The 144,179-nt window shown below is 39.7% G+C and overlaps 2 protein-coding genes across 2 annotated transcripts; both read right to left on the bottom strand.

The window, feature by feature from the left end:
- Window positions 1-11,825: 11,825 nt before the first annotated feature.
- Window positions 11,826-20,487, bottom strand: NXNL2 (nucleoredoxin like 2). Its single transcript, XM_050913185.1, has 2 exons — window positions 20,156-20,487; window positions 11,826-12,424 (listed from the first exon to the last, which is right to left on the bottom strand). Exons 1-2 carry the CDS (start codon window positions 20,455-20,457, stop codon window positions 12,256-12,258), a joined length of 471 nt encoding a protein of 156 aa, XP_050769142.1. The 5' UTR covers window positions 20,458-20,487; the 3' UTR covers window positions 11,826-12,255.
- Window positions 20,488-37,822: 17,335 nt separating this feature from the next.
- SPIN1 (spindlin 1) lies at window positions 37,823-92,191 on the bottom strand. The gene is made up of 6 exons (XM_050912821.1): window positions 92,098-92,191; window positions 62,098-62,323; window positions 48,616-48,664; window positions 43,028-43,281; window positions 41,798-42,031; window positions 37,823-39,021 (listed from the first exon to the last, which is right to left on the bottom strand). The coding sequence occupies exons 2-6, from the start codon at window positions 62,147-62,149 to the stop codon at window positions 38,822-38,824; spliced, it is 789 nt and encodes a 262-aa protein (XP_050768778.1). The 5' UTR covers window positions 62,150-62,323; window positions 92,098-92,191; the 3' UTR covers window positions 37,823-38,821.
- Between the last annotated feature and the right edge of the window lie 51,988 nt (window positions 92,192-144,179).

Raw genomic sequence — 144,179 nt, forward strand, 5'->3', positions numbered from 1 at the left:
CATGCAGAAGAAAATAGTTCTGCCTTTAGCTACTGCCTTGCCTTCCCTGGAGCTGGGTAATGGCATAATTTGTCACAATGTTTTAAAAACCAGAATGCTTTAGCCACTAAATAATGTTCATTTTTCTTTTGTTTGGGAGAACTTTTAAGCCATCATTTCCCTGGCTAGTTTACAGCTTTGCAGCTTCTAGTATTTGGACGGAAAGGCTTTTCTACAAGACTAAATTAAAAAAAGGATTGCTGCATTGTTTCTCCTAACAGATCTTTTTCCTAGTGGACGAATCATATTGTTCAACTGAAGGATAGGAAATGAACCTTAAAAATCTGCACTGGAATCTGCTATTTTTCTTGTGCTTACTAGTTTCCATTTGTGAATCTATTTGCTTGTTTCATAGTGAAAACAATGCTTTTCTATTCATTTTTGCAGTTATGAGTCCTAAGAGAAAAAAAAAAAAATCTGCTTTTCATCATTGCTACTTCCATCAATTTGCTTTTGCTGTTATCATAGTCTATAGCAGCCCAGCTCAAGATTTCCACCTAGTGCAAAATAATGCAAGAGTACCACTGGTCCACATTTGCAATATTCAATGACAAGAATCATTATTTCTGAGCATGCTGATAAAAATGCTTAGACTTGTACAATTTACATGGAGAATAATAGTTACTTTGGTACATAATGGGAGCTACTTTACATTCTATTTTCCTCTAAAATTATGGTTAATGTTTATGTAAATTCTGGAGATGTTCGCAACCAGTAGTGGGGGTAAACCAAGAAAAAGGTGTCCCTAGAGATCAGTGTCACGGCTGTGGTGAGATCGGTGCCTGGAGAGAAAGACAAATTTCATTGCTGTGCTGAAAATCATCCTTGAATTATTTAAATGCCACTTAAATCCTCTTTTCAGAATTAAATTTAATTTAAATGGGCAATGGACCCTGTTCTAGCATAGGCGAGAATTTCTCTTCAAGAATCTGTCTTATCTCATATGGACATTTGTGCATTCTAGGGATGGTTTATGAACGTGGTTTAGTTTTTCTCTGGAGACTTTCACCTGCCTGAGACAGAGTGGTGATGAGCTAACTTGCTAGGCACTGTCAGCAGTTCCAGACATGCCTGTAACTAATAATGTGCTATTTCACCCTCTGAACTAGAAAGAAAAGAGGGGAAGGAATAAAAAAGTTTAAGTGTTAAATTCATTTTAAATAGAAGCATTGTTTTATGGTTGCTTTTGTTTTACACACAGCAATAGATTTCCTGCTATGATAAACTAGAAGGCTGAGAAACCACTTGAAGTATTCACACTGGGATCAGACAGGTACCTTGCCGGGCATCAGGTCAGTGAAATTCCTTAAGTATTTATCATCCAGATACAGAAATGAAAGACTGACGAGCAATTTTCTTGCAGCAATTTGGCATCAGATTTAGAAGAATCAAAGAAATTTGGACCTTCATGCAACCTTTAATGGAATAAAGGAAAATATTTCTTTGAAGAAGTGGTATTTCACCCTAGGCAATCACTCGTGGGAGAAAAAGATTTTGTGTTTCAAGGCTGTTAAAAATGTAGTGGCATAGTTTTTGTGCCTTTTTAAAATCTCAGAAGGCCATAGTAAAGTGCAAGCTTTGTGAGTCCATATCCTCTTTTCAATAAAATAGATTCTTAAATAACCGTTTAATTTTTCAAGATAAGCTAGAAGATAGAGGGATTCTTAGTGTGGTGTGTATCAGGAATAAAACCAGTTAGAGTGGTGCTTTGCTGATAAAACCTAATAAACATAGAGTCATGAATGCACCACTAAATCACCATGAGAGAGATGATCAATTTTTTAAATTTTTTTTTTGTTAAATTGTATATTTCTTACCTACTGTCCCATCCTGGGTAACTGATATGAACTAGAAATGCTTTCCTGTCTGATCGAAAGGCCTCTTCACTTTCTTAGAGTTCTTAGTTATCTGTGGTCAATCATCAGTTATTTCATGTTTATTTTCAAGTTCCTATAATGGCAATTTGAGTCTTAAAGAAATTCTCTGAAGTATTATAAAAGTAAAATGAGGAATTATCTTCATGCAGTAATATACTGTTGGATAGCTTAGGTTTTGTGTGCTTTAAGATGAGCTACTTCTGGGAAGATCACTTGATATTGAGTGGTATAAATCACAGTTCTGCATATTTAAATGAGACATACATACACAGACCTTAAATTTTAAACTTCATTTTCCTTCTTAACTTCCAGACTGTAACTCACTGGTATAACTTTATACATTCATTTTTAAAAAAGAATCCATTTTGCTTATTACATGCATTGCAAATTACACCTAATACAAACAAAATAATCTACTAGAAGATTTTCTCTTACTAATGCATGAAAATTTAGGAGCTAGTGTACTTCAGTACAAATGGTAAACAGAAGGGTGATAAATATGGATGACAAAAACTGGAGAAACACATGGAAAAGTAAAGGTTACATGCTGAAAACCAGCGGGTGACTACTGCTCCAGGGCTAACCCCCGCATTAACTAACCCTGTGTTTAGTGAAGTGTGACACCTGCCAAGATTAAAATAGCCTTTCTTCTCATGAGTCCTCAGGAACTGTGAATCTCTTCCTTAGATAAAACATTTAAGGATTTGGAGAGGAATCTGAACATCTTAAGGCAGCTGAACAGATAGGATTTCCCAACGCGGGCGTAGCACAGGGCACGGAGAGGGGGATGTAACAAATACAGTTTGCAGTCTTTTTCCCCCTTTGCCTTGCCTAGCAAAGGAGCAAGCCTGTCTCTCTGTTACCCTCGGATGGGGATTCAGGTTTGGCTTCTGCTGCTGGATCTTGGCTTTGCTGTTCCATACAGAAAGCACAGGCAATACAGAGGGGTAGCACTGGTCCCTCCTCTCTTCTCCCCTGCCCCCCACCCCACCCTTAATTTGAGCTACCCTTGGCCTTGGGTCTACTGCAACAGATACCAGCCTGAAGGCAACTGACTAAGGCTAATACACGTTCTCCCTTTCCCCTCTCCCTCCTAGCCAGGAGCAGCTGCAGCTGGCTGTGTCTTTTGCTAGCTTGCATAACTCTAAAACACCCACTCCCTTACTATTTTAAGTAGAAAAGACCCTCTCACATCCCACTTCAATAATCACCCTGGCTCTATCCGGCATGATAATTACACCACCCTTCTGAAAGCCACAGGAATGCTTCTGGAAGCCCTGCACTAATGGATTATCTACATGCTAAGTGCAGTTGGGGTGTAGCAACAAATTATTTGTCAACAAGTACAGTTTGTCAACAAATACGGTTTGTCAACAAATACAGCTGGGAATATACTGTGGCATATCCAGACTGCACTTGATGGTCCCATCAAGTTCTCTCCCTTAAGCTCTAACAGATCAAATACTTCTAACATAGCTTCTAGTGCCCTCAGATTTTATATTGGATATTGCATTTTGGCATCTGACCATTAGATAAGAATGTTCTAGGATGAGATTGAAAATAAATACCTCAAACTAATAGTCTTCCTTCAAAGGACAAATGCATCAACTCTTTTTAAAACAAATCCGGTAAGCAGATTACAAACCATAGCTTGATTTGTGAGCAAGGAGCATTCTGCCTGGATTCACAAAGTCGAGTTCAGCCGGTCAGAAATTCCCAGTCTTGAAGTACAACAGAACATAAATTGCTAAGAAGTGGTCTCAGCTATTACACTTTTCTGCATTGCTACACAAAATACCTGTCACGGTGTAAACGTGCAGTCTGCTTTGCAGATTCAGGTCAGGCAGAAGAAGGTTATTTCTACAGCTATAGAAGAGAAGGCAGAGAGACAGAGGTTCAGCTCTCTATCAATACCCTGACTTAACAGTACTAGGGTTTATATACATTTACAGCAGATATAAACTGCTCTGCAAAGGGGCTTGATATGGCAGGGCAGCATCTGTACAGAAGGGAACTGTGTGCCAGCAGATGTACCCATTTCTTCCTGATAACTCAGAAACTGCAGCCATGCGACTTCCACTTGCCTTTGTCCAGCTCCTCCATCTCTCACTCATGATGCTGCTGTGTCCTTGACCCAATTTTAAGCATGGCAAGACCTGCTTCCACATACCTGCCAGAAAGCTGCTTGGTTTTGGACATTTGCTAGAAGATTCAGACAAAGCTGGTGCTTACTCTCTCGACTTGAGCAGAAAGCCAAAGATTTGAAGTTTTGTAATTTACCACCATCTAACTGAAAGGTTTGGGGGTTTTTTGGCCAATCTTGTTCATTTTCAAAGAAAGTCCCACTATCTTGAATGTAGGATGACCAAACAAATGCAGTACAATTTTACTGTCACAGCCTACACCTGTTTCAGCCCAGAGTCCCAACAACTTTCTTTGTGAGCTTCTTTCACAGCAGTTACAGCTACTTCTACGCCAAGCAGTTCAGTTCTGTCTTTCTTCTTTCCACATGTGGGATACTTCTGCCTTGGCCTCTGCACGTGATCTCTCCTTCTGCATCACGCACAGTAAAATCCTCCATATACTCAAATTCTTGTGTGACCTTAAATGTGCAATTGTTTAAATTTCAAAGCAGATACCATTTAGAAAGGAACCTCTGTTCTCCTGGAGGAGTGTGACAATGTGTCAACTTCAAATCTAAATTGAGATCCTGTTAATGTGAATACTATGCTGGTGATAGGTGTTAATTAAGGTTATTAGTAAAAGCAGCACTCTTTTTAACCACAGACTAGCTGCAGCGCTGAATATGGAACCAGGGAACAGAGCATGTGTGTTTCAGTGTCGATAAGCAAGTCAGGACTGGGACACCAGGATACAATCAAGATCTCAACTCATTCTTGTTGCCTGCCCTTCAGTCTTTGCTCTCTTCGCTACATAGGACTACATGTGATAGCAACTTTAGGAAGTTGTAGAAATAAGATACCTAGACGATGGAATTTTGCTTTGGTGATGCCAACAAGACACAGTTGCATGCCTCCAATGTATATAGACTGTACTGGGTCACAAAATGTGTATGCATTGGCATTGCATCAGCTTACCCGGAGCTCCAGAGCACCCTTCAAACATCTCAGTCTTCAAAGATGGCATTCATTGTGTTGTTATATCAGGAGAAACTAGGAGCAGAGAGACCAAGTCACTTGCCCAATGAAACAGAGATTAGGAGCCCCAAGGTACCATTTGAGGCTCAGAATATTGGTTTTAATCTCAGAGTAAGAGATAAACATAACCAGTAGATGGTTGCACAAATGAAACATGACTAAAAAACTCCTCTTCTATGTTTAAGCAGGCAGGCTATCTGTTAAGGAAAGCTTGGGCCTCAGACTAGTCCTGCTAGAAACATGGGTGCATTTCAAAACCAAACTGGAACTACTAGAAAAGCACAGAATCACACTAAACAGCCTTGTTTCAGGACAAAGCTCCACTTACTTGAGTAAAATCATCAAATATTATATATTTGAAAACAATTTTGATCCAAGCATAGTAATACTGGTAAATTTTATGTTTGCACAGGAACTGTGCTATAACTATGTTCTACTCAGAAAAACACTCATCTCTGAAAAATGTTTTCTTTGATGCCCTATGTGTGCACTTAAAGTTATTAGTATGAGAAGGGTTGGGGAGGTTTAGCTACTGACTGTGCAAAACGGTTGTTTATCGTTCCAAGGATCTATTAATTTATCAACATCTTACAAATCTAAGTAGGCACAGTTACTGGATCAGCATAGTACAAACATTTCCAGGACAGTACTTGTATTTATTCACAACCTGCCTGCACAGTTTTGTTTATCTATTTGAATTGTCAGGGCTCACATCTCAGTTCCTACTTGGACAGGAGTCTGCGAAGATTCCTGTGCTAAATTATTTCAACTTGTATTTGAAGTATTTCTTTGGGACTGTCCACTGTGCTTAAGTTCAGTTTTTTGGATAGAAACAGCACTTTCCGTAGCAACTTCTTCAGTTGACACTGACAGTATTTCTTAACATGGGAGAGTCATGAATTGTATCCAACTTGATCTAGGGAAATTTACATGAAATTGAGGAGGTAGAAGGCTTAAATCCACATCTGTTTGGATTTGCTCACCTATATGTCCATCTTCATAGAAACCGATAGAAGAAAATTTAGGGTTGCCCATTTATTAATATTGCCTACACAGAGAACACATAACAGCTAGAGCTGACTCTTACCAGTGTCTGGTCTTAACAAATAACTCAGCTGTACAAAAAGCAAAATCAGGTTGTGCACAGGGTGGAAATGGTATGAAAAGCAAAAAGCTGTCATGTATGTATCAACTGTTACTTGTTTTCTGAAGAACACCTGTTTGCAGTCTACTCTTTCCTTCTACTGCAAAAAGAGCTACTGATAATTCATTTTGTATGTACTTTCAGTCGAGATGCAAAGTGAAACATTAAGTTTATATTAAAAATGCATATTCAAGAAATCATTACAGCATTTGAAGAAATTTCCAAGTACCCACTTTAGATCTTTATTCTTCAGCCCAAATCTCAAAATTATACAGTTTAGGTGTGACAAAAAGTTTGTTAATTTCTGTTTTTCTATTCCCAGAGAAAATGTCGAGTATTGATAACCGTAACTATTTTCTGCGTAGGTATTTATCATGGTCCCACCACACTCTGGCATAAGACTTGCAGTTTTCTTCCCAGAGTTCCCAAAGGATTCTTCTAGGTAACAGACCCAAAGGCTAAAACATATGAGCCTGAAAACTCCTTTCATTGCAAGTCATCCAAAAAATTGCAATACTATGAAAAAGTAAACACAGATTAAAAAAATGACATTTACACGCATACATTTTAATTTGTTCTTTGGAGACCATCTCTTAAGGGATGCTATATTAACTTTGTGTGACGCAGCCTCATACAAGCACGAAGGAAGAGGACAGAAAACTTTCCACTGGCTTCATCTTTGGTGCTATTAATGCGTTCTGAGTCTTATTGAACTATGCAGAACGTATACGTAACTAAGCTGTTCTATACTGTTTAATGTATATTATATAACTGTGCTCAGTAGTAAGAGCAGGCACAATTTACGTTCTACACAAGTGATGAGTTGGAAATACAACATTGCCTTAAGCACTCAGTGTATCTGACTTGGCATATGTCAAAGACCTTCACTTTTGATTCCAAAACCTAATTCTAGGGGAATGAGAAGAGGTTCTCAGTGGACAGAGCTATGAATTTCAGAAATCATTTGGATGGAAAAGTCACCGTCAACCACAGGAATTCCCTCTATTAGGCAAAAACTGGCATGCAGGTCCTACAGGTAAAAGTGGCAGCCCAAGGTCAGGCATCATCGCTTGGAACAAAACAAACCCAACCCTTTCCTACTTTGTCAAAATACGTGAACCTTGTCTTGGATAAAATCTGAAAGGAAAATGCAACTTTCTGTCAAATTAATGTAAGATTAGCGCACCCTTTGTAATGTAATGGTTTCTTTGCATTTTTTTTTTTAAAGTGCATTCAGACTACGCAAGCTTTTAGTGGCTAGATCCAATGACAGACTATTACTATTGCATTACCAGCTAAATGATATCTGATTTTAGCACAATTGAGAATGACCTGAAATTCTGTAACTAGATCAATGAACTGCTTTTTACTCTGTAATGCACAGAAAAGATGACCTTGGCATTTTCTACTTGGTTCACTATTACTATTTCATCCACAGACGGATAAGAAGCAGTTGTTAGAACTTAAGTGAACTATAGTCACAGGCAAGCTTAACTTTTATTTGGTAATCATGAGGAAAGGACTGAAATATAATCTTCAGGTATGCACATGTGATACTAGTTTCAACTCAATATAGACATTAGACCAGCTCAGCAGTTCTGCCTGGTTCGTGTTCTTCCACAAGCCAATTAGCAGCAGTAGTAGGGCAAGAGAGGTGCTGCCAAACAGCATTCAAGCAGTAGTAGAGAGCCAATAACAATTTTTTAAAGTTAGTTTTGGTTTAGAGCCCCTTTCTGCAAACCACATAAGCACATGCTTAAATTCCAGTGGCCATTGCAGCAAGATGAAAGAAAACTTAAGTTGGCCCCAAATCCCTTCATTTTAACTATTTAATTTTCTCTGTTTTGAGGGTCTCTAGAACTGCATGGGCAACTGTCCACAGACAATATAAGTTCGTATCTTATTTTTTAATAGTGTCAGATGTTGATTTTGATATTTTAACCAATACTAGTTACAATAATGAAACTGCAAGAGAAAAATGAGACAGAAATATGAATTATTTTGGTACACCACAGATGAATTTGCTAATTAGAAGACACATATACATAAATTATACCTCAGAGGAAGCCAAGAGTTTGGCATCTGCAACAGAAAAATATTTCTGCAGTAAAGATTATTCAGCAGGGAGACAGCTTTGGTGATTAAGGCTGAAAGACTTGTTGTGACTCTAACTCAGAAAGAATCAAAAACGCAGAAGAATTAAAAATGAATCCATGTCTATAATGCCAACAGAGAGAAGGTGCTTGAGGGATGGTATTTTAGAGATGAATAATGAAAATAATTATCCTTGAAATTTTTGCGTCTTAGGCATATAGCACTATTCTACCTTTTAAAACACATAGCACTGGTAAGTAATCTTGCCTTTAAACATTCTACTAGTAAAAGCATTTTATTTATTTGACAATATTGGATGGGAATAGAACTATTAAAGTTTGTCAGCAGCAGCTCTCCAGGAGAAAGAAGGCATGCCTAATGGGTAGCAGGGCTGTACATGATGGAGAGTTACAAAACCAAAAGATTAACAAAGAGAAAGATGTTGGTTGCATTTGCGATGACAATGTTTATTTGATGTCTCAATCTGCCACCATGCTTTGCCTCTTCCCAAATGATATGTTCAGTGGTCACAGAAGAGCCTGCAGCATTCATCTGCAGCTAGTCATCCTCCTCAAAAGTCACAGTATGGATCAATTCACAAAGTACCAACTTATAATCCTTGGAATTTTTCCTAGCAAAATAATTCTCCATAAGTTCTACCAAAATATCAACACTGTAGGTTCTTAAGCAATCTTAATATATATTGTTCCATAAAATATTTACTAATAATGGGCAATATCTTGTCCAATGGAATAAGGACACTTCTCCTCTTAACCTCAGTTGGTTTTTAGTTGATTCCTTTATGAGTGTGCAGCATCTATCAATATCACTATGCTACTGTCTATTGTTATGTTTAAAAAAAAATGCATTTTTCCTCCTCATTCAGAAACAGTACTAGTATTCACTAACATTCAAGGTAACTGTGACTAAAGATGGAGAGTAGAAAGTTGCTAGTAAATTGAAGATATTCAAGAAAGTTAAAGGGACAATTCTGTAAATTCGAATATTAGTACACTGGTAAATTTCATTCCCAACGGACACACATTCAAAGTAACAACAAGCCTTACGGTTGTCCCACTGAGATCTGCTCCTCTAATTTCAGAACGTGCTGCTAATAAGCAAGTATTTTCCACTACCTTGTACTTTGTCTATGTCAAACATATATTATTTTAGCACTGACAAGGAAAACAAATTTTCTGAGCTTCCAAACACTGATGTGCAAAAACAACAGCGCTCGACTGAAGTCAAACCAGGGATTTTGTATAGTATATATCTTTGCCTCATCATTATGAATTTCCTAGCTGAACTTTAATTTGAATCAGTGTGTCAATTATTCAAAGGACTTAACTCCATCTCAGTCATAAAATACTGAGTTCTTCCATATACATACATATAGACACACAACGAACCAAGCTAACTTGGCCTAAGTGATGCCTGATGTCTTGTAATAGGTCACAGTGGATGCTTTTGCTATATAATTTATTCCACATTCAGGCAACATTATTTTTAAAAACTTTTGGAAGCACTTTTATTATTCTTTTCTCATCTTATGTTTGAAATACATTTGCCATTAGCTGGTCCCAGAACAGCAGGCAGTGCCTACACATCACTTGCACAGAAAATTCACTAGGGAGCTTAGTATTCATTAGAAAAGAACCTGAGCATTACTTACATTGGTTAGATGGCAAAAATTAGAAATTGTCTGCAGTATCCCCAGATGTCATTTTAAGAACAGCTATAAGATGCTCTGACTCACAACTCTGCTGAACACTTCCTAGATCTAATATTTTTAATTTTAAATTCATTTTCTCTGGAGTACTTGCTTTTTGGCACATTGTGAGGAGTACATGACTTCTTTTATATATATTCCTTCCCACACACACAAACACACTCTTCAGGGAAAAATTATTTTTTTCCTCCATTACAAGAAAATGACACAGTTGTGTTATTAAATGATAAAATTATCCACACACACTAAATTCAGGCCTTCCTTGCTGAGTTTTCTCATGGTCAGGCAAAGGTTCCTCAACAAACAAGTGAGACAGTTGTGGATGGAGTCAGTAAGCCAACGGCTTCAGAAGGGACATAGCAATCAACAAAACAAGGCTGAAGTGGAATCGCTTCGAGTACAGGCGTGCAAAGAAATGCCTGCACAACAGCCATGTTCTGCTGTTCTCGGGAATCAGCATGCTTGGGTGCCTCACTGAAATGCCTCTACGCTAATGCACACAGCACATGGGACAGACAGGGGCAGTCAGAAGCCTGCGTGCAATTACAGGGCTGTGGCCTCCTTTGGATCATAAAGATATGATGGGACAGCTCACATGACTGGAGTGCCACAATGGATGGTCAGGCTTTTTAGCAAGCACGGGCTGTGAAGGCACAGAGGGGGTATCACACTTCATGTGAGAGAGCAGAGCAGCTGGAGCGCACGGAGCTCTGCCTTGGGACTGCTCAGCAGCCAGTCAAGAGCCTACGGCCACGATTAGCAGGCAGACCAACACAAGTGCTCCTGTAGCATATATTGTAAGATCAACCTTCTGGCATCTGCAACCCCTGAGACTAGAGGGAAAGTCTGGAGCAAGGAAGACTTACACTCAGAAGAGGACCACTAGAGTAGGGAGTACTTAACCAACTTGGACACACATAAGTCCATGGGGCCTGATGGGTTGCACCCACGAGTGCTGAGCGAGCTGGCTGATGTCATTGTGAGGTCATGTCCATTGCAAGAGGTTCCAGAGGCTTGAAGAGAACAAATGCCACTCCCACCTGGCTGAAGAGCCAGGCCCAGAGGGTTGTGATCAGCAGCACACAGTCCAGTTGGAGGCAAGTTGTCATGTTCAGGAAAACACCATTAACATTAGAACCAAGAGGAAGGGTGAACATAGCAAGAGAACTGAAAAGTTGAAGTGTATCAGTTTTAACTGTATCTTTATTGGGAATGACTTGTAGTAACTGAGTAATCTGGACTTGAAGTGTTAATAATGCACTAGTAACCAGACTAAAATAATTCTGTTAACGTCTTTAAATTCTAATCAACAAACTCTTGGCTTGCATAGGAGGTGTTTCCTTAGCTCACCAATTGCATTGATGTTTGGCCTGGGACCCCAATCATGAAGACTGGCTATCAAATCTGAATGCAACAACTGGTGCAGAATACAGACAGACCAGGCTGCACGTTAGATGCAACATGAGCACTCGTCATAGAGAGCTGGTATCATTTTTGACGTTTGCTTCTATACACTTTGGTAAAAGGAGGAGACGGAAAATGCTTTCTTCTTAGACTTGACCTAACGTTAACTTGGGAGATAACAACTTAGCTTGCAGTGCCAAGTTTAAAAATCCAGGGGTAAGGAAAACTCAGAACTTAAGTAAATCCAATACAAAGTAAAATAAAAACAGAATTAGTTCTTCAGTACAAACAAATGTGTCCTATTTAAAAATCATGACATTTTCTGATTAACTTGTTAAGATAGATAAGGAAGACACATTAGACACATACACTCCATAAATAGTTATTTATTAAAGCAAACAATTTCCTTTTCTTAATAAAATGTGCTAATCGCCAGAAAAAACTGTCATCAAGAAAAATAGGTTTGTGCATACATATAATTTTTACTGTACAGATTTTGCAAAATAAGTGTTTGCATAGATTTCAGTGCTCCATTATTACTGTCTAAAACAGCCTGACCTCCTGAAGTTCTTCAGTATTATCAGGAATGCTTTGGTTCATACTGAATATAGTAGATAGAATAATACAAATAAAACAATAATTGCATTTTATGACTTACTGGAATAGCTAATCTGCAAGTTGAAAACAAAATTTGTTTACAAGCAAAGACAAAATAAGCCTTACCCTTCTTGTTCTGAAGAAGGCAACAATCTTTTCAGAGCTCTACAAAGTTTTCCATGATGCCCTGTCTTGCTTTCATCTGCCAACTTTTTAGCTAGAAAAATTCTGAAAGATATCTGCACCCTCAAGCCAGTTCCGAAAACAGGATAGCCCTTTGTCTCTGATCTGTTTTCTTCCCTTGTCAGTAATGACTTCTCCAGTTTGTTTCACAATCACCAGTTTAGGAATTGCTGTTATGTTGTATTTCTTCTTCAGATCACTGAGGGGAAAAAATTAAAAATAAAACACACCATTAGGGAGCATTTTAAGAAAACTCCTAGTCTCTCATGAAGGGTACTCTGGTCAGGATGCATGGGAGAGCAGTAGTGATGAGTGCCTGGGCTTTCTCAGAGCTTGAGGCAGAGCACTGGGTAGTACAGGGAGATGAACAGGGCTGCAGCTGGGAGTCTACATGGTGAAACATAGCTCAGGGAGTTCAGAGAGTTGCAGGACCCTTCCTGTAACTGCTCTTCACTGCTGCCTGTAATCTCCACAGGAGCAGAGACTGCCTATCAGAGACTATAAAGAGGTCCATGGAAGGGAAGTGTGACATGCCCTTCCACCTTGTTTTTACTAGCCAGAAACAGACGTCTTCTGGTCCCTTTTTACTGGATAGGAGGAGGATCTCACTTAAATTAACATTAGACATTTCTTCCTATACAAAGGTGTTCAAGTGTGCCAATCCCATAGAGCTACTTCCTATAATCTCCATTAAAGCATGATGCATAATCCTTTAGTGTAAAGAGAAGAGACTGCAGAAATGCCTTAAACTCCCTCAGTGAAACAGGCCTTCTACATACAGAAATGTAAGCAGTCGAAAGATTTGGAATAAGGGCTGCCCATTTAAGTTGTCCAAGAATAAAATTTCAACTCCTCCTCTGTTCATCACACAGATGATAGTGGCCATTTCTCTCTGTCAGGAGATGGAAAAATCCAGACAGATTACAAATAACTCAGTCTAATATAGCCTACTGTTTTATAACAAAATATAGTTAAAATAGTTAAAAAATTAAAAAACCACACAAACAGTGATGCTCCATGAATGAAATCAGGATCTATTCAAACAATTGATGAGTAGGTAACCCAGGAAAAAGTAGTACTAAAAAACTTCTGAAGTATGGAAATTTAATGGGAGCATACTCAAGATACACAGAAAATTAATAAATGGATTATTAATACTGGAAATAAAAATAACATTTGGGAGGGAAAAACCTAGAGGACACAAAACATCCAAAGAGAAACAAAAATACTTGCTGACACTGGCACACGATAAACAACAAGGCATGACTACTAATAACACACCACAGAGATGAAAGTGCACAAATAGCAGGCTATCAGCCACATGCAGTAGTGAAACAGAATTCACTGTTTATATAGATGAAAGACATGAGTAAGATGCAAACAAAAGGAATATGCAAAAACAGGAGAGAGAATCAAAGAATACCGCATAGTAAGCCACTTCAGTTGAGCATGACACAGGCAACAGAAATGGCAAGATGAAAAACATTTCCAAGGAAAACAGTTTAACAGCTATGACACAGTTTGTCACAGGACAAATAAAGAAAAGAGCAAGGCACATGGATGTATCTTTATAGAAAGATAGTATCTTCTATACAAGAAATTCACCTCACTTGTAAGGGTGATGTTTCAGTGCAAACAAAAAAGTAAAATTCAAGACACAAATAAGCCAAAAAACCAATTTTGAGACACAGACTTAATCACTAGCATTGACATGAATTTTATTAATTCACAAAAGAGGTAATAAAAAGACAGTCAATGAACTCTGAGCTCATTAAACATCTCAAGGGACATCAGATAAAATCGGAGTTAGTTGTTGAGAGTGCTGCTCAACAGGAGGAGCCTCAAGTGTTTCCATGAACTCCAGAACCAGTTCACTGCCCCAGCTACAACTCAGAAAGAAAAGCAGATAAAGAATGTCTGAAGTTTCCTGCCATGTTTACCAGGACACTGCAAAACCAAATTCTTTCCAAATACTTGGCAATAGCAAAAACACTACTTTCATTAACACTAAATGTCCAAAGAAGAAGGGAAACCATTTGTTGAATACAAAAAAGCAGGCAAAGAAATTAGTTTAGACTGATGGTCATAAAGTCAGAACCACACCAGGATGTTTCCCTGCCCTTTTCAAACTAAGCTAAAAGGTAGGAAAACTATTACCTACCTCCTACCGTGTCACTCTATTCATAGATTATCCGCAGCACGTCTATTCATCATACTAGATGTTCACATTAGAGAGCCATGAATGAAACAATATAGATGCTAATGCATTCGTAATCTTCATTTTGGAAGGCAGAAGTTAAAGAAAACATCTTTAGCACATTGTCCTCACAAGTGATATTCCACAGTTCTAGTGGTAGGAATGCAAGCTATGGTGACAGACATGCTTGTATCTAAGATGAGAAGTGAGGAACATAAAATCTACACCTAAGATGCAAGTTGTGCAGTCTAAAAGAAATCCCAGAAAAATGTAATCAGTTTTGAGGAAGAGGTCACATGTTTCCGAAAGAGTAATGAAACAGGTTAAGTGAACTGCAACAGATCAGCTAAAAGTAACAACCCTCCCCAAAACAAATGTAATCTGTTGTATGGAAAATTACTTCCCTGCATTGCCTTATATCAAAGCGAGCAGAAATTAAACACCTTTAGAAGAACCAGAGGACAGAGATACAACAAGCAATAATGGAATAGCCAACTTTGAAAATATGAATAACATCACTCTCAAAACAAAACTTAAACACTAAGTGGAAATGTAGTGCCTGAGCGGTATCACTACAAGCAAGAACATCTGCTGTGTGAGGTTCAAATGCCAAAGAATTTTGATTGAGTAGAAAAAGATACTTGTAGACATTGTTAAAAAATACAAGACATTCATATATAGACATTCCCTATGATTTCCTGGAAAAGAGGAGGAGTCTTAAAAATACAGAAAATAAGACTTAAGTGAAATACTGGCCCATACAAGGCATTCCTGAAACACACCTTTCCTTCTGTATTTTTCCTTAAGAGAAGAAAAATCAACAGGTGAAGGATACTGCTCTGCCATTACATTGGCTGAGCAATAATGCAGGAAGTATTACAGAAGCAGCAATAGTATGGTCTAGCAACACATTTGCTTTCTTAGTGAATTCTGAAATATAAGCAAGCAACCAAGAATCCCCATAGACCTTTCCAAAGTCTGCTAAAATGGGAGAAAAAACATTCCAAAGCAAGTTCATGTAGAAAACACGTAAAAGACTATCACCTCATACCACTTGTATGACAAACAAGATGGGTGGAAGATGCATTTTACTAGTTAAGTGGACAATAAAATAGCTTGAGATGCCTAACAATTGTAGCAATCAGAGACAGAACAGTAGGAAACTGAAGGTAATTTGCTATGGAGACTGGCAACTAACACTTTGCTTTCCTAAGGGAATGCATATATAGCTTATCCACTCCAGCACCACATCTTGTTTACACAGCTTCTGGGGTGAAGGTTGCTTGCATGAAACCAGAGTGAAGCATGAGTAACCTTTGTACAGCCACAGGGAATCTTTTAGCCAAATCCTTTGAGAGATCAGACCTTGGCCATGCAGGTTAGAACATGAGAGGGCAACCTTCATTTGCATATGAAATACCAAAAAGATGAAAATAAGATTCAGGCAAACTGGAAGTCATTGCAATTGTTAGGTCTTTTGATTCTTATGAGAAGGCTGGATGAAAGTTTCTGAGAGCACAGATTTTATATTACTAGGTAGTACTGGCATTGGCTGGGATGGAGCTAATTTTCTTCATAGCAGCTTCCATGGTGCTGGGTTTTAGATTTGTTACCAAAAAAGCATTGATAACACACCAATGTTTTAGCTATTGCTGAACAGCGCTTACACAGCACCAGGGCCTTTTCTGTTTCTCATGCTGCCCTGCCAGTGAGTAGGGTGGGGGTGCACAAGAAGGTGGGAGAGAACACAGCTGGGACAGCTGACCTCAACTGACCAAAGGGATATTCCATACCATATGACATCATGCTCAGCAATAAAAGTTGAAGAAAGGAGGAGGAAGGGACCAATGTTCAGAGTTCGGGCATTTGTCTTCCCAAGCAACCGTTATACATGATGAAGCCCTGCTATCCTGGAAATTGCTAAACGTGCCTGCTGATGGGAAGTGGTGAATGAATTCTGTATCTTGCTTTGCTTGTGTGTTCACCTTTATCTATTAAACTGTCTTTATCTCAACCCACAAGTTTTCTCACTTTTACCCTTCAGATTCTCTCCCCTATCCCACTGGGGCACAGAGTGACCCAGCATTGGGTGGGGCTTGGCTGCCTACCAGGGCTGAATCACAACATAGGTGAGTGTTTTTATATAAGGGTTTAAGATCTATGCACAAGAGGGTTTTTGAGATGTAGACAACACGGGGCAAAGTTAACATCACATTGGGAACATAAATGGTACATTTTATACACTTGTGTAATGTGATATCTGACAATATTTGAACAACTTTCACTTGAAAGCTGACGGACACCTTGCTAATCTGCTTCTAGCAGTATACCCTGTAATACACAGCTGTATGTCTATTTTCTTTTAGCTGTGAACCTTCCGCATTGTTAAGTGTTAGTCACATAAACAAGCACATCATATGGACGGGACTCAATTTGAAAGTGTCTGTTGAGGTTTTGCGATAGCAGTCTCAAAAGACTAAGAACAGGCAAGAGCTCTTAACTGCTCAGATGCTTTCACTCTGCTCCTTCTGCCTTCCTTTTTTAGCCCCCCCATATTCCTGTAGGTGCCAATCCACCCTCATACCTAAAGCTTCCTAATATAAAAATGTAAGCATACTCTTTTTATTTTCCTTTTTCAGGAATTCTTTGGGATTCTAATTTTCACTGAGGTGTACAGGACACAGACTCAGTAAATACCTGTCCATCTGGCAGCCTGCAAGAACTACTAGCATGCGCTGGGCACCCACACAGAGAATGACGCCTTCCACAGCAGGGCTCAGTATAAACACAGCAGTATGTCTTTGTGTATAATTAGAACATCAGTCCCCATTTACTAGCATTTGTTGTTGATATGTTCTGTCCTACTCCTGCTCTTCCTCTCTACTATTACCTTTCTCCTCCTAGTGCTCACTTCCTGCTAGATCGTCTTCACACCCCCCTGCAAAGATCAAAAGCCTGTGCCTCAGGCAGCAAAAATCCAACATTAAAGCTCCAGTCAAGGCATCAGGAGCAGTATTTCCTGTTAGTCATGCCACAGACTATATGAAGTAGTAAACGTGCAGTCCCACCTCAGGGAAACAGTCAGGACTGACAGCATGGAAGAGCCTTGAGATCCTGCTCTGAATTCAATTTTGCTTCTCTACAGGTATGAGCAAGGCATTACACTTCATAAACCACAAGTATGAATGCAGGCTATTTCTCAACAAGACAAAATTCATCCCCAAGAAACTCCATACTTCCGTTTGTGAAAGGTGTTTTAGATGGCAAATTTAAAATTGGCTTTATTGTGCCTAGAACAGACTTCAGTCTATGCAGCAATTATGTATCCTAAACACTGAAGTCACCAGCCAGAACATTTTAACTTCACTGGAGATACTGAAACGCCTTCTTTACATAGTCCACAAGAGCAACCAATTTGAACTATTTACAGTGGAACTTTAAAAATATTAATGAATAATAAATGTTAACAAATATGTGCATATTAATAAATATTAATAATCAAATTATTAATTGGTGTTATTTTAAATTTTAAATTTATATTTTAAATATAATTTAATTTTAAAATTATATTCTTACTTAGAACTAGTATCTAGCCAGAATTATAGTTTGGTTTAGTGAACACACATCCATCTGCTCTAAGTCTACAATGATTCACCAGTATCCCTGAAGCCAAACTACCAGTTAATTTAACCTAAGCACCTTGAACATCTACTCACAGCCCTTTATTGTTATATGCAAGAAACACTTCAAAACCATTGCCTTTTCATACCCCTCTGCACTTTGTTCTTCAGTAAGCCACTTCAAACATTATGATCTCACAGCTGTCTGTGACAGGACAAGCCATGTTTCTCTACAGGATTTTGAAGGGCGTTATGGACTGCCACAGACAAGCCAATTAAACTATCTCTGCACCTCCATTCCACATGACTTGGGCAAGAGCAGAGTCAGAAATAGACCCCTAATCCACAGAGGCTGAAGCTGTAAGCGCATTCCCATGGTCTATGCCGAACAGCTTGCTGGATGCAGTAACTTCAAGTGCTACATTTCCGTCAGGAAATTTGCCTGAATTCTATTAGGATTAGTAGTTACCAAATACAATTACTGCCTGGGGAGCCTTCGGACAACTATGGAAAACAGCACTGCTATTTCAATCTATTTTTAAGTCAATGGAAACTGTCGTTAAAAAGGCCTAACATTAATTGCCTGCTGACATCCAGGAATGAGCCAAGGAAGGATGAAACAGTTCCTGGCTTCAGGTTGTTTGCTCTTGAGGTTGTTGAAGTGCGCTGACAAAACAAGATTAGTAAACCTGCTCTGTGTTGAGTGAGTAGCTACGGTGTTACATGGCTCTATCCCGGGTAGCACATAGGGTTGGATCTAGAGCTAAACGAATGCTAGAAGTTACTAGAAGCAGCAGAAGAGTTCTTTGTTAGAAGAACAAATCTTGTTGTGAGTTTAATTACAGTGTCTATGTTTACAAGTCACACTAGCTCCTTGACTTTGATGACATCTGTAACAGTATTTTCCACAACCTACTTACACATTATTTAAAGGGAAAAAAATCCCTTTACCAGTATTTGCACGTATTTTAAGTCTCCAGTTATCGGCATGTCAGTGGCCCTAAACATCTTACCCATCTATAGGTTCCCCATAATCCCAATCTATACTGATATGAGCTAAACCATATTTCTGACAGTCATCCAAATGAGTCTACACCCTTGACTTAGGTCATCAAACCAGTTCTTGGTACTATCCTTCACCCTGTTACTTACACATGGTCGCATCCTTTCCTTTTGTTGTTTTGCTGAGCAAGCTGCCTACAGGAATGCCCCTTTAGAAACCTATCATCACAAGAATTTTACATCCCAGTTACCATGTGCATTTGCCACAGTTAAACTCCAGCTGTTACTACATTTCTTTTTCACCTAGCTTACTTGTATCTGTCTGAAATTCTTCATAGTTTGCTCTGCTCTCCTCTAAGTTGTTTGGCTATGAGTTTTGTTGCTTTTTCATTTGCCTTTTTTCTAGAGCATTAATAAGATAGACAACCCAAAACAACCTTAATAACAACTACTGTGCTGAAAAACAATCACTTGATCCTCATTTGCCATTAGTCTGTTTTTGACTCAGTATTCATGTCCTCTTGTTAATACTTGGGGTCTTTATTAACCCTTCTTCAAATATCTTTTAAATCCTAAATTAAGTATGCAAACCCAGTTTTCCTTCATCGCGCTCTTTACAAACGTAACAAGCTAAAGCCAAGTTACTTCTCTGAAGAAATTAAGCTGTTAGTTTAACGTGAGTTTGTGGTACGCCTCCATGGGAGTGCAGGGACAGCCAGCCAGCAGCAGCCGCTGCTCAGAGGACAGGACGAAGGCAGGACTAGACTGACGGGACGCTGAACGGCACGCTTCACCTAACAGAAGACGCTGCAACCCGGATTTCAGAGCGTTCGAAGGCAAGGAGTGAGCGGATCAAGGGGGCAGGTGGAGGTCCCGGGGAGCTTTTGTATCAGAGGCTTCGTTGTTACGTTATACTGCTGTTAAAGCATCCACACCTCCTGCCCTCTCCCGTACTTTGGGGGAGGGGCGCCAGCAGAGACGCTGACGGGGTGGGGGGTGGGGGGCAGACCACCCCGCCTGCCGCGGCCCGCCAGGTGGGCGCAGCCCCGGCCCGGGCGCCCCTCGCGGGAAGGGCCGGGCGGGGCCGGGGGTCGCCGCCGGCGGTACTCACTGCTTGTAGGGGTCGTGGAAGGGCAGGGCCAGCCAGTCCCCGTGCATGGCGCGCATGTAGCCCACCATCTCCTCGGCGCTGTGGTCGGAGGAGATGAAGACGACCTCGAAGGGGGCGGGGGGCTGGGTCTCCTCCAGCAGCTCCGTGTAGAAGTCGCAGAGGACGGGGGTGAAGTCGCGGCACGGCGAGCACCAGCCGGCGGAGAAGTACAAGCCCACGACCTTGTTCTGCAGGGCCTCCTCGGGGTCCACGCTGCGGCCGTCCTTGCTGACCAGGAGCCGCCCGCTGAACACATCCACCATGCTGCCACCGGCCGGCCCCGGCGGGACGCAGCAGAGCGAAGGGTGGCACCGGGGCTGCGAACCCAGGCGGCCCCCAGCACGGCCCCGCGGCACTCCCACGCCAGGACCGTCCTCCCGCCCCCGCCGCGCCACTCACCCCCCGGCAGCTAACGCCGCGCACAACAACCCCACGCCCTCAGCCCGCCGCCGCCTTTATACCCGCCCGCCACCGCCCTGGTCCGCCCACCGCTGACTGACAGCGGCGATCGCCAATGGCCGCGTCAGGAGGGCGTGACCACGCCGCGCTCCCTGCCGGTGCCGCCGGCGGCGGGGCGGATAAGGGAGCCCGCAGCCGGCGGGTTGGAGCGCTGGCGGCCGCGGCGGAACGGTGACCCCGAGGGTTTCTGAAGGTTCAGGTTGTGCCTGGAGGTCCTACCCTGCACGAGTAAGATGGCGGCCCCGGCAGGCAGCCTGGCCGCCATGGGGCGGCAGCTGCGGTGGCGGCCTCGGGCGGCAGCGCAGGGTGCAGGGCGCTGTGGCCGCAGGGGGGGCCGGCAGGGCGGGCTGTGTCTGGAGCCGGCTACACCGGGCTTCTCAAGAGGGGAAGGGCGCGCCGTTCGTTGCTGACCCGCGCCTACGTTACGGCCTTACGAGGCGGCCGCGCAAGACCAGAGGTTTGGTCTGGAGGTGTTTTTTCTCTTGTTCTTCTAAGTGCCAAATCGCCTTTTTGAGAAAGCAAATGCATTTCAGGATTTACCAAGCGTACGGAAGGTACTGAACTTTTAATAAGTTTAAGCAGTAATCACCTGCACACCAACGGCAGACGTCTTCAGCTCGTCATCGATTCCACCTTCTCGTCCCTGAAGATCTCATCACATGGCTTGCTCAGCTTTGGCACTGAACGTTTTTTCTGTCGGACATACGGCACTGAATTTTTTTTCTAGCATGGAAAATCATGTGAATTCTGGTTATAAAAGGGGCTGTCTAGTCTCTGTCCAAGCAGAGGAGGAATTCTCATTTTATTCCAGTGCATTTGTCATGTGTTTGGGTTGAATAATGCTTTTTTTCTCCAGCTGATACCGAGTTAGAAATTAATAAAAATAGCGTCGTATTACAAATATGCAATCTCTTTTCTGCCTAAAGCAACCTGCAAAAAGGAAATGAAAGATGATTTGGCTGTAGGAGACTTAAATTACAGTTTAATTAAAGGGTCATGGTAGGGTGATAACTACACCTGGTACATTGTGTCGTTTTCATTAAGTGCACAATACCCAATTAAAAAATAATTTATCTTAAAAAATTATCAATATCCCCCAAAACAAATTCTAGTATTTGTACTGGATACTTCAAGTGTCTAATCATGGAGCTACCATGGAAACATTTCACATTAAAACTGTATGTCCAAATGTGTTCTAGGCTTTTCCTGTCTGGTTGGTCCTCTTCTTTAAGCTGCGGCCCCTCAAAAATCTGTCAATTTTACTTTTGGAAAAGACAGAGTTGTGACAAGTATATATCATGATTCAAATACTGAACGCTAGAATGGAACTAATGCTAATCATGACGAGTGCTTGATTAGGTAAATTGCAACTAAGTTCATAGTGAAATTATGTCCAATTTCTACATCTGACCATGTACTGACCATATAGCATGCACTGTAAGAACTGCAATACTTGAAGGCAAAAATTCAAATTTAATTTTGTATAGGAATAAACTGAGCACAGGTCTCCTCCCACACACATACCTTTCCTTTTGAGTTGTTTTCAAAATGTTTTTTTCTTCCATTGACTTGACCCAAAATTTTTGGTTATCTGTTGCCAATTTCTGTCCTGAGTGAAAGAAACACGATATCATCATTTTAAAAATTTGATCATGTGAGAGAAAGCCCGAAGAAGCACCACAGAAGTAATACAGCAATGTTTTTCTTTTGGTAGGCTTCATCAAAATTAACTGCCTGGTTGTAGGATCGGTTTGATTTGGGAGATGCATTCACCTGCCGTTTCTCTTACCCCTTTTTCCTTTTATTGTGCAGATATACTGCTAATTAAAAGACTGCTTCCTTCTTGTGCAAAAGCTCACACATTGTTAAAAGAGCATAAGAGTTCAGCCATTATTGTTATTTTCTAAGAGATTTGTTTATATGCAGTTTAATCTTTACGAATCAGGCCTTTTTATTTATGTCTTAGTATATCTGACTAATTTGTAATTACTACTCTGATATTTTACTGGAAAAAAAAAAAGAATTGCTTAGATGTTTGAAAAGTGTTTTTTATTCAAATGCAATATTTCTCAGTTTTCGTGGACTGTTGAGCTATGTTGTTTTCAAATCCAAGTATCTACTTCCAACACAGAAGTGACATTTAAAACAGTGTAATCCTCCCATCTCTCACATCTCCCATCAATCCTTTCTCCAAGTTCTGAATGCTGTTTTGTGCTGTTCCCCCCTTCAGACTTCCACCGGATGTCAGAAGCAGAAGACAAAAGGAGCCGTGAAAGGTTGCCTGTTCTCAAACTAGCACAGAAGGGAAGTTCAGCTCACCCGAGCCTTTGATTTGCCATACTGTCTGCCTTTGTGAGACCACTTGTGAAACAGGATGGAGTCGGAGCCTTTGGAGCCTGTAGAGTCACAGGAAAAGGGAAAAAAGTTTCCATATAAGTTCAAGCTACCATAGGTTCATTATTGATATTCCTACCAATTCTCCTTCAACCAGTGAAAGCATATTTTTTCAGATATTATGAACTGAAGCAATGACCCAAGGAACTTGCAAACATCCCACCTCTACAGGTTAGAAAGCTGGCTAGCCAGATACGGTATTATTCCATGAGAAAAGGACATATTGAGAGTGTCTTCCCAGCCTCTGGGCATACAGGGAAAAGTTCCCAGCTACCTACAACTCCATAGGGAGAAAGAGCTGGGTGTACAAGGTGCACAAGGTTTGAGTTTACAGTTGTCCGTACTAACCTTGTTGGCAAACGTAACAAGAAAACAAGCTGACAGGGAGTATAGGTATGTGTAACTTGCTGAAAGCCTGTCTGCATGCAAAGCAACTGCCATTTTTTACCTCTGGTAATTCCTGTAGCTGGTAAAAAGCATGACCTTGTATATGAGAAGATAACTGTACTACCTTCTGTAAGTAGTTTTAGTTTGGGTATGCTTCCCCCTTCCCTAAGCATACAAACAACGGAAGACAGGATAAAAGTTTAAAACGTGCAGAAGACTGTATGGCTTGAGCCACACCCTGTCTATACAGAAGGCAGGCACATGCACACATACTAGTTTATAAAGACAATTGTAAATTATTGGCTGATGTGCTCCAGATCATGTCTCAATGACAGTGATATTAACATTCTTGAAACTATTTAAGGAACAGCTACTAAGCATGAGAAACCAGATACCTTCCTTGGGAAGCTTAAGGTGATCAACTCTGGCAGGACATCACAGATACACTGAAAATGCTGCATATCACAGAAAGTCTTACCTTGCACCTGCCTTTGATTTGACTACAAAGACAGTTCTCTATGACACCAGCATGGACCAATACAAAAAGTTTCACTTTATGATTTATACCAACGAGGTTAGAGCCTGTTTTGGCTACAAATGTTTTCTAGGACTATTCTCATTAGAGGTGTTAACACTATTGTGATTTATTCCATTCCCTACTCTCCACTTGGACTGATAATAATGGAGCTTTTTATACAGAACCTATGGCCCTTTCTCAAGGGAGTGTATTACCTCTGAGATGACACTGTCAGAAAGCTTGTAAACAGTGCTCGTCCAGTGGAAGCCTCTGGGGAATTCCAGGGTAAAATCACTGAGATAAAAACTTCCCACCACAAAATATTGTATTTCTGATTTTGCTAGACAACAAGCTTTTTATTATTGAATTTACTATATTATTTTATTGTGCCAGTATTTAGTTCTTTTAATCTAAAAGCAAGACTTCCAGTTTATTTCATAAAACCATAGAATCATAGAATGGTTTGAGTTGGAAGGGACCTTAAAGATTATCTAGTTCCAACCCCCCTGCCATGGGCAGGGACACTTTCCGCTAGACCAGGTTGCTCAGAGCCCCATCCAGCCTGGCCTTGACCACTTCCAGGGAGGGGGCATCCACAATCTCTCTGCACAACCTGTTCCAATGCCTCACCACCCTTACAGTGAGGAACTTCTTCCTTACATCTAATCTAAATCTAACCTCTTTCAGTTTAAAGCCATTGCTCCTTGTCCTTCCACTACATGCCCTTGTAAAAAGTCCCTCTCTGGCTTTCTTGTAGGCCGCCTTTAGGTACTGGAAGGCTGCTATAAGGTCTCCCCAGAACCTTCTCTTCTCCAGGCTGAACAACCCCAACTCTCGCAGCCTGTCTTCATAGGAGAGGTGCTCCAGCCCTCTGATCATCTTTGTGGCCCTCCTCTGGACTCAATCCAACAGGTCTGTGTCCTTATGTTGGGGGCCCCAGAGCTGAACATAGGACTCCAGGTGGGGTCTCACGAGAGCGGAGTAGAGGGGGATAATCACCTCCCTCGACCTGCTGGTTACACTTCTTTTGATGCAGCCCAGGATATGGTTGGCTTTCTGGGCTGCAAACGCACATTGCTGGGTCACGTTGAGCTTCTTGTCAACCAACACCCCCATGTCCTTCTCCTCAGGGCTGCTCTCAATCCATTCTCTGCCCAGCCTGTATTTGTGCTTGGGATTGCCCCGACCCATGTGCAGGACCTTGCACGTGGCCTTGTTGAACTTCATGAGGTTCGCACGGGCCCACCTCTCAAGCCTGTCAAGGTCCCTCTGGCTGGCATCCCTTCCCTCCAGTGTGTCGACTGCACCACACAGCTTGGGGTCGTCGGCAAACTTGCTGAGGGTGCACTCAATCCGACTGTCCATGTCGCCAACAAAGATGTTAAACAGCGGGTTTTTTGTGCTCACATTGTGAAGGTGATCCTACTTCCCTTCTGTGTTTTGCTTCAATTAACATTGAAGTTAATTACATCCAGGTTTTGACAAGCAAATGAGAACTTAAAAAATATAGTAAGAGCTTGCATCAATAAAGTAATGTTTTCAATTATATAGGGCAGCATGCTGAGAAAGAGACACAGAAGAAATGAAATGGAAGTAAAAAATGTTCAGACTTGCTAACTCCTATATAATATAATACAGTGTACGCTCAAGGCAGTGTAATTCCATACACCTCTGGTGGCAGAGCTAATGTAGGCTATATACAAGTTAAACTAGGAGAAGGTTCTGAAAGCCTGTCCAGGTCTTTAATGAACATACTCTTCACTCTCTGCTTCGTGTACCTTTTCCATAGCTGGCACTGTTCTGAGTAGTAAAGGATTTGATCCAATAAGCATTTGCAATAAGCAGTCTCTTGTAATTTGCGGTATATGCATGATGCTGGATTTTTAAGTGAAAAGGTATTAAATGCAAGGTTTCAATCTACTCATAACTCTTAAGTGGTCTGTAGGAAATGCATACCTGTATAACACGATTGACATTGACAAGTCATATGTAGGTCCAGTGAAACCATAAGTCAAAAGCTGACTAAATTTTCTCAAAGCAGACTGTTACCTGGATGAGGACTTGTTTGACCTGTGTTCAATTTAATCATTAGCACACCATGTACTTAATTATACTCTAATTAAAAAATAGAAGTGACAAACCTGGTCAAGATAAACTTTGGTTGGGCAAAACTATATGGAATGCAATCTCTGAAGAAGTCAGATTAGAAACTGGCCTTGGAGAATCCCATTGTGTGTGAATACTAGCCAGTCGGAAAATCAGACCCCAAAGGAGACATCAAGGGAAGGAACACACGGAATAAAGGAAACACACCAGTGGATTAAAGAGTTAAATATATAGCAATCATTGATACAACTAGATGAAATAGTTGGGGTTTAATTCACTTTCACAGTACGTATCAATATGCTTTACAGGAGAGAGTTATTATAATCTGAGTTATTGATGAAAAAACAGGTAAAATTACTTTCCACAGTGTACACAGTGAAAAAAAGTGAAAGCTTCTTAGTCTCAGCTCAATATATTAACCAATGAGCTGTGAAAAGAGGCCAGTGCACAAAGAAATACTGAGCCAAAAAAAATTTGATTTTACCATGCACCATCTGCCAACTAAAATAGTTATTGGATATTCATAGCACTCCTTAGAGCTGCCACATTTGGTACACTGTTTCCTCAGCTGGGATCAGGAGACCCAAACACATGGGTCATTATTACATAGTCAGCAGTAATACAAATACTTTGTGAATGTTCCTTCATGTCTGTTCTTGGATCTATTTCCCCTATGTAACCTCCAAACACAAAAGAAATAACTATCTTTTTTTCAAGTAGGAAAATTAACCAAATAAGTAGTGCATATATTCTTTAAATTACAATTTTATTACTGTTATTCAAATTGTCTAGTGCCTAACAACATACTGCAGACATCAAAGGCTAGCTGTAAGGGAATCTTGCTTTCCCTGGATAAGAGAGATGCTGGGACATAGTTTATTATTCTTAGCAGAAAGAGATCCACCATGAAGCCAGGAGTGAGAGCTGTAACAGCTACCAATTAACCAAAACATTTTAGTACAGAAGATACTGTTTAGGTAAGGAACTTCCCCTCTTTTTGAAGCAACACATTGTTACAAATAACAGGTAATAATTATTATAGATAACAATTGTTATACTAACATTTGGAACATACCCCTGGGTCCCAGCTTAATATGCATTCTTGGCATAAATAAACAATAGCACATACAGCAAGGAGGAAAGAATGCCATTATGGAGAGTTATCAATTAGCTGGATTTGAGAGATTGCAAGGAATATTTTTTCTTTTATCAGGAAATACTCAAACCTATTAATAGGTTCTAACTAAGCAAGAAATCTACTATAAAAAGTGCAACAACTAGGGCTACGTTCTTCGCGTTGTTCCCTGAGTTTGAAATTATAGCAGTGCTGAACATTGGGAAAATAGCAAAGGTATACGAATTTCTCCTTGCAGCATGAAAAGCCTGATTCAACCATCCTTTGCATCTAACTTTATCCTGGCTAGTATGTATCAAAGTGCCAAATAGTGTTAGATAGTCTAAATATCAGTGCTGTAGCATTTCTGACTTCCAAACAGGTACAACAGGGAAGCAATTCAGAGTCATCTAATACAGCAGCAGCAGCATGGCAACAAGGAACATTTGTGCCTGCAGCAGTGGAAAAATACTGTAATAAAATTATGCTCAAGTTCATTTGAGTTCAGACACTCTTTCCTCTTCACTCTTTAGCCTTTTGGCAGTTTAGTGTAATTAAGTAGACATTTTTTTGTGATGAGACCTCTAACTAGGTGCATCCCTTTCAGGGTCAGAATCATCCAACATTATATCCTGCATTTCTGTGCCTTATGAGAAATGTAAGGCTGTGTGAGACTTCCTGCAGAATCCAGTTTAGTCCTCTGCAGTCACTAGCAACCACCAACTGATCCTATTTGTTCCCAGAGCTTTTGAGGGAAGAAAGAGGCCTGATTGTCACAAGGACTCTGTCACAAGGAGGGACTCCAGAGTTTGGTGGTAGTTTCAGTTGCTTTGTTTAAGTAATTTGATAGGCACATACAAAAGTAAATGGCCTTGGCTATATAAACACATCCTCTTCTGGCAAGACTTGAGTAAGAGGCTTCAGTCATGAACAGGACAGCCTGCACCTACTCCTGCCAATCTTATTAGCAGCCTGTATATTAGCTAGATTGACTTTGAATAATTTAATTAATCCAAGGATTTCAGGTGATCATTCACAATATTAGTTCTGATGAGTGGAAAGAGTTATATTTTAAAGAATAAAAGGATTATATTCTTCTTATTTATAGAAGGGGAGATGACACTACTAAAAAGTTTGTCATGTATAATGGCATCATTTCAGCCTAATAACATTTTTTCAGCTTTACCTTTAAAAGAGATACTTGAAATGACCTATTGTTTCATTAGATTATGTTCATTACAGATTCATAATGTGTAAGACCGACACAGGCAGAGCATGCTTTGAGTACTCAGCCTTGTTTTGTATTGCCCCCATTCCAGTTTCCCACTGTATACCTTTCTTCATTAGCAAATAAAGGAACAGGTCCCGGGCAAAAAAAAGCCAAGCCGAAGTAAGTGTTACAGGGCTGAAAGCTAAAATACTTTTCTGCAAATAAGCAAGCTGCCAATGCAGCTATGTTACAGCTGCTAGTAGGAACTCCTAATAGGAGTTTTGGCAGAGTACATTGACCCCACTGCAGTCACTTGTCTCAGGGGTTTGCAGATAGTCTCCAGAGAGAGTTTTCTGTCTAGCATGCTCATTTTCATAAGAAATCTCTGGTTTTGCTGTTTGCATAAAGGGAATGTTATTTTAAGGCTGGGATTCACTGGCATTTATATTGTACATGCTTTATCTAACCACTATAAAATCCCCAAGACCTTCCCCTTGCACAGACATACCCAGAATACATAACAACCCCTAGCCTTTAGTCTCATGCTCTCTAATTTTAAAACCATTAGAAACAGAGAAATAATTAGGAGCTAAGACAGTTAAAACATGGTGTGTTTTTTGCACTGAGAAAGAAACATTAGCAGAAAATTGGCATAGGTTGAAAGCTCCACTACAAAAAGAAAAAGCCTAGGAAAAGAAGACCTGTTCCTTTGATTGAACTTGGGTTAAGAAAATAATGACTATATTTTAGAGCTCTGAAATGATGTTTAACTTGGGAGAATGAAAGATATCAAAGACTCAAGTATTACCTCCTAGTCTCTCTGCCTCATGAACTTTTTCATATAATCACATCATTTTCAATTCAATACAAAATTATCCTAGCCAGGGGAAAAAAAAAAAAATCATACACAACAAGGTTGTTGAGTAGAATAAATCCTTATGCTGTTGTGGTGGGTTAACTTTGCCTGGCTGCCAGATGCTCACCCAGCTGCTCTCTCAGTCCCGCTCCTCAACAGAACAGGGGGAGAAAGTATAATGAGAAAGTTCATCAGTTGAGATAAAGACAGTGAGTTTGCTCACCAATTACTGTCACAGGCAAGACAGATTTGACATGGGAAAAATTTATTGCCAATTAAAAATAGAGTAGGATGGCGACAAACAAAGACAAAACCAAAAATACCTTCCTCCCGCCCCCCTCTTCCCAGGCTCAACTTCACTCCTGGATCTTCTACCTCCTCCACCCCTCCCCAAGCAGCGCAGGGAGCTGGGGAATGGGGGTTGTGATCAGTTTGTAACACTCCATCTCTGCTGCTCCTTCCTCCTCACACTTTTCCCCTGCTCCAGCAGAGTCACTTGTACGCGATACAGATCTTCACAAACTGCTCCAGCGCAGGTCCTTTCCATGGGCTGCAGTCCTTCAAGAACAGGCTGCTCCAGTGCAGGTCTCCCATGGGCTGCAGTTCCTGCCAGAAAACGTGCTCCAGCGTGGGCTCCTCGCCACAGGCCATAGTTCCTGCCAGGAGCCTGCTCCAGCATGGGCTCTCCATGGGCTGCAGCTTCCCTCAGGGCACGTCCACCTGCTGCGACGTGGGGTCCTCCACGGGCTGCAGGTGGATATCTGCTCCACCGTGGACCTCCATGGGCTGCAGGGGGACAGCCTGCCTCACCTTGGTCTTCACCACGGGCTGCAGGGGAATCTCCGCTCCGGCGCCTGGAGCACCTCCTCCCCCTCCTTCCTCACTGACCTTGGTGTCTGCAAGGCCGTTTCTCACATATTCTCACTCTTCTCTCACAGGTGCTGTGCAGCATTTTGTACTCTTTCTCTCATACACTTTCCAGAGGTGCCACCAGCTTGGCTGATGGGCTCAGCCATGCCCTGTGGTGGGTCCGTTGGGGCTGGCTGTGTCCAACATGGGGGCAGCTGCTGGCCTCTTGTCACAGAAGCCACCCCTACAGCCCTCCACTGCCAACACCTTGCCACGTACACCCAATACAGCTATTTTAAATTCTGTAATCCCGAGAATAACTTCACCCCAGAACTTGTTCTATGGCTGAAACAATTCAGAGGAGGAATTATTTGAACTCAGTCATCTTTATTTTCTTCATATTCAAGAAATCAGAAGGCTGTTAACTCTGAAAACCAGCTGCTCCAGGGATGGCTCTGGGGCTAAGTCACATGAACAGATCACTGCAAATGGGACACGGTGAAGAGGCAGAAAGTCAAGCCCAGGATGCAAGCACCTGGAAGATCTGCAGGTCACTTGCCGCTAGAAGGGCAGATCTGTTGTCTGCATAGATAGGGAGTTAAGTTTTAAAGAAGCCTCAAAGCATAAGTCTTCAATGTTCACAGTGAAACCACATCACATTCTGCATCTCCGATTGGCTGTGGCACAAATTCTTCCCGTGAGATGGACTTGGACCTTGAAAACAAGTGATGGACTTAGAATGGGACAGGACTCCCCCAGTACCAGAGCATCAAGACAGAGCCTTCCTTACCTGTTGTTAATCACCTTGCAAAGAGAGCACTACAGCGTGGGACAAGACCAGCCTTAATCTGGCCCAGCGATTAAAGGATTATTGCTTCGGAACTAAGTATTTATACCCTTATAGCTATGGCAGAGAGCCTAGTAAAAAGTGGATTCTGTTGCTGCTGTACCTTGCTGGAGCCTGCTGTCTCACTGCCATCCCAAAGGGCAGTTCAGGATTTCAGCTGGTTGGCCAGGTGACTTCTTCACTCCACTGCACCATTTTCTCTGGTGGTTATTCTGCACCTTCACCCTGCCAAGTAGCCATTCAAGATTAATGACTAATCCCAGTAAGAAAAACAAAACAACACAAACCAAAACAAACCTTGAAATTGCATTAGTTATTTCTAACATGCTTGCCAGTGATATAATCAGATAGTTTACGGAAAAGCAGATATCTACAGAATTCAAATTTCTCTCTTCAGCAGCACAGTACGTACTTTTCTTTTTTATTGGACAAAGTCATCAGCATCACTTATTTTGCAATCTAGAACCTATGTTGAGTGCAAAAAAAGGTTGTTACTCCACAGAGGAGCATCTCAGCACAAAGCATGAAGTAAAAAATGGTTTTCAGGGATATGACTGCGTGCATCACAGGTTTTCTGCAGTGAGATTTTTAGCACTCTTCAAGTACTTCCTTCTTTCCACAAATGACTGTATTCTATAAAAGTCTCAAGCAATTCAGATCTCCCTTTTCACATTTTCAGATTATCTGTAAGACTGTGATTGGTTAGTAATAATTAGTAGTAATTTTAGGTAGTTGTAATTTTGTAATCTGCAAGAACGTTATTTGTTGAACTAAAAATTCAGAATTTGGAGCACATATGATGTTAATTTGGGCCATTTGCCTCCATAATTTGCTTATGTTTTAAATGTGACAATTTACATGTGTTAAACTAATTCTGTGGAAGCCAAAATGCTATGAATCTTCTCCAATGTACACTGCTAGCCTTGTAATATCAAGTTAAAGACCAGGATAATGATGTTTGGATTTACAGCATTAATTATGGCCTAGGATGGGCAATACTTTCTAATCTTAATTTTCTTCTCAGTAAAACCTAATACATTGTGTTTATTATGTATTATGAGCATCCTCTTGGTTAGTCTTACTTTCATTCTTTTGGAATGAACTCTTATTCTCAGTTCATGATCAGTAGATACTGGGTCCTTCCCCCCCTTACCCTCAGAAATTCTGAATCTGAGTAGTCAGCTTTTCTACATCACTTTTTCAGAAAACTGCACCATAACTCCACTTTTTCATTTTACTCTTTCTATCTGCCAGCTTCTGAGTAGACAATACACTGAGCCTCACTAACAATAGAAGATAATTTTGTGTCAGGCAGAATGAATATCCTTTTAAGGCAGAAAACTGAGAATGAGTGAACAAAGCTGGAGATTAATGAGGATTCCCAGCAAGACAGTTTCAACCTTCCATAATGAAATGTGTGGTAATGTAGCAAAAAGTTACTTGTAAAACTTGCTGTTGCTATCCTTTTTACACTTTTGAGCATAACGTTTGAATCATTATAGATTTCTTCTCTAATGCTTCCGCTGTTAGTGTTGATTTATTGTGTTCTTACAGCTTAAAAGGTTACTTTGTTTTTTTAATTCATTAAATTAATGAGAGTTTAAGTTAGACATCTGCTTCTGTAAGTTAAAAATGGCTTGGAGTTAGTAAACAGTGTTGTAAAATCAAATTAATTGGAACTTTTATGGAAAGCATGACAACCAGTGTTCGCAGTGCATGACTCCAGTGGTAAAAGTCTTTGTGAAGATAATTTAAGAAGTCATCCCACAGTCCAGTTCAAAGGTGAGTATATACCATGTGTAGCTAGCTAGTGCAACAGGACTAAAAATCATCAGCCCAAAATCCAGTTAAGTGAAATGTGTAAGGATCTTACCTTTCCTTTCTCATACTTACTTAAAGGACTAGCTGCCCTGTCACTGAGCAATCTTCCATAAAAACATAAGAAAAAAACCCCCCAGCCCTCTCCCCTCCCAAAATAGTGGCTGTTTACATGAAATCACTTTGCTTAACATGAATGTGCACTTAAAGTAGTGTAAAGTTGTGTTGATTATTTTAATTTATTAACACAAATATGCCTCTCAAATGTCAGGTCTGGGTGGAACATTCTTAAGAAGTAACAAAAGAAGTTTGCTCAAATCAAAGTAAGTGTGCAGATGTCCATGGTCATTACCAAAGTCAGCTTTGAACAGATCAGGCTGTAGTGCAGAGACCTGAGGAACAATGTGGCACCAAAATGCATCAAAATGTTCAGAAAGGACTTGTAAAAGTCAGACTCCATTGAATGCAAGTAAATTTAAGGATTAATTGCATAGGGGTGGGGTGGGTGGAACCAGTGCCAAAGCATAACTGTCAGGCTGCAAAACCATTTACACAAACTGTGTACAAGTGAAGTTAGGCAAATCATAACTGATTTCAGAAAAACAATGTGCAGAAATCTGTAATGAACATCTAGAGTACAGAGGTGTTAAGTAGACACCACCTTACACTGCGAGACCCCAGCTGCTTTCTGTTGTGCATACACAGCTGTATATTGTGCATATGCCGCTCTGCACTCTGAATTTGGAAGAGAAATCAAGGAATTAACAGGGCAGTAAACTATTAAAACAGGAAGAGCAGAGCCTGAAAAAAAAATGCTTAGTAGCCTGGTAACTTTCCCAGGCTGCCAATCCTGAAATGAATTAAAATGGTAAGGTATTGATATTGGCAGAGATAAGAGTTAAGTGATGTAACACACCAAGGCAGGAATTTACTGAAAAAGAAACTAGAGTTAGATTGAAAAAAATGCTTAAGTGTGGAAAAAAAAGTGAAAATCTTTTTATTATCCAGTGCTTGAGGAGGAAAGAACATATCTTGTCATTTCCTTGACTTATTTGTACCTCTCCTTTTAGACCTTAATGTTCTTAAATTGCAGCAGCCCAGCCTCCTCCAAAATATCCTTACTAAAGCTTACCCTTTCCGAAAAACAATGGAGTCCACTGAAGTCATCTGCGGCTCAACTGCTTACAGCATGAATATTTAAAAAATTACTAATTTCAAAATAAATAACTCACTGCGCAGAGAGAGAAGCTATATGAAAATATAACGTGTTCATAAGCACAAGGAGGAACCTGACAGCTAACAGAGTACAGTAGTATTAAAGCTGTAGCTCCAGGTAGGACTCCTGCACCCACCACCCTCCTAAATCTGTGGGACATTACTGTCTTCAAAGCATTGACATTTGAGCTGTTTGTAAATGAGCTCAGAAATAACCAGCTTTCAGGGGCAGTCTCATTACGGCAGTAATAGAGAACAAAATGTCTGTTTTTATAAGGCTCCTTCCTCTATGAAGAGGAAAGAGATGCTACAAAACTGAGGTTGGTTTATCAGCTGTAATATAGAACAGGTTCAGGCATTAGTCATAAAATGTTAGTGTATCTATTTTTAACTATAATTTAATGTAGCCAGCTCACACAGATTAACATCTGCTTTTTGGATGTGGTACTCTTGCTAAAGCAAAGTCTTAGACTCTCCCTAATTGGCAGAAGTACACAATATAAATCTTCACTGGGACCAGTCTCTCAGGCAACAGGATACAATAAACAGGACACTGAACTAAGGGAACTGAAGAGGCTTGGGTATTCATCCCAACTGCATGCTGGCATGCTCCTGGATCTTCAGTATACATCTAATGAGTCTGGTGCCAAAAAATGTATTTTGGGGTATCCATATAACACCTTCCCCTTTATTATCAGAAAAGAGGTAGGAATAAAGAAAATCTGTTCAATATTGAAGTCTGCCTTAGTAATTTCACAACATAAAATAATTAAGTCTTCATGCATTAATCGTAACTTACACAACTTAAAAAAATCTGCAGCATGGTGATGTTATCTTCTCTGCTCATCACCTCTAATTTGGATCAACTTTGCTTTTTTATCATCAGTAAACTGTGCTTAATTGAATTTTGAATTTTATTAATTCAACACCAACAAATGTATCACCTAAACACTGCCAAATGCTTCTGCTGTTGCCCACTGCTGAAATATTTTGTGTGCTCTGGAAATAGAGACTCCTTCACAGACTTGCATAATCCCCTGGAGGGCAGTTTTTCTGTGTTTGGTAAAATACAATTTAAGCAGTATGCTTTACCTTAGCCAGGTTCCATCTTATTAGCATTTATACTTACTTGGAAAAAAGAATAAATATTTGGCTTTGCAAGCAAACTTATTTCATAGGGCAAGTATTATACCAGCATATATGGCTCAGCATTAAAATAATAAATCCTTTTTAATTAGAAAACTGAAGAAACTGCTTCTTCACAGTCTGAAATCACATCACTACATTTTGCTCATGAGAACAAAGTTTACAGTCATAAGTTGCACATAAAGGGTTTATTTTAAATGTTTTAAGGATAGAGTTACATCATAATTATAAAAATTACTTACAGAATTAAGTAACAGATTTAAAGTGTTTATACTTCTAAATGCAGAGAACAGGGAACTGTCTACATTGTTCAAAATAAAATAAAAATAATGAAACCAAGCTCTAAAGATGAAGTCATTACCTAATTTTAAAATGTGAACACGAAGACCTTTGAACTATACACATACCAAGAACCATCCAAATTGCACTAATGATGTAAAATACAAGAAGCACAGCATTTTCAAGGAACCAGAAACTGTTTTTACCATAATTCTTTTCCCTGAAGCAACTACTCAATTCTATCTGAAGATAAAGCCTCCATTTTTAAATAATTCTATTGAAGAAGGCTTCTACCTGTTGCAATAAAAAGGGTTTTCCCCATAGTCTACTCCAACATAGTTTAGGGTTTGGCACTCAAAAAAAAGAAAAATGTAGTGTTTTGCTAATCAACTGTGATTTTATTTTTTCTTTAACAGAATACATGGTCCCTTCAAATGCTGTATGACACATACAACTGGAAAATTACCTTCCGTTGGCACTATGCTCGTCTCACCGGTGCATTTAATCCTACTAACAACCATTAAAACAGCACAATAAGCAAATTCACAAAAAACTGAACACAAAATAAAAACAGAACAAAACAAAAACCTAAACATTTTAACATGCAACTTTAGTTTGTTACATTGAATGTTCTAACCCTCTAAGCATGCAAAAAAGGATGGTCTGCATTTAAGGTTTTTTTTTTTCCCTTTTAAAAAGTTTTACATGGCAGCCTGACGTCACACACACGCACACACACAATATACAACAATACTACAGCAGGTAAATGTGAAAGGCGAATAACTTTTATACAAAGATCCATGGCTTGTGCCATCACAAGCCCTATGTGATTTTGGAAAGTAATGTTGAACCCCTATAACAAGGAACCAACATTTAGTTACCAGGGTAACGCAAGCACTGCATGCAGATCTGAAACATGAGCCTAAAACAAAGCCCAAAGCAGATGGGCAGGGAGTGGAATTAGTCTCAAGCCTCAAAAAGGTGGTTTAAGCTATCCAAAAAAAAAAAAAAGGAACGAGGAAAAAAAAGATGAAAAGAAATACCCACGCAACAGACAACGGGGACATCTAAAAACAACCATAAAATTTACAGTTTATAGATTATACTCTAATTGGCAGAATACGTGGTGTATTCAAGAGGCTTGCAGAAAACCCACAAATGCAAGCCTAATGCTAAAAATGTTCCAGTAGACCTAAACCTCAGATATTTCAAAACAAACTTTGTGTTCCTCAGATACATAGCCCAAAGTTCAGTGTACTAGGTTATTCATGTATCTTGTGTATAATCAATACACTCACTCATTCTTGTGCCACAAATATCAACTTGGGCTCATGGAGCCAGGCTCAGCTTTGAGATTTACATGCAGGACTCTTAAGAGTCAATAGAAAACACATAACAGATCTGCAGGATGAAAACACTGTGTTGCAAATCTGCTCACTTTGTTCAAAACACAAGGAACATTTACGACTCCGGTACTTAGTGCTTAAGGACTGCATTGAGAAGCTATTCACTGAAAGACAATAGCCTGCCTTTGGTTGCCCATGATGAAATACTGGACATAATGCAATATAGTAGCAATGGACAAAGAATTAAGGTATCATACTTATATGGACAGTATTTATTACCATTCAACAGCATAATGAGGCACAAGCCTTAAGGCTAAAATATGAAATCAGGCAAAAAAATGGACAGAAAGGGGCTTAAACCACTGAGTCTTCAATATCAAGAATATCCACAATAGAGGTCATCCGGACCTCTGATCTCTGATTAACAGCACCTCTCCTGCATCCTTCCACTAATGGCATACGGCTGGATATCAGACTATTTGTTCCTTCCATCAACAGTGTTGACTGTCTTCACATACTTTATTTCTGTGAAGCAAAAACTTGCAGAGCTCTGCCTTAATGTAACATGACAATTTTGTTGCTGTGCTGATCGTTGTTGCAATTCTGATACTTTTAAAAGCTGCCACACTTAAAAAACCCTAGTTGTCATTTACAACTATCTTGCAAGATTAAAACCATGAAAGGATTTTGCTGTTGTGGGCTGCTATTTACATCCACAATCTAATGCAGATGACTGAACCACTGAGACTGCCTATAGCTTCCATTAGATAGTACACCACTGGCATGCAGAACTCTAGTGTTCATAGAATGAAATTCACGTTAACAGCATACCTCAAAGCAAGTACAATGTACACCACAAAAGGCAACAACAGGTTTAAGCTGTAGATTTGTCCGGACACTCCTTATGTGGAAAAGCCAGAAAAAGAATAAATTGGGAAGATGCCTTCTTGAACCAAAATGGTTAAAATCAAACCAAACCAACCAACCAAAGGAATGCAACAGACTGAGCAGAAGGCAACAAATGCTTCTGCTCTAAAGTAAGTCTTCAATGTAAAAGGACAACCCCTCCCACCCCCCCTGGTATGAGATTGTATTTACCATGTAAAATATTAACTACTGTTAGGCTTCTAAGTCCACACACAAACATTCAGGTTGCTAGGTTTTGATATTAAATGAGAGACTACTGATTGCCAATGCGTAGTCTAAAGTCTTCTGAAGTAGCATATATACTGTTAAGAGTTGTGGCACCAAGCACTTGGGTTTTGCTAAGAAGTGTGTATAACAAAGAAAGAAAAAAGTACAACATTTAGGATTGAAGGCAGCCTTGTTGCATGTATTTCACTGGTTCCTACAACTTGTAAATATGGGCCATTAATCTGCATTTTCTAATTAACTGGTTATACAGATTAAATATATTTTTATAGTTTAAAGCCTTTTCACTGAAAGGTGAGTAAGTCAAACACTTGATACCCTACTGCCCTGTGACTAGTAAAAATGCACAAGTATTTCCATGTACTGCAAGTTCTTAAAAAGCTAAATTTGAAATAAAGTGTAGAAACACAGAGATTGATGTTACTTGGGTTAGGCACTCCTCAATGCTACACAAACTGTTTAAACCTTTCAGAAAAGTCACCTCTGTCCCAACCCTGAAAACAAGGACTGCCAGTAGCCAAGAAATTAAATTTAATGTTACAAAAGAAGGCATATCAAAATATCAAACTACACTTGCATGTGGCAGTTGGACAAGTGAGTGCAAGGTTGAAGAAAAAGTTAAAATCTATGAAAAAATTTAGATTAATGATTACAATACTAGATCAACTTTACACAGCTTGAATTTGCAGCTGTTCTTTGCTTTTAACTCCCTCCTGCCCAAATATATTGACTTCCTTCAAGAAAAGGAGCTCTCTTACACAAAATGTGTCACGTTTGTTTATATTATTCAGAACAAAACAGTTTTGCTGGCAGAGATTGTGGGTTCGCAGGGACATTTAAGCTTTCATTAAACTGGAAAGCAGTCAAGTCTTTGTGTCTACAAATTTTACATTTAATAGTTCCACAAATTTGGCAAAAGTTCACGATGACGTCTAGGATGTCTTCACCAAATCGTAGACATAAATATGGAAATCATCATCAAACTTGATGAAATAGACAGATGGTTTGGCTTCAACTTGATGAATGACCATGCCAGTCCTTTTTGAGCCATCTTCTTTGGCATATTCCACTTGTTTGCCTACCAGGCTGTCCACAACTTCACCTGGTTCCCGTTCTGCAGGAGGTGAATCATCTGTAACACAAAACCAGTGTACTTTGGTAGACATTAATGGAATTTTTCAATATGGAAGACAACTGCAGAGTCTTCTTTAAAATTCATACGAAACACTCAGAAGTTTTACACCCAGAGTATGTAGAAAATTAGTTTTGTTCAGACAACCACCTAATGATTGCCATGCTTCTATTAAGTACAGTTGCAGAAAAATTTTCAAATAATACTGTCTTCAGTTTTATTAAGACAAAAATAGTACCTTGGTAAGAGAAGTAAATCTTTTGATATGAAGGTTTACACACAAGTTACAGAAAATGTCTGTGGATAACAGAATTTAAGTCACCAGTAGAAAAACGCACTGGGTCTCCTTAGCAGAAAGGCAGCCAAACTAAACCTCCCTCTTTCACACACATTGTTCAAAGTTTCAGTGCATGCATGCCACTGCAACAAAAACATCCCTTCTAAAATGTTAGAAAGTGTGAACTCCTTATTACAAGGGGCTTTTGACTCTGTATTGGAATAATGCTGTTGGTAAAGTCTAACCATATTATTTTCTTGTCTAGCAAAATCCAGCCAGAAATACCCTTATATTTTAGATGATGCCTATGCTAAATTTGGATAAAAAAAGGCGTGATTTGTAACATGCCAGTTGCCAAGGGGTTGGTTACAAGCCAATCGCAGAACAGATGTGATAAAAGGTAAAAGCACTGTACTGGAGAACTGGAAACTAACTACACCTTCTTTCTCAGCTTCTTTTCTTTTTGATTAGTTTAGATAAACTTGTGTTTTGTATTCCAGTGAGGAATTTTCTTAGTAATGATCACACCTGATGTGGCTTTTGTTCTGGAAATCCTAAGCTTTTAAATTAATGTCTTTGTTCCAAGTTTGCATTAAGAAGCCCTTACAGATTTCACCCATTTTCTTTTCATTTCTGAGTTGTGAAAGAACTCCTAAAGGATTAAAAAAACCAAAAAACCAAAAACCAACAGGGAATTAATAGATTGGCTTGTACTTACACTTAAGATTCTTCCACAAACTTAAGAAGTTTCTCTTTCAATTTTTGTTTCAGTTCCTCTATAAATGCACTGTCATACATAGTTATTATCCTCTTAGTATCAGTTTTATGTAAAGAGTCTTCCTTGGCAAAGATGCAAGTTAAAGTCTTTACATTTGCATTTAGAAGGAATTGCAAAGTGTTGACAAAGTTTTAGTATCAGATCCAGCAATACATTTTGCCCTCACCAAAAAAAAACTTAAAAGAAATTATGTAAATTTTGGTCTCCTAACATATGCAAAGCTTGCCTTTGAGAAGAGAGAGCTCCCTAGAAATTTTAGTTACAATACCATGGCAAGTTCCACCAAATCTGCAGACATACTTCCAAGTATTCTAAAATCTGATTTGAAAAGTACTACTCTTAACATTCAGTCATTGATTTAAGGACACAATTCAAAAGTTCTGGAAAGCATTCAGATTCAGGGAAGGCAGCAAATACTTAGAAATGTTTTGGAAACAGGTAAGCAGTAGATAGTTTCATGGTGAGCATGGAGCAAAAAATGCACTAAAACCAATGAGTTCTTAAATGGAAAGAAAGCATATAAGCTCTTTCCCTACCCTCATCCCCAAAGCTGGAAGACAGCAAAGCAGACTTAAAATACATCCTGAGTCCTTTTTAATAGTTAAGACGAAGAACAAATTATCTGAAGGTTCAACTCTGACAGAGTTTGCTTTATTTCTTTAGGAAGAGGAAGGTCACTTTTTTCCATTCACATTTGTGGCTCACTCTTTACAAGCAGCAGATGTATTGCTTTTTGTTAGAATGGGGGGAAAAAATATCTAAACACAGATTATTACTTCAGACATTATGCAAATAAGTGCCACTTGTTTATTTAGCTAGCAGACTGTTATCAGTGCTACATCTGAAGGAAGAAGGTCTCAAACTCAACAAATTAACTGTAGCTAATACTTATGTAAAGCACTACGTAGCCAACCACTATGGTTATCTACTTATTAATTTTCTTAAAGCCCAGATTGCCTCTGTCAGAGAGGTGTGTTTTAGGTACACAGTAGAAATAAAAACGAAGTATTCTTTACAAACTTTTTTCCCTCTTTTTTGTACTGGCTATCCAAATCTCTTGAACAATACTAATTCTGTGAAAATCCTTCTAAATTAATAGGAAAAGTCCCGACGACTTTCACTTCAAGAAGGGAGGAAAAAATATCCCTCCTAATCTGCTGAAATATTTTTCTTGCTAGTGTGTTGCAACATGTGAGAGAAAACGGATTTTCAAAAGATTAGTACCTCTTTCCCCCAAGAAACTACTCAAAAGTTTTTCACACTGAAGACACCTACACCAAGGAAATTAATCTGACTATATTAGTTGTTCCCAAAATATTATTCCCACAAAAACTGCTTCAGAAACACAAATCAAGAGCCATCTCAACAAGGTGTAATACTTCTATAAGAAAACAACAGTGGAAAACTTCTGGTTTGTCAGTTTCCATTAAAAAAAAGTCAAGCATAAACTCTTTCACAGTAGTATGTATGTATTTTCAGCAGAATTAGGAATAATTACAGAAAATGCTTTCCCTGCATATGTCACTGCTGATAAAAGTAAAATATTTCAGCAGTTAACACAGATGTTCTTTGTTGTGCTATAACCTTTGTTAGTTGTGACACTTAAAAAAATAAAATTAAAGGGAGTAACAAACAAGGTCTTTGTTTGTCAACTCACACAGCCAAACGTTAATATAAAAAGCTGCCACTTTCCAGAACAAAACAGTAACTGGCCTACTTACTTGAATCGGGCATAATGCGAAGGTCACCTTCTTTATAATCATCTAAGAGTTGGTACATATACAAGACGGGATCTTTCTCGTAGGTAATATAAAACCATGTGTTCATAATAGGAGCTCGAGCCAAAACCATCCCCCTCCATTCATCTTTTGAGCCATCCTCTGTCTCAAACATATGTTCCACAGCTTTACCAATCATTGTGTCTGCCAGGTGGGCATCACTAATTCGAGATGAAGCTGAAATGACAGCATTTCGTAAGTTCATTCAAAAGCACAGATGTATGTTTTTGTGAAAAATAATCCTTACCCCGATTCATAAACAAATTTGATTGGAAGTTAGTCAATTCGTATACAAAACAAACACTGTCCATTCCAGAGAGTTTACTACTGAAGAACTGCAGAACTTCAGAATGTTGTTAAAGTAACAATACATCATCATACTCCCCATACTCCCAAGGTAAAGGGAGATCAAATCGAGGCCACAGCAGTGAAGACTCTTTCTGTTTTAACTAGATGCTGGACGGGGAGAGGAGGGCAGAGGAGAAGAGGAAGAGAGGCTAATCACAGAACAATTCTATGAAATTATTAATGAAACTTTGGGGTTTGGTTCCCCCTAACGCCACACTAGAGACTGCCACATTGCTTTGCAGTCAGAAGAAGCAACAGCTTATTCTGTTTATAAACTAGTAATTACTTGGGTAAATATTAAACTTTGCAGTTTGAAAAACCTGCAGCTTAACAATCCAGTGCTAATTCTGAAAATCAAAAAACCTTGTTACTAAATCAAGTTACGTCACTTAGAAAATGCCTTTCCCCCCCACTATTAAAAGTACTTAGGGGAAATACACGAGGCAAAATGTGACATTATTACTGTCAGACACACATAACAGACAACACAGCCAAGATGGCTTAGAGTTTACATTTTAACAGAAATATCAATGTTAACTTTACATATGGTTCTTAGGGATAAGAGTCTAAACAAACACTACAGAATGTACTGCATACTACTTAAGACAGAAGACAGCACTGCACTCACTGGTATCAAATCTTTGTGGAATCAAGAAAATTTAAATAGAGCATTTAGATTACCTGCCACATGACAAAAATGAAATTGACTAGTAACATTTAAGTGGTCAGATGTTATCTTGGGGGAAGTCTGAAGAGATTAGTGGAGAACATTTAATAGTAAATGTCAGCTTATATGAATTTAGGAGAAAACCCCAAAACACTTACCAACTCTGTCTGGAAGAACTTCAAGTGCTGAAACTCTTTCATCTTTGTGCAGTTCTAGTCCATACACACAGTCAAATCCATCATACTTTATAAGATAGAGAGAGGGATTTACAGGAACTTGATCAAGAACTGTACCCTTCCATTGTGTTACAGGTCCACTCCCTTCTTTCCATCCATGCTGTATTCTGCAGCCTACAATATTTCTTCGTGGCTGAGAAATAGGTTTGCTTGGTCCCACATTGTTTCTATGCTTTCTGTACACAGATACAAACATAATATTAAACAAGTACACATGTATTCTATATTCTACTCCAGACAAGAGCTGTATGTTTTAAGATGGCAATATATTTTATAGCTTAGTGCACCTTATTCAAATTAGGGTATAAAGCACATTACACTGTATTGGAAAAAAGAAAAACACACTGAGAACTAGTAAACATTTTGTACATGCTTTATAAGGTCAGTTTCCTAATAGCAGTTTCTAAAACTAGTTTGCTTAAGCCAAAAGAACTCTTTTAGCCCTTGCTACACTAAATGTCAAAAGTAAAACTCACCTGATCAGGTCTCAAAGCACAAGGTTACCTGGCAGTATTATAACTTTACTACCTTGTTGCTCTCTGCAGAACAGTAAACAGAACTCCTGTCCCAGGAGGAAGTCGTCAGTGGAAACATTACCAGTGGCTGACTAAAATTCTTCCAAGGCATTTGTTTTCCAACCTGTGTTTTCACCTGAAGGAAATTTAGCTTCCTTCTCCATTTACAGATATTTTTGACTCCAAGTATTTTTAAAGACACATGGTAGCAACAACACTTCTCTAGCATTCCTTTTCAGTAGAGCAAAAGAAAAATCATATGTAATGGTAATGGCAACAGAAGGGATACTTCTTAATGTGGAAAACAGATTAAATATACTTTTTTGTCCTTCTTCTATTTTCACGGAAGTTGCACGGTAATTCCCTCTGGTGAATAACAGTTGTTTTCTGATCAACAGTCATGTAAACTATTTGACAGATTCAAATCACTGAAAGTGTTATACAAGTTTTGTTCCACCCAGTTATTAAAATGATGAATTGACAATTTTGAATATAAATGGAAGAAACTAAGGAACATTATGACAGTATACTGATGATAAGAAATGAATATTATATCTATTTTAGCATGTTACAATGCACATATTCATTCCTAAAAAAATTATTTAGAGGGTTCCCTGATCAAGATTCCCATGAATGTCAACTAGTTGTAAAATAGATTCTTAGGTTACTACTTGTAGCACACTTCATTTAAATGGCAGTAAAATATGCACACCACTAGCATGCTTAAAAACGTCATCTAAAAGAGAGTATCAGTTGCAGAAAACAATACTCTTCCTTAGAGACAGTGACCAAAGAGAAACGTCTCCAGGAACGATGAATGCTCTCAGAGAAGTCCCTATATGATACAAAAAAGACAAATAACAACCACACCACTGAAATCCTGGAAGCAGTCTTTCAGAATAATGCACTCACTACATGACATTGGAATGCTTAATGCTGAAGATATAATCATCACTATTAAAAACAAGATGTACGATTCCTTCAGCAGCTTGTCCCACCTCCAGACTTTCATTCACCATGAAGACCTTAGCAGGGAGTTTTGTCAAATTTCACTTTTGTTATCATTTGAGCTTTTCAGCAAGATCAAACTGCAGTTTTTGTATTCCTAACTTTGATAGCACAGACTATTATAGGAACTCCAACCTCTTCCAGTTAAGAGACACTCTCTCACAAAGCTGGTTCTTATTTTATGCAGAAACTAGAATGCATTTTCAAACTCTAGTTCTTGCTCAAGTATGTTTGGTTGGTTTTTTTTTAAATTGTAATAGTCTCAGTAATAGTTTAGTATTACAAAATGAGATCAGAGATCTCGTTCTCGGCACAATAAAAGTGAGTTTGTTTTGCATGCAATTAATTTATTTCGTTCTAATGAATCATAGTTCCGTTCTAAAGCAGAATAAAACCAACTGAAGATAAAAAAGTTAACATAGATAAAACTGTCAGTTTTAAGTAGTTTGTCTATGCTGCTAATCATCTCATCACTGAAAAAGGTAAAAATAACACTATTCATGTTCAACCTCAGTCAATTTCACTTTCTGCTTATAAAGCATAATCCACTTTAATGTTTAAATTGGAACAATTAAGTGAAAAGTTTCACACTTATTTTAAAAAAGATGATGGAAAAAGACTACAAAACTGAGTTCAAACTGGTAACTACCTTCAAAATGCCTCAGAGAGCAAAAAGCATTACAAATTTAATTACAAGTCAAGTACCCGCCAGGTGTACTTGCAGCTCAAATTTTTGTTTGAAGGTTGTACTACTGAAGAGCTCATTTGCAGTGGTTCATACTGTAAGAAATGAGATTTTTCAAACTAGTAAATTACCGAGGAAAACCTACTTCTTGCATCTGAACATGTGGCAAAAAAGCAAGCATAGGTTTCTACCAATAAATAACAGCTATGAATATAATTCGATGTAAGACAACCAAGTAACCAACTCAAACCTCTCCTCTCCTCAACAGTGTATTAGTTCCATGACACACCAAGTAATACAAATGTACATAACCTTCTATGATATATCCAGAAGGCCCAACACAATTTTTTTTCCTTCCGTTTCATTAGAATTATCTTTAACATTCCACAAAGATTTGCTCTTGAAGACTGGATAACAATTTTCCTAGACACATACAACATGGAGCCAGGAAACCCAGAAAATAACAAGTCCTGGAAATAGCTCTTGACACATCAGACACATCCTCATTGTAAACGGCCCTTCAGTCCCCTAAAGTTTCAGATCCTCTTCCTTATCTTGAAGGCAGTAAGCTGGTAAGTAAAACCTAGTTATGTGAACAGGTTTCATTATCAGAACCAGATACTTTAGAAACTTTCTAAAGACTACGCAGGCAGAAAGAAATCTGCCCAGATTTTAAAGTTGTATTTATATGGTCCTCACACAAACTTTTATTTGGCAGCTGCTACCAGGGAAACCAAAGTAGTGCAGAACTGCACAGGACTGGTAGCAGAAAAATCAACCGTTACCTCAGGGTTGTGCCTAAAAGACAAACTAGCATTTATAAAAAGGAGAATGGCAATTCCCAATAACCTATCAAGTACAGTTACCCATTTAGGTTTGGTTGTTTGCTTTTTTTTCTGATCATCTCATCTCAGAAAAACACCACAGGGTAGAACTAAGGAAAAACACAGAAGGGTGAAAGAAAACCATACCCCTCAGATGTGCAAAAAAGGCACAACTGTGAAAAACAGGAAGGAAAACTATAAAACAGTATAAATGCAGTATAGCAGCAATGGTCAGTACAATTTCAAGTCTTTCATGGTGCTAAGCAGAAAGGTTATTAAAAATAGGACCCAAAACTTATTACAATTGTGATCTTATTACAGACTATCATTAATGGCAGAATGGTGATGAGAGAATTGTTATTAACTACTTTTCACAACATTCAACTTAGGCACATTAGTTGAGGCAAAAGTTTTACATTACTTTCTGCACTCCCTCAAAAGCCATCATTCAGTTGTGAATTTCATCTTCAGATGCTGCAGGAACCAAGATTACAAGTTAGCTTAAAGTGGGATCAGAATTTCAAAATATTTAAGTTCACTTGTAGTTAAATTGCAGGTATAACCTGTGCCTCAAAGCCCTTGAATTGCCAGCTATAAGAAATCTGGAAAGCGTATGAAGAAAGGATTGTTTTATACTATTTCTTGTACTCTTTCCTTATGCACCAAGGGTGGAAAGAATGAGATCTAGGAGATTACTGACTGATCTGATGCCAGTGAGGTCAGTTTCATATTGGCAGTGATCACCGCTACCCATTGACAGAGCACTTGGAAGAACTGTTTCCAAAAGTTAACTACCATTTAGTAAAGAAGAGTTCAGAAGACTCATCCACACTGCTGATTCCATCACATCCTCAATTACTAAGTCATGCCCTGTTCCATCCTCCTGGCTCCTTCCTCTGCCCCAAACCTTCCGAAGCTAGTTTAAAATCTCCTTGATGGCCTTCAAGTGCCAGTAGGCTTGTGCCTTTTTTTTGAAATGAGGAGTAACTAAATAACTAAATCAGTGACAAAGTATGCATTACTAGCTCACAGTCTACTGTAACAGCGCAGAGTAGTATCAGCATATATTATTACACGGTCATTCATATCCTACTCATCTATGGTAAACTACAAATAGTGACAATTCTCTACTACTCTGCCTCATTCTCAGACAAGTCAGTGAGCAGCACACAAGAAGTCATCTTGGTTTGGTACAAAAAACCTTTACTAAATAATTAATAATCAATTGAACCAGGCTAAATTAACATAAAACTAAGCTGCATGCTTAAGTTAAATGCCTCAAAATCATGTCACTTAGGATCAAAACTTCTTATGCCCCATAAAAGCCATTATGCTAACAAATTTACAGCCTATTTAGGTATTTAAATAAGTGTATATCAACACAACAATAAAGACAAATCTAGCCACCCTCAAGTACAAAAGGCAACCCACCTCTGATAGTCTTCCCATCATACACTCCTTTCTCTGAGCGGTTGAAAGAGAACAAGAGAAATTAAGTTTTAACCAACTCTACCTGCCCCTAGACAAATAAATGTTTCTCTTTGCCTTCTATGAAGATAGACAAGAATGGATAATGATGAGCTGGTGGAAGGGATTAGAGTAGTTTTACATCAGGTGTTGTCTCTGGGAAACAGTTAACACTGTTAGCAGTGATTAACTATGTTAATCATGGAAAATACACCTGCCAAACAAATAGTTTTTGACTGATGCACCACTATACAACTTTACACTTAAAATGCAACTAGTAACGTTTTAGTAAGTTTCACACTTACCCAGCTTAGATTTCTCCCACCAGAGATGTAACCAGATATGATATCTCGCTGTTTGACACTAAGACCAATTATGCCCAGAACATTACCTCTATTTTCATACAGCTACTCACCAATGTTCAGCTGCTACTATTTAAAGATGTTGTAGAGGGGAAAAATACATGCCATGAATGTGTAGGATAAGCAGGTATCCTTCACAGACAAATAGCAGCCTCCTCACAAAAGTATTTCAGTATATTCTTTATTTTAGAAAAGTGAAAAAACCTTTCCAAACTACAGTTGTAGTGAATACACGATTAGATATTTCTAGTATTACTTCCAGACTGGGTTATCAGTAAGCATGCTTTGCAGTTTTTATTGGCCTGGTGACAGTGCATGAACTCTATGCCAGAGAACAGAGATTCTACAGTACATGTGGCTAACTTCTGGCTTGCAACTTCTCTCTGAATTCCAGAAAGAATTACAAAATTGTATTCAAGGATTATTTCACATTAACAGTCAAAATGATGTTTAAAACTTTATCTGTGGGGCATTCTTTCCTACCACCCTCCTGAAAGAATTAAGAGTCTGACTCTACACAAATATACAGACTGAATATTATTCCACATGATTTTCAAGAATAAAGTGAGTGGAACAATACAGATATGTTTCCAGAACAGTACTTCCAGTTACTGAGAGCTATACTTTAGTAAAAATATTAACAACTTACTTGTGGGAAGTTCTTTTCTTCATCATGCTGGCAGACACTCCTGCATGACCTACAATATAAATGACGCTAGAATTATTGAAAAATAAAGTGTGTATACAATGCCAAAAATAGCCATCTTATACAGAAGTCTTCCTTTTGAATGTCAAAATGTAAAGAATCCAAACACTTCATGTTATGACTGACCAGTGAACTACTACAATGGGAGAATGCTCTGCAGAGATACACACAGGCTACATGCTCATGAAGCTGTGGTGGATTGACCCTGGCTGGACACCAGGTGCCCACCAAAGCTGCTCTGTCACTCCCCCTCCGCAACTGGACAGGGGAGAGAAAATACAACAAAAGGCTCGTGGGTTGACATAAGGACAGGGAGAGATCACTCAGCAACTACTGTCACGGGCAAAACAGACTCGACTTGGGGAAAACTAATTTAATTTATTACCAATGAAATCAGAGTAGGATAATGAGAAATAAAACCAAATCGTAACACACCTTTCCCCCACCCCTCCCTCCTTCCCAGGCTTAACTTTACTCCTGAATTCTCTACCTCCTCCCCCGTAGCGGCACAGGGGGATGGGGAATGGGGCTGTGGTCAGTTCATCACACGTTGTCTCTGCCACTCCTTCCTCCTCAGGGGGAGGACTCCTCACACTCTTCCCCTGCTCCAGCGTGGAGTCCCTCCCACGGGAGACAGTCCTCCACAAACTTCTCCAATGTGAGTCCTTCCCACCAGCTACAGTTCTTCACGAACTGCTCCAGCGTGGGTCCTTTCCATGGGGTGCAGTCCTTCAGGAACAGACTGCTCCAGCGTGGGGGACCCACGGGGTCACAAGTCCTGCCAGCAAACCTGGTCCAGCGCAGGCTCCTCTCTCTCTCCAGGGTCCGCAGGTCCTGCCAGGAGCCTGCTCCAGCGTGGGCTTCCCACAGGGTCACAGCCTCCTTCGGGCATCCACCTGTTCTGACATGGGGTCCTCCACGGGCTGCAGGTGGATATCTGCTCCACCGTTAACCCCCATGGGCTGCAGGGGGACAGCCTGCCTCACCCTAGTCTTCACCACGGGCTGCAGGGGAATCTCTGCTCCAGTGCCTGGAGCACCTCCTCCCCCTCCTTCTTCCCTGACCTTGGTGTCTGCAGAGTTGTTGCTCTCACATATTCTCACTCACCTCTCCAGCTGCAGGTTGCTGTGCAGGTTTTTTTCCCCCTTCTTAAATATGCTATCACAGAGGCGCTACCACCATTGCTGATGGGCTCAGCCTTGGCCAGTGGCAGGTCCATCTTGGAGCCGGCTGGCATTGGCTCTATTGGACACAGGGGAAGCTTCTAGCAGCTTCTCACAGAAGCCACCCCTGTAGCCCCCCTGCTACCAAAACCTTGCCATGCAAACCCAATACAGAAGCTCAGGGATGAACACAAGGAGTGATTGAGCATAACTATTAAAAAGAAAGCTGAACTTAACAGGGACCTGTGTGGTCTTTGTTCTAGCAAAATGGCTGTAACAGTTGAGATGATCAATCAGCTACAACAGTTAAGTGAATCAACTGGCTGTGTAACTTTTCATCCTTGAGTTAATCAAAAGGGTGCAAATACATGTCTTCCTGAGTTAGCCAGACCAGCACTGGGGAAGTATATACACATCTCAGCCTAAGAGAGCACATAAAAAACAAACAATGAACAAAAAGAGCTTTGAGAAGAGCAACAGGCTTGAGCTGGCTTCAACCCATGTACTCTCACTTTTACTGTTCCAATTCTCCCCCCATCTCCCCTGGGGGCAGAAATGAGCAAGTGGCTGTGCGGTGCTTAGTTGCCAGCTGGGGTTAAACCATGACAATCATGATGATTATTCATACATTGCAGGAAAAGAACATAACTTTAAAGTGGTTGCTCCCATGATAAAAATTGAGCAAACACCAGATGCATCCCGTTGTGAGACATTTTATCTTCTCAGAGTCAGTTAACTGATGTCCAAACTAAATTTTCAGCTAAACCAGGAGATACATCCTTAGAATGGATGACTCGTTTATGGGGAAAAGGAGCAAATCAGGTTACCCCCACCATGGAGGAGGCTCAAGGTTTAGTACTAAGGACTGGGGATTCTCCTACAAACCCTGCACTGCAACAGGCAGACTTGCTGTGGGGCCGTGCTGTTTGCTGGGCCAGGCAGCTCCCTGCCAGCCGTCAGGCAGGGATGGGGGGCAGGCAAGGGAGACGGTGGTGGGAGAATACTCCCGAGCTGGCAGATTTCAGCATGGTGATTTGCATCTCAGACATGCTGTACAGATCTGGGCCTGCAGGTCAGGGCAGGCATCCGCCAAGTCTCCTGGCTGCTACAGCGCAGAGAACTTTGGTCAGTCATGGGCCACCCATGCAGGTTTTTACAGGGCTCAGGACGATAGTGTGAACCACCTCACTGCCTTTTAAGAAGCCACTGTGATAGCCACTTGTGTTGTGATGTCAGTATATTGGCCTGCTAAATCAGAATCCTATGTAATGTCAAATGTCTTCAACTGGTATCAAAACATTAAACCCTCCTTGTCTGTAATATCTAAAAGAACCTGGTCAGAGTGCTGGACTGACACACGCGTAACTCTAATGTCTCGTGTATGTACGAACATGCCCAGAACTTCAACTATGGATGCTTAAATTAACAACTACAGAGAAATATTTGAGTTTCTCTACAGGTCTAAACAAACCGATTCATTTAAATTTAACACTATGTGCATGTTCCAAGCATAGCTTTGGAATATATATGTTGAAAACTTTCATGATAGTAGTAGCATCACAGAAGAGAGTCAAGTACTAAAAGTACCATTAACCTTCAAAGTCTTCATAAATATTTTAATCTTTTCATTTTCACATGAAAAATTCAAAAGGACATACACAAAGTTACAGAAATGGCAGAATTAAAATACTATAACATCTTATGTTTACAACACTCAATCCTCAGGAACCTCCATTTCCAGCTGTAGTGACATCTGAAATGTTTGGATTTCAAAAGTTAAGCCTTACATGCCAATTACTACAGTAAAGATCCTATTTGCAATTTTTGACTGTTATAAGATCAAATAATTAAACTGCATAAGAATTATTAGCTGAAAATTAAAAAACTATCAGAAAAAGCTTGATTAGTAACCCAAAAAAGCTTTGACACTTGACTACAACCACTAAAAAACTCCTTTCCAATCCTATTTTCAGCTACGTCTTCTGTGTATGAGGTGTCTGCATTTTATTAATACATAATATAATGAAACATGTTTTATTAAAAATATGGTGGTGTTTTATTAAAAACAAAATTTTTAGAAAAAGAGATCTGTTCTTATAAAGTAGAGGAACTGCATCACCAGAACATGAATACATGGCACTTTATGTTTTACATTACTGGCTGGTGAGAGAAAGGAAGATTTTGGCTAAATTAGCTCAAGTAGTTAAAAACACCACAGAAATAACACCCACATATTCTGCAGAATGTTTCAGCACAAAACTTGCTTTCTGTCCTCCGCTCAAGGACTCTGAACCTGTTCATAAAACAGGAGGTCCAAAGCATTAGTCTTCCAAAGTGAAAAACAGGAAGGCTAGAGGAACACAGAAGGAAGATTTACTACAGAAGGTGCAATAAACAAAGAAGCAGCTATGTAGACCTCTGGGAATGGGTGTTTGCCCTGTCCACTAACTTCTCACCTTGGGAACCTCATATTTTTGATAGGATTCAACTTGTTCATTTATGTAGTGAGCTCTAAACCAAAGCCAACTAACACGACTAAGCACTGCTCAGCTTCTTATGTCAGTCAGTACCTTAATATAGCTCCCAGTTTAATACACAAAGTTATGGCATTTGGATATTTAATACAAATATAACAAGCTTTCAAGAAGATACAATAGCAAGTATTTGAAGATGCTAGGACAAACTCCCTCTCGTACTGACTACAAGCCTATTTGCCAGAATTCACCTTTGTATTTTGGCACTGTCTGAATTCAGTAATATCTCAAGGAGATGCAAAATCCTTTTAAAGACATCTCGGGTTACACTACTGAATTGCATAGCACTTCACTTGGCTAGACAGTTGCAGAAATTGTAGCAAGAGTTCACTGACTCATGAACATTTCTGTCCCCTACAGCAGCTCTAAATAGGGGGATGGAACAGCATAGAATTCTTACATTTAGCATATTCTAGTAACAAGGTCAAAATCAGAATTATCTGATAAATCTGCCTGCCTGAATCCTTCTTGGTCCAGAAGAATTCCTTCAACAACAGGTTTTCCACTGCTACTGGAAAGCTGCAAGAAATCTATGAGCTCCTCAAAGGGCTCAAGTTCAATAACACGCAGACTTTGGAGTTGTACCTAACCTTTGGGGGGAGGAGGACGATGGCACAGAGAGAACGAAGTGTTCCAGACATCAACAGTGCCACTATTATTTATCACTTGGGACAGCATCTTCCTTACTGCTAACAAGATATACTCAAATAGCACACCCATAATCCTCACAATCTTCAGCGAGGATTTTGAAATCCAGACAATTAAAGAAGTCAACTTAAGCAGTTCATGCACATTTACAAGTAAGACAGCTTGATTTAGCAGTTGCATCGTTAAACACACACACACGCACCCTCCCCCACCCCCCCCCAAATTTCACTGCCTGATCCCCTTTCAGTCACTGAAAAACAAAGGTGATGTCCAGGTAAAATGGTAGTAACACACCAGAACTGTTTCAAACTGCTTTTTCTCCCATTTATTATCAGAAGCATCTAAACCAAAGTAACACTTTAAAGTAACTGCTAAAACAATTACAGATATTATTTATTAAAAAATAATAATAAAAACCCAAGCAAATGCAGTTTTTATACCTTAGGAAACTAGTTTCACACTTGAAGACCATATACTACATAATGCGATAACCCTCAAAATTGCATCACTAAGTTGTACGCACTTCTATCTGTTTAACAGCAGCATGTGAAAGACCATTTCCCTAATAGGAGCGTACACTAAAGTCCAGAGATGGCACAAAAAGACTGTATGTTCCAACAGACACAAGCACCAGTAGTAAAAATATAAGAAGTATGCTGAACAACCTCTGTCACACAGAGGAATAGCTATGGACCTGAAAGGACCTCTGTAACTATCATCTCTTCCTTGAAAAATATCACCTGACCCATGCCAAGAGAAAACATTTGTTTCAAGCAGCTAATGTGAGGTAGTCTTTGAATGGCTGCAAAAACTGTTCCTTTGAAGTAGGAAAGCCTATTATAACCATTTCACAATAAAAATATTTATAAGTGCTGTTCAGTTCTTCTTTTCCCTACAGGAATTAAGAATTGAATTGGAAATACTAAAATTCTTCTGATGTGTGAGGATAGCTTAAGTCCTGTGTATTCTGCTTTTTTGCAAGATTAAAGGAAGAAGTAAAGCTACCACAAAATAAAAGAAACAGGAAGCTTATCTTTATATGGCAAGAAGTCAGCTCTTCAGAAGACTCTTCTGTCCCCATTTAGAATTGCCAATAGCTTGTAGAGTTTCGTTACAGAGATATTTATTTGTAAATGCATGACATTTTAATGAGTGATACCTATGATGTCATATTGCTATGTCTTAATGAGTTAACATTTTTTGAGAGAATTTTTTTTTTTTAAATTAAGTTAACTTACACATATATTGCCGATCTTCTCCTTCACCTAATGATTGTGGAACATAACAAAGCAGTAACCTGGCTTATATAAATTCTCTTGGAACCTCCAGTACTATCTAAATAGCTTGAGATCGAAGCCTAATCAGCATTAGTCATTCTCTGTCATGTGCCCAGTTCAAAGCAGAAAGGCATTTAAAAAATCCCAAACATTTCAAGGGCAGTATCGTCATGCAAATCTTTCAAGAGAAAAAAAACATCTGGGTACCAAGTGTTTTGGGGTCAAGCAGTTTCATCATAAGCAGCAATGGGACTTCAAATATGTTAATACTACTTAGAGAACAATAAAGGAGAGTTATTACTTTCTATGCAGCATGAATGTCATTGATTGAATGGGTTTAAATCCACATTCTTTACCTCCTTTTAACTACGGAAAGACAAGTTCTAACTAGAACATTCCACGAAACTCCATATTTTAGATAACACTCAAAATACTCTCTACAACTAAACTGCCCTGAACATAAAAATAGAAAAAATTAATACTGAACAAAAATCAAAGTAAATGGATTAGTTTTAGTCTTCTTTGTAATAAGCAGTGAAGACTCAAACTTTGATGAATCTGAGGCAGAAGAAAATATTTGTCTCAGTCACTTATATAAGAGCACAGAAACTCACGTTTTGTAATGGAAAGTGAACACAAACTCCAACTCCCAGTCAAGAACAGAATTAAGCATTTAATTGTCACGTGGTCTGTGTGTTTTTTGAGGCTCAGTTAATTCTGCTCATAACAGATCCTTACAATAGATCCTTAAAATTCAACAGCAAAACTAGAAACCATATTTCTGAATACTTCTATTTTACTCTAGACAAAGACAGACAAAGAAAAAGGGTAAGACAAGACACACTAAAACAAATATTCTTTCAGGATGTTGACTCCAAGGGAAGTATACATGTCATTTAACCGGGGGGGTATAAGAGGAGAGAATAGGGAGAAGGATGGGAAGCTACTGACAATGTTTTTATTATTGTCATGTAAGACAGCACCCTCCATTCAATCCATGAAAATCAGACAGGCTTTTCAAAGCACACCACCTATATCTTCACTGAATATAACCTGTGTTTACAACAAGCAGCAAAAGCTGGATACTCTTAAGTTGTATTTCAGAATCTTCTGTGGGAACAGCAGTAACCCCACAGGAATTATTCTGTATCTGGAGGCTATTTTAGAATTACTTCCGGGGACCTAAGCAATACTTTAACATGCTTATTCACACACCTAGCATTGCCCAACCTCAACTTAAGAGTCTGGGGAAGGAACAGAGTTCTTTTAATCAAAGTAGACTAAAAGTACAGAGATAAAATGAATTCTGACTCTGCCAAAAGATTTCACTGCAGTCCTAAGCAAGTTACATCTAGGAGTAGGATCTCTTTTCTTAGTTCACAAAGACAGTACTGAAACAATTTACACTTGCTTTTAAACGGGGAAAAAAAACCTACAAAAGCTTGCATATGACTTAACGTCTCCTAGTTCTTTTCTTTACTAAGAAATTTCTTTATGTTTTTAAACCATCCAGTAAAGGCATTACAACTGTTCCCGACCATCACGCAGTTTGGTGGGATTCTGTACCCCTGGGAGACAACTGCTAGGAAGAACTCTAGAGGACCATGCCTTTCACTTACACAGCATTAAACAGGTGATCACTAGACTAAAAAAAGCCAAATATAAGTGTAAACACAAGGGTAATCATAACTTATGTTACAATAAATTATACTATACAATGTTAATTTAAAAAAAAAATCTGTATTCCCCTATATTGGAGACAGCCATACACTAATTAGAGAGACAGGCACACTGTCATGCATAGGAGCAGCTGGCTGATCTACTGAAACTATATCCTGGAAAGCAACTCCATACTTTGACAAACTCATAGAGGCTGCAGCCATGTACTCTACTGTTCTGAAAAAATAAAGAGACTAGCTTTCCTTCTTTTTTCCATCTTCAATCCTACTCTTTATTTCTCAAGATGGAACTATGAAGTATGTTTTTCAGTAGAGATAGTTTTCAAAAGCCTAGATATTTTAATCAAACGTACCTTTTCCTTTACACGTACTTTACAGCAAATAAAAGCATTTCCTTTGTAGGCAGATAGACAGGACAGATGAAAATTGGCTTTTTCAAAGAAGCCACCACACCTGTAATGTCACTGATTGTTAAGTCTCTACAACAGGATGAAATCAAAGTCAGTTGCAAAAAGCTTTGGTAATGCATTAAATTTTACCCTATATGAATACCTGACACAACCACTAGTTTATCTATACCTCCAGATAGTTTTTTGTAGCCTGTACATGATCCTAGAATCCCATGATTTTATGATTTTACATGATTAGCAGATCAAATATAAAATTTGTAAACTATTTCCATGCTTTCACCATATCTTTTAATCAGGAGAAAAAATGAATAATAGAAAGACTATACTAATGCTATATTAGCTACTCCCCAATGATAGCAGTTTTATAGGCAAGACTTTTAAAAACTTATTTTCCACTTGAAGTATCTAGCTGTTCCGAAACACATGTTCTGAAACACTACGTGTTCATGTAGTTTCTTGGAAGTGGCAGCCATCTTTAAAAAAGAAAGGCAATAAATGTTAAAATAACATATTTGCATCAATAATGCTGTAAAGCACAGCAAGTCCCATTTAAAAGTTACTTTTTAATGTACAAGACTTTTACAGCTGTTCTAGGAAATCCCTCACAGAACCTCCCTTGAAAGATCACTAGTACAACCACACTGCTGGGGGAAGGGACTTATCACTAGATCATGTTGCCCAAAGTCCCATCAAACCTGACCTTGAACACTTCCAATGATGGGGCATCCACAACTTCTTTGGGCAACCTGTTCCAGTGTTCCACCACCCTCACTGTAAAAATTTCTCCCTTATATTCAATCTAAATCTACCCTTTTTCTGTTTAAAACCATTAAGCCTTGTCCTGTCATTACAGGCCTTGGTAAAAAGCCTCTCTCCATCTTCCTTATAAGCCCCCCTTATAAATTCAAAGGCTGCAATAAGGTCTCCCCAGAGTCTCCTCTTCTCCAGGCTGAACACCCCCAACTCTCAGCTTTTCTTCAGAGGAGAGGTGTTCCAACCCTTTGGTCACTTTCATGGCCCTCCTCTGGAGCTGCTCTAACAGGTCCATGTCTGTCTTGTGCTGGGGGCCACAGAGCCAGATGCAGTACTCCACATGGGGTCTCATGAGAGCAGAGTAGAGGGGGAGAATCATCTCCCTCGACCTGCTGGCCATGCTTCTTTTTATGCACACCAGGAGACAATCAGCTTTCTGGGCTGGAAGCGCACATTGCCAGCTCATGTCCAGTTTTTCATCCACCAGTACCCCCAAGTCCTTCTGTGCACGGCTGCTCTCAATCCATTCATCTCATCATCTGTATTGATATTGGGGATTGCCCCAACCCAGGTGAAGAACCTTGCACTTGGCCTTGTTGAACTTCATGTGGTTCACACAGGCCCACTACTCAAGCCTGCTAAGGTCCCTCTGGATGACATCCTTTCCCTCTAGTGAATCAGCTGCAACTCTCAGCTTGGTGCAATCTGCAAACTTGCAGAGGGTGCAGTCAATCCCACTGTCTATGTCATTGATGAAGACACCGGTCCATTGATAAATAGCACCGGTCCCAGTACGGACCCTTGAGGGACACCACTCGTTACTGGTTTCCAGCTGGATATTGAGGTGTTGACTTTAACTCTTTAGATGCAGCCATCCAGCCAATCCATCAAACCCATAACTCTGCAATTATGTAGGTAGCAAATGTCATACTCACCCCCACTGTTATTGTAGTTACTAATTATTTCAAATAAAGTAGCTGTCAAGTTCAGTAATCACTTAACTAGGTGTGTTGGGTTTCTGTGGCCACAGTTTGTGTCGTGGGGGAGGGGCTACAGGGGTGGCTCCTGTGAGAAGCTGCTAGAAGCTTCCCCAGCTCCAAGACGGACTGGCCGCCGGCCAAGGCCGAGCCCATCAGCGAGGGCAGTAGTGCCTCTGTGATAGCATATTTAAGAAGGGGAAAAAAACCTGCACAACAACCTGCAGCTGGAGAGAGGAGTGAGAAGATGTGAGAGGAACAACTCTGCAGACACCAAGGTCAGTGAAGAAGGAGGGGGAGGAGGTGCTCCAGGTGCCAGAGCGGAGATTCCCCTGCAGCCTGTGGTGAGACGGCAGGCTGTCCCCCTGCAGCCCATGGAGGTTAACTGTGGAGCAGACATTCCCCTGCAGCCCGTGGAGGACCCCACGCTGGAGCAGGTGGCTGGGCCCAGAAAAGGCTGTGACTCTGTGGTAAAGCCCACACTGGAGCAGTTTACGGAGGACTGCAGTGCGTGGAAAGGACTTGCTTTGGAGAAGCTGATGGAGGGCTGACCCCCGTGGGAAGGACCCCATGCTGGAGCAGGGGAAGAGTGTGGGGAGTCCTCCCCCTAAGGAGGAAGGAGAGGCAGAGACAATGTGTGATGAACTGACCGCAACCCCCATTCCCGCCCCCCTGTGCCGCTGGGGAGGAGGAGGTAGAGGAATCCAGAGCAAAGCTGAGCCCAGGAAGAAGGAAGGGCTGGAAGGAAGGTGTGTTTTTAAGATATGGTTCTATTTCTCATTATCCTACTCTGATTTGATTGGTAACAAATTAAATTGGTTTATTTTTCCCCAAAATCAAGTCTGTTTTGCCTGTGACCATAACTGGTGAGTGATCACTCCCTGTCCTTGTCTCGACTCACGAGCCTTTTGTTGTATCTTCTCCTCCCCATCCCACTGGGAGGGAGGATGGAGCGAGCAGCTGCATGGTGTTTTGTTGGTGGCTGAGCCTAAACCACAACATTAGGGCAAATCCTTAACATTCCCAAATAAGAAAAAAAAACCCAAACCCAACCCAAAACATCACCATGACCACTTTAGAAGTCTAGAAAAGGTCACAAGGATCACTGACATGTAGTTAATCCCAACGCATAGAACACTGCCACAACTGCAGGACTAAAAGTCATTCTTCCCTAGCAAATAAACTTTTAACATAAAACTGGTGAAGAGATATTCTTTCTCTGTTTGTAATCAAATTCTCTTCTAAAAAGAAGAGGGAGAACTGCCACCTAACCCACCCTGTCACTTTACCTGGTTGCACTTTTGATAGCTTTCTCTCCTAGAGACACTTTAAAAAATAAAAAAGAACCCAAACAACTAACTCACTATAATCTTAATTTATATCACATTGCAAGGCCTCTCTTCCAGCCTTCAAAATCATCATTTTATAAACTCTGATGAACTCAATTACTGCATTTGCTGTTCGTTTCAAAGGAAGAATTTGACCACATCAGTGAAACTACTGCTGTGATAAACAAGCGTTCTGTCTTTCTTGCTCAGTAGCTGCCTTTAGAAGTTCAATGCCCAATCTTCATTGCAGAGTGGGCTATGCAGTTTCCTAATGATGGCTTCCTGCTGCACTCTTTCCTAATGTGCATCTATAATAAGGACATAAACAGAAGATCATTCCATACCCCCCCCCCCCAAAGCAGTAAAAGCTATCTAGCCTCAGCCCACCAAATATGATCAGGAAGAGATACAACAACAGCAAGGAGGTCAGCAGCTGTCTTCCTCAATAATATAATAGCCAGAGGCTGAAAGCCGGCAACACCCAAGCCTAGGCCACAACTATGCCAAGAGTTGGGGCAGACCAAATGCGTATGATTTATGGGTTGTATTTAAATGACAGTGATACTACATTAATTAAATGAATATAAGTTAAGGACTTCTCAGTTAAGCTTAAAAAACTTCAGAGAAAAAGATAAAGACAAATTGTAACTGTTTTATAGGGATATTAAAAAGCAAAAATGGCATCTAAGGAAATCTGTGTGTCAATTTTAATGACAATTTGGCATGGTGCCAGTTATAGGACAAACTATAATGAACAAATAATAGAAAATGTGACTCTTCAAAGTAAGGCTATGAATTCTCTCTTTTTTTAAAGAGCCAAAAGAACAAATAGGAAGCAAAATTTTCATCTCAACATATTTAAGTAAAATGCCCTATCTTAACATTTTTGGTTTTTAGAAAAAAAAAATCCAGCCACATAATCACCCTCTAAGTTTCACATTATGACACTTCAAATCTCTGCTGTAGTTTTGCTGTTCATCACATGTCTCAGTGAAGTAGTTCGATAAAATTCTCCTAACAGTTGCCTTAAAAATCTACTGTCTGAATTTTCTGAACTTGGGCACAGTGCCCAGTTAATGCTTAGAAGTCAACAAGACTGAAGTTAAGTACCAGGTCAAAGCCTGCTCTCCTTTCTTTTCTCTTACAAATACAATTCTATGCCCACAGGGACTTGCTAGTGTCAAGAGGAAGGATGACTCATCAGTTGACAGAATGAAAACTCACTGAAGCAAGTGTTTAAGACTTTGTACCGGGTCTCTCCTTTGAAACCATTTATTAAAAATATTTGCTGAAGTTACCTTCGAAATCAGTAGATGTTTCAAACGAGTGACAGCAAATTAACATTAATGTAAGCTAATCACAAGTAAACACAGTTTTGAAAGTTTCCAAAGGGTTTCAGAGAAATTTTCCAGTATCAGTTGCTTCAGTTCTCAATGAATTGGATGAGTATTTGAAAGCACCAGAATGGACTATTGCTCGGGTATTTTAAAACTTAACTGAGCTTTCCCAATTATAAATGACAGTTGCTTGGTTTCTTGAGATTTTTAGAAAAGCACCAATTCACAATGGTTGGTGATAGAAAATATGCTGCATCACGTGTCTACAAAATCTTTCCCCGCACACATCACTGACTAGTGACTTTTGCTGCAGCACAAAATAGGAAGGGCACTTCCCTCCCACGGGAAAACATGAGGTAATTTCATAACAGAAAAAAAAAAGAGTAAATATACAAAACAATTTACACTACCTAAATAAGTTCAACTAGGAAACAAACCATTGAACAGAAGAATGAACAACATTCATCTGTAACCTTCTCATTCTTAAACTGCTGGTCTGTAGAATTCCTAACTTGCAAATGATAACTTTTAGTCCCTGCCCCACACTAGTCGAGGCAGAATGCACAGCCGAAGCAGAGTCTAGCTTAATTTATACAGGACCAAGTATCAACCTACAGAACAATTCTTCATTGGTCACTTGATTTTTTGCATCGTTGCTGATAATCCTTACTACAGAGCACACAAGACTGACTCAGATTCATTAGCCTTTCAAGCTGCAAAACTTTGAATAAGCCTAACTAGTCATAAGAGGATGAACGCTTACTCATATTTTGCATTTCTGAATAAAAAATTCTTTAAAATACTTTGACTAACCTATTTCAGTTCAGAGAGCACACACAGTAGCAACAGTATTTGCATTTTTGTAGTGTTTTCAAGAGATTCTCTTTTACAATTACTAGCTGATCAGCTTGTATAAAACCATGAAGAGTTTTACGCTAAGTTATAAATATGATGAATAAATTTCTGTTTATGTTCCAGCAGTTCTGAGATGAACAAGAGAAATTCTCCCCTTAATATGTCAATGTAATCCTACAACATTGATTTTGTTCCTTTTTAGAATTTTATGTAACTTACAGTTCTAATAAAACTTCGATATTATACACTATATTAAACACTTATACGTAGGTCTGTACTGCTAAATTAAATTTACGTATGCCTTTTCAATTCATCAACTTCTAGAACAAAAGTAAATGTTCTTTAAAGACAGGAATGATAACACCTTCATAAAACCATTAACATATTAAAAAAAAAAAATCTATAAAGAACGAACACTTTTTACCCACTAAAACCAAACAAAACCACCCAGAAAAACACCTCACCTGCATCAGCTCTGGACCGCTGACCTGGTGATTTTCCAAATGGGGTCTTCATTCATCTGTGTTTAAGTGAGCAGCAAAGCTGCTGGACTAGGGTGAAAATCCAGTTCTCCCCAAATCCCAGGGTATCTTCTTACTCTTGGAATAAAACAGCTACTTATTAATCCACCATTCAATCATGAATTTGTTCTTCCTCAAATGTAGAAGATGCACTTTCAATTACAGTACTCTGAAAAACAAAACAGGTAAAGTATAAGTAGTTTTATTTGAGACTTGGTTAAGATAAGGATTAACTGACCTGGTTAAGATAAAATATTTTGTTTCACTTTAATGATTGTTTTCATACTCAACAGGAAGTTCCTTCACATTCTGTTACTCTGAACACACTCAGCAAACAGAAGGCATATAGGCAAGAATGCAGCAAAACAAATACTAGCACTGCTACTTTTCCCTCATATTCACAGGCAAGTTCCGTATCACAAAGTCAACTACATAAAGAAAGGAAAGCTTAAAAACCACTGAGCTTAGTACAGGGAAGAATGACTACTAGCTTAGAAGAAACTGTACTACCTTCACCAGAGATAAAGCACAAATCAACTGCTTCCATTTACTGGAAACAGAACACCCACATAGCAGAAGTCTTTGCTTCACAGAAGCTAAAAAAACGTCTGTTGAAAAAATCCAACACAAGAGGTATCAAAAACATCAATTCCACTGCAATGACTACTCAAGCCACCTATCTGTTGAGTAAGTCATTGGTTCATAGAAGATCTGCAGAAGTTTTTGGAGATTCTCTACACCTAAACTCATCAGATTCCTAAAACTTTTAGTCACCACATTTGTCTAGATGAGGGAGATAAATAAGGACAACTTTTTAAAGTCCTTTTCAGGATTTAATTACAGAAACTTGTGATCACCTGAAAATTTGAAGCATTACAGGTGAACTTATTTCAGACTAACATTTTTGGACAGGAAACATTATCCAGATTAATCCATTACTTCAGTGCTGCGCACAGCTAAGACAAGTGAGGTCAGATCATCCCTTTAGCCTCATTTCCTTAAGAAATGTCATTGCTGCAATCATGTTCTCTAATCTGTTAATCAGTGCTGGTCTTCCCTCTTTTACTTCAGTTTTGGAACCTTCTGTCAATTTTCATACAGGTGTTAAAAACAGAGGAATGCCCCTAACTAGTGACCCAGCTGAGGGAAAAAAGTGTACCTCATGCTTGTGCCTTACTGAATAAGGGAACATACAAGGACATGCCTTGAGGTATGGTAAAACTGTTATGCAGAAAAATGCATTTACATCTAACAACACTTGTCAATTCTTCCATGAATCATACCCATTAACTTCTAGGAACATTAGAGCAACACAGAGGAACACTCCTAGGAAAAAACAGCAACAGGGAGACAAACATTCAGTAATTTGCTCTTTTTAGAAAGATCCGTACTATGTTTGGAAGACCTAACTTAGACAGTCACAGTCAGGAACTCATAAGAATTTGTGAAATTAAAGTTAAAAATTCATTTACAGGAACTTATTAGTTTTTCCACATTTCATCTCTTCCTGAAATCTACCAGTGTATACACAACAATGCCAAACAATACCAGAGCAACAACAGTCAACTTTTTAAAAGCACTTGAAGATGCAATAGGAAGCAATCATCTTGCTTAACTACTTTACTAGAACACAGCATAAGGATTGTTTTTTTCTACTAAAATAAAAAATATTTTACTATGGATTAAAATACATTAGTACAGAAACATCACTAATTATGAAAACAAAATCTGAATGCAGAGCACTGCTGTGATATACTACCACATTTAGTCTCACAGGCACTGCATACGCATACAAGAGAGATCCAGTTTTTTCCTCCAGAACAGCTATTAGTTGAGAATCAACTGTAATCTAGTATTATTCTACTTTAAAAAAAAACAACCACAAAACAAAAAAAAACCCAACAAAAACCCAAACTCCAAAAAAACATAAACCAAACAATGCCCTCCACACAAAACCACAAACTGTGACAATCCTTCAGATTTGGAAACTAACATACCTTTTTGCAGTAAGCCGTTGACCTGTTATTCAAGGAGCTGTAAATATTTCATAACACCTGTATGTATTATATACTCCCCCCCCTAGATTTCCAGTTCATGGCAAAAAAATAAAGTACTATATAGATATGTTAATTTCACTGGTTAAGTAGCTATGTTTACAAAGATAACTAAAACACCACAGAAGTTGTGGTTTTCTATCAGTTAACTTTTTTTAGGGTATGTCCCCAATCATTACTATGCCACAAATTTGAAGTCATACCTCTAAAAAGGAAAATTGCTTCCTAATGCTTTTAAAGTCACAATTCATTTGCTAACACTTCAAATGAAGTGTTTCACTGTGCTCTCTGAATCTAAGGTCACAAGGCTACTGAAGTCAAAACCTGATTCAGCAGTTCAAACTGATTTTCTAGAAACCAAGTCAGTAACTGTTACTAATTCAAAACCTCACTGAAGATTTTCGCTGAAAGCGGATGAAACTTGAGTTTTTCTAAAACTAGCATTCTGGATTCAATTTACATTTCAGTTGCACACTGATAGTTCTGAAGTTATTAATAAGGAGGAATAAAACCTGATTTCCTGAAAATAAACTGATGTACTTTGAGAACATCTTGACTTTTAAAGCATATGTACCTAAGTCTCACTTACTTGATTAAAAATAAACCCAAACCCATAAAACTTATGATTCTTAAACATTATGAATGACAAAACAACACATTTGATGCCATCACGCAAATATCTTCAACTTTTAATATGGAAAATCATCAAGAAAAAAAATTAACTCACAAAATGCAAAACCTTTTATGACAAAATTTTATTACAAGTCTCAAAGAATGTCATGTTCCACATAACAGTAGAAAACACAAAACCAAAATATGCTTCTGACATACTCAGTAGCAATAAGCTGTACTGTTAAGGAAGAGTAGAAACTCCTTGTTTGGATGTATATAAGATGACTTATGAAACAATCAACTTTTTAGGGTAATTCTGTTGATAGCAGCAGATATAGCAAAAAACATCCCAAGTAACTTCTTTGGATCCAAAGTGACACATCCAAAACAAGTTATACTAGTCTTTACAGACTGCCAGTAACTTTCAGAAGAGAAGTGCCACTGCCTACCAGTTAGGCACCAATTTCCCCAACACCTGACAGCACAGGTCACCAGCAGTGCAGCTGCAGGTTTCACTTAAAGACAGCCATTCTTTTGACTTATCAGCTGCAACTACTCACCAGCCCAGGTGTTTTGCTTGTTTGTTTTTACAAACCTTCCTAGATCACAGCACACTTATTAAAAAAACAATGTGGAAATTAGATGACTACTTTGTCTGATAGTGTTCTAATTATTGCGGAGTGTTTCACAGAAGGTTAAGTGTTAGATGAAAAACGCAAGCCCTACAATTGTCAATCATACCAGTTTTAATATGAATAATACAAACATACTATCAGAGTAGGGAGGAAGACACGATATTAAGACAGAAAAAATAAAGCTGTGTTAAAAAATTATTTTTGCAGTATAAAGGCAAAAGGAGGAAAAACCAACATGCAGACTGCAGCTTTCACTGTGAACCAGCTTAACACCCTCTATAAACTTAGTTGTTTAGAAACATTAAAATGTTTTTATATGAGCTTTTAACTCCATGAAAATAAGTGTAACCACCTAAAATAATTCTCTAGCTTAGCTTTCAGTTAACATTCATGCTTGTTTTTCCACCAAATTACATGCATTTCACTGCAACACACAGCACAATGCTGTTTACTGCATTCTAGTGAAAGCTTCATGACCCTACTATCCATGGAAGAAGGATGTTAGTAGCACAAAACCAGTTGTGATAATTAATGCCAATGGAACCAAAACCGCAAAGTTAAGTGCTTCATTCCTAAATAGCATGTCTAAATTTTACCATCATGAACACAGAAGGAAATAGTATCAGAACATTTGCTGAGGCATTACTTTAGGGGTAAAAATTTGAAAGGGGAGGGAGGGTAATAGCATGTGTTGCTTCTCTCTCTCAGATACAGAACTGCAAATTCAGATTATACACCCTCTGATGTTAACTACAGGCTCGCACCTTCTCAGGAGGTCTGTTCCTGATTTCAGAGCTACCAGTGAGCAGGCCTTCTGGCACCACCTGGCGGACTCCAACATTTTCACTTTGGTATCTAAAACATTTCTCTTACATGCAACTCCCCCACTGTAAGTTTGCACCGGTAGTTGTTCAGTGGAGGACCAGCACGTCACAACACATCACAAGAATGTTCTGCGGAAGGAGTCATTCTGAAATGAAACGCATCAGCTGAAGAGATTCCTTGGTAAGTAGTATTTTGATTTCCATAACTCGGCTCAGAACTGCTGGTACATGTTTCAGTTGAAGTAGTACCATGGTTTCAGCACTAACAAGTTGGATGAAGCATGTATGTTGTTTAGACTCCCTAATTCTTACCATATGAACAGAAAGGATCATGCTACACAAGTCTTCAGCACCCCCCTCCCCAAAGGCAATCTTAAAGATCTCCTTAATAACAGGGGAAATAAAGATACGTGCCTGGTTTTAATTTGTGGTGGGTTTTTTTCCCTTCCCTAATAAAAAAAACCCAAACACTTTCCTGTGGTGTAAGAATTCAGCCACTCAAATTCCAAATTTGTTCTGAAGTATCCTACAGGCTCAACCAGCATATTGGTTATTAAGAACTTTTGTTATCCTATCACTAGGATTTTGTGTGGGTAGTAACATCTGATGTCTGAGAAGAAAGACTACAGTATGTAAACTCTGCACATAAAAGTGATTTACAGCTGACAACCATGAAGAGCAACACACTGCAACTATGGATTTATGAGCTGAAAGACCCCAAATCAAGTACTACTATCCCCTCCTCTATGATAGCCTCTGCAGTTTTTTGTCTACCCACAGATGTGTTATTTGTCTACAATTGTACAGGGACAAGCAGCACTGGCATGCAACTGTGTGTGCATACATACAACACACACAAATGCACATATGTTGGGTTGGACAGGGCTTTGCACAACCTGATCTAGTGAAAGGTGTCCCTGCCCATTGCAGGGAGGTTGGACGAGATGATCTTTAAAGGTCCCCTCCAACACAAACCACTCTGAGTCTATGATAGATATAAAAACACGAATAAAATTTTAAGTTACCTTCACGCTACAATGCTGTAGTGATGCAACTGCAGATTATTCAGCAGAAGACTGAAAGAATCTGAAATTTGTGCAAACTATCTCTTGTTGATAGAGTATCTATTCAAGTGACTTTTCTTGAGAATAGGACTGCAAATACTGTACAGTTTCTGCTAAAGAGGAAGCAGCACATGCGTACACCTGATGAATTCTAGGGATCAGACTGATACTTTGATGATTCTGGAATTGAATAAAAGTGTTTTTAACCTTTCAGCAAACTCCTGTATTTCAACTTTGTGTTAATACAGAATGCAAATGACAGCATGCAAGTGACAGCATGCTGCAGTCTCTATTTATAAATATTTATTAAAACATTTTAGCATAAACAAATGGACAGACTATTTACCATAATACAGAGCAAAAAAGAGTTTGCTGGTTAAGTTGTGAAGACAAGAACTTCATATTATAGCATAAAACCAGGGAAGTTGATGTCATTTAGGAACCCTAAAAAAACTGAAAGCATTGGTATAGTTTTACAAGAACACATACAAACGACAACTCTCAAAGACTGCATTCAACATTCTTACACAGAAAAAAAAAGAAAAAATAAAAGGAGAGAACAGCGAGAGAGAAATCCTGAAAGTATATTTTCCAATATTTCCAATATTTTCCAATGTTTCCTATCCATGCTTGTTTTTAAGAACTCTTATTTTTGCAAGAGACATAATTTGAAATAAACTCTGACAGCGTATAACTCAGTCACTTTGTAAAGGCAGCAGTATGAACTTCATTAGAGCCAGTATTATAAAACAGTATTTTAAACAAACTTCCTTATCTTTTTTAATTTCAGGGACGTAATGACCACCCTCCCAGCATCAGAGTATCATCTTGCAAGACTAATTTTCGGAACTCCCACACTATAGTTCTAAGTTGTAACAAAAGCACCAGTAAAGAGAGCAGGAGAGCATAGGATTCTCAGCCCCCACGTCAGAATGCACCTATTTCTGATTTTTAAAAAAATTCTTACAGGTTAAATGCGAAAAAGACGTTACTTCCTACAGAAGCTTATAAATAATTTTTTGCCTTGTCTGCATTACTCTTATGCTTATATAAACAGTTATTGTGGGAGATGCAAGGTACAAAAGTTAAGTGTGTTCTTGTCTGCATTAGAGCATCTATCCATCAATAGCCTGGAACACAAAAAAACAAGTTGGATTTTTCCCTTTCTACAGAAAAACACCAAACAAAAAAATAAACCCCACAGTAATCACATTCAACACTACCATCCTGGACAACTGCTCTAAATTACAGGAAGAACACACTATATCCCGTTTGGACGTATTTTGCTGGCATCTGCTCCTTGAAAAGCCCTTGATTACTGGGAGAGAGATCAATTTCAGGAAGTTAATTCTAAGCACCCTACAATGAAGGGTAGGGTGTTTGTCTTAAACATTCACAGAAGTATGCATTGCATTCTTAAAATAAATAAAATCCATAGGTGAAAAACAACTGTAAAATGTGAGATTTCCCAAATGTTTTCCAACCCAAGACAACAGTCAATGGATCCGACTAGTGCCACATCAGTGAAATTGATTATTAAAGTTTAGCTGTCTAGAAATTAAGCACTGAAAGAGGCAAGTCTCTCCAGATAGTAAGAACTAATTTTTTGAAAGTTTAGCTATCTAGAATCAAATTCCTACTTTTTAGAAGTATACCAAGGTGGCACTTTCTAAAGTGCCTCTAAATCCTACTGCAATCAAAGGATTATTTCAGACTTTCTGGTCAACTACAAATGACGGTGATGTCACCTCATTCTCATCTGACTGGCCTGATATTTTATGCTAGCCCTCAGTATATAGTACAAACTCCATATCCAACATGAATGTGGGATTCTGGCCTCAAAAAGCAACAGTATCCACAAGTGGCATACCATAAACATAGTTCCAAAGGATCGCCCATGAAATGCATTCAGTTTACTCAGTGGGCCACAAGTGCAAGCAGAGAGTAAATAGTAAACTTTCCAAGATAAACTGCCTGGAAATGACTCAACTAGCAGGACAGCTGTTAGCCTGGCAGAACCTAACAGCTATCTGACAAATAGCTATCTGAGCATCTGTATAGTGAAATCACAGAAGTACCTCAGACATATTTCAATTACCTTCTTTTTTTCCAATCTAGATTAAAGCTATTACAGATAGTTAGCAGTAACTTTTGACCATAATAGCAGCCAAAAATTAGGTGTGTGTACTGTAGTGCCACCTGTACTCCCTTCATATTATTTCTTTCCCTCTTTCTCTCTCAGTTCCATCCTACCGATCTTCATATAATCTTTATCTGTTTGCACAATACCATTGTTTTCATCTGCCATTTGGGTACCCCTTAGAGCAAATGTCTGGCTTTCTTCCTTTGCAGAACTTTTCACGTGGATGATAGTATTTTAAGCATATTGGAACATATGCCTTAATATTTTAAGTATGTACAAACACATCATAAGAGAACTGGTATTTACCTTCAGGGTTACGAAGCCCCAGGTTGTACCAGTCTAGTTATTCTTTTTATTCTTCAGTGGGGCAGGAGAAAAGCCGTTAGAACAAATTGTCCAAAGATTCTTAGCAAACAAAAGCAGAAGTTGAAGCCTGACCCATCAGAGACCTGGAAGTATCTTCTACAGTTTCCTGCATATAAAAGTTAGGTAGGAATCTCAACAAAACCTGTAAGAAGTTCCATTATTAACTCTCCAATATCTGTCCAAGTAGTTCAAGGAAATCATTGTGTGGGAAGCTTTAATGTGCAGTTATGGTAATGAAACCCTACTCTAGAAGTCTACAGAGCTATGAGATCAATGCATAAAAAGTCTTCACATAAAGAAATTTCTTTTCTAGCATGAAACTAAGATCATAGGATAAGGATAAAGGATTAAGGATAGAATTGACCAGAAGTTTAGAAGTGCCTTAACTGTTAACAAGCTAAGTGAACCACATCTGTTTTCTTGCTGACTTCACAAGTGGTCAGAGGACTACTTTTAGAGAGCACCACGACTAGACATTAAGAAGAAAGTTAAATGCTACACAGAATTAGCAGTTACCCTACACAGACTGCCACCCAGAAGTTATGAAATTGAACTGGATGTCTCTGCGACTTAACACAGAAAGATCCTGTCGTGGTTTGAGCCCAGCCAGCAACTAAGCACCATGCAGCCACTTACCCCTGCCCCATCCCAGAGGGATGGGGAGGAGGATCAGGGAAAAAAGTTAAACTCATGGGTTGAGATAAGAACTGTTTAATAACTGAAGTGAAATAAAATATAATACTAACTAATAATAATAAAATATAGTAATAATAGTAATGAAAAGGATTATAACAAAAAAGAGAAACAAAACCCAAGAAAAGACAAGTGATGCACAATGCAATTACTCACCATCCGCTGACCAAGGCCCCAGCAGCGATCTGCGCCTCTTGGCCAACTTCCCCCAGTTTAGAACAACATACTCAGTATATAAAGTATGGAATATTCCTTTGGCTAGTTTGGGTCAGCTGCCCTGGCTATGTTCCCTCCCTTGTGCACCTGCTTGCTGCAAAGCATGGGAAACTGAAAAATCCTTAACTTAAGATAAGTGCTGCTTAGCAACAACTAAAACATCAGTGTGTTATCAACATTATTCTCACACTAAATCCAAAACACTGTACCAGCTGCTGGGAGGAAAATTAACTATCCCGGCCAAAACCAGGACAAGGTGTGACAGAGGCTGCATGCTATGCAAGTTCCTAAAGTTCAGAGAACTGTATTAATTTGCTGGTTATACCCAACACAAAGCTAAGTATAAAAGTGTTTTTTGTATTGCTTTCACTTTAGTGACATCTATCCCTGATACGTAAATAAGGCTGCAAGTTGAAAGGTTGTTGTGGAGCTGTGCTAGAATATTTTGTGGACAATTAAATGTTCACTGATTTTACTGAAGCATAGTATTTCTGATTATTTCCACATAAATCCCACACAGCACTGTACCAGCTACTAAGATGAAAATTAACTCTGTCCCAGCTAAAACCATGACAGATCCATAAATGTTCTCTTAGAGGCCTGACATTACGCCTCAGTGTCATCAACACTTCATGCAGCAGCAAAATGTAATTGCCAAATAATTAAGAGTGACAATTTTGACACTGATATTATTAAGTAAAAGTTTTATCACTAAACTTCATCGCTTGGGTTATATCAGAATCACTTTATACATTCAAAACTGCCTAAAACTGTGACTTCAGATTCTTTTAAGAGAGTAAGCTGCTAAATGAAAGTGGGAACAAGAACCCCAATACATACGGTTTTGATCAGTGAAATCTGATAGAGAAGCTTCCTTCACAACATATATGTTAAAACTATGAGACAGTTTACCCTTGATCTTATTTCAGCAAATTCTGTGCTACTAAGAACACTGTAAAACACAGCCCACGATCAAACTACGGAACTACAATATGAACTGTTGTAGCCCAAGCTGTTGAAACTCCAAGATAACAATGTAACTAATGTTTAGATTTTACTAAGATTTCACATTTCAGAGCAATAAAAAAATCTGCTCAAAGAATATGCAAACTAAACACAAAGCAAAGAAGCAGTGTACAACACAGGGCATCCTGAAAACAATCTAAAATATTTGATCCTTATCTACAAGTCACATTTAAGAAAAGTACAATTCAGAAAAAAAACCCTGGAAATATCAGAGTTAAACTCAACATTTTTGCATACAGACACTGCTTGATAAGTTAGAAAAGGCTTCTAAATTATTTTTAATTTTTTTAAAAACACTTAATTTCTACAGAACTCCAGGAAATGTTTTTCTTACTCCAAAGCATGTTAATCATTACGACTTTTTTCCTCACAGGATCCTTGGAACTTGCCACAATGCATTGCTATTTAATAAGAGTTAAACAAATATTAAAGGCAAAGTCGTGCACCCATTACATTTGCTTCACTCTAATCACATATAGCTTTCTTTATAAAAGCACAATTAATTCTTTCCATGTTTCTTAGAGCTCTGCTCTTCTCACATTTCACAACATTTTACGTACATGGATATAACTGTTTTAGAAGTGAGATAAGCCTTAACGAGCACTTAACAGAAGTGACTATTAATACTGCATATGTACATTCAAGCGCTTCTGTTGAGGGTATCAGGTTAAGAAGTCTGTGCCACTGTCAGCACCTAGCTTGCCCGGCTCTGCCCACATTTATTACACATCAGTTACCCTTCCAGATCGGCTGGGTCTCTTTACCTGTCAAAACCACTTGTCACTCTACCATAGTCTCTAAAGCTATCTGCCACTCCAGAATACTGAATTAAAGAAAACCAAGAAGTCTTTCACTTCTTTCTAAACTGTTTAAAGATCTTACTTCCCAAGCACTGCCTTACACTCTTTCTGCATTATCCTTCTCCCTGACTTCAGCCTCCAGTCTTCCTTGCATTTACGTAACTCATTTTACCATTGCTTTACAGAAAAATTCCTCTAGTCATTTGACAGTGACCAGTTCAATCAGCTGCTCAACTTTTTTTTTTACATAGTTCCTCATACCAATACTCTCTTGGGATCACTGCAGCATTTTTTCCTGTCCTAGCCTGTTTGCAAAACTAGCTGCAGTACATGCTTCTCTGTGGTTTCTGGTTTCTCACTGAAGGCTACTTGTCACAAATAAAACTTTTAGCCATCACCATTGAAAAACTCTGCATTTCAGTCAATAACAAAACCATTTAAAAAAAAGCATAAAGCAGAACACAGAATACAAACAGAAAAAGTCTCACTGGTTGTCTTCAGCAGCACAACAAACGACACACTACCGAATTACAGCTGCAATCCTACCCAGCCCACACAATGCTGGATAGAAAGAAAACATATGCAGGGACTTAGGGAGCTCTGCTGCCAAACCCCAGTGGGTCTTTGCTAAGTATGCATGAACAGGAACTGCTCAGAGCTTACTTGTTCAGAGCTGAAGTTTTTCATTAGCAGTTCACCAGGTTTTTTTTTTTAGTAAAAACACGCTATGCCTTTATCAAATATATATATACACTCTTCATACTCTCCAGTTTCACCTCTCTGATCTAAAGGTTAAAGTACTGTATCAAGAAGGCTACAGTTCCGTTCTGCAGAAAAAATAAAACTAATTTTTCCTAGTTATATCATCACGGAGACAATTAAGCAATTTTGACTGAAGTTTTATTAGAAGTTTACTCCAAAGAGCTTAAAGCATACATCCAGAATAAGAGATGCAATTCTCAATGGCTGATCGCAGGCAGTCAAAAGCAATTGCAAACAAGCCCTCCCAAATTTGAACATGAAGTAGCTTCCAGCACAAACAGAACCACAGGCAGACTCACAGCACCAGTTCCCCACTACCGCAAAATTCTTACATGCCTTCTTTAGAAGCATTTCCCAACCACACTATCATCCCACTAGTCCAAAATGCAATAAAAGGAAGCAATTTTTAATCCCTAATCTTACACCAAAGTATTTTGACCGACTCCTACACACTGTTCTTTCCATCACTTTGTTAGAGGATGGATGTTTCTCCACAAAGTTTTAGGACCAGTGGTCCCTTTCCACCTTCCACCCAATGATCCCTCATTTACAATTGAATTCATTAGGCCATCCAAATCAATAAAAAGCCTATAGCAGAAATTCAGTTCATCAGCTACTACCTTAATGAAAATCTAAAGGTGAATATGCTTTCTAACACACTGGCAGCTCTTAGTTCACAAACACTCATTGCAGTGAAGTACTGAATCTTCATTAATGAACCATGTTTGACAGAAAACTTTAACTGTTACTTGACAAGTCAAGTCATAAATCATTTTCAATTGAGTATTCAACAGTTTTAGCCAGCCATCAGCAAAACGCAGGATACACATAAGCAAGCAGACTGCAATCTCAAGTTCAAAAGAGAAAATGTTTTAAAAATATTATTTAAAATGTTAGTTAAGCTATCCAAACTATTCCCTTTGTACTTTAAATGAGAGTAATATTTTCCATTACAATACATAAAACTTAACAGCTCATACACTTGATCTTATACTACTAGCCACAACTTTAAGAACAAAAGAGGCGGCACAGGATTTGGAAGTGTTTTTTAAATTTCCTTCCAGTTTAAAACAAGTAATTTTACCAAATTCTACAAATCGACCAAAATTAGTTAATATTAAGAGGCAAAGTCCTGCCAAACACTTCACTAGCCCTAACTTCACCAGACTTTCTCCCTTGATGAGTGAATATGCAACTGAAGATAGCTGATCTTCCTCACTGTTCAGCAGCAAACATTTAGGAAGACAGCTAATGAAAACAAGCACTGGTCAGAACTAATTTCAAGCACTTGTATCCATGCATACACAACTGTGTACAGCAAGACAAAGAACTATACTGGTTAATTCAAGTGACCTCTTCACCTTATGGGTTTAAAAGGTGGAAAAAACTTTACCTACTATAGCTGAACACCAAATATGATTATCACATATGACAAATAAGCACTCTGCATACCTTAAGCGAGGGGCAGTTGGAGGTATACAGAATGAGTAAGATAACCAACATTTCTAGAGAAAGAGCAAAAAGTTTTCGTATTTTATTGTTAAAGTCAGCAAAATAATTAAGGCTATCAGTTGTAGATCTACAGGAAATCCATTCCTGTTCCATGTACGCACGGGACACAGTTTCCCTTTTACAGGAGGCAATCACATAATATTGTTCTTTCTGACTTGCTTACTATTCATTGCCTTGTTGAAGCAGTATAGATATGCAAGTATATGACTACTAACTACACAGAAGTTTCTTCCCTGTTTTCTGCAGCTAAAGAAGTTTTCAGAGCAGGAACAGTTCTCATTTATAGTTTTCTTATTTCCAATAGTATCTTTTATGACAATTAAGACATGACTTTTTCTACTCTACATGGCATGCCACCTGTGACAACAAAAACTACTGGTACTAGAAATGCTTCAGGCATTGTCAATATCCTTTTGGAGGCCAAATATTCCAGCTGTGAACAGCACTGAACACTTGGCCCAATTTTTCAGCAACTCGGCATCTCCCTCTCATGCTGTTTTTAATAGGATCTAAGTATTGCAAAATCCATCTTGAGCTTCTCTACAAATACAGCTGTTTCTAGAAGGCCTTCAGAAGCACAAGTATTCCTCCTGGTAGCTAGTTCCACTAGCAATGCATTGTTGACTTCCTCCCACCCCCACCCCACCCCCCCCCAAAAAAGAAAAATTATTGTAATTCAGCCTTAGGCATGTGAGTTGCACCTCCTTACCAAATAGTCATACATCAGGCTGGGTCTTGCTAGTCCACTAAAACAAAAGCTAACTTTACTAGGTTTAAATATCAACTCTAAAAGGTTCTCCAGATGACCTGTTTTAACACCCAGCTTATGCAATCCTGTATTTTAAAACTCTCCATTTACATCACATTTAACATCTGTCTACCTGTAAAGCTGGCTGGAATCAAGTTCCTCTGCTGAGGTCTCCTACTAATCCAGTATAACGCTCAAACAGGAAAAGGCAAGAGTGTGATTTAACTTGATCTTGTTTCTATGAAAAGTATTACAAAGGGATGCTTTTCTGTATTGGTAGAGTTGGGGATTGAGCTAATGTCTCTGCTGTAAGAGTACGATTTGGTTGCAAAGAAACCTTTCTGCTTTCTCTTCCCTTAATTCCCCAGAAGGCTGGCAATTAAATTACAACTTCACTGACAAGTTGGTGAGTTTTCTTTCTTCTGTTACAAGCCTTAACACTTAATTCTACTAATATGTAGGTAGTCCAGTCACCTAATGGAGTATGATAATCCTGGCCCTTGAAGCAACATGAATTTACCACACCATACAATTCTCTTCACATGGCTTAAGAAAAACATTAATCTAGCTTTATTGGAAAACAGTGGAAGAACATTTTTTCCCCTCAGCAGCAGACAACATGATCCATATAGCCCCACACCACTAAAAAAAAAACCTGTTCTGCAAAAAAACAACCTAACCAAACAACCCCCCACAAACTAACTAAACTGAACTCTCAAGTTGTATGAGTTTTATCAGCATTCTCTTTTACTAGCTTTTAAAAAAACAATTGTTACCACAACTCATACAAAACCGAAGCAATGGTTTTCCTAAAAATATCTACATTATTCATCTATAGCTCTTCCAGCTACTCCTGAATTATTCTGTATGCTGAAGGCTTCAAAGACAGGTAAGTGGCTTTCCCCCTCCCTGTAACATGTATAATAAAAGAGCATCTTACAGAAGTAGGCCTTAAAAAAGTCCTCAAAATAATCACCTATTTTAAGCTGTTGCTTGATGGCAGGTTAAATTGATTAAAGCTAAGGCATATTTTCCAAGTCTTGTGTTTTCTATTTACTATTCCTCTGTACTTTCCAGTTTTATTTTTAAAGTATGCTGCCTGAAATTCTTCTCTCAGATTTCATAAACATGCTTCCATTTTATCTTTCAAATCACTAACGGAATTTGAATGAAAACTAATCCAAGGACACGCTAAGCATAGTTTATCAGGCTAAGCATAGTTTATCAGAACTCCCCAGGAGACCATGTAACATGTTATACCCACAACGTTCTTCTATAGCTGAAGAAACTAACCTTCCTAACAAAAACTACCTCTCAGTGCGCACCCACAATTTACTTCTTATGCTTACAGCTTCCATAAGTACATCAAATTAAGTGATGTCTTCATCTGAAGAAGGCTAGCTGATTGATGAAATTAATCTCTGTTCTGATACAATTCCCTCACAATACTTCATTGTATTTAAGAAAAACACTTCTATTCTAAGAGATTACATGTTTTCTTTCTCAAAATTCACAAAAGCTCTTGTAACCATTGTTACAGATCCTTATGGGGAAAAAAAAAAAAAAGTAATTTTTTTAAAAAACACCATGAATAAATAATGATGAGGTAATGACAAATTTCCAGACAGGCAATCTGGTATACACAAACACCTGAAAACCCACCACATATTACAAGTCTCCATAAGGACACCTCAATACCTGCACCACGAACACAGATAAAGAAGATTAACCCAAAGACCTTCAATAGCAAGAACTCCTCTGTTTTGCCCTCACAAGCTTTTAATAGCAGTGATTGACTGGACACCTCTCAAGCCTCAGACAGGCAGCAATGAAATGTGGCTTATTAGCTCTACGACCAAAACAATCAAAGATGTGGGACAATTCACTATCAGTTTTTTAAACCTGTTTCCTAAAGAGTGGTAAAAGACTGGCAAACAGTTACTCGAAGCTAATTTAAGCACAACAGAAAGTAAGAAATCCCTATAAATAATTGTAGACAAATTTGCATCATTCCAGCCCATTAGTGACTGCTAGCGCTGTTTAAACTCTTCAGAGAAGAGCTCTGAACTAACAGGAGAAAGAATCATACTTCGGCATGACAGAAAATTGTGGAAATAATCAGAAATACTATGCTTCAGTAAAATCAGTGAACATTTAATTGTCCACAAAATATTCTAGCACAGCTCCACAACAACCTTTCAACTTGCAGCCTTATTTACGTATCAGGGATAGATGTCACTAAAGTGAAAGCAATACAGAAAACACTTTTATACTTAGCTTTGTGTTGGGTATAACCAGCAAATTAATACAGTTCTCTGAACTTTAGGAACTTGCATAGCATGCAGCCTCTGTCACACCTTGTCCTGGTTTTGGCCGGGATAGTTAATTTTCCTCCCAGCAGCTGGTACAGTGTTTTGGATTTAGTGTGAGAATAATGTTGATAACACACTGATGTTTTAGTTGTTGCTATGCAGCACTTAAGGATTTTTCAGTTTCCCATGCTCTGCCAGCAAGCAGGTGCACAAGGGAGGGAGCATAGCCAGGGCAGCTGACCCAAACTAGCCAAAAGGATATTCCATATCATAGAACAAGATGCCCAGAATACAAACGGGGGGGAGTTGCCCGGGAGGGGCGGGTCACTGCTGGGGCATCAGTCAGCAGGTGGTGAGCAATTGCATTGTGCATCACTTGTCTTTTCTTGGGTCTAATTTATCTCTTTTTGTTACATTCCTTTTAATCGCAATTATTATTATTATATTTGTGTTATTACTGTTAATCATATTTTATTTTATTTATAGTTATTAAACAGTTCTTATCTCAACCCAGGAGTTTTACTTTTTTCCCCGATTCTCCTCCCCATCCCACTGGGGGGGGAGGAGTGAGTGAGCAGCTGCGTGGTGCTTAGTTGCTGGCTGGGGTTAAACAATGACACCTGCATGTACATGATACACTGAGTGATCTCTGCAACAGCACTGGAAGTGCAGATATTCAAAATTGACTCCTCCTCCCCCTCTGCTACCAAATAAGCTAACCAGAGGCCAGCTAGTTTTTTCATTTGTGGAATTAAAAAAGATGGACAAAGAAAGACAAAGGGGATGACTAACGTGACTTTCATCAGAAGAAAGGTGTACTTGTATCACGCTTTATCTATTTTTCATCCTTTGTCTTTTATATAAAGGCAGCAAGAAGTTCCATTAGTGGATACATCATTTGGACCAGTACTGTTCTGTAGGAATTAGCTCACCTCTGTCCATAGGTTTTTAAAGTTCTTGATCATCCCTTGATGAACAGACAGGTGCACCTGCAAGAGATTATCATCTTGACTGGTCCAGCTCAATAGTTCACAGATCAAGGCTTCTCCCATTGTTTGGGCCTTTGAATCAACTGGAAACAGTTCAGGAACCTCTGATCACAGCCTTCTTCATTATGTTTAATTATGTGCTGCTCTATACATTCCTGGAGTTCTTCAGAGAAAGAAAAAAGGCCAGGAAAGGCCTGCAACCCACTACTAAAGGAATCATACATCAGTGGTTATGGAATTTACATCCAAAGAGCATTAATCTTTAAATGCTAAACCTCAAGTCATATGGGCTGATTAGAAGTAAGTGACAGTGATAACACTACAAGTTCACTAAACCAGACCAGACAAACTATCAATACATCAGTGGATGGTTACAATTAACTATAGGCATAGGATTTTGCCCGAAAGGGAAGAGAGCTAGTCAACATGCACATGGAAAAAAAAGCACTAACAAAACCGAAGTGACAAAATAAAGAAAAACAAAATTCCTGAGGTAAAAGGGGTTGGGAGTGGCAAATGACATATGCATGCCATATACAGAATGCAGTAACAAAAAAAAAAGCTCTTTTCAATTACAAGTTTGAAGTTTAGTCTCATACTAAATACAATTAGCTTTCTGAAATTCCCTCCAGGTTTCGGGGGGAAAGGACAACTACATGCCTGCCACTTTAAGAATACACAGATAAATAACCCAGAAAACAAAACAAAGTTAAGTTCTCCAAAGACGTATTCCAGAAAGCCTTGCAGGTGTAGTCTGTTTTTTAGGGCTTATCAACAGTAAAGCCAGGTATTAAGTACTTGTCTAAAATTAAACTGATTTAAATGTAAGAGTTCCTTATTTGATCTGCCTCCCACCTTAGCAATGTCACAATCAGATTCAATAATAGTTGGCTAAGGGACTCAATGACCTTTTGCCATACGCTTGCCCTTTGAAAAATTCCTTGTTTTCCATATTAGTCCAAAAAATACACACCAAAAATTGAACACAAGAATCCAAAAAATTGGATCTGAAATTTGTATTAAAACCACAGGCACTGGCTGTTCTACTGAACAGGAATCAGGCTAAAGAAGGAATAAGAGAATCGACTAGTGCCAAATGAGCTTGCAACAGCTTCATTAAAAAAACAGAATGTCCTTGTCAACATAAAATTTTAAGTTCCACATTAATTCCTGTACAGGTTTTTAAATAAAAAACCCAGTTTCTAGTCCATTTCCTTTCCAGCAGCTGAGAAGAACAAGTGAAACATCTATACATTATCCTTTCAGTCATTCTTTGGCACAGCAAAACTAACTCTGCAAAAAAAAAAAAGTTGCCCATTACTGCAATATTATGCACACCTTTAGTACTAGAACAATAGACACAAGCACAGAGCATTTTTAAAGAGCTGTTTTAGAGCTCTAGTCTACTCTTCCCTCAAGTGGGAAAAATGGTAAATACAAGCAAACTTTAAGTTTTAGAATGCAAGTATTTTGTCCTTACTCATGCCCTTACAGATGGAGTTGACATCCAAATAATTTATTGTAATTGTAAGCAAGTTTACTCAGTTTGGTTTGGTCGCAGTTACAAAGACAGGTCTCTGGAAAGGAGAGAGGGAAATGTCTATTTGAAAAAGTAAGACATTTCTCTGTTCTCTGCTTAAGTGTCTCCTCATAGGGGATACTTAGGTCATCAGCCTTTGTTTGAAGACTGGGTTTAATTGCTATTGTGTTAGTCTGAGAAACATTGTTCCAAAGTCAAAAGGATCACCCAAACATTCTGGAAGAGCAAGCCCAGGGCAAATATATGTAACCTTGCTGTTAGAAGGTAATGGAGCGGTAAGTTACTGCACTTATAAGTCTGTTAGGTTAATTCATCATGGCAAATCAAACTCTTGGGTTCACATCTCTTTAGGAGGCTGGCTGATCTTTCTAAGTGACATTTTAAGTGTACAACAGCCAGTTCTCAACAATCCAGGCTAGTAACGCTGCTACACACACCTTCCACCATTGAGGGAATGTAAGTTTCATCTCATATATTAAAGAGGAGGGGAAAAAACACCCCTGCCATTTGACAGGCCACTTTCAAGCTTTTTAGCTCACCAGTAGCCTGTGCGTCGTAAGTAACAAATTATTCTTGGACATGTGTTCGAGACCTTAGAGGCTAGTACACTGAGAAGACACCACTGCAACACTAAACTGAAAATAAGCATATTTAGAGTATTTTCCTAAGCCAAGCTTAAGAATTTGTGACATCAGTTAGTTTTGCAAGATCAAATATTTTGCTGACATACTTGAAACATTTTTTTTCTCTCTAATGCAGCAGGCTTCTACAACTTTATTCATGAAAGCCCACAGTAAAGAATATATTTTGTTTCCTGCAGAGATGACAGTTCATGCTTTAACAATCATTGATTCTTACGATTTACATTCAATTTCTGCAGCTGTTTTATAGCTTACTCATGACACTATTTGTCTTCAAGATGAGCAGTGGCAGGCCACCAATTTGAGGCAGAGGGTCAGAAGACACCAAAGACAGTGTGAGGGCAAAGTAAGCCAAGGAATTATACATCAATACTTAAGACTTGTGCTACAGCAACTACCTACCAGTTTTAAAAGCAGACAAAATGCATGAGCATTCAAAATTCTTATTAGGACAAGCTATTATTCACAACATTGATTAGAAGGTAAAAATTTAATTGTTATGAACCTCAACCTAAGCAACCAATAAGGATACTGACAAATTAGTAGTAATTCAGCACTTAAACCCCCCAAAAAGCAGGGCCACAAAATACTTAGAGGGACGAGGTCAGAAACTAGTTACCCATATTAGCTCTGTATACAACCAAAACTATGAGAAGCTGTACTATGAGCCAATTTATTCATGGATTTGAGACACAAATGCCTAAACTTCTCCCATAATCAACATCACAGTAACTACAATCATAATAGACAGTGTTTAATGAATCAGAGGTATTAACTTGGCTCTGTTGGACACAAATACTGACTGCTTCTACTCTGATAAAAATGCAGTTCTCTTTCTTAAATCAGCTGGGAGTAGGGGGAGGAATGAGAGTGAAGTTACTGAGTAAACTAAGGCCTCGTCTAGTCACAAGAAAATGGATAAATAATTTTGTTAGGAATTACTGCAGTGAAAGAGTAAACAACATTTTGCAAACTGAAGCATGATCACACCGATACAGAGACCCTAAGCCCATACTCAAAGCATAGAAAAATTTCTCCCTACACACCTGATTTTAAGAAAAGCTTACAGACATGATCAGACAATTTAAATCAGTAGTAATTTTCATCTTATCTCTGCAATGATCAGAAGAAAAACCCGAAAAAAGGACTCAGGGAAAATGATCTCTTGCCTTTAATCTGCATGTTGAAAAAGCTGAGCAACTGGTCATGAACTGAATTTGTCTTATCTATTTTCTTCACCTTCAGCCATTTTAGCTTAGGTTAAAGCAGTTCTCATACAAATGCATTCAAATAACTGTTTACACTGGAAACATAAATCACTTAAGTGAAAGCATGTGCTGTTAAGAATGGCAAGTCTCTTGCCATGGCTACTAACCAATAATGTGATCCTCATTTTTCCAGACCAACTGCAGAATATTCACTCACTGTCTACAATGTTAATATGAATCTCAACCTAAACAGATTATCAGCTTTAAATGGTGAATAGCTGCAATAGATGTCAAAACTATAATATGCAGTAACAGCAAGGCACTGAAAACAAAATTCAGCATTGTATTATGAGCTCTAGCTACAGCTAACTACACGTTTTTTGATAAGTTTGGAGGGTCAGTGAAAGAACAGTACTTTAAAACAAAAAATATTACTTATTGAAGAGTAGTATAGCTATAGAGAAAAGATATCAGAGGTTTGTAATATTAATAATTTAAATACTGCAGTCAACACTGGATTCATCAGCAAGGATGACGACAACTTATTAATCTGCTGGTCATACTTTTTTTTTTTTCCTGTAAAAGATGAGTACCATCAGCATTGTGACATTACATGGTATCTTCTTTGCTTACATACAGGTCTTTCAGATTTTTGGTAGAAAACACAACACATCCTGCATAAGTCAGGTGTGGTGGCGGGGGGGAGGGCAGAGGAAAAAAAAAAAAAAAAAAAATCAAGCTGTGAAACCAGTGACTCTCCCTAAAAGCAGTGGAGACATCATAACAGACCAATCCTCATACTGCTGGTGCTTTTTAAAACATGGAAGAAAAATGCACAAAGTACTAGTTCTGAAACTGGTACGGTATCTCCGTACTCATGAAACTAATTAGAAGACCTTGAAGTACTTAAGAAGATGAAGAACTGTTTCAAGTTACTCTGGAAAATTATTTACTGGACTGTGAAAAAATGTACTTCAAGAGAACATCTGCACGTGTGTGAGTCTATGACAATTTTTGCTCAGAAACAGCTGCCTTAAAACACTGAATTCCTCTTGCTCAGTAGCAGCAGAAAGGTGACAAAATGATGGCAAGAAGAAAGTGAAGACTAAGAATCAGGACCACCTTGGAATCACTTGTTTCCCTACCATACCTTGCCTGTCCCACAGCAAACATGCTTTCCTTTCTTAGACTTTGACAATAAACTCTGATCAAAAACAATGCTTTGAAATTACTTCACTCTGCATGCAGCATGAATGGAAATAAAATGAGAAAATAAATTAAATCGACAGGACTTCAGAGTGAGAACTTGCAGCAGCAGCAACAGGCAGAGGTAGACTTGACTTTTTTTAGCTTTGTCATCTAATTTTCTCTCCAGAAAGCTTTATATCTGACCTGAACTAGATTTACTAACATAAACTTTTAATTGTATTTCCTGAGATTTCGAATCAATCTAGGTATTGGTAATAACAACTACCCCCGAAAACACCCACATCCCTTTTTCCTTTTGGAAACGCACATATTTCTGTGCAGAGAGGACCGAATTGTTCTGTAGTACTTGAAACAAGGTTGAGTCTACTGAACTGAGGAGCAGAGAAGGGGAGAAATAGAAATCCAAAAAGGGAAAAAGTAAGTTATCCAATGAAAACAGGATCTCAGAAGGCAGGATATCCTTCCCCACAAAAGCAGGTGAGGCTTTCTAGAAGTCTCTCCTACAGATAAACAGAGCACACACAAGAACAGCCAGCCACGCCTCTGCCTTTTATGCTGATCCCTGCTTCATACTCAACCTTGCGCCACACCCACCCAAACATAAAGGCTCCTAGAAATTTGGTTAGAGGCCTAAGTATGACTGTAAACTAGGATGTTTATTCACACCAAAGTCTCACCACCACCCCCCATTTTTCCTCCTTCAATTAATTTTATACATATGGGGAAAACCAAAACAAAACCCTCAAATGAATCCATATAAATTCCATTCTTCAAGCATCTAGCCTAAAATTATCTGTAATGCAATGCTTCCCTCACCCCTGGTTCCCCAACAAGGTCACAGCAAGATATTACATTTGAAAATGTACTTTTCATCCATTATTAATACAGCCACATGACCCTAGTGATATGGAATAACATAAATCTGTCTCATCTCTCTCCATACAAACCACAGGTATACACAAGGTATAACTGAGGGTAGGAGTGAAGCTCCCCCCCAACTTGAACAGTTAAGACAGCACATGAACCAGAAGACAGTCTGTTTGCCCCATCTGTCTTGCAGCTGGCACCTAACAATAAAGTATGCTTTTATTGACAAAATGGAGATGCAGAAGATGGAGAGATGCAATTCACCCCAGGTATACTCCTGCAGTCTAAGGACTAAAAGAGACTTCTATCCTTATTCACTCCTAAAGAAGCCTTTTCTTCCTCCCTTCAGCAGCAGAGAGAGATGACCCGAGGACAGCCACTGTGAATGCTCCCTCCCCCTACCAACATTATGTCAACCATATGAGTATCCAACAATCTGTTGTTTCCAAGCATATCAAACACCTGCATATTCCTTAACCCTAAAAGCACTTAAGAGTTAGATTTCTATGAAGTCACATGAAAGGCAGAATTTACTGTTAAGCTATTTTTTGAATATACTCTTGTCCGAGCATGGATTTTGGCCAATCATATCTCACAAAACTGCAGTTCCACTGATGGCAAAACAACCATTAATGAATTTATGTGTCATCCTTCACCATTAAGACAAAGAACTTCTGAAGGGGATTAATGAAGAAAAAAGTCATTATGCCCATTTAATAAAGCTCTGTGCAACTGGAAGGTTTTGAGAAGGAAGTAGTAAATTTATCTCTAACATACTTGCTCCCATTCTGATTTCACTCTGGTGTTCAGATCATTGCCTAAACCACACGTGGTTATGAAACAGGACAGGCAAGCAATTGTCTAGAATCATACAGACATAGCCAACTGTCCTCCAAGTATAATTACATGAGTTACATGATCTACATCCTCCAAGTGTTATTTCTATTTATTTTTATCATTCCTAGAAAATTGAATAAAGACAGTCTAATGTGCAAAAATTTTTTACAGTTCAAGTTGAAGACCAGAGTTAAGTTACAGACATCCAGAAGAACAGATGCAATACTTGCCAGTGTGTGAGAGGTACTTAACCTTTGCATACTAGAAGCCTAAGCACTGTACTGAATTTTAGCAGACATTATGTTTGTCAAGGCATTTGGAAAAGGTTACCAAGAAAACTTAACAGAAATGTCACCAAGGAACTATTCTAGAACATGTCTTCTCCTATGCTACTCAGCTCACAACATTTACATTAAATCTAGAAAGCTGGAAATTTCCACATTTAAAAATCTCAACAACAAACACAAGATTATACACAGGACTTAAGCTACCTTTGTTCCGCATACTAGGGAAGAATTGTGCACAGGGAGCATAAATACTAAATCAGGAAAATAAGTTTTGCAACAGAAATAATTATTTGATTTTAATAAACACCAGACCAGAAGTCTGACATCTAATAAATCTTTCCGTTCTTACCCACTTAGGGTAAAAGATTATGATCTAGCAAAGTTCATTTTTACATTTAAATTGGATTAACACAGGTTCACAGGAAAAAAAAGGTGTTTTTTTTGAAAGGGGGTCAAATTAAAGTCTCTATAGGTAAAATTTTACAGACCTCAGCATGATGGCACAGACCAGCTAGACCAGCTCACTATGCTTCAGAACAAATCAAAGAAAATTATTGGGGAAAAGTCAAGTTTATTAGTTTTTCATTTTATATATGACTGGCCACATCTGGGTAAAGTAGTATCACTCTGAGAAGCAGCATCAGTGGTGGACAGTAAATTGCCAGGTAATGTTACACTTTACAACCTATTTAGCATAGTAATCTTAAAATGGATTAAACTTAGAAACATTCCCTGTATTCATTAATTGTTCTGCTCTAAAAGGAATCTAGGAGAGAAAACAAAGCAACACAATAAGAAAAAAAAGTCTGAGGTACCCATTCAGAGGGAACTGTCATCTTAATAGGCCGCTCCCAAAGTTACATAGTTACTTTGCCAAGATTGGGATCTCAGGATTCAAGACTACCTCTGAGCCCTTAGGAAGACTCTCTGAAAACAAAAAGATGGAAGATCCACCAGTGACCTTAAAGAAAACAACACATTTTATTGGAGCACTTTAATTCTAAAGCACTTCCAAGCTTGCAGATAAAAGCAGTCAGACTTCACCAGACAGGCTCCCCAACACTCTTGACACTAACACACACAACACTGGAAACCAGCATTAAGAATAGTTAGGTTACCACACACCACCAATCACTCAAGAAAGGCAGCTGTAGTGACTGAATCCAGGGCCCTTCAGGTGATGTAGCTGGCATTGTTAGAAGGGCACTACCAGCTACAACGCAGTAAGAGGATACTACCCGCATACACCTAGGCCAGAAGTGGTGAAGTGAAAATGAAGAGATGTCTTCAAAGACGGCAAGTGGACTCAACAGTTGGTCACCATTGCAAAAGTGTTCTCCCTATGCAAGGCAATGTGAGAAAAACTGGAAAACTAATGGAAAACACAGCAACAAAGGAGTAACTAAAGTGATACACAATTCCATTTTGTTCAAACTACCACATGGAATCAAAGGTCTAAAGTTCAGCAGTCATTCTGTATAAGATAAGTATTTACTAAATTGTTGAAGTCCACAGAACTGCTCTTGAAATGAGTATCCACTCTCACCAGTACTGGCAGGTGCAGACCTCGAATACTGTATTGGAACATTCAACAATAACATTAAAAAAAAAAACCCAACGAAACCAACAACAAACCAATCAACCAAAAAAACCACCAAACCAAGAGCTGATCAGCTCTTAGGGGTTTATAAGCTTTATAGTCTTACAGAAAAGACTATAAAAATCTGCTTATAAGTGCTTACAGTATACTGTCAGTAACTCTTATTCTGCAAGCAGATCTCAAAAGAAATCATCAGAATCTATTTCAACAACACCTCAAACACCCTGCAATAACTGCAAAGATTAGAATATGATTAGGTAATAGTTAAGGCTAGTAGTCACCACAGGTAATGACAGCAATTTCTATATATTTCAGCATTTCGTGGAACCATTTCAATGAAGTTTCCAAGTAAGCAAGTCAAACAAGACCTCATATAGCATAGATTTACGTGAGTTTCACAACATACATTACAGGAAAGAAACATAAAAAGGTAACCTGGATTTGTAGAACCGTTCTCCACAACCTGATAGACAAATCAATTCACCTCCTGAATCCTGCGTGCCATCGGCAAATTCACATCTTACAGAACAGAAAGTTAACTGCAACCACCACATGGTGAAAGCAGTAAGTTTGAATTACATTATTTCACCATGGTTTGAAATGGATCAGTGATGAGGCCCCTTTGTCTCTAGAATAAACTAGATAATTCATAGATAAATACAAATCGGTTAACTGCACTGTTTCAAGGAACTCAGCACTTATCCATGTCAGAGATGTGGATAGATGCAGTCTGCACATTTATACAAGGAAGGTCACACTCCCCATTCTTTTAAGTCATGTGGTATGCTCACATCTAGGTAGTATCTGGACAGCAAGTGGGACACATCTTGATATACAGAAAGTACTCATTAGGAAAACCAGTGTCAAGAAAGATCAGCATTTGCCTTCTGATCATAAAACCACCAAACTCTGAAGAGTAGCAAGAGAAGGAAAACGAGAAAAACAGCAAACCAAAAAACTCTCTCACACCTCGTATGAGAAACAAGCTATCTAACCATGCAACAGGAAATAACTTTCCATAATAGTGATTCTCTCTCTTGGTTCAGCTTCAGTGAGCAGCTTTCAAAAGATGGTTTTTAAACTACATTGTTGAATTGGTTTTAGTCATCTACAAAAACATATTCTCATGCCATACCATCAAGAAGTCAAGTTTGATCTTTCTAATATCTGGGGAAAGAAAGCAAAGGGGGCAAGCAAAACCAAAATGAAAGCATGAAAAGTTTACAGCAACAGGCTTCATTCTAAAAAAACCAAAATGCCTGTTTCTTTTCTTCAGAAAATAGAATCTTACTGAAAATCCTTCATTTGTCAAACATTAAGCAAATTATGTGTTACATTAAAAAAACACTTTAAAACAGCTATTGCATCAGCTAGATGTTTACAGATCTGAACATGTCAAAGAGTGCAGCTTGGCAACAGATAGCAAGGAAAGATACAGGTTAAGAAGTCGATGGAAGAATACTACTCAGACCAAGAAAATATACAGAAAGTACTGAAGAATAAGATCAACTAAAAGTGTTTATTACCTTCAGGACTACACTGAGTCATGACTGACTTGATCAAAGATTCACTGAAAAGTATTTCTTATTAAAAGAAATTAGTTAATTTCTCACATCTTCCAGCAAGCTGATCACTGCATTTCTTGCAGTCTTCTTTTTCCTTAGTCTCACTTCCCAATATGAAAAAGTAAACATTTTTGGAGAAGAAGATTATACTAGTACCAGGTTTTTAATTTGGTTAAACACAGCCTAGCATTACCCTCAATGACAAAAACCACTGGAGTGTCTTCACTTAGTGGTACCAAAGACACAAAGATTTGGCAAGTTCTTCAACTCGATCAGCTCCTCATAGGATATGAAGACCCACAATGTTGATTTTTGACCACATCAACACAACCAAGACAGAAAGAAAAATCTTCTAGGTGTCACAGAAAAGAACACAATTGCAAGCTATAGCAAAGATGCTATAGACAAGAAACTTCACAAAACTAATGAAGCAGAGCTCAATTTTACAGAATAAAATTCAGTTCTAGCAACAAAACTACAACGTACCAGAGTTAATAAACATGACTATTTTTAAGTGATCCATCATTTAAACAGATGTATTGTGGATGGCCTATTTTTATTTTGCTCTTCAGCCTAAGAATCAACTTAAGTATCCAAAGGCCTATTCTGAGGGAGGAGCTGCGCACCTCAGCACATTTCGCACTTTTAGTAAGAGAGCAATAATGTGAAAATTTGGTGGCTATCATAATGAATGACTAATTAGCTACAACTGGTAAACTATTCTAGTGGCTTTATCAATATTGCCTTCAGGTTGTTAAATGTAAAAAGAAAGAAGTAACTGACTGCTGCAGGAATCTACTGATGTATCAAGTTACAGACTATTGCTCAGACTTTTCCATCTAGAAGTAGTACAGTTGGCTCAGGAGCCATGACGTAGATACACATTCCAAAATGATCTTGTAACTTGGATGACTCCACTCAAGTTTTATGTTGTTGTAAACTCATTATTATAAATTATTTTCTCCTCACCTCCAGTTAATCAAAGCTTGTTAATGGGGATGGAAAAAGCAGCAGGAAAAAAGTATTAACATATGATACTTAATTGCAGCATTGAAATGTAGTACTTATTTCTGTCTCAGTAAAAGCTGTATGATTATGCCATGCCAGTGCTTCTCCACTAGAAGCTTCCAAAGCAAAGCAGACAAAGACGACAGAGCTAGGACATTTGTTACTTTAGGGCAGTGTTCAGATATTAACAGAAGCCATGGCTATCCGTGTATATATGACTGAATACAGACCATGTCTTTAAATATAACCTTTGAAAAATGAAACCTTTACTATGAATTACAGCAACATGTCTAGAAAGCAATATAAAGCATCATGTCTTTGCACCTTCAGCACTCACCCTTAAGTTACAATCTAGATATAAATCTGTTCCACAGCAGATCACTTTAGATATGCTCAATAAACTACCTTCAAACGTTATTTTGGTTTTACGTCATAAGCAAGCAAAAAAATAAGCCATATTCATCAAAGCCAGAAGAGGGTGCTCTGAATAACTGAGGTGGGGGCTATTGAACTGAGCATTTGCCTTGTGCTAGGAGAGGTCAGGAGCATGCTGTCTTGTTTTAGTTTGGGAGCTCACTTAAGTTCACGATGTCATGCCTTCTTTACAAAAAAGGAATCTGAAAAGCAGGAGTGCTCCTTTTAGCAAAAAGGAAATGCTTCGGTTTGTGCTATTGTCATCACAAGGGCAAATTAATCTGTGACAGAAAACTAGCAACACAAAGACCTGGCAAGTGTTAATTCCAGTTTTGTACTCCATGATTTGCAAGCTGTTTAAGATACTGACAAGGAGACACAGGGAATGCAAAGAAATCCAAGAAGCCTATGCTACGGTTTTTACCTACACAATGCCTATTCTGACATAACTAGTTCACGTCTTTTTTATGTGACTGTGCTGAGTTGATACCTTATACCGAACTACATCCTGAAATGAAAGAAATGGCCCTAGATCATTCTGCAAGTGTAATACAGTATTTCATCTCTGCCAGCACTTTGGTGCATCAGCCTCCCCCCACCGAAAAAAAGATACGCACATTCCAATCAAGCCTCTCTCAGCGGGGCTCACCCAGTTCCCCCCCTCCTTCCCTCCCTTCCTCCCTCGCCCCAGGCCTTGCCAGGTTCCCAAATCCCTTTTGATTTTAGGTTTCATTTTGTTGTAAACAGCAAAACGAAAGGAGAAAGCTTCCAAAGCGAGAATCCTTACCCTTGAAATCCCGCCATGCGCGCAATAAGGAGGGTGAATTGTTTTTCCTCTTTTTTTTGGATGGGAGATGAGGGGGGAGGGGGAAGAAACAAAAGCCTAAACGGAGGAGAGGCTAAGCGGCGGAGACAGAGGGAGAAGGCGGAGACCCTGGTGGAGGAGCAGGGCGAGCGTCAGCCATGTTGTGTGTGTGTTGGTCCAGTATTTACAAACCTGCAGCTGCAGCAGCGCTTGGACGCTGGGAGAGAGGGGAACGAAGGGAGGGAGAGAGGAAGGCGAGGAGGGAGGAGAGGCAGGCAGAGGGAGAGAGGGAAGGGAGGGAGGGAGGAGGGGAAAGCGGCAGCAGCAGACAAAGGATCCCAGCGCAGCCCGAGCGGAGCGCGCACACACACACACACACACGCACACACACACACACGCGCGCTCGGGGCGCCTCACACCGCGGCAGCGCTGCCCGCAACCCTGCCGCTGCCAGCCCGGGGCGGCGGCTCCCCCTCCGGCTGCCGCGGCCCAGCCCGGCCCCGCCGCCACCGCACTCACGCCCCCTTCACCCCGCTTTCCCGCGGGGGGGACGGGGGGGGGGGGGGACGGGCCGGGGCACGCTTCCCCCCGCGTCCCCCGGCGTCCGCTATCGAGGGGGAAGCTTATCTGCCGGCAGCCCCTCGGCGGGCCCCAGGCCACATACAATAGCTCCGGAGAGGGAAAAAGTGGGGGGGGGGGGGGGGGGAAGGGAGGGGTGGCGGCCCCGGCCCCGACCCCTCCCCTCCGGCATGGGACGGAGGCTGGATGCCGAGCGGGGCCCGTGCCAGGGGAAGCCGGCAGCCCCCCGGAGCCCGGAAGGGTGGGGGTTGCCAGGCAGCCGGGGCGCTGCGGGGGAAGGGAGGGCACAGACGGCAACATGAGCCCGGGGCCCCCGCGGCCCCGCTGCCGCCCGCCTCCCGCGGCTTCCGGGCGGGCCGCTGAGGCGGGCGGCGGAGGCGGGACGGGAGGGGCGCCGGACCACGGCGGAGGAGGGGGCGCGGGGCCGGGACACCGCGGGTGGATACATAATGTCAGCCCCGGGGGAGGCGAGGCGAGGCTGGGCTGGGAGCTCCGGCTCCGGCTCCCCCACAGCGACTCCCTCCGGCTCTGCCCGGTACTGGGCCGGGCCAGGCCAAGGGCGGCGCGACGGGCTGCGCTCTCCCCCCCGCCCTCGCCTCCCCTCCCCCGCCTTCCCCGCTCGCTCACCTGCCGGCGGGACGGGCGCCCGGGGGTGCCAGGCGGGCGGCCCGGGGGTGCCAGCGCTGCAGCCGCAGCCCCCTGCCCTGCCAGGCCGCTCAGCTCCTCCGCGGCGGCAGCGGGGACGGCCGCTCCCCTTGTCTCGTTTGCCCCCCTCCGCCGCCGCCGCCGCTGCCTCCTGCTCGCCTCTGCCACATTTGGATCCCCCTCTCCCTACGCGAGCTCTACCGTCAAGATAGAGGCCTCCTCACCTTCCTGCCAAATAGTGAGCCACCCGCATCGAGCCGTTCAAAACACAGGGCCGGGCCCCGCCCTCCTCCCCCGCCCTGCCCCCCCCCGCCGACGCGCAGGCGCACTGCTGCTCCCAAACTGCGACAGGAGCGGAGGAAGCGCTCCCCCGCCCCGCCCCGCCCCGCCCCGCCCGCCGTCGCTGATCCCAGGGCGCCTGCGCGGCCGCCGCCGCCACCACCACCACCGCTACCGCCGCCACCGCCACCGCCGCCCGGTGCTCTTTTGCCGCCGCATCGCCTTGCCCGCTACCCACCGTCACGGCGGTGCCGCGGACCGCTGCCGGAGGCCTCCGGCCTCCGGCCGACTGCCGGGCTGCCTCGAAACACGGCCTACCCGGCCCTGGGGTGGCGGGCGGGCCTCGCCCCGCCCGCTCGCTCGCTCTCCGCAGCGCGCCCAGCGCCGCCTCACGGGCGGGCCGCAGCGGTCCGTGGCGGCGGTGCCGCTCAGAAGCAGCGGCTCCTCCCCAGGCAGGCCTTGGGGCCGCGGCCTACCTGAGGCCCAGGGCCGTGGCTGGCAGCCTCACGGGTTTTACTGGTGCCCGGCATTTTCCAGCGGGTTTCTGCGGTGTCTCTGGTCATCTTCCAACCCTCAAACAATGTTCAGGTGATCTGGGGAAGTGTTGGTGGTCGTGTTTGTACAGAGAAGCCCAAGAGTGTGCAGGTACCTGAAGGCTGAGTAGCATTTCACCTGAGTAGCCAAAGTGTTTGTAAGTAATAGAGACTCTTGGGTGTGCTGAGTATAGCATGATCTCTGAAAGAACAGCAGGAGACCGCATTTTGCACTAAATTGTCTTCTCGTCACAAGAGAGGCAACGTTATTGTGATGGAGAAGAAGTAGTTCCTTCAAAACTTAAAGGATTCCTTCAAAAACATGTCCTTCCTGTCATCTGTGGAACAGGGAAACAAAAAGAGGGATGGGAGAACACCTCAAAAATCCCAGCTGAACAAAAGCACTGGTTACAAGTTCTTTACACAGTCTTGATGAACTGTCCTGGGTGCTCCCAGCTTTTGGCTTCCAGTAGGCTGACAGACAATACCTGGGAGGGCAGCTGATGGAGAACGTGCAAGTAGTCAAGACTGTTGTTCAGCAATTGCCAGACCACAAATAAGTGTCATCTTCTGAACCATTAGTGTTAAATCTTGGGACATCCAGAAGAGAAGCAGCAAGCTTCTTAGCTGTCATGGAGAGCATTTTCTACTTAATGAAATGTGCACGATCTACATGGAGTTGAACACAAGGAGGAAGTTCAGTAAGCCATACCAGAAGTTTTCAGATGAAGCTGCGTATATGCCCTTAATCATTGGAAAGAAAAAAGTAAAATCATCTGTAGATGGTCTGATGAAAATACGATACAGTGTCATCAAATCCTAGTCCATCAGCTTGGTACATCATTCAAGCATAGGCTTCTGAGAGCCATTCATAGCTTCAGACAACAAAATGGGAAACGTCAGTAAGATTATGTTCTCCTCTGAGAAATTAAGGAATTTGTTTAGCAATGAAAACAGGTGAACAGCTGGGGCCCAGTCTGCCTTAAATCAAATGGGTACTTTTTTCAAAGTAGAGCTTGGCAAGTGTATTGTGACATGATATGACTTCTGTTACAACATTGTAAGACAAACTTCCATTCATTAAGGGAGCCGTATTGTTATGTGTAGGGCTTTTGCATGTGGCTAAGAGCCCCGTGTACACTCAAGAGTCCCAGAAATGAAATTGATTCTGGGAAAGGATGATGTGGTTCAAAGGAGGGTACACATTTCGGATTTCTTAGTTCGACAGCAGCACATACACAGGCTAAGATCCAAATTCCCAGTTCACGCTCATGGATCACATCATTCATAAATTCAGAGTCTTTGACAGAAAATAAAATACAGGAACATGAATGTACAGGCATACATATTTTGCTTAAAATTGTTACTGGCGAAACAGGAGAACAAAGAATCGTATCTTTAGTCAGCCCTTTGTTAATTTCACAACTCTCAATTTCATCGAAGGGGGACTGTATCCCCAGTAATTCCTCTGACAAAGAGGTCCCCCAGAATCTGGGAGATTATCTGTTTACAATTTAAAGAAACTTACAACAAAGATGACAAATTGAAGAGAGACGTTTCCGAGAGCATTAGGAAAAGAGAGGGAAAGAGTGAGAAAGCATGAAATAGGGGATAACGATTGGTAAATATGAGGGTACAGCTTAATGCTATACTGTTCAAGCAGGATTCTAAAATCCATAACGACGTGTATATCACTGAGATATTACAAGACAGCTGTTGAGATAAACAACCATTGGTTGAATTTTACTGAAATTAAAAGAATCATAGAATGGTTTGGGTTGGAAGGGACCTTTAAAGGTCATCTAGTCCAAACCCCCTGCAATGAGCAGGGACATCTTCAACTAGATCAGGTTGCTCAGAGCTCCGTCCAACCTGACCTTGTATGTTTCCAGGGATGGGGCATCTGCCACCTCTCTGGACAACCTGTTCCAGTGTTTCACCACCCTCATTGTAAAAAATTTCGTCCTTATATCTAGTCTGGATCTACCCTGTTTTAGTTTAAAACCATTACCCCTTGTCCTGTCGCTACAGGCCCTGCTAAAAAGTTTGTCCCCACCTTTCCTGTAAGCCACCTTTAAGTATTGAAAGGCCGCAATAATGTCTCCCTGGAGCGTTCTCTTCTCCGGGCTGAACAACCCCAACTCTCAGCCTTTCTTCATAGGAGAGGTGTTCCATCCCTCTGATCATTTTTGTGGCCCTCCTCTGGACCCGCTCCAACAGGTCCATGTCTTTCCTGTGCTGAAGACTCCAGAGCTGGATGCAGTACTCCAGGTGGGGTCTCACCAGAGCAGAGTAGAGGGGCAGAATCACTTCCCTCAATCTGCTGGCCATGCTTCTTTTGGTGCAGCCCAGGATACGGTTGGCTTTCTGGGCTGCAAACGCACATTGCTGGGTCATGTCCAGTTTTTCATCCACCAGTACCCCCAAGTCCTTCTCTGCAGGGCTGCTCTCAATCCCATCATCCCCCAGCCTGTATTGATACCAGGGGTTGCCTTGACCCAGGTGCAGGACCTTGCACTTGGCCTTGTTGAACCTCATGAAGTTCGCATGGACCCACTTCTCGAGCTGCCCAGAGAAGTAAGAACGTAAGTACAAGCAGTTCTGACACGCAAACGACCTACACCAACATAAACTATAGAGGAGTTGCTCTCCTTGACTAAATCAAATGTACAGGAGGAAGAATCAGTGGGGTGTGGTGACAAACAGGGATTATGACTCTTTAACCTTTGACCCAAGAGTCATGTCTGTGACAACTTTCAACATTCACAGTTTTAAAGCTGTTTCTTTCTTGGTATCATAGTGGTTCATCTCCCTAGAATACATTACTAAATACTACTTTGCTTGCAAACCCAAGCAAATCACAGGATAGACATTCAATATGTCAGCATTTGAAATTACGATTATGAATAATCAGTTGATTCATTTCTGGATGATAAGTAGCACTTACTAATTTGCTGCATTCAGTTAGAGAAATCTTGTTCATGGTTAGCGGAGGTTTGGTCAATGATACTACCTCTGTAAGAACGTTACCCATTCTAGCTTGTCTGTTCATGCCAATGATTATAGTCTGTAATACATTCTGAGCTTGCACATATGCTATAGCCATAGATATGTTTTTTTCTCTGATTCAAGATATTGAATACTTGTAAGCATGAGCTATTCATAATTTTTTATAATATTTTCCCACGTTGTAAGATTTTTACTGATGTCTTGCTGTCTGGTGCCCAGTTGGTCAACAGAATTGGCATGGGGTGCATCCAGTTTTCCTACTTTTTGGTAGCATAAGAAAGCTTATTAGCAATGACTTAATTCTGTGGCATTAATAGGAGACAAACCTGCTCCATTAGGACCTATCTAGACCTTCCAGCCTCTTTTAAACTTGGATTTCAGTGTTTCTAAATGCTCTGGGTTGGTCCATTGCATCCATCCCTATCAGTTTATTTTCAAGTAGGAAGCACACTGGGTTATGGTTATGGAGATGTTCAAGCCATCTACTTGCACTTGGATGTCTTTAAGAGAATTTTTTGAGTTTCTGAGGATTTTAGCAGGTTGATCTAGTTTTAAGTAAATGGGGACCAATAGTGGGGTATTTTAAGTCAGAGGGACGTTTCATTAATGATGGAAGGATAAAACACAGGCATTGTTTGATTCTTTCTTCCGAAAACCGATGTATAATTCCCTTCCAGACCCTCCCTAACATTAAATGACACTTGCCTACATTTTTTGAAGTGGATGACTGATGTAGCTTTACTGGATGTGGTTCCACTCAGTTGGGTAAGCCAGTCCAGGACTTTGAATAAGAAATTCAAATATCTGCCTTTAATTGTCCAGGTGTAGGGATTTCATTCTGCAATGACTTTCATGGTCTTCAGACTGGTGGGGTTGATCAAACCAAGGTACAGTTCATTGCTTGGCTCTTTTAAGACTTGAGACCCTGTTAGAATAGGAAGACTAAAAGGAGAACTTGGAGCCTAGGCGATAGCTGACAGCACCACCTCACAAGTCTCAGTATAAATATCACGGGTGATGCTGGCACGTGGGTTTTTCCTTACATAATTCTGCAAGCCACACGAATTCCCTTTTGATCACCTGCTAAAGGATGTATGCTATCACAAAAGCATAGCAAATCTCCCGAGGGATGCTGGATGCTTTCCGTGCATCTCAGTGTATGGAAAACATGAGAGCATTGATATGTTTCACTCTTGTTGTGACCGTTGAACCATTGCATATGACAGTCCAACACAGTACTTTTTCGTTTAGCAGCTCCAAACTGTTAAGAGGCACAGGTCTCAGTTGCTTATCAATGGTTTGAATGGTCTTGACTGTTGTTGCTCTCATTGCATGTATCAACCAGATGCATAGATATGACTGCATTTTTCCTGTGAAGAATAGAACTAGAGAAGCATGTTACTGCCAACCCCCTCCCCACCCTCACTCCCCCGTGAAGGATAAAGTTATAACAAAAGTGTTAGGAACTATTTGTGTTCAAACACCTGTTACCACACCATGAAAGGATGAAATTAGTGTTACTCAAGTCCACTCTGGGAATTCACCTATCTGTGGTGGCTGAAGGTTCAGCTTTCTATTCCTTCAATTGAGAAGTATGGAAGTATTTTCTCCATGGCCTGCCATGCATGCTCTGTGAAATTTCGACCTGATAAACAGCAGGACTAACCTTATCCATAATGTAGGCTGGTCGATCCCACCAATGTGTCAGAGAATGTTTGTTCGCAGGGGATTTCCTATACATTACTGGTTGGTGTACACCCCATGTAACTGGTTTACTATCACATCCTAACATTTTGTCCATATCCACTTGGGCTTTCCCCAGTTGTCTTCCTATGTCTTGTTGAGCCTTGGCTATTTCTTCCACTGGTGTTTCTACCCACTCATCTGTAACTACCTTGTGTTCCCAAGGGCTGGGTAACTCTACCCCAAACCACCAGGACTCAAGCATTCTGATTTGCCACTGCGTCATAACTTGGAAGGGAGTATAACCATGAGTTGCTTTAGATCCTCACAATGCCATGAAAATAATGCAGAGTTTCTCATCCCAATTCTGGCCATTAGCTTTGCACCATTTTCTTAAAGCTTCCTTAACTGTGCGGTTTACGTGTACCAGTTAATGTGAAGATGTGGGGTGGCGTGCAGTATGGAACCTCTGCGTTATTCCTAGGGCTTTGCACAGCTCATGCGTAACTGTTCAGACAGAGCGGGTGCTGAGATCAGAATCTGTGGTATGGGGCATACCCCATCATGAAAAGATTTTCAGTAACAGCTTTGCAGCAGTGGCTGCAGTGTTGGTTTTTCTGAAAGGATCTGATACTCTCAAGATGTACTTGTTGTTTTGAGCTGTCACTGACAGATGTCCCACAAGGTTAATCTGCAGTCATGCTCATGGGCATATAATACATTGGTGCTGGATTGGGGCATTTACTCCAGCATAATCTGCATTGGTTGTGCACAAAGAAAGGCGATTCTCACACCAGCCATCTACATCCTTCGTCCTATTAGGCCACCAGCCGGTGTCCTTCAGTCTGCTCAGAGTGTTTGCCTTAGCTCTACGGCCTTGCTGATGTATGAAATGGATTAGGTATTCTGTATTCTGAGACACAGTCCAATGCTTACTGTGTTCTGCATCTGCCGCCCAGTAGCTATTACTTTCTCGTACTGTGGTGAATTGACCTGATGGGTCTTTTCCTGCTTCAGCCAATTCTTTAATCTCTGCATCTCCTTCCTGGGAGCTACTAAGATGACTCTTCCAGTTCTGCCCTGAGCCTGAGTTATGACAGCTGCAACAGGGACGGAGTCAGGATTGTGCTCTGTGCTGCCCTCAGACTTGTATACAGCTTGCTTGGCCATATTATCAGCCGTATTGGTTATTACAGTATGCTGCTGCTGTATGCTGTGGGCAGGAGTGTGTGTGATCCAGATTACTCCTTTTGTGGTCTAGGTTAGATTAGGTATTTGTTGCTATTTAGCATTGTGTGCTACTGGTTTGCCAACTGAAGACTCTAGATTTCTTGCTAACCAAACAGGGGGCCAGGCTGTTGCCAGACATGGTCCAGTCTGAGTCCATATAAACTGCCAGAAGAACATTTGGAGATTCGAATCTCAAAACCTCCGACACTGCCTGCAGCTTTGAAGTTTATGCAGATTGAGGACATGCTGGACCAGACAATACTCTACCATCTAGCACGTAACTGCTTTGTATCCTGTTTTGATAATAACTTCGTCATAAAAGGGGGACCCATCTGTGTAGTAGTTGGTAAAACCTTTTTTTACAGCTTCCTCTTGTGATTCACTGCATTTTGCAGGCCAAGAGACTTTCTCTACCTTGGGGAAGGGCGAAGTGTGTACTTCTCTCTCCACCAGCAACTCATATGGGGCTGCAGGTTCTTGGGGTGCAGTTTTGAAGCTGATGCCATGATTTACTAAAGCTGGAGTCCACTGTGCAATTCTGGGGTTGCTAACCTGACGGTCCTTGCTTTTACCTGAAATTATTTTAGAGGAGTGTGTGGTTTGCATAATCCCTTTGGACCTTCCAATTACATAATGTCAATGCTTCAGGCTCCATACTAGCGCAAGGCAAACCCTTTCACGTGGTCTGAACTTCTGTTCACTTACCTCCAAAAGTCTGGGTGCCTATGCAATAACCCTTGGTTTCCTTGTTTGAATTTCAGACAGAGTGGCTCCCATGCTGTCAGGGGAATCAGCTAACTGAAAGTAAGAGGGAGGAGAAAGGTCTGGGTGGGGTAACGCAGTGGCCCTATGTAAATCTTTTAAGTTACGGGTGCTTCACTCTGTTCCTTTCCCCACATCCATTTACAGTTTTTGTTGAGTAGCCAATATAGAGGCTTATGGTTTTTTGCAAAGGATTTGAGAAAATCTTGGGGAAAATTAATTAAGCCTAAAAATTACCATAATGAGTGAGCATTGGTTGGGGCTGGAATTTTACAGTGTTTCCAATCTGAACATGCAGGGATTGACCCATTTTCTTCCAAGGACATTCCTAAGTATTTGACTCTAGTTTTGAACTAACTGAGCCTTTTACCTACTGGGTTTAAGTCCTGTTTCAATAAGGAAAGGCAATACTTCTTCCATGAGTCCTTTTTTTTCTCTCCTTGGTGGGTGAGTGGATTAAAATGTCATCCACTTACAATCACATGCTTTCTGGACTCTGGTTGCAATTTTTCTGCATACGGGATACATGCATGTGATAAATACTGGGGGAAGAGTGGTAACCTTGGGGGTGCAAGTGAAGGCAAAGTGAGTTCCCGAAAAGGAAAACAAATTTGTACCAGCCAGCTTGATTCAAAGGTACAGAAAACAAGCATTGACCACATCTGTCACACTGTATCAACATGACCCTCATGCAACTGCTGTCACAACACTCTTGTATTTGGCAATCACAAGTGCTTCCGGGGTTGTACAGGCATTCAAAGCTCTGTAGTCCACTGTAAGCCTCAAAGCCCGATCTGCTTTTCTCACAGGCCAAAGGGGAGTATTACGGATAGACAGCATCTCTATGAGAACACCTTTATTTACAAGATCATTATATCTGCTTCAATCCTACCGTACTCGCTCTTGTTCTGTGCCCAGGCTTTCATGGATATCCTGCCCAAGCATCATCAGTCGTGGTCTGGTACCTTGAGTGCAGCCCAACTATGCACAGCAGAAATGACTGAGGGTCCTCCCTCAAAATACCATAGTTTTTTGTTTTTTTGCCAAATGCACTGTAGTACAATTTTCCTTTAGAAACAGTATACCTAAAATTCCTCCTTCTGGGCTCTTGCTAACTGCACTATGCATTACTCCCTTTAATTACCCTAGTTGTAAGCGGTTGTTTTCCCAAACCGGGCCATACTGGTGCGTTCCACCCTAACTACTTGAAGTGACCTGCACTTGAGTTTTTCTGCCTGAGTTCACCATAGACATCTCAAGAATGTTCATGGATGCTCCTGTGTCATTTAATAATTGGGGCAGTTTTTTCCAAGTTCCCAATGACCATTTCGACTGAGGGTTGTCTCCAAGAATCCACTGGCAAAGGTGCCAGGATCTGTGGTGCCAGCCCACAGGAACCTGGGCCTCCCTAGCAGAACCTACAGACCTTGTCTAGGACTTGCTCTCAAGTTGGCCAAACTCACTTTTCAGACCACTGTACCGATTCACTGGGGGGACAGGGAAATTGCTGTAGTCCCTATTTCTATCTTTTCAGCTCTATCCATAGAACCTCCGTAAAAGTATCAGTAGATTTGATTATGGTAGCTTGTTGTATCTTCTCCAAGATAATTTAGTTCCTTCCAGAGTCGATTTCTGAATGGATCTTGTGTGAGTTCTGGAGATTTTGGGCAGGGATTATGAGTAGGCAATGAGTTGAATTGCACCTCTGGATAGACTTCGTTTTCTTTATCCCAAGTGGCTCTGATTAAAATGTGGTCACCTCTGGCTAAAGGTTAGACTACTCCATGAAGAAACACTAATTTGGGGTTTGTGAGGTTTTCTGCCCTTGTACCTGAAGCAGAGTGAGGGCCATGATTAGAATAAATCACAGTTTGAATGGGCTCACAGGAGTTCTTCCCTTGCAACTGACTGTGCCTCCCGATGGTCCCAGCATCCTGCAACAGTGCAGTCACTCTCGAACGAGTATTAAGACTCTTTCGTGGGAAAAATGGGGCTAAAACTGCCTATCCACCTGTTAAAAGTTTGTCTCTGGATTGACTAAAATGCTTAAATCTTCCCTAAACATACGTGCATCTGTATTAGACTTCCATAAGCTGGCTGGGTTACATCTCCATTTAAGTGTGGATACATGCTCCACACTCGAGTGCACAAGTCAAAGTATTTCTATGTGAAGAACCTAACTGGTCTACAATGGACTTAGCCTCCTGGGGCTTCTGTTGCACTGTTTCCCTTACTTCTTCTTGAACACTTGTTCCTCTATTTCCTGTCCTTTCAACCTTTCAGGTTACTATAGGGTTAATGGGCTGGAGTCCTTCCAGCTCAGGGCTGGAAGGAGCTGCTGGCCATGTGTCTTTGGGAGAGGTTTCCCAAGCTTCAGAATAAATTCTTGGGCGAGAAGGTTCAGGGGTTAGGAAAATAACAGGAATTCTTCTGCCCTGACAACAGCTATTAACTCTTCATGCAAAGAAATGTTTTCTGTTAGATCTTCAACGATTGCATTGCACTGATGCATTGATTGGATGACTTTACGTTGCTCAGCTAGAAACTGAGCTGCTGTTCTAGATTTTTCTAGATCATTTTCTAAACCCTCCTGTTTCTAATCTTGCACTTTTCCAACATCTAACTCTAGTTGTTTAGTTTGTAAACAAGATCTAAGATCTTCCTCTCTTCTGATTAAGGTACTGTTTTGTTCTGTTAATTTGGGAGTTTCATCCTCCTTCAGTTTCTGGATTTCTTTATCTAAAAGTTCTTTACCTCCTCATATTTTTCTCTTGGGAGATCCCATGCATGATGTAAGGCATACAAAAAGGTCCAAACGGCACAAGCTTTGTTTTTGCTGCCTTTCAATTTTGCCAATTTGCAATGACTAATGTATGCTTCACAGGCAGCAAAGATGGGCTCTGCTGCTTTAAAACAGCCAATGCTCCAAGGGTATTTCCTTTGTTTAGTCACTCACTTACAGAGGTTGACAACATCCTTTTCCTCCTTAACATATATTTTAGCACAACCTGCCCGGTCTGTTTTATCTTGTGCACTTCCCATACTGCCTTTACACAAACGCTAAAGCTAAATTACAAACCCATTACAATTACATTGTTTTCTTTAAGAACCAATTCCAGATACACTGATCTTCAGAGTTCAGTTGCTTCTGAGCATCCAGAGAGCCAGACCAAAATGTGCACTGCCGGTAACTGTAGTTACCACCCTCACTCACAACCCGTCCAGTTTTACCGCAGGGCTTGCCTCTCAGTTTATGGGCCACAAAACAAAAAAGGGTTGCGGCTGCTTCTTGAAGGAAATACTGTTTGAGTCCAGCCAGGTGGTGGTGTTCCTAAAGTCATCAGACCAAATGTGAAATGAACAAAGAGTAATTTCTGGAGGGATATCTGTGCCCAGGAGCAAGGACTGCATTCAGTCCTACACACACTACTTGCGGTGTAGTTACTTTATACTGATAGGGGGAGGGCAACTTAAAGGGGAGCTTTAACTACTATTAATCCTGGGCTGTATCAGGGTGGTTGTAGATGTCGTCTTCTCCTGGGAACAAAAGGGAGGTTCCAGAGATCCATTACCTTGGAAAACCATCCCAGAGCAGGATCATCAAGTGCTAACTCTTTCAAGAGCTAACTACTCTTCCTAGTTCTTTGTGGGTACTGGGAATTGTCCACGGAAGGAGACTGCATTTTCGTGCCTGGAAGGAGAAATGCATGATCAGGCATTCTCATCCCAGGCCCATCACCGGTGTGGTGATCTTGAGCTGGCATGGGAGTGTTCACTAGATTGAGAAGCATTTGAGATTGGCTGCCCATCAAGGCCATTTGTTCTTTCTTCTGAATTGCTAAGAACTCCTGCCTGCCTTGCCTGTAGGCATGGCAGGGCAAACCTAACTGTTTAACCCTTGCAGCTTTGTATCTGACCTTCTGCTTCAGGCAGACTGTGTGAGTCAGTGGATTGCCTGAGCACAAGCTTGGAGCTCTGCATTACACTACCCCCAAATGAAGTTCATTCAGGTTATCTGGGGAAGTGTATAGGTGGTCATGTTTGCACAGAGAAGCCCAAGAGTGTGCAGCTGCCTGACAGCTAACTAGCATTTTATGTGACTAGGCAAAGTGTTTGTAAGTAACAGAGGCCCTCAGATGTTGACAAAAGTAAAACCAAAGACTGCATTTTGTGCTAAATGTCTTCTTTATGGAAGAGAGCCAGCATTATTTCTTGGGATGGAGAAGGAGTAGTTCCTTCAAAAGGATTCCTTTAAAATCGTGTCCTTCTTGTCATGTATGGAACAGGGAAACAAAAAAGAGCATGGGGGAACACTTCAAAAATCCCTGCTGAAAAAAAGTGCTGGTTACAAGTTCTTTTCACAGCCTTGATGGACTTGGTGGGCTGTCCTTGGTGCTGCTAGCTTTTAGCTTCCATTAGGCTAGCAAGCCTTCTATTAGAGCTTGGCAAGTATAGCGTGACATCATACAACTTTTTCTGTTACAACATTGTTGCAAATTAATCTGATAAAATAATGATAAAATAATCAAAATTTGGTTCTACATATATAGAAGAGTTATAAAGCATAGGTTTGTTAAGTTTGAAACAACTATAGAAACTTCACTAGAAATTAATGGCCTATAGAAACTTCACTAGAAATTAATGGCTTTTTGTTTGGTTTTAAGAAACCAAAGTGAATGATAGTCTGCTTTGTTAACAGTCCATGAAGGACCGCTTAGTGTTGCCAAGTTTAAGTGAAACTAGGGGAAAGGTAATTTGTCAGGGGGAGACCACGACCACTGACTCATAGACCACCGACTCAAAAAACCCACCGACCCAAAAGGGTTAAGGAAGTAAAGGTCTCAAAAATCGTAGTGGGCATGCGTAGTAATTTGCATGGGAGGCAAAGAAATTTTAACCAGTCATTTAATAGCATAACAATGAATATGTATTGAATGATTAAATATGTTAACATCTCGTGTATAAAAAGTGATGGATTTTGATGTGAAGGTGAACACGGTTTGGCAGAGCTATCCCCTGTTTCCCAGTGCTGAATTAAAGGAGTGCCTGCTTATCTGCATCTCATTGGTGGTGATAAGTTCTTTCCGTCTCGTTTGGTGACAACATCGTAAGACAAAGAAACTTTAATGCACGAAGACAGCCATAAAACACTCTTCATTTGGCTTCCTGTACCTTAAGAGTCGAGAAGAGTTTGACTGGAGGCCATCATATTCTGAAATCAAAATGCAACTTAATGTAATTAATAATATCCTGTGAACTGTCTTTTAACTTACCATTGTTTAAAAAAAAGAGGGCCGTACATAAACTTCCTAGAATTTTGGAATGCTTTAAGTGCTACCTAGTTTTTCTGGGAACAGAATGGTTGGACTTTTCCACAAGCTTTGAAGGCAACTGGGGTGCTTTGGGTGGGAACCACGTTCCCTCCAGTTCCAAACAGCTTTTCTTTTCCAACATCCTCCAAGCCTAAGAAGAATCAGCCTTAACTACTGAGGAATCAGAGCCCTCTTGACTTGATGGTAGAATCAAGAACCCTCAGAATCCAAGTGGGAAGATCTTTGCTTCATCTCAATTTGAAGGAGGAATGGCATCTTGCGTCTGAGCCTGATTTTCAACCAACATCTTTAAATGATGGGATCAATCAGCCAGTTCTGCTTTAACTTTGCTTTAAGGGAATAATTAAGGGGACTTTATTACTTTATTAAAGGGTAACTTTAATTGGCTCCCTGGCCAATTTGTCTTTTCCAAGTAAGTTGCTATAAAGCTGATATAGAAATTATTTAAAATTAAAAGAAACAGAGGCCTCCTTCCAATGTGTTTGCTGAATGGCATGGTTGCAACATTTATGACATGTCATGTCTACAGGAACCAGACATCTATCTCTTAACAATTTCAGTAAAACAGCAATAAGCTTCAAATTTAGATGATCTACATTAAAATTTGCTTTTTTTTAAGTGAATCTTTGCATACATCAGGAAGTGGTGAATAAAGTTCAGCTTTTAAGGGAAATGCTCCAACTACTACTGCACTAAAACTCAGGATCTATCAGATATTTCTACCTTCTGCTCACAGGAAGAGTGACTTCTGATCAATGTATTTAACTTTTAGGAGCAGGCTTACAAAGAATCTGCTTAGAACTGAAACATATGTAAAAAGTAAATGAAAAAAACTGTGTTTAAAATAAATCAGTACTTCAATTTGAGCAAAATCCAAAAACTAACTGAGGTTTTAGAGATTCGATGGAGAAGTTTTTGTGGCAAAATTTTTTTCATAGCTCAGTCTCAATTCCTTATTAGATTTTTTTTCCTGTCAACAACAGTCTTCATTTTTACCAGTGTAGTTACATCCCTTTTGTAAGTAAATGATCTATTACTATGTGTCAAGGAATGATAAACTGCTGAAGGGGAAAAGGGGTCTAATAAATATGCTTGGAGAGAAGAGTCACAGATATTAACCCGACATTCCTTTAAAACAGATACGGCTTTCTGTCATGTAAGATGAGACCCTTCTTCACAAACTCACTTTAGTCACAGCAAGAGAGAATACCAAGTGAATCATAGTACTATTGCAGAAATTTAAACCCTTCCCCTTCCTCTCATATCTTTCCTCCTCCCTTTCACACACACACACACACACAAAAGCAGTAGCCCCCAGCCTTTTGGTAGACAAAGTATAGCAGTTTTTTCCCTTGATAATTTCCGTGTAGGTAGAGGAAATCTCTATGACAGGCAAGGAACATACATACTCCAAAATATACCTTTTCTTCATTATTTCCTTTATATGGATTTTGAAACATGAGAAGCTTGATGAGCAGCTTAATTTGCAAATACATGACATTCATTCCCATCCTGAGAATTTTTGCTTTAAAGGAGGTACAGAAGCATTTGAGACACATGTGCTGTCTGTGTAACGTGCTTTAAAGCTGTCCAGGGGAACCAAAGAATAATTAAAAAAAATACACAGCAGGACAAAAACCCCACTGCGAGAAATCTTGGAAAAAAAGTCATGGCATCCCAACTTACTAATAGCTTTTGAAGAAGATAGGAAAACTCTGTTCTTTCAAAGATTTAGTACTGAGAGGAGAGAAAAAAGTTATGAAATACTGATCTGTTTTTTAAGGAAGCCAAGTTTATTTCCATACAAGATGGAAAATACAGTGTAGATAATCTTGTGTGATTTTGGTTCCAGTAGTGTTGGATTAATTAGCAAATGTTACAGGCTATTTTAAAGTTACATAATGAGCATATTGCCTCATTCTGTTTTGATTTTTCCGTAGTATTTACATAACATTTGCTTTGTATTTATTATTTTCATTTGTTGTTCATTCACTTTTTACGTGTAATATCTTCATTACATTTTTTGGTTTAATTACAGTCATGTCACTTCCAGTTTAGATACATTTGCTAGTTCTTATGCATGGGTTGTGTAAAAAGAAAATTAAGCTTTACTCTGTTCTGTGTTGATACTGAAGATGGAGTATGTACATATCTTGGTAGAATGATTTACTGTGTTTTAGTGGTCTCAGCTGTGATGGTCTAAGGATACAAATTAGACTGCTTTTATAGTGATATTTATCCAGTAAGCTTCTAGTAGGATGATGAACATAAAAAGAAATAGCAACCTATAGACTGCTAGGTGCACTTAAACTCATGTATTCACACATCCACCTTCATAAAACCAGCAACCGTTTAAAACACATGCTTGCATAAAAGCCTCAATTACTTTAAACAGAGCTGCACTTGCAACACAACCTTAAAAGGAATTAAGGAAATAAGGGCAACACAAAGAAAATATAGTTTGAGGGGCTCAGCACTGCAAGAAAAAGAAAAAAAACCAACCCTGTACAGAATTAATACAATATGAAGCGATAACTCATACAGTTACTTTATACCACTCTGTTTTGAAAATTCTATGAGAATTCATTGAATATATTTAAAGAAGGTTTGGATGTCACATAAACCCCATTTCCCCACAGCCCCATGAGACTCATCAGGGCCAGGCTTCTGGGAGACCATACAACAAATGGAACCAGATTGCACCAGAACAATGGATAAAAGACTTACCTGCAGATCTTCACAACCATTTCAATAGGTGCCTTCCACAGCTGAACCATCAAAATACAGGAATTCTATATATGCACTTAGCAGAATGTGGTATACTCGTTTCATCCATATGTGTCTTCGTGGAAACTGTGTGGATTAAACTGAACAAACACTACACATCAGCATTGAACCAGTCAATGAAGGATGGAAATACCTATTTAATAGTGTATTTTTCACAAAATAACTATCCTTTGTGCCTTAGTCTTTTTCTTCTGGGGAGATTAAAAAAAAAACCTTCAAAAACAAACTTGGAAGCAAACATTCACACAAGGGGACTAAAAATCCCTAACTAAATTTAATAAAAATACTGGATTTTGACATGTTTCTCTCTATATACATGATCCAAAATTTCACTGCAGATACTGCTAGCACTCACTTTTACTCTATCCCTTGCTAACGTTTGCCAGGCCCTCAGTGCAGAGCATTGTTTTTTCTCTAGTTTTTTATGTTGATTAGTACAATTCAGTTAAATTTAGAGTAAAGGTTCTTAGCTTGATGTGTGCTATTTCTTTTTGATTTCTTGAACTTAAAGGTCATCTGGTTTGGTTTCTCCTCCAACTCCCTGTTATGTTGGTAGATGCAATAACAGAAATTACTTTGTATATATATACCAGTTAGCGTACTGTGACTGAACATTCTTGTGGGCATAAGTGCCTAGATGAAGACTGCTAAGGCTTTCCCATGCTTCTTGTGCCAGACTTAACTAGACTACCACACATATTGACTATTTATGTAATGAAATTCTGTAATCTACAGTCTAAAAATAAGTTTTCAGTCTGTTTATATTTAATAACACTATTGGAGTAGTCAGCCTGAGCACTCTTCCATAGTCTGGAGCCAACACATAGGAGCCAGACAACATATATTTCTAATATACAGTTAATATGCAATATAGTGATCACATTGTAAATCTTGATATGAATTAAGAGAGCTCCTTAACTTCTCAGAGATTCTCAGCACCTGTGTGTTAAATCTTTTCCTTCTTTCTTAACTCAAAGGAGAAACATATCTAGCATTTAGGTTTCAATTCAAGAAAGCAGATTGTTAATGTTCACCCCAACCTTCCAGTGATAGTATTTAGTGGTCATTATAATTGCAGATCAACAGTTTCTTCCATTCCTTTCTGGGGGTTACCTTTGCCTTTTAAACATCTTGAATGTTTCCATGTACTGTATACTTTTAAAATAAAAATTCACATGAACATCTCACAGGTGAGTGGATGGCTCTAAAATGCATTTTCTTACAGTCTCCCATGAACATATATTTTTGGGCTGTACTGAGCAATGATTGACAAGGCTTTAGTGTGCTGTTTCAGATCTAACATAGGAATTTGTAACCTGGGCACGCATCTTATGACACAGAGTTGATTAGTTTACTCTTTTGTACTATTTTCTACACCCTGCAGACCCTGTAATAGAGAGAGTTACGAAACTATTGTGTTTTAAACAAACCCAAATGATTTTCGTTCAGGTGTTTCACTGAGGAAAACATATTCCTGTCTAAAGAGAACTAGAATTTCACTTTAATTTTTTGTGAAAGTGTTATTTTAACTCTACAGTGATAAAAAAATATATAATCTGAAATCAGGTGATCTGTGGGAAGAAGAAATAATATCCTCTGGAAATTAAATCAATATTGAAAAATGTAGGAAAGTTGCCTCAAACAGTTCTGGTTTGACTTTTTAATGAATTTAATCTGAAATAAGCTAACCAGCCTGCCAGCAAAGATACTGCAGAAAGAAAATTGTTTGAAAAATACTGAGGCAAATTGTTCCTATTAATTTTTGATCTGGAGTGGATTTGTTTTCATTAGGAAAGCAAATAAATTATAAGTTCCTGCTGTTAGGAGAAGTTTAGAATTAACCCACAAAAAAGCTTACCATGCAATGAAGTCTTAACTGCTTGCAGAAATGACCAGTCTTTGCAGCAGGATAGTATCTGAATATCTTAGGTTTTAAGACGTTGTTGTATACTGTAGCAGGAGTGAGGAAGGTGATCCTTGAAGTTTTCTATCTGTGGTTCCAGAGAACCCAAAGGTATCTTTTCCATCAAGTAGGCAGAAAATAAATCAATCTTTCTTGTGTAGACAACTAATGAATCAGAGGAGACAAGTAACGTGGACTAGCCAAGTACCAACGTCAACATGCACCCTGAGTGGGATGAGGGAGTGCCAAATGGGGATTTAAGTTGCAGCTACACTTTCGTTCAGTAGTGGGGCTTAAGCTATTGCTACCTCCCTGTTTGCAGGTTGTTCTCACCTTCTCACCACCTCATACACAGTATTTGCACAGCGGTTTGTGAATAGTGTCAGGACTACTGCAGGTTACACACAGACGAGCATGCATGCATGCATGCATACATACTGGAGAAGTTTGGGGCCAGCAACTGTGTGAACTAGGCCACTGCTGAAAAGTCTTGACAAATGACTCTTTGTTTAGCTAGATGTAGAGAAATGTAATAGAAGGGTTTAGGTTGGTGTTAATGGGAGTGTCTGGGTGTGGAAGCACCAGGGCAACAAACAGCAGCAGAGGAGATGCAGGTGTGGAATATGTTCATGACACCTAGACAGGAGATCATCAAGTGTATGTGCATCTCCGCAGGGCACCCAGATTGGGAGTCGAAGGACAACGGGTAAGTCCCAGTGATTCAGAGAGGTGGGACAGGATGAAGGGACTAATCATTGTCATCTCCTAAGAGGGAAAAAAAGGTATGTCCAAAATCAGCGTTTCACCAGTAACCTAAGAAGGGACCTAGGAGAAGTGTTGAGGATCAGTAGTCTGCGTACCTTGTCATTTGCATCATCGAGGAATTCTGAATGCTGGAAAGACACCTGGCTGCATGCTTAGTGGCACCTGATGCTTGACAGACGGCTTGGACACGCACTTCTTGGTGCTTGTGAGTATGCGGATATGACTGTGGGTGAAATCAATTTTACTGTAAAATAAAACCACCTTTCCTTCGTATAAGGTCTCATTTTGAGCTTTGCTGCCAGTGTTGCAATATTATTTCCTATATAGAGATGTATGTAGCAAAGGGAATGTTGAAAAGTGAAAGAACATAAGAGGAAACAAGGCTATACGTAAATAAATTGGAGGCCTCTTTTATGAGGATGTCTGTTACTTTGCTTGACTGGAACACAGCTCTCTTAAGTCTCCTCCATTAAGTCTAAATTGCTGTGAAAGTACTGTTGAAACACAAATGCATGCTCTAGCATGATAATTAATAAAATTTGTCTAACCAACAACAGTGTTAAAAAGGGGGTGCTCTCTGAGCACAAAAGGGATGTTGTGGTTAAAGTCTCTCTTTTCACCAGAGGCAGAGGCAGATCACATAATCTAGCCACAAGATATCTGTGTACTTTAGATAAGACCTGTGATGAGTTGTCAAATTCTTTATACCAATGCATGCCTATTGCAGTGTAACCAGCTTCTTGAAAATTCACTTCAGCTGATTGTAATGGAAATGCAAAATATGTGGGAACAACTATATTATGAAGACTCACTTTTGGCAAGCGAGGTAAATTCAACATGATTTACAGGGCACCTATTCTTTTCCTTCACAAGTGTGGTCTTTTTTTACCATCTGTATATGCATTGTTACGTGGTATCTAAACCTGTGCTTTACACCCCAGTAAGCAGTTTTCTTCAAGGTGGATGGGCATGCTGTAGTTCATCTAGCATGCTGCCTGGATGTAAAGAACAACTTGCTCCTGGTGCAAGGAGTCAGGCCCTGGAACGAGCTGCCCAGAGACAGTGTGGAATTTCCATCTTCAGAGATTTTCAAAACTCAGTGGGACAAGTCCCTGAGCAACCCCATCTAACTCTGAAGTTAGCTCTGCTTTGAGCAGGTAATTGGTCTGCGTGACCTTCAGAGGTCCCTTCCAACCAAATTTTTTCTACGATCCTGTTAAGAAAATCCTGGTTCTTTAGTGTCCTCATCCTGCTTCAGGGCTGAGCATCCTTCTCTGTGGAGGCAATTCTGAGCTTTCCTAAACAACTTTTGAAAACTGCTCATATAAATGTATGAGACAGGAACACTATTTCCCTATAAATCAAGAAATATCAGGGAAATGTTACCCTACAATTTTCTAGTAAGTCAAAACAGTGCTAATGTTAAAAAAAAAATAAAAAGAGTAAAAAGACAAGAAAGCTGTTATCTACACTGTAATTAGCTAAGTGTACCAAATATCTTGTTCTGAAATTTTTCAGAGGATTAAACTGGACTCTCCCATGAATACAATCAAGATGTAACATGCATTTGCTTCTGTAGATGGCTGTTCCTTCTGCATCTTTCTAGGAAAGTGTTCACACCAGCAGGCTCTAGGAGCAAGCAGAAGTAAGCATCCCACTATAGGCAACCACATTAGTTGATGAGAAAAGATAAGTCTTCCCTTACGTACCACCTCTTTTCAACATGAGTGTGCGGACGAGTTTCATTCTTCTGCTCTGAGCTGCATAAAACTAAGGGCTTGGGTTCACCTCGATTGATAATGCAGCATGAGATACAGAGGAAAATAAGAAACAATGCAATTAATTATACAGGCGTTTTTAAAGATACGGTGCTAATGCAGTTAAGCTGCATATGTTAAAGTAACTGTAATTATTTTATTACTGGTAGCATATAATTTCAAAGACACAGCACAAGCTTGTTGAAAACGCAATGTCTAAACTAGTAAGAGTTCGCAATTATTTGTGAATGTCATCCAGAACCTGTTATTAACACACATAAGGAATTGTATTCTCCCTAGGTCCTTAACTTCAAAATCATCATAATCCTGTGATAAACAGGGTTTAGTAAATACACTGAATCAGACAATTGTCACGCAGGCCTGAATAATTTCCGATTTTCATTACATTATGTTCCCAGCAGCGCAGGAAAGTTTACATTTTTATGGTGCTACTATGTTGCTTAAGATTCAGTGAAAGAAATGTGAATTGGCCACACATCTCTAAAGCGAAAGGAGCAGAAAACAACTGGTTGATTGACACTTAGTTCTGTATTTGTATAATTTTTAATTGTTTGATTAGTGTGGCTCAGTAGTGAGCATGGGATGGAAGAAAGGGATGAAACATTATTTAAAGGACAGAATGAAGACTACTTGTCTGATTTAAAAAATTCTTTGTTATGCTCAGTGTAACATGATATACCTATTATCTTACAGAAAAGAAGGACATACACTGGTAGTAAAACTGGGTTGTAGTGTCTCTTGAGTATCAACCTGAAAATAAACACTTTTTACATACAGACACACACAAGGTTAATGGATAAAACACTTTGAAGCATCAAATAAGCAGGTGTGACTGATGCTGGAAAAGGATATCACTTAAATGGCTTGTGTGAACAGATTTGAAGGGCTGAGTACATCCAGATGGGGAAACCTTAAAAGCATTTCACTGGGTCCAGACTACATCCCAACTGAATGAAACCTGAGGGGATCCTTCTGCGTACCCTGGATTCTTTTGCAGGGCAAAATCTGTGTAGTCGGGCAGGAGGAAGCCAGCTATGTTCTTGTATCTCCTGCGGTCTGGATAACTAGTGAACCAGAACTGTAGAATGGTCTACAAAGTGCATCTGCTGTGTGTTTAAACACTGAAAACAGATTTACGATCGCCATACACAATGCCTTTCCAGTCTTTTCAAGTGGGCCTAGGAAGTCCTCCTACTCTTCCAGATCTGGGGGTGGATAGAGTTTATGCTCCAGGGATCTTTAATGAAAGAATAACCTCTTTGGAGATGTGGTTGTCACTACGTTCTTCCATGCCTTGATGTTCAGAGTTACTGATTTTATCTGTGAAATGCCTGGCAGTCTGAGGGTAAGGCCGAAAGAGCCTACAGCTGCCTCTCATCTGACTTCTCATGTTCCATGTACAGAGAACCACTTCCACGAATCTGTATTATTTATTAGGAATGGTAACTTTCTGTGTCCTTAACCGTTCTGAGATGGAGAGCTGTGGGTCTCTCTCTTTTCCTCTCTCTTATCAAAAGCAAAACCAGCAAAGGACATAACCTTTACAATTAGGTATTATTGGACATTTAAAAGTTTGGTTTTCAAATGACCAAGTTGACAGTATTAGTTTAGATACAATACAGTTTAGAGGTTTTTACTATAGAGCAAACCAGATAAAACTTCTTTGTTTTTCTTTTTAAAGTCTTTCCTGACTGAATTTTGCATCAAGTTACCTTGACTTTGATATTTGAAGTGTAAGATATGCCCTTGTTTTACATGGTGGTGTGACTTTTTTAGAGCTTTCTATCAACAGTAATCAAGGACCTGATTGAATCTATAATTGTTTGTATTGCTGATTAAATGGGATGAGTAAAAAAAAAAAGGAGGGGTGGAAACAATGCAGCCAATGACCTGTATGCTTAAGCAAAATGTTGTTGATAGATACAAAATGACTATGGCTCTACTGTTTTATTCTACACCCACTCCACCTCCTGTTTGCTGTTTCTTACAACTTGGATAGTGTTATGAGGAAATTAGGCCAAGTGGTAGTAAACAGAAGTTATTCATATTTATGTCTACCTCGAAAAATCATATACTTTTCTGTATAAAAAAGGCAAGTTGAAGAGCACAATCAAAGAAGCACCTTTGGAAGTATAGTAATTAGCAGATCCATTTCCATGAATAAATGGATATTCACATGGATTTGCTATCTTGATAACCAGGACTACTACTTAAAGTGATTCAGAAGGTGAGGTAAAAGAAGAGCTATTCTGTGTGCAGTATTATTACAATAAGAAGATTAATATAAAAACAAGAACCATCCAATGTAAAGTGTGTTAGGAGGTGCATGACAAGTTTAAACAGGGAGTTTACTGATCAGGAGCAAAAAGTGGGTGCCACAGTCTTCCAGTGTACCCGTCACCAAATTTGAAAGCTCTTACAAAGCAAAGAGCCTGAAAGTTTGCACCCTTCACCTTTTTGCTTATACAACCAGAGTATGCAGGAATTAAAATATGTAATATAACTAACGTTGTTAAACTAAGATCATACTATTAAATAATTATGTGTTGCAGAAAGCAGGTTTGTGATACTGCAAGAAAAATAGTTTGGAATCACTTAATATTACAAAATAGATGTGATGGTGTAAGAAGGAAGGAGGAAAGCAGGAAACTGATGGTGGAGGCTTGGGATGAACAGTAAAGAAAATGATGGAGGTCTGTACACTTCATTTCAAGAGTACCTAGAGAAATCTTCAATCTTCCTTTGAGTCACAAATGGATTGACACATATGATAAATATATTTAAGTGATACCACAGTTAAAAGTGGCACTAAGAATATAAGCTACTATGTATTTCAAAAGAAGATACATATTAGTGTGTTTTACACATGGCTATTAAAATAGAACCTAGAAATGTCAAAGGTGAGAGGGAGCCGTGGGAAGATAAGAACTGCCTAGCATGGCAGGAGTATATAGCATGATTTTCCTAATTTGGCAGATAGCTAATATTTCACCAGAGATATTATTTTACTTCAGTTTAATCTCACTAACTGAATATTTACATTTCTTCAGACAGCGTGGCTTATACAGCATGCTTCACGAATAACAGTGGAGGGATGTATTCCTGCCTTGCAAACCTACTGTTGTCTGAGAAATGAAGAACTTGCCTCAGCATGGTATGTATGAGTAGTGAAACACAAAGATACATCTTTCTGTTGCACTTCGACTCTGCCAGCCATTTCAACCCAGCTGGCCAAAATAGCTCAGTTCTGAAAACACACTTTTGAGTCATTTTATGTGTGTATTCTGGTATCAACAGGACTATTCATGGTATAGCATTTGCAGGATTGGGGACTGTAATTTTATGTGAACCAACACTATATGCTTGCTCCAAGAAACTCTTGTTGACTTTGGACATTTTTCCTGAAAGCAAGATCAGGTGCTGATTCCCTCCGCCCACATTAACTAGTGCCTCTTTCTGCTTTTCTCTAATATTAGCTAGGTCTCCAGTAGGGAGTTCAAGCAATCATTCTGTAAGCGGTAAATCTTGTCTTCAACGAAAAGGTTTTTTTCTTGTTTGCAGTGAGAGATGTTCTTCCATGACTCGTGATGCAGGCATTATTTTTTTAAGGATTTCAAATTAACACCTCAAATGTTTGTTACTTGCAACAACAGAGGAAAATAGTGGTTTTGTGGGTCTGGGAAATTTGGGTCAAGAATGAAGGAAGTCCTGTCTGATTAGGAACAGCTGAAATGTTATTGACATTTCACATAGACATTTGTTACAAAGAAAGACTGAGAGAATCATATTCCCCTTGTGTGAAACAAAGTAGTACTAAGTTGTCACAGCTGTAATATTGAAAATCACAGTGTTTTTTGTTCACCTCACAGAACTGGAACACTATGGGAATCGGCAATCTCATGGATGTATTTGGATGTTTTCCAAGAAATGGCAGAACACAAAATATCCCTGATACTACTGTCTTAAAAAGATTCTGTGGATAAAAGTCCACCCCAGGCAGAGAGTGTGCACGGGATCTCCACAGCCCTTAAGCAGCCCGTAGAATGAACAGAAAGAAGAAAACAACAATAAAAAGAAGCAATGTATTTCTCAAAACTTAATCTACTACAAAGGCTCTATGACAAAAGCACTTTCATACAAGAAAGTTTTTGTTATTTCCCATTGCTTTTATATTCTTTTACAGTGCCGTTTTACAGAAATGAGGTGTTATTAGAGCCTGAGGAAGCAAAGCAGGCAAGTCTGATTTCAGTTTTCCAAGATGCATGAAGCTGTATATATTAATAAACCCACCACCACCAAAAGACCTGAATTTCTTAATTGAACTACTTTAATTGCCTCTTAGGAGGGCAACATTTAAAGGGAGTTAAGTATGACTACAAAAGCAAATTGCTTTTATAGTGACTGCAGGTCTTTAAGATATTTAGCACTCATGTTTTCCTTCATGATACATGGCTATGGCAAAGGAGTATGAAAATGCCCCTTGTGCTTAGTCTGCATCTTGCCAGTCCCTTGCATGAACTTTTTTGGCATACAGATGAGAGCAACCAAAAGCTCTTTAGCTTGTCTCTAAGCTCTATCTTCACCTGTAATCCAGATGATAAGACTCCAAACTGTGGACAAGGTTCTCAAGTTATGGAAGTCATGAATAAAAAACATCTATAAAAGACCACTTTTACTGTACATGTGGCTTTTTATTCTTACGACTGAATCCTAAACTTGGTGAGTGGCATATGGTTTGCTCCACATGGAATTTTTTTCTGGCGGTCTTGTCTGATGCCATCGCTCATCAGGACTCACGGGAAATATGTGAATGGACTCAGTGTGGCTGTTCACTGTGTTTCAGTTAAGGAAATTCTGCTGAAGCATGTGTCAATCTAATTTGCATCTGTAGTGAATAAACTCCAGGAATATCTGAATGAATCACCCAATTAATATCATATGTTGCCATGTACAACCAGCAGTCCACTTTGAAAATCTGAGGCAAAAATCATTTTCCTTTGAATCTTCTGCAACCAAGTGTGTCAGGTGATTTGTGAATGGATTGCATTCTATGGAGATAATTATTTTTGCTCTTCTGACACCTGAGGTATACAGCACGGTGTCTCATCCCTGAATTAAGTCTTTACATCAGTAAAGATCCATTCTGACTATCAATGAACTATGATACTACTAGTGAGATAAATGTAGGGCAGGTCTCACTTTTGTACTGTGTTTACAACAAAACCAAAAGGAGGATTTGCCATAAATGCTTGTTTCTGATTTATTCTTTGCTGAATTAATTTAATCTAGAAATGAAATACTGATAGATGATGTAAGGATAAATTTATTAATGTTTGGTTGAAAGAATGGTTCCATTAATGAAAATAATAGCAGATTCTGTCTGCTGTGTTATGGTAATCTGACTCATGAGTGAAAATACTTAAAATAATTTTTAGGAGTCCCTATGAACTATTTGATGGAAGAAGAAAAACAGATGTCCTCAGGACAGAGACTAGCAATCTAGACCCTAGCAGTCTGAATTGCTGCTAAATTAGCTCTTATACAGCTTACAGATGGTTCTAGTTGCTTTAAAGACATAGTCCAAAATATTTGGGATGAAGTTTCAGATGGAATTGAGCCTCAGCTCTAATGTCCTACTAGACTACTTCTACCAGTAATTCTTTGGACTGTCAAAACCAGTTTCCGTCCACTAAAGTCACTCAGACCTTATGCAATGTACCTTTGTCAGAACTATGAAAATAACCTGTGACTGGTCTTTCTTTAAGCTCTACAAAACTAGGAATCAGCGGGGAATGGTATGAATACGTATATCGGATATAACCCAGACTAAGAAAATATTTTCTGTGGACATGAATCTTCCTGCTTTAAAAGTAGTTGACTAGATTGCTTCTTTAGATGTGGAGAGTCCATATTCTGCAGGAGAAGGAGTCTGTTACTCATAAAAAGTGTGGTTTGGTGTATCCTCTAGAGGCTATTTGGGAATATAGGAATTTGCATTAGGAATATTAACATTTATATGAATGAAGTATGAACATAATTTTGTGAAAGCACAAGAAGAAATGGCAGAAGAAAGGTTAGAAAAATGGTATGTATCAATAGCACCTAGAGAAGCAGGTCATCAAGACCAAAGCACACAGTAGAAGCATTTCTCAAGATCAGGAAAACAAACACAGACTGAAGCCATTGAGAAAAGATGGAAGGAAGATGAAGAGGAGAGCTGGAGTGTTAAGACTCCCAGACAAATGAGACAAAAAAAAGTACGTTGGCAAAGTTGCCCACTGACTCATGACAGATGAGATGATAGAGTGAAGAGGCAAAAAGATCTAATTCTTTCATATCCTAGTGGGTAGGTACCAAAGGCATGTCTGAAAACCACTTGGTTATTATAAGTCGTGGTAACCCAGGATACATGAGAAGGACTTGAGAGCAACCATCCCTTTTCTTCTGGATTACACACAAGAAATTTTGGCCAGACTAACTGGATATACATGTCCTGTGACTTGTGAGTATGAAAGGATAAAAATAGCTGAGTGAAATCAGTTTTGTTTAAAATAAAAATCACCTTCTCTACTGTCTCACATTCAATTTGTTACATTAGTTGCTACAGAAAAAATTTAGGACATAGTTAAGCTGGTTGGCTAGTCTGTTGGTATCCCCGATAGACATGTGGCTGTCATATGGGCATGCCAATCTCATGAGGGTATGGTCTTAGAAGGACTGATCTTCACCCAGCTGTGTGTGTTATACCATACGTTGCTACAGAGCTAACATTTGAATTGCAGTCCTGATCAGAAATTGATTAATAGACTCGTACGCTGTATGTGTTGTCGTCAGCTTCTATGGTATGCTTGCATTCTTGACTGTGAAAGTGATACAAGAGATCATAGACCTGGGTATTAGATTCTCTTCATCTTTCACACCACAGCCTCCTAGTTTGGTTTTTTTTTTTTTTTCCCCTGCTAATGTCAGATTCCTGTTGGGAAGATAAAAAAGAAATACTTTGTGACTTATATTAAGTGGATTTGCCCATAATGTGAGAAGCTGAGAATATTTGGCAACTATTAATTCAAGATTTGTGCTAAGAAAGCTTGAATGATGGGCTGGTTTTGAATAATGCGTGAAGTGATTTCAGATGAAATAATGCAAAAATTTTGACTCTGTTCACTTCAAATTCATATTATCTGATGGTCAGAGGTGGATCCACAGCCATTAATCTAATTGTGAGATGGTATGAAATACGCTGATTGTTCAGTAAAATTTACCAGTTAAACAGTCACATTACAGTTGGGAATATCATATGTTTGTGCATCAGAAATAAAATTAAAAGTTAACATTTCTTTCTTGGTAATATCTACTTTTAAGCTAACTAACAAAAAGTTTTAGTAATTTCCTACTGATTCTTGGACATGGAGTGAGACTTATAGCAGTTTAAGAAAGCTATCCTACATAAAACAGATTTTACCAGATATCACATCTGAAGAACAGTGTGTAAATAAAGAATCATTAACTGCTAAGAAAACATATAAAAGTCACATATAACAGCAGTAGAAAGCCTCTTACTATATACAATGTGAAGTAAATATATAAACTCAACACTTAAAATTGTACCTTTAAGATTGTGAACTTACCTTGGGGTCTCTTCCAGTCTGAATTAGTCTATGATTCTGTGACAGCGAGTCAGCCTATTGGGGAGGAAACTCCACTGGGTATACTTAAATTGCAAGAATAAATTCTAAAGAGAACTTGGGGCATTTGCAGATGAAAACCTCTGCAAGAACAGAGTTTAGTGAAAGAGAAACATCATCCCATTACCTTTTATTTCCATATTATTAACATAAAATTATCTAAACTGTATAATGTAAGTGGACATTATTAATAGCAAGTAAACAATCTGTGTAAAGCAAACAAATATTGTTTTCTTTTTTTTTTTTTTTTACATTCAAGCTGGCTTCTGACTCTTGTTTTCAGAAAATCTCAGCTCATTTCTCAGTTTTATTTTTTTCCTCTTCCAGTATCTTCTGGTCCTCTTACTTCCAATTGGCCTAAATAAAAACAAACTATAGCTATACAGTCTAAAGTTTTGCTGAACTTCTCAGCACATTAGAAATAGATGTCTTGTACTATCTAGCATGAACTGATATATCTAATAGTTTATAATCTTTGTATCATAGCTATGTAGTTTACGTACATATAAATAAGTGTATACAACAAATATACTAATACCTGTGAAACAAGCTGAGGTGATTTGTTAGGTAGTTTAACCATCCTAGAAATCACAGGTATAGCAAGAGAGAACTTTGACTTGGGAAGAACAAAGTAAATGACTAACATGATCTCCTTCTATGACAAGGTGATCCACTTAGTGGGTAAGGGAAGAGTTTGGATGTTGTTTACCTGGACTTTAGTAAAGTCTTTGACACCGTTTCTGACAGCATTCTCCTGGAGAAACTGGCTGCTCATGGCTTGGATGGGCATACTCTTTGCTGGGTAGAAAACTGGCTGAATGGCCGGGCCCAAAGAGTTGTGGTGAATGCAGTCAAATCCAGTTGGTGGCTGGTCACAAGTGGTGTTCCCTAGGGCTCAGTACTGGGGCCAGTTTTGTTTAATATCTTTATCGGTGATCTGGATAAGGGGATCGAGTGTACCCTCACTAAGTTTTCACATGATACCAAGTTGGGTGGGAGTCTTTATCTGCTTGAGGGTAGGAAGACTCTACAGAGGGATCTGGACAGGCTGGATCGATGGGCCGAGGCCAACTGTATGAGATTCAACAAGGCTAAGTGCCAGGTCCTGCACTTGGGTCACAACATCCCCATGCAACACTACAGGCTTGGGGAAGAGTGACTGGAAAGCTGCCTGCAGAAAAAGACGTGGGGGTGTTGGTCGACAGCCAGCTGAATGAGTCAGCAGTGTGCCCAGGTGGCCAAGAAGGCCAATAGCATCCTGGCTTGTATCAGAAATAGTGTGGCCAGCAGGACTAGGGAAGTGATTGTCCCCCTGTACTCATCACTGGTGAGGCCACACCTCGACTACTGTGTTCAGCTTTGGGCCCCTCACTACAAGAAAGACATTGAGGGGCTGGAGCGTGTCCAAAGAAGAGCAACGAAGCTGGTGAAGGGTCTAGTCAACAAGACTTAATGAGGAGCGGCTCAGGGCGCTGGGGTTGTTTAGTCTGGCGAAAAGGAGGCTGAGGCAAGACGTTATCGCTCTCTACAACTACCTGAAAGGAGGGTGTAGCGAGGTGGGTGTCGGTCTCTTCTCCCAAGTAACAAGTGATAGGATGAGAGGAAACAGCCTCAAGTTGCACCAGGGGAGGTTTAGATTGGATATTAGGAAAAATTTCTTCACGGAAAGGGTTGTCAAGCATTGGAACAGGCTGCCCAGGGAAGTGGTTGAGTCACCATCGCTGGAGGTATTTAAAAGACATGTAGATGTGGCGGTTAGGGACATGATTTAGTGGTGGACCTGGCAGTGTTAGGTTAACGGTTGGACTCGGTGATCTTAAAGGTCTTTTCCAACCTAAATGATTCTGTGATTCTAAATTATAGATGAGAGATCGTATCTTTGGTGACAGCTTTAAAAACAAAATCCTGAAACACACTTCTATCTCCTACGCTTACCTTCATTTACATATCATTTGTAATCTATACTAGGTAGTTAATAGGGTACTTTATGAATTAACAGTAGTATCCAATCCCTTCCCATTAACAGCAGATCAAAGCTTCATCTTGCAAATATTTTCTAAAAAGTAGATGTTGGCACAAGACAGCATCATTAATTGTGTTGTAAGAGCACTCACTGCAAAAACATCCTCATCATCTCATTGTTGCACACATCAAACTGACATATGAATGTCTGGCAAGGTGGAGTGCATTTTCATCCCAATAGCAAGAAGATACACGATTTCTATGACTGGCATCCTGTACCTCTACCTCCTTTTCAAACTAATGCAACTTTTATATCAACATGTCTTTTGGGAATCTAATAACTTTCAGTTTGCAAAACTGAAAGTTTTATTATAGTCAACAAATTTGTATGTTGCAGAAAAGTAATCTTCACAGCTCTGGAATAGAGAGTTACTCTTATAAATGGGTTAATGAGAAATAATTGGGTCAGGTCACAGTTATTTTTTGTCCTTCTTTTTCGAAGTAAAATAATTGTAGAGTCTTGCATTGCTATTGAATCTTAGAGAGTTAATTTTGTGAATCAACCATCAAGATGAGAGTAATTCTAAGGAACAATCTATCTATAATATGGGCAGGTCTGACAAGCTGGGTTTATGTGGAAAAACAAGGTCTCAATACTGCTACTTGAATTCCATTTTTGGATACAGCAGTTGTGTAATGATAACGTGATAAAGAAAACTATAAAGAAAAGTAATAATTTCAGTAACTTACTCTGTAAAAATGCAGTGAGGAGGGCTGGAGAGGTGTTTGGATTCAGCTTATACTCCATTTTCTCAGGAAGAGCCCAAAGGCCTGGAAAGTGCTTGCACAATAGCCAGAGTTCATGACTAGTGAAATCACAGGAGCTCCTACACTCAGAATGTCAGGGTACTATCTGTAAGCTCAATAGACATGACAAGTCTACAGGCTACTGCTTTGGTAGGCAGTCAAAAATCAATCTGAGCTTGAAGGGAAGTAAAAAAAGAGTGGGAAGTATCCTGTTCATGTCTGTCTTTCTCTGGGGATGCTTCACGACTGGTTCAAATAAGCTGAGGCTGTGCTGGTGCCAACTGGTCCTGCCTTCTTTTATCCTTTTGATATGCACTCCTACTGATTACCCTGTGTTGGCTCTAGTGATAATGAAGTTGTGTGGTGAGTTGGAGCTGCATTTCCATTTAAAACACATCTGTACAAAATACAAAATGGGATTTTTTATTTGGATCGGCATACTGGGAAGGGGAGGATATGAGAAAAATAAATGGTTGGACTGCACCTTTTGACATCGGCTCTGCATCTGGTTCATTTAACTCCAGAATTGCATGAAGTGAAGAATGAAAAAAGATCTTTTCAGTCAGTATTTTGGATAAATATACATTCACCATTGTGTTTTTTATTACACTATGCTGAATTTAAAGGAAAGAACAAATGCTTGCATCCCAGAGCAAATATTTGTAAGAGCATGTAATGCTGCAAAAAAAATTAAGTATCTTGACCTAATTATGATCAGTTCACTCCAGGTAGGATGCCTAAGAGAGGAATTCAAGATGGTCACAAAACTAGACATACCTTTTTCTTGGATTGGATTAGTCTTGTTTATCTGTGATGAATAGATTGTTAATTAGCTTTCAGACATTTAACATAATTGTGAAGGTTGATGTGCACAATTTGCAAATATTTGCTCCAAGATATAGTCATCTCTACTTAGGTGCAAATACATCAATTTTGGAAATAATGGACAACCTCATTATGGAGGTCACCATCGCTTCTCTTTTTAATGTCGTAAGTAATAAGATCAAAAAATATATCTAAAATATGGCTACTTCTGGCAAGATTCTAGGAAATTATATATTTCTGAACACAAAAACACCTGGTTTTGATGTTTTCTACTGTTGCACTTGAAAAACGTCATGTAAAGGAAAAGTAAACAATGTTTAAATATTGGTTTATTTGCATATTTAACTTACCAAACACATCAATACTGCATGGTCTATTCTAATCTAAATACTGTTACTGTTGTGCAGTTATATTTAGGTCAACTCATACATATTTCAACAACTGTAAATTAAGAACCTACACACATAATTACCTGGGAACAGATCAAGATGGTAGGTTTTGCATTCACTGCAGAACTCATGTTTATATTTTGTCAGTTCAAATTAATTCAGTGTTCAGAGTGAAAGATTCAGAAACTTTCAAATAAATCCTGTTCTACTGAATTCCCATCCTCCTACCTTGAAAACTGTCAAGGACTGCTACTAATGTGTAATTACTTTAATGACCCGGAAAATAAATAGCGGTTCAGGTGATGTGATAATCTGTGTATCAAATCTCTTGCTCCTTTGTCCTAAGTTTGTTCTCCCAACGGTGTTGTGTTGTATTCAGCATGGTACATTTTTTCTGTAATACAACATTAGTGTTAGAAGTTACAAATACAGTCTCTCTTCCAAGGAGTGCAGAAAAAGGATAAATGGGATTGAATGGTAATACATTATGGTGGGTTGACCTCGGCTGGCTGCCAGATGCCCAACCAGCTGCACTCTCACTCCCCCTCCTCAACAAGACAGCAGGAGAAAAGAAGATGGAAAAGCTTGTGGGCTGAGATAACGGCAGTTTAACTAGAAAAGCGAAAGCTACACACGGAAACAAAGCAAAAAGAGGAATTTATTCACTGCTTCCCATCGACAGGCAGATGTCCATCCACTCCCTGGGAAGGAAGGCCTCAGCACGTGTAGCGGTTGCTTCAGAAGTCCAGCACCGTAACAACAAATGTCACCCCCTCCTCCTCCTTTTCCGCAGCTTTTATTGCTGAACACAACATCACATGGTACAGGATATCCCTTTGGTCAGTTGGGGTCAGCCGTCCTGGCTCTGTCCCCTCCCAAATTCTTGCCCATCCCCAGCCGACTGGCCTTTGGTGGTAGTGGGGGCTGTTGTAGAGAAAGCCTTGATGCTGTGCAAGCACTGCTCAGCAACAGCCGAAACACTGGTGTGTTGTTCTAGCCACAAATGCAAAGCACAGCACTACACAGGCTACTATGAAGAAAGTTAACTCCATCCCAGCCAGACCCAGTAAATACCTACTCTTCCTTTTTCTTTTGTCCTATATTTTGAGTATCTACTTAGACCAGGTTTGATTTGGAATATATCATTGTTATTCAGTATATATAATTTTATCTTGTATATTTGAGAAATTACTTGTTTTAAAATAGTCCATAAATACAGTTTTATCACACATGTGCAAGGTATTAAGTCTTTTGGTTTTACAGATAGATGCGTGACATCAAAGGCAGGATGAACAGCCCAGCTTTATCAAGTAAGTTACATTCAGAAGTGTACACAACCAAGAAGTCTCAACTTCCCAGTCCCTTTTCCAGCTGAAGGACCAACTTTTCTCTAAAAATAGACTACTTACCATGTGACTTTTCTTTATTCTGCATAAGATATGTTTATGTGAGCAGGATACTTATATAATGTGTATCTGGTATTGAGAAATTAACTTTGCAGTGTAGTTTGAATATATTTAAAGGATTGACAGACTGTCGTGGTTTAACCCTGACTGGCAACTAAGCACCACACAGCTGCTTGCTCACTCCCCCCCGGTGGGATGGGGGAGAGAATCAAAAGAGTAAAAGTGAGAAAACTCGTGGGTTGAGATAAAGACAGTTTAATAGGTAAAGCAAAAGCCGTGCACGCAAGCAAGGCAAAACAAGGAATTCATTCACTGCTTCCCATCAGCAGGCAGGTGTTCAGCCATCTCCAGGAAAGCAGGGCTCCATCACGCATAATGGTTGCTTGGGAAGACAAACACCATCACCCTGATCATCCTCCCTTTCCTTCTTCTTCCCCCAGCTTTATATGCTGAGCATGACGTCATATGGTCTGGAATATCCCTTTGGTCAGTTGGGGTCAGCTGTCCCAGCTGTGTCCCCTCCCAACTTCTTGTGCAGCCCCAGCCTACTCGCTGGTGGGCTGGGGTGAGAAGCAGAAGAGGCCTTGACTCTGTGTAAGCACTGCTCAGCAATAAGGAAAACATCCCTGTATTATCAACACTGTTTTCAGTACAAATCCAAAACATAGTGCCATACAAGCTAATATGGAAAAAATTAACTCTATCCCAGTCAAAACCAGCACACAGACAAAAATAATAAAAGAATGATATGCTTTGTTGCGTCAGACAATAAGATGTCCATGAAATCCTAACTGATTCTGTGAACATAATACTCTATTATTCAGGGCTAAAACTTGTCGATTTCTTCTCTCCACTGCTATGGCAGTCTTTCTCTCTTAAGTATATATTCTCTCTCCTACTAATACATTCACCTTTCCATGAAAATGAAAACCACATCTGAAGATTGATTTGCAAAATTCAGCTATTCATATTGCACACTCTTTGTGCCACCTGCTGCTTTTCCTGCCACAGTCAAGCATGTCGGAAACAAAGTTCTGTTTCATTCCATTTCTACCACTTGAGAAACAAAATATGAAATTCAACAGAAATAATGAGCATAGCTAAGTGCAGCTTAGGATGGTGGACAGGTTGGTTGTGTCTTAATGCTTAAGTAGCTATAAGAACGTATATTCCAGCTTGAATGGTCTTGCCACAGGGCCAGAAAGGCAAAGTGCACTTTCTTAGCTTCCTAGGGTGTGAGAAGACTGAAGCAGGAGGCTCTGCCTCTGGTTGGAGGTAATGTGGCTGAAGAATAAAGCACGACCTTTTTTGATTTTACACTGCTGGAGTAGAGGAGAGTCCTTCTATTGACACCTGCAGTATCAGGATTGATTCTCTGTGATATAAGCATGAAGATCAGGGGCTCAAGGGGCTTCCTATCATATCTGCAGAAGGTGAGAACTTACATAATTTTCCTGGAGAAGTCATAAGGAACAAAATGGAGCATTTTTGTCTGTGAAGACCAAACATTTGAGCATATTGGGCTTCTGGTGGGAAGAAAAAGATAGAGTTTTTTGCAGATGAAGTGTATTTTGCCTCCCAATACCGGGCACAGATATCCTTGTTTTATTGGAGCTGTATTTATGGGTGTAAATCTGGATCTAGTAAATGAATTTACTACCAGGCTGGCGGCCAGTTAACAGTGGGGTTCCCCAGGGCTCAGTTTTAGGGCCAGTGCTCTGTAATGTTTTTATAAATGATCTGGATGTAGGAGTCGAATGTACATTAAGTGATTTTGCAGATGATACTAAATTAGGTTGAGCTGTGGACTCCCTCAAGGGTAGAGAGGCCTTACAGAGAGATCTGGATAGACTGGAGAGTCTATCAATCACCAACAGTACAAAATTTAACAAGAGCAAGTGCCGGATTCTCCATCTGGGATGGGGTAATCCTGGTTATACATACAAATTGGGGGATGAGAGGCTGGAGAGCAGCCCTGCAGAAAGAGATCTGGAGGTTTGGGTTGATGTCAAGTTGAATATGAGTCAACAGCGTGCCCTGGCAGCCAAAAGGGCCAACTGTGTCCTGGGGTGCATCAAGCACAGCATAGCTAGCCGGTCGAGGGAGGTGCTTGTCCCCCTCTACACTGCATGGGTGTGGTCCCACCTCGAGCACTGTGTGCAGCTTTGGGCGCCTCAATATAAGAAAGACATCAAACTATTGGAGTGTGTCCAGAGGAGAGCAACCAAGATGATGAAATGTCTCGAGGGCAAGGCTTAGGAGGAGCAGCTGAGGTCACTTGGTTTGTTCAGCGCGGAGAAGAGAAGGCTGAGAGGTGACCTCGTCGCAGTCTACAACTTCCTCAAGGGGGGCAGTGGAGGGAGAGGTGCTGATCTCCTCTCTCTGGTGACCAGCGATAGGACACGAGAAAACGGAATGCAGCTGCGTCTGCGGAAGTTCAGATTGGACGTTAGGAAAAGGTTCTTCACTGAGACACTGGAACAGGCTGCTCAGGGAAGCAGTCACGGCACCAAGCCTGTCAGAGCATCTTCAAGGAGCATCTGAACGACGCTCTTAGTCATATGGTTTAGTGTTAGACAGTCCTGCGAGGAGCATGGAGTTGGACTTGGTAATCGTTACAGGTCCCTTCCAACTCGAGATATTCTGTGAGTCTATGATTCTGTGATCTCACGGCTGTGAGACTGAGATCCAGGTCTGTAGAATTTGGGTCGCTTTTTTTTCTTTGTCTGCAAAATCCTCCGAACACATGTGAGGTTGAAGAAATTAAAAACCATAACACTTCATCTCTCTTAAAAAAAAAAAAAAACTAGTGAAAACGGAAAGTGTTTATGTAGCACTGACTTCAGATTTGATTGATTCAAAATCTCATCTTACATCAGAGGATGACTTGTTACAGTCCAGAAAACATCATTGGTAGAGGTTATATGATCATGCTATCCCTTTTTTTCCCCTCCTTTTCTGATCCGGGGGCCCATTATACTGGTGCTCAGCATTCTTGCATCACGAATAAGCCTTAGGAGGTGGAAGGCTACTACCCTGTGCTGATTCTTAGTAACTAAGACCTTTTATAAAAGTTGGGATGACCGAAGATCAGAGGTTTCCTGCCAATATTCTTGTCAAGATGACAGGATCTCTAAATGCCACAGGGTTGCTGATTTTTCTGTATACTAGCATGTCTGTCCCATGGCTAAGTTAGTTGTGGTGTGATTTTGTTCTTTTGGAAAAAGTTCTTCTGATCTAGGACAGGAATAATTTTTGGTATTCTCTCTTCAGGTTCATATAAGCAGTTAGGTGATTTTGTAAGTCCTTTTTGAAGGGAGGAGGAGGTTAGAGAGGACATCTCTGTAGCTAGCCGAGAAGTAACAAAAGCTTTGTCCTACTATGACACTAGAAGCCTCCCCAAACTGACAAAAAATCTGTGTGAGAAGGGGAAATTTGAAAAAAAAAAAAAACCCAAATCATAAATGATCATTATAAATTATAATAGTCTATTATCAGTGATCTGAGTGGGGAGCTAAATGTTAGTTAAAGATCTACCTAAGAAATGAAATGTATGTTTAGCAAACACTTCTAAAGATGAATACGTTATAGACTATCGAAAAAGTCTGAAAAGTAGTGAAGAGAACAAAGTACTAAATTAACAAACTTCTTACTGGTTATCTCATCTCCAAATATTCCAATTTCCAATTTATTCAAATTTATGGATTGTAGTGTCAACTTCATATATTCTGTATTATTTTTTTTCCCAAACAGTACCCTTGTTTAATCAACTAACCAAAAAAGTATCCCCTTTTAACAGTATGGTTTTTTTTTTTTTGCTAAGACATCCTACCAGTACCATAAATCAGGGGAACTGACCAGCTGGGAGAAAATTCATGGAAATTAAGGGATGTAAGGTCCAGAAAACAGGATATTTAGGGAGCTGGGTTTATTTAGTTTAAAGGTGTGAAGACGGGAAGGGAGACAACAATCTTCCGATATGCAGAATGCTGCTGCAGTGAGGAGTAGAATAATCTGATCTATATGACCACTGTGGAAAAAAAAGATGTAATTTACTTAGATTGCAGCAGTTGAGGTATCATTTGGGGACTAGCAAAAACTTAAATGTAGGTAAGCACAGGAGTAAGTTGATTAAGAGGTGGTGGAATCACATAAACACTGAAGAAGTTTACAAAAGAAAAATGCATCTGCCAAGAACAAGCTAGGTTTAGCGTCAAGTTTTCTCCTAGCCAAATTTTCTACAGTTCAATGAAAAGCATTTGAAAAAATAGGGAAAAACTTTACTGTTGTAACACTAAAGAAAAGTGATGCAAGTGATTTAAACTATCTGACAACATGTTACTTTAGAGTATTTTAGACCATTCTGAAACGGCATGAAGGAAGTGGTAAAGGGAAGCACGAGAGAGATCAGGCTGGTTTCCACTCTAGGCGATTGTCAAGCAGATTTCCACCGTCAGGCTTGTCACTGAAGAGAACTTTTGTGAGCCTCCCCTGCCCCTATCCCTTGTAATTTTCAGAGGGGCGTTTGTTTGTCTAAATATTTCACAGCCTTCCCCATGGTTCACTCAGGAATATCTACAGGTATTATGGCTTGACAACAAAAGTATTGATCATTGTGAAGTTTTTCCAGCAAGTTTTATTCGACATACTTGAAATAATTCCCATCTTGAACAGATTGTTCAAAACAGACACTAAAATTGAACCAAAAAGTTGCCTTGTCTCACTGTGCTGTGTGGCACTACCATTGACTTAATCAGGAATGGATACATCACCGGCCCTGAATGCCAGAAAAAATAGATTTTATTCTCATCTTTTATATGTCTTCTAAATGGTAGTTTAATTAACATGCTGGAAAGACAGCTGTTTAAAAAAAGGGAGGGCCTAGCATAAAAATGGAAGTCCTTGTAATTTTTTGCACAAACATTAGTTTAGAGGGGAAAGGAACAGAAGAAAAGAACCTGAATATATTCCTTCCTCTCAGAACATCAGCTGGCAACAATGGTTCAAGACAATACCATCATAAGTTGGAAGAGAAGCAAAATTTACCACTTGAAGCCAGATTTGTTCTGCAAAAACATGCAGCATAAAGACCAAACTATCAATCCTCCATTCGAATGTTATTCTAGTCTTAATATACACTCATTAAAGCTGGAAATCCATCAGAGACACATGGAAATGCACATACATATGTGCATATATATATACACATTATATATAGACACCCTTAAAATCAAATTACTTAGAAAAAGAATGGGTCTTAAATGGAATGAATTTATAACAAATAGTAAAGTTTAGCAGAAAGTTAAACATCTTTTTCTCTAGAGTTATTCATAAAAGAAAATAAAAATTCAGTCCTCTTATGAATGAAATCAGATCATTTTATATGGAAGACATGCCACAGAACAGCTAGAGAAGCACACTAAATGAGGTAGGGTGAAAAATACCTATATCAAATACTACTTGGATTTTTTTTTTTTCCCCTGTAAGTACAGAAAAAGGAAAAAAGCAGTTCAGATAGTCAGGAGTGGCAAAGTTTTGTTCATATGTTAAATAGTGCCTGGCAGCATGGGAAAGAATCAGATTCCTCCACTAAACTTCAGTGTCAGGGTATTATGGTTGGTTCTGACTGTATTATGGTTTTCCTTAAAAGAGCATTTTAGAGTGGGATCAAATGACCAGCCACAGTTGTACCAATAATTATTTTTTTTTGAATATATCCATAGCAGATAGATTTCACAACATGCAGTTGTTCACTTTCTTAGAAACCTACAGAATAAAATATATGACTATTGGGAAGGAAAGTTTCAGCTCATTAGAGCAATGAGTCAAGCAGCGCTTTGTTCTAGTGAAGGTGGATCTCAAATGTGAGGTACAAGAAAACTAAAGCACAAAACTCTGTAGCTGTAAGTAGATGGCAGGGTCCATTGCAATTTACTAAAACAGTTCAAGCCCTTCCTGGAGGGAAGATCCCATTGAATAAGGATGGGAAATTCCATCTCCTATTCTCCATCCCCTTTCTATTAACTGGTTAGTTGGGCAACTCTTCTTGGTAGATGATGGCACAGTCTCATCGTGTTGAAAACCTCACTATCTTTCAACTGAATCACAGCATGTCAGTATACCTAGGCATGATTAGTGCTTAGGAAACTCCAGCTAGTACAGAGCAGCATGCAATATTTCCACAGCAACAGCCTATCAGGAGTAATTGTTTAACGTCTGCACTGTTTTCCTGTAGGATTGATTCCCAACCTAATTCAAAGACTCCATCTTTTTCTTCTAGTTGCCTCCATTGCCTGGGTACAGGATACTCAAAAGACTACGTGAAATGCTGCGGTGAAAATCATGGCTGAGAGTTTAACTCTTCTGGCTTTGTGGAATACTCTGGCATGCAAGAAGCAGCTCATCTAAACCTACTTAGCAGCTGGCTTATCACTGTGAAATGAATGTGCAAGTGATCTAGGGATCGTGACAATCTTAGAACTTTCCAGGACATATTGGAAAATATGTTTGTTTGTTTGTTTGTTTGTCTGGGTTATTTGTAACTCTTGTTTCAACTATATATATATGTGTGTGTGTGAAAGAGTCCTTGAACAAGTTGATAAAGTATAAATTCTCTTCTCCTTTCCTCACCTCTCAAATACAAATAAAAGCCTGACTAAAAGCCATGAATTGACTATGTCTCGCCTTGGGAGTATGGTGGCGGTTTGTCATGGAGCTCTAATGGAAGATGCTTTAAGTAGAGTGCTCAGCTCGGCATAAAACCCTGTATCAAACTTAACTAGTTCTGAGAGTCCATTTGTAGGTGGACTAAAACTGTGAAAATATGTTTCTCCATGTTCTTCAAGTGAGAAGAATGGAAAAAATAGGCTAGAAGGAGGCCCATCTCTAAGCTTATTAAGTAAGAGACAGGCTAATCTGCATTACCTGCTCTTTGATCCAATGACATCTTTCTCTTTTAAAACCTGTTTAGAATTTTAAATTGTTCCTATTTGTTTCACTGATCCTACTGCTGCTCTGCCTTTTGTGTGGTATATACATGCTCTTGAACAGAGTAACTCTACCAATGCTTTTGTGCTGACTTTTCTTCAGCTTTGGTTACTCCCATGCCTGTTCTTTTACATGAGAAGAATTTGAGTGTACCCTGTCACTAACTCCAAAGTGATCAAAGCATGTCTTGGGATTGTGGAGAAATTGAAAAGACCTAACAAAAGAGTCATCCTCATAAATGAAAGTGAGGCACAGAATTTAGCTGGAAAACGCTGAGGACATTTTGTGTGAAATATGCTGAAAGTACTAGACATTTCAAATTGTTGTGAGAAATCAAAAGAGGTTTCAGATGGTTTTGAATATCCATCAGAGGAACACAAAGGACTGCAGCTCACATTTTAAACCTGGCAAAATAATATTCAGAGTTTTTTCCTATAAACATGTACTCACAGTTGCATGCTAGCGAATTCAAATACAAGCTTTTATAGAGGTATGTAGCATGAAAACAACCCAGAAGAAAAAAAGAAAGATGATACAATATAATACTATTAAAATGCAGAAAGCAGTCAACCAGATTTACTGAGTAAAATCCTGGCTCCATTTCAGACTTGGGAGTTTTGCCAAAAATTTTAATAGGGCCAGAATTTCACTATTTGCATTCTATGATAGAAGAAAAACGGAAAGAAGATTAAATATAAAGAAAGAAGGGAAAGAAAATTCATACTCATATTCAGCATACATATAAATTTACATAGCTATGGATGTCATGTGTAATGACAGTTATCAATGTTTGTCAACATGATTTAATATTTTAATGAAGCTTTAAATTTATACCTATTTTATAGGTGGGAAAATCAAGGTACACTGAGATTGTTGACTTTCTATGGCAGCAGTTTGTTTCAAGTGTGGTGTCAGAGTCTGGAGATTGAAGAAAGATTAATATTGAAAGGAAATGGAGCAGAATTCTGATAACTACCCTTTTTGTTCAAGAATACCATTGCTAAGGAATGCCTGTGCGTATATGAATAGAAGTATCCTACTCAGTAATTTTTGTCTTTGTGGATGGATATTTGTGCTTGAGGACAGTGCTGTCAAGCCCTGGAAAGTTATTTATTTAAATAATCTGCCCATTATAAGACTGTTCTTTTCAGTGTGAGTAAATTGCCTTTGTCCCTCTGGGTGACTCACAAGATGGCTACTGGCTGCAGGATGATGAGAGCATGAGCACAACCCACGAATTTTGTTCCTTGATACACTGTTCCTTCAGATTCTTATTTCTCTAAGAGTTTATTTTTTTAATCTGCTATTGTTTTGACAGTGTGCCATTATCCTTCAACAGAAAGACTCCAGAGAAAGATTGATTTATTTGTATTCACGATGATTCAGTGATCCTTAAAAAAAGTTGTTTAGTCTTTGGCAAAGAAGAGAATTTAAGTTCCTGGAACAGTTCCAGTTTCCATCAGTCCTGAGAGTTCCTAATGAGCTGGGAAGTATTAGGAAAAAAAGGAGACCACATCCACTGTCTTGTCAAGACAGGAGACTAAAGAGATGGAAGCCCTGGTATCCATACATGAGGCCCATAAAAGAGGAAAAGGAGATGCCAATTCCAGCTTGGCCAACTCCCTGAGCAGCATGTTGGGAATACAGGCCCCTGAGTAGAAATACTAGAATGGGAATGCATTGGTGCTAGTGACCTGTTTGATTTTAACTTGTTAGAAACTCTTGAGTCAAATACAACCTGCTTTCACCTCAGCAGAGCTAGACAGCATTCTCATATCACACCTTGCCTTTGTTTGGACCTCTTAGCAAGCATTTCAAGTGCCAAATTAGTACAGGACAACACTCAATCCTTCTGTTTGAAGGCAGTGCTGTCTCTCATAGCATTTTTCTCCCAGCTTAATCTTCCACCATCAATATAAGTCTCATGATTTCCACTCTTGTCTTTCCAAGAGCATGCCACAGGTGTAGATCCCATCACTGAAACAGGCTTTACAGAGCTTTACAATGACAACTGTGTTTTACTTACAAGATTGGGAGCAGTTAAATATAAATTACTTGTAAAACAGCCAGTAAGCTGAAGACTTCCCTGCTCTGACTCACGTTCCCTCTTGAATGTGTTGTGGAGAGACACCTGAGATTTGCAGACTGCCCTCATTTTACCTGGTGTCTATAGCGGTGCACCGTGGCGTGCCAGGGGTGACTTGATCCACATCCCTGCTTGCCTGGTGACTTGGTTGCTAGGTGATCTTGTGCGGTTAAACTTCTCCCAGCTGGAGGACAACCTACGCTTACAGCATCCTTCTTACGGGGGAGGATCATCAGGCTTAATGATTCCTCATTGTTAGACTGGGTCTTCACTCCATTGAGTACCAGCACAACCTGGAAACAAAAAAAGAAGGGAAGACTAGAAGAATCAGCTGTGTTTCCCTAGTGGAGCGTACAGCAATGAAGAGCATATACACACAGCATGTTCATGATTTCATACAGAATTAATAATCATTCTTTTTAAAAATCAGCATATTTTAGAAATCGTTACACTAAATTTGGCTAATTAGTTATTAGCATGCAAGGAACTGTCCAAGCTCAGGAGAAGTCTGTTTAAATGTTTCTTTTATCTTCTGCTTACATATATGAGAAGGTCTTGTTAGTAGTCGTCATTTGTTAGCTTGAAAATTATTTCACATGTTCCATCCTTTAATTATATGGAAAAACCTGAAGAGAAGTAAAAATTGTCTATTAAACAAGACTGGTCCTTAACCCAGAGAGATTAGTAGTGTCTTGAATAAATACATGTATTTGTTAGTTTTTCATTTCCATTTATATATTTTTCTCATCTCTTTCATTTATAAAAAGTCTCTGGTTTTTATAAGATAAGTAACAGTGGTGATTGGAAAGTAGCCCAGAGACCACTGTGCAGCATCAGAAAAGTATATGCTTTTTGTGAGGTGTGAGATTATCGCACTGATAAAGCTCAAATTCTGGAAGAGGGTGCTGGAGAACTAAAGGAAGAAAAGCTGAAAGGAAGTGAGGGAGGCAGACAAAGTTGTACCAGTAACATATCGTTCTGAGTTGCTGAGCATAGAAATGATCCAGGTTTATGAAAGATGAGCATGAGAACGCTGCAAGGAAAAGCAAGCATGTAGTGTCAGCAATCAACGTGCCTCTGTGGAACGGCCTCTTTACACATAGCAGCAGTAAAGGCTGTGTCTCATTACAGCAAAAGTAGGAAAATTTGCAATCTTGAAAGGTAAAACTACAAATGGATATAATGGCAACAGGCACCCAACAGACTTGAGGAGCATATCTAGTTGAAAAATGATCTTGTTAGGCAGAGGCAACGTTACTTCCACACAACAGTTATTTCTCCTCCTCCCACACGTCTTCAGTGTGTGAATTTAATTCTTCAGAATTAGTCATGCAAATACGAGGAAATACAGTGTCACTTTTGCAAGACCATGGCAGCAATGTTCAGCAACAAATGCCTTTGCAGGAATGCTGCAGTCCTGTGAACAAAGAAGCCTCAGAGGAGAAGAGGAAGAGTGCGGAGTTATGGAGATGCCACCGACTCTCACAACTGCAGCTATGCCAGAAAGCTCTTTCGTCTTGGAGGTGAAGGTGTAACAAGATCCAGTGGCTGTCAGATGATATTGGGAAAGTTCATGCAGGAACTGCGGTTTTAACAGGACATATAATTAAACATTGGAACAAATATGAGAAATCACACATCACTTGAAGACATGAAAAACATGGCTCATTACAAGATTATATGCAGGACTCACTAGGTAAAGCCTGTGGCTTGCTTTATTCAGTGAGTCAGCCTAATTCGTGATTAATTAATTCTCATCTTGTAGTGTGTGAGTGAGTGCAGTGTTGCTGTTTGTTACAAAAAAAAAAAAAAAGGAAGGAAAACACAGGCAGAGTGGGGTCTGCATAAAAATGTTTGCTAAAAATCTGCAAATCAAAGAGCTGAGCTCTTTCTGTATGCACTCTGCTGCTCTGGCACGCATCTGGGAGCCTCAGAAAGAGAGCTATGAACTAAGTGGAGGCCACCAGGGGAGCTGAGATTCCAAAGAGAGTGCATAAGTCCTGTACACCCCAGTGTTTTGGGGGGGGGGGTTGTTTTGGGTTTTTTGGGGGGAGGTTGGTTGATTCATGGGTGACAGTACTGAGCGACATGATGTCTCACATCTTGACCACAGTGGAGATGGCTTTCTGTCACTGTGAGCCAAGGAAGAGGGTTTCATGGACAAAACACTGGCCACTATAGTTTGGGAATGGTTCCAGGACAAATGCATCTGGATTAAAGGAAGCCTGGAAATCTTGGCTTTAAACAGAAAATTTGAATTAGACAGAGCCTGGAAAACTGGGCTTTAAATGGAAACAGGACCACGGTGAAGTTATTACCATGAACCCATAAATCTCAGTTTAGGGTTTTCAAACTACATAGCTCCTCTTTGTACTAATCCCTGTCCCAAACTGACAACATCTGTTGAGAAAGAGCAATCAAGTAGGGAGAGCTGGAGGATTTTTATTTTAAGATGGGGCTGAGAAGAGAGAGGTGAGAGACTTCTGGAGAGGATGTTTTGTTTCATGATCATTTTCAGTGGGGGGTGGGGAGAGATGAGAGCCCAACATAATCCCACTTAATTCCTGAGAATTCTTCCCTGATTAGTCATGCTCCCAGCCCGGGAAGGGTCTGCTGCTCTTCCTGTGAAACAACTGGAGATCATGACTGTTATCTGAAAAGCAATAGCAGTGTATGCGCCTGTGCATATGCACACACATTCCTTCTCTTTTATTTTCTAATTCATGGATGGAATGTGACTGTAAGGATCAGTGTCAACAGAAGTAAAAAGAGCTAAATACAGCTGATGACTACTGATACATAAGTAATATATCAGGATTACAGCAGTTTGTCGTACAGTTCAAGGATTAAAAAAAAATTCAAAATTACAGGTGGCAGGTAAAATTTCACACTAAGTTTGCAAATATTAAACCAATCTAACAACTTCAGCTAGTACCGAATCCTGCACCACCATAGTCAATGGGAGTTTTATCAGTCCCATCTTTATCAGCAGTCTGGGACTGTAGACCTACAACAAGGACAAACCTGTAGTAACTATCTTTATCAGCAGTTGCTCCAAATATATTGCAGTACACTAGATGGCAGAATTTGGAAACTAATATGGGCCTACATTTTCAAGATGAGTAAACATCTGCCTTGAAGTTTTCAGAGACAATACATAGAATGTGATCTATGTCAAAATACGTTAGTGTAAATGGAAAATGCAGAAAATGGTACTTGTTCAGAAACTGAAAATGTACGATCCCTTTTGACCAAAGTGGCTGGTCAGATATTCAAGTCCTCACAAGTTTGGGGGAAAACGATGTCAGAGACTGAAGACACAGTGAGGTATTTTTGATACAAAACTATTTATTTACAAATATTGGCTAAAGTCTCTTTCGCTGAATATGAGAGGAATTAAATGCTGGGAGGAGGTTGTTCTTCCACAGCTTATTTAATTTACTGCCTGATCTGTTAACTCTCTAAGATTTTTCTTCATGTTCTGCTTCCTCTGTGACCATTGGCTAGTAAAACTCAGTGTCTACATATTTCTAGCTCTGAACAGATTTGTACTGGATTTTTTTGGGGTGGGAGACTTACTCTGTTTGAGATGTCTTGTAGTTTCAACTTAAACCACAGCTTTACACAAATGCAAAGATGCAAATGCAGACATCATCTGGTGTCTTCTTACTCTGCAGAAAATTGTCATTGTCCCAAAAGAATGATTTAGATCACTTAAAGAATCACTGTCAAAATGATTAGCAAAAAGTGATTTTAATGTGAATTTGTAAAAGTGCGACTTGACAAAGTTCGATGGCAAGGTTCACTCTATTACTTACTACATGGAAGAAACATACAAAGCAAAATCAAATTAGAATTGAGTTAGAATGATTACACAGAGACTGGAGATGCAAAAGGGTAAGAGAGACCCTCCTGTTGAGTCACGAGGTTCAGAGTGGACCCCCTTACTTTCTAAACTCCTGATGGAGCTTAGGTGCGGCTAGGTCCAAACTTAGTCTCAGACTTGGTCAATGGTTTATGTTTAATGGAATTAATACAAAGGGTAAGGAAAACCTCCTGTTGAGTTACTATGCCAATTTGTCAGGGAACAAGTGATTATGGATCCTACACAACTTTGAGGGAGCAGCACTTTAAGATTTATTAACACTGTTACAGTAAATCACAAGATTAGGTTATATGATTTTTAACAATACTTAATCATCAGCCAATTATCAGAGTGATTTAATAAAATTTACTATAATCAACACTACAAAGTTTCCTAGACCATTTTGCACACACACAAACACACACCCCCAGATATAGAAGTTAACCTACGATCAAGATTTTTCTCTTTGCCAATTGTAGTAAATTATTGGTACCAAATGATCTTTGAAACTTCGCGAAATCTAATTGTAGTGAATTACTCACTATTCTCCTTCATCAGCATCTGTCAGTAGATGATCTTTGACCCCTTCTTCTTCATTGGCATCTATCAGCGGATGATCTTGGAAATCCTTGCGAAATCTACTCTTCAAAATCCTCGCAAAATTACTTTTCAAAATTCTCTCAAAATCTACCCTGAGAGGTGTCCCAACTCAGGGGGAGATACTGGGTCACAACCTGCTCTGCTGTGATCTCGGAGAGCTCAAAGGGTCTCAGTTAGGATTACCATTTACAGGGTCACGAGATGATTGACTTTGGTCAGTATGTTTCCATTCTGGTCACAATTCTTGTCAGGTAATTCTGGCACCTTCCAGGGCAGGCCATGATCCAGGCAGCAGGAGTTTCAAGTATGGTTCCAGGCAATAGGAGTTTCAAGTATGGTTAGGGAGTGCCTAATCATCCTAACTCACTGCACTGTAACCAGGACAAGAAAGTACCAGATTGTCCCATCTCACTGCAGTTGTAGCCAAAACAAAAACACAATGTTGGCTGGTCCTGACATTGCAACATGGCCCAGGGGGTCTGCACCACCACATACCTACCTTTCATGTTCCAAGTAATCTCAAATTAAAGAAATGGTAAATCAGCTTCCAATCTCCCCAGGAACTTTCCCCCCCATTTATTTCTGTTATTTTTCTCACTTCCTGACATTCGGTGGAAGTGGTTTGTAGATCTGAACAGTCCACAAGGAGTCTGAGCAACCAAGGTACAAAAGACAGGGTAAGGTAAGGAGGAGCATTTAGCAAAGAACAGTGGCATAGCAAGGAGCAGTGGCATGGCTTGGAGGATCAACGTGAGATCAAGAGAATAGACCCTTTTGACTAGACATAGGCAGGAGGATTACTCTAACAATAAATAACCTCTTAAAAAATCACTTCCTAGAATTGCGCTTTGAGAGGTTGTCCTGCCTTTTGGAAGCTTTCTGGCTCACCAAAAGTGTGGTTGTTTCAAGCAGTATTTGTAGCCAAAGGCATGTGTTGGAGGACTCTATCAATGCCAGGGACAAAAGTTTGGCGGAGTTTATTTGGCTGACCTAACAGCCAAAGTGTTAAGCAACTTCTAGGGAACAGGCACCTCATCCAGATTTGAGATTTGTTCTGACCTGTAGAAACCTTTTTTCTAGCTCTTTCCCTTGATGTACTTTGCCTCTGGTTTTTTTCCCTTTTTTCTCCATTTGTTGTTTTCTCTTTGTGCTTTTATTTTGACCAAAATGTTTGACCCATATACACAAAACTGGCTAAATCAGTAGGCTGAACCAGGAAGGATGGAACCTAGAGTGATGTGACAGAAACAGAATTACTGCATAAATTCATGACACAGAACTGGCATTACTTCACTATGCTGAATTTGTATATATTTGTAATGCAAACTCTTCGCTACTTGACAAAGAGGCTGTAGTTATCTGAACTTTTTTTTTGCCTCTTCTGTCATTTTTTATTTTTCCCCTCATAAGTAAATAAATTAATTAACGAGTGAGGAGAATCCTCATTTAAATTATTAGCCTCATTTTAGCAATCTAAGTTAAACAAAACACAATTTGCTGCTCCTTCAAATCAGCTTAATTAATCCTATGAGAACTAAATTAGTCTTTATGTTGGCTGTATTAAAGCCCCTTGTTAACTGGCAGGCACATAAGCTCATTATATGTCTCAGTATTCGTAAGAGACACAGAAATAAGGTCTGCAAATACAGTTCTGAAAGTAGAAATAAAAACTATCTATCTACTTCATAAAAATGAAATTATTTTTGATAAAAGCATCAGAAACAAAACCCATGGTCTTTTACGCTCCTATCCTTCAATATTTTTTCTCTTTATTGATAAAAGAAGGGGCAAACTGGATTTTTTTCTGACAAAAATGAAAATAAGCTTTTAAGTACTTCAAAATAATCTAATACAAAAAAATAGGCATTTTTGTTACTACTTAGAAGAACGGCATCTGATGAATGGATTTGCCTCTTTTGTTTGCACGTGTGCAGGTAAGTAGGAGCTCTGACTGAAGTTTCTCTCATTGTCAGGACAGGAGGAGACTCCAGTCCTTGTGGATTCTTTGTTCTTTAACATGGTGTAGTCTTCTTACTCTGGGACAAGGAGTGCTAGTAAATTTTTTGTGCTGTTTCCAACCACACCTTTCACAAAATTTTTAGGAATTGTAGTTTTTTAATTTAAGTAATAATTTAACTTGAATAAGCCAGCAGGTCCAAAACTTATTTAGGGTAACAAGATACACAGACAGGCATGTAAACAAGCATACAGACTAGTTGCAGGGCTGTAGTTTCCATAGATAATAGTCCAAAAAAATCACCTCAAGTGATCTCTTTTTTCCTGTGGAAAAAAGTATTTGAGCTGAAAAAACCACTTATTTAAGAAATATTCTTCTGAAAAAAATTCAGCCAGCTCTTACTGGAACCCTCAGGCTTGATGTGGGACCAAAATTTTCAATGGAAATGAGTTGATGCATTGTATTAGGTTGTCATGAAATAATAACAATTATTCTATTTTGTTCAAATGTATTTCCTAGCAATACAGATTGGAGGGTTCTTCTTTGGATAACAATAGAGCTTTGGCTTGAGAAGCAGGAGATTACTCATTAAAGCTAATGCTGCTCTCACCTATCAGTTCAAAAGATTTGTCACTTGCATTTTGGTGGCTGTTATCTGGAGCAGCTGCCTCAGGCTTTTTTTAAGAAGCTGTTGGTATGTAGGTAGAAACTTGTTTAAACATGGCATGTGGTCTTGACTGATGTCTTTTCTGAAACAGTAGTGATGGCAACAGTGATAAACATGAGGCCAGACTTAAGGGGGCTTAAGTTGGTAAGAGTCAAGTCACATCCTCCTTTTTCAAAATTAAGGTTGAGTTCGAAAAGAAGTATTAGTCTTATAGGGTTTAAATTTGAACTATCTGTGAGAAGGTTATAGAATCATAGAATAACTTGAGTTGGAAGGGACCTGTAACGATTACCAAGTCCAACTCCATGCTCCTCGCAGGACTGTCTAACACTAAACCATATGACTAAGAGCGTCGTTCAGATGCTCCTTGAAGATGCTCTGACAGGCTTGGTGCCGTGACTGCTTCCCTGAGCAGCCTGTTCCAGTGTCTCAGTGAAGAACCTTTTCCTAACGTCCAATCTGAACTTCCGCAGACGCAGCTGCATTCCGTTTTCTCGTGTCCTATCGCTGGTCACCAGAGAGAGGAGATCAGCACCTCTCCCTCCACTGCCCCCCTTGAGGAAGTTGTAGACTGCGACGAGGTCACCTCTCAGCCTTCTCTTCTCCGCGCTGAACAAACCAAGTGACCTCAGCTGCTCCTCCTAAGCCTTGCCCTCGAGACATTTCATCATCTTGGTTGCTCTCCTCTGGACACACTCCAATAGTTTGATGTCTTTCTTATATTGAGGCGCCCAAAGCTGCACACAGTGCTCGAGGTGGGACCACACCCATGCAGTGTAGAGGGGGACAAGCACCTCCCTCGACCGGCTAGCTATGCTGTGCTTGATGCACCCCAGGACACAGTTGGCCTTTTTGGCTGCCAGGGCACACTGTTGACTCATATTCAACTTGACATCAACCCAAACCTCCAGATCTCTTTCTGCAGGGCTGCTCTCCAGCCTCTCATCCCCCAATTTGTATGTATAACCAGGATTACCCCATCCCAGATGGAGAATCCGGCACTTGCTCTTGTTAAATTTTGTACTGTTGGTGATTGATAGACTCTCCAGTCTATCCAGATCTCTCTGTAAGGCCTCTCTACCCTTGAGGGAGTCCACAGCTCAACCTAATTTAGTATCATCGGCAAATGTACATTCGACTCCTGCATCCAGATCATTGATAAAAACATTAAAGAGTGCTGGCCCTAAAATTGAGCCCTGGGGAACCCCACTGTTAACTGGCCGCCAGCCTGATGTAACCCCATTTACTAAAACTCTTTGAGCCTGACCCATCAGCCAGTTGTTCACTCAATGTATTATGGACTTGTCTTGTTATCTCATAGCTTATGCTGTCATATGCCAACCATGATGCTTAATGCTTTAACAATATAGGCAGTTGGCTCTCAGTAAAAAATGCAGCTGTTTGGGAAGGCCGCATATCACATGCAGTTGGTAAGCAGATTTACAAAATAAGATGCTCTGTGTACTATGAAATGAAATCGCAATTCCACCCCAGGATTAGGCACATTAGGCTAAATTCAGTCCTCGTTATAGTTTCCCTGTTCCTACAGAACTTGTTGCATTAGTGAGCAGTAGTTTGGGCATAAGGGGGATTGACGTTACACTCTTCCTGGTAAAATAAAAAAGCCTTGCAAACCTGGGTAATTCAGCATTCAGGTCTGCCAACATTTTGCAGTGACAACACAAATTCTGTGATCTGAACCATTTTGAAAATATTTCTCGTGATCAGATGAATAACCTACAACCTGTTATTTACCTGTATTTTCAGCTGTGATCACTAGAGACTGCCATATTACTTGTTGCGCAGCAAGCAGCTGCTGCCTAGAACTGTTTCCCAATGAAAGCAGAAACATGGGTATAAGCATTGAATCCTACACTCCAGGTGTTTTAACAGAACACTGGAAAATAATTTCCCATCTCAAAATCCTTCAGCATCTCCATCTTCCTTTTGGAAGTAAGACAACTAAGGATGCATGAGATTAGCCATTTTCCACACTGTGCAGCCTCCACAGAATGACAACATCTCGACTGGATAGGGAGAACCAGTCACCTGGATCTGACCATTGAGATTCCTGTATTTCTTAGTGTACTTTTGCCATGTGGAACAGGACTTTGGTGGGGATGGTCTGAAATTTGTGTCATGATCCTTATACTCTTGGATCTGGTACTGACGCTTGCTTGAATTTCTGAGAGGGCTTCAGATTTAGATGCTCAGAAGTTACTTGTGACTGTAGAAATCTCTACAGTTGAGAGATCTGTAAAGCTACAGCTGGAAAGCGTTGGTGGCTATTTTTCAAATAGTACAATAAAGAAATTGCCAAGAACTTTCAGTTTCAAGACAAGACGCTGGCTATGGGAATAAAAAAATAAATGAATAAATACATAAATAATACTTTAATGTTTAGAAGTCGGGTCAATTGTAATGGTGGAAACTCTGAAGCTAGTCAGTCCTAATAATTATATATAAAGAAGTCCTTATTATACATTTGCAGTTGAAATCAGAGTGTAGTTGTATTGGATAACATCATTCCCTTCTGAATAACGAGAAATGGTAATGTCAATGAGGTACTGATCTCCTATACATGCTAATAATATAAAGGAAATATAAGGGAAATCTAAAAGCTGAAGGAATATCAGATAGCTGGTAGACTATATAAAAACACTTTCAGTAAAAGACGTTGTTTTTAAATGTCCCAGTAATTATAGAGAGTAGTCAAGGTGCTGTTAAAATAAACATGCATAGTGGGAACTGCTTGTCTGCTATGAA

Source organism: Gymnogyps californianus, chromosome Z, assembly GCF_018139145.2.
Source record: "Gymnogyps californianus isolate 813 chromosome Z, ASM1813914v2, whole genome shotgun sequence".
NCBI classification, from domain to species: Eukaryota; Metazoa; Chordata; class Aves; order Accipitriformes; family Cathartidae; genus Gymnogyps; species Gymnogyps californianus.

Bases quoted from the DNA above. Each gene is read 5' to 3' on its own strand.
- NXNL2 (XM_050913185.1), bottom strand. From the start codon at position 20,457: ATGGTGGATGTGTTCAGCGGGCGGCTCCTGGTCAGCAAGGACGGCCGC. The intron at 12,425-20,155 runs GTGAGTACCGCC...TTTTCCCCTCAG, and splicing joins TTCCACGACCCCTACAAGCA to TGATCTGAAGAAGAAATACA.
- SPIN1 (XM_050912821.1), bottom strand. From the start codon at position 62,149: ATGAAGACCCCATTTGGAAAATCACCAGGTCAGCGGTCCAGAGCTGAT. The intron at 43,282-48,615 runs GTAAGTTGTTAA...ATCTGTGTACAG, and splicing joins AAGAAAAGAACTTCCCACAA to AAAGCATAGAAACAATGTGG. The intron at 42,032-43,027 runs GTAAGTGTTTTG...CTGTCATTTCAG, and splicing joins AGTTCTTCCAGACAGAGTTG to CTTCATCTCGAATTAGTGAT.